General features: G+C 41.9%; 4 protein-coding genes and 2 pseudogenes across 8 annotated transcripts in view; 4 read left to right on the plus strand and 2 right to left on the minus strand.

Annotated features, from left to right (window-relative positions):
• The window catches only part of LOC127450136 (perlucin-like protein), a 9,986-nt gene extending 7,033 nt beyond the window's left edge, over nucleotides 1-2,953 (plus strand). For both annotated transcript variants that reach the window (XM_051713949.1, XM_051713950.1), the window contains 6 exons: nucleotides 201-284; nucleotides 383-439; nucleotides 511-576; nucleotides 1,357-1,484; nucleotides 1,612-1,730; nucleotides 1,933-2,953. In XM_051713949.1, the coding sequence (XP_051569909.1) occupies nucleotides 201-284; nucleotides 383-439; nucleotides 511-576; nucleotides 1,357-1,484; nucleotides 1,612-1,730; nucleotides 1,933-2,074 (596 nt within the window). In that variant the 3' untranslated portion in view covers nucleotides 2,075-2,953. The remainder of the gene's footprint in view (nucleotides 1-200; nucleotides 285-382; nucleotides 440-510; nucleotides 577-1,356; nucleotides 1,485-1,611; nucleotides 1,731-1,932) is intronic.
• Nucleotides 2,954-4,290: 1,337 nt separating this feature from the next.
• LOC127450941 (all-trans-retinol 13,14-reductase-like) lies at nucleotides 4,291-38,328 on the plus strand. Its single transcript, XM_051715447.1, has 10 exons — nucleotides 4,291-4,388; nucleotides 4,590-4,789; nucleotides 33,434-33,553; nucleotides 33,732-33,807; nucleotides 33,923-34,032; nucleotides 34,211-34,262; nucleotides 36,099-36,105; nucleotides 37,627-37,734; nucleotides 37,868-38,027; nucleotides 38,180-38,328. Exons 1-10 carry the CDS (start codon nucleotides 4,291-4,293, stop codon nucleotides 38,326-38,328), a joined length of 1,080 nt encoding a protein of 359 aa, XP_051571407.1.
• A 1,574-nt stretch (nucleotides 38,329-39,902) lies between these two features.
• On the plus strand, nucleotides 39,903-42,653 carry LOC127450942 (cyclin-dependent kinase 4-like; annotated as a pseudogene).
• Nucleotides 42,654-44,393: 1,740 nt separating this feature from the next.
• LOC127450810 (supervillin-like) lies at nucleotides 44,394-82,341 on the plus strand. 4 transcript variants are annotated; one of them, XM_051715178.1, is made up of 30 exons: nucleotides 44,394-44,441; nucleotides 53,997-54,519; nucleotides 54,893-55,012; nucleotides 57,846-58,019; nucleotides 59,124-59,158; nucleotides 60,782-60,843; nucleotides 62,116-62,264; nucleotides 64,080-64,314; nucleotides 64,850-65,397; nucleotides 66,092-66,176; nucleotides 66,395-66,442; nucleotides 66,675-66,743; nucleotides 68,039-68,113; nucleotides 68,807-69,015; nucleotides 69,181-69,335; nucleotides 69,535-69,651; nucleotides 70,821-70,957; nucleotides 71,283-71,430; nucleotides 71,537-71,682; nucleotides 75,729-75,904; nucleotides 76,448-76,598; nucleotides 76,797-77,103; nucleotides 77,288-77,497; nucleotides 77,870-78,077; nucleotides 78,221-78,354; nucleotides 78,464-78,619; nucleotides 79,137-79,265; nucleotides 79,413-79,525; nucleotides 79,620-79,775; nucleotides 81,797-82,341. In XM_051715178.1, exons 2-30 carry the CDS (start codon nucleotides 54,218-54,220, stop codon nucleotides 81,881-81,883), a joined length of 4,641 nt encoding a protein of 1,546 aa, XP_051571138.1. In that variant the 5' UTR covers nucleotides 44,394-44,441; nucleotides 53,997-54,217; the 3' UTR covers nucleotides 81,884-82,341. The 4 variants fall into 4 exon arrangements, with proteins under 4 accessions (XP_051571138.1, XP_051571140.1, XP_051571141.1 ...); XM_051715180.1 differs by having other exon boundaries at nucleotides 64,080-64,305; XM_051715181.1 differs by lacking the exon at nucleotides 57,846-58,019.
• A 137-nt stretch (nucleotides 82,342-82,478) lies between these two features.
• LOC127450819 (transmembrane protein 98-like) lies at nucleotides 82,479-89,452 on the minus strand. The gene is made up of 7 exons (XM_051715205.1): nucleotides 89,376-89,452; nucleotides 85,975-86,189; nucleotides 85,689-85,820; nucleotides 85,546-85,579; nucleotides 84,693-84,808; nucleotides 84,542-84,601; nucleotides 82,479-84,426 (listed from the first exon to the last, which is right to left on the minus strand). Exons 2-7 carry the CDS (start codon nucleotides 86,103-86,105, stop codon nucleotides 84,237-84,239), a joined length of 663 nt encoding a protein of 220 aa, XP_051571165.1. The 5' UTR covers nucleotides 86,106-86,189; nucleotides 89,376-89,452; the 3' UTR covers nucleotides 82,479-84,236.
• A 1,378-nt stretch (nucleotides 89,453-90,830) lies between these two features.
• Nucleotides 90,831-102,524, minus strand: LOC127450943 (uncharacterized; annotated as a pseudogene).
• Nucleotides 102,525-144,179: the final 41,655 nt, after the last annotated feature.

Here is a 144,179-nt window from a genome sequence, read left to right on the forward strand (position 1 = left end):
GGGTCTATATCACTTCATATGAGAATTAACTGAATGTCCCTTTTGACAAACAACCATGACCATGCCAACATTAGCATCTTTTAACACTAAGCAAGTTGCAATCATTCAATGTTTATTCCACCCTTTTGTTTTTGTTTTTGTATAGGCCACATTTTATTAAGTTCAATTTATACGTTAAAGCAGTTTATACGTTTATGCAGGGCAGTGTTCCAAACCAATGCAGATGCTATTCACTGTTCTCCTCTTCCTGTCTTTGTTGGCAAATGGGGGGTTGGCATACCTGTGTGAGTATCCTCACATTTCAAATATATACAAACATATGTTATATTACATTTTAGAAGCAATACATTTCTTATTTTATTTTCATTATGATGCTTCACAGATCACAACAAATATGCAAATTGGCACTGTGAACCAATAAGAAACTGCTTGAATTCAGGTATGTGAGCATTTACTCTCCTCTTACAAAGCTACACATTACAAGTTTCACTAATTTCACTCTTTCCACAGACTTTCATTTAGATGTTCAACCAATCATCTCCTTGAAAAACTACAGTCCACCAAACTATTGTTCAGGTAAAACATGCCACATTATTTATAATTAGCATAAATAAGAAGAGCCAGTACTGTAGTGTAAGATTATGTGCTCTATTTTCATGACTGTGCTTGATGTCTTATCCAGTTTTCGTGAGAGTGCTCTTCTAAGCATATATTCACACCATCACAACACACAAGTGGGTGTGGGTTGTGCTTGTGCTATATGTGGCACAAATCTTTTCCTAACAAATGGGTAATTGTGTTAAAGACATCTGAGAACCTTGTCTTTTCTTGGTGCAAAGTCTAAACTCAGTTCCTCTATTTGAAGTTTGATTCCACCATCAGAAGATATTAAAGATATCGATCACTTTTAATATAAGCCATGATTTGTGTCAGTAGATCAAGATGAATAATTATATTTGCATTACATATAATTTAATGCAGCCTAGGCCTACATCCGATTAGTCCTGATGAGCACCACAATTTCCATAAGGAGCATGTCAATTTCACAGAAATATGCCTGTCATTTAACAAGGACATAGTTAATGCGCAAAAGAATATAAGACCCAAATGGTCCATATTTCTATTCTTATTCAGAAGAATTTGACCAGCAACATTAAGAATTAAATACAGCAGAATAAATACAGTTTGTGGATATTTCATTTAATTTTCACTTATCGATTGCTCTCAGTTCTATTTTCAGCTTGACCACAAACTCAAACTGTTTTTTTTTTTTTTTTTGTTTTTTTTTACTTCAGTGTGTACATTTCTTTTACATCTTCATTAACACTAAGCAAACTGTCTCTACATATTTAACAGAAAAGTGGTTCAAAGCAAAGGGCAGATTATATGTTTTCTCCACTGATACCAAGGACTGGAAAAGCAGCAGAAAGCGCTGTCAGGCTCTGGGTGGAGACTTGGTTATTATCAACAGTGGAGAAGAGCAGGTACAGATAGAGAAGAATGTGACAATGAAGGAGAAAAAGAGAGACAATCATTTGAGCCAACAATTGATCCAAGACAATGACAAAAGCACTTGACACATATATAATCTGTTTGTGCTTTTTATTTTAGGATTTTCTCTCTAAAAATGTCAATGGTTATTATGACTTCCACTGGATTGGCTTAACTGACAGCCAGACTGAGGGGGTCTGGCATTGGGTGGACAACGCCTCTTTAACCAGTTACATTGCGTAAGCCTGTCAGACTTTTAATGTCGTATTCATATAATTTCTGATATGCTTAGAATTACCTCTGTATTAATTAGTGGCCACTACTGTGAGACTGCGAGCAAAAAAATCATAAAGCTAAGTAAGCTACTGCTTAGCTAACAGTTTTTGTTATTTTAACGAGTCCATTATGAACTCTCAATGTCTATACATTTTCTTTACTTAGATGGGAGTCTCCCCCAGATGACTGGAAAGTAGAAAATCCTGTGGGTGAAGACTGTGTTATCTTAAAACATGATAAATGGGGAGATGTTTCCTGCTTGAGGCAGGAGAAAAGGATATGCGAGATCCCATGCTCTCCACCATGAAACAACTCTCAACTGTGTGTAGACAAACTAATTACATGTATAGCAAATTCGCTAGAAAATTTAGTCATTCCAACTTCTATTGGTTCTATTTACATTTGAGTTATTTTTAATTTTCAGAGGTATTCTGAAAATGAGTTGAGTTTATACAGTATCTTGTCAAATGTGTTTTCTGTGTTATGATTTACTGTAAGTGTTTAGGCATTGCAGGGGCATATCTTGAATTTTGTTTAGGGGTGGCATGCAGACTATGAGGGGTGGCAACACTAAAGCAAGCACCATACGTAGTTCTTATAGATTATGGTACCAAGCTTCATTGCAACAAATACTAGCTTATTAATTGGAGTCACTATCAATTTATAAATGTACACGAATCTGTGACAGAACTGCATTTCCACAGGAACCACATAGTAACCATTTTGCTATTGATCTGCCAACATTGAAACTTATTATACTAAAAAAATATATAAATAAATAAAGTAACAAAATTTCTATGTCCAGAGTACCAAGACATTGTCTATCAAACACGTCAACAAATTCTAAATGTTCCTATGCTTCACATATAGAACCGGCAATCTGGACTAAATGTCACCACCTTTGTTAAGTGTACCCATGGATGGAAAATGCATGCATTCACATGTTATTCTGCTAATAAAGTCCTATAGGCCTATCACCTTTGTAACAGCTGGAATAAGCCATTTGAAAGTGAAGATTAACACAAAGTTAGGTCTAAATAAAAAACTGTACAGAAAATTGTACTGTGGGGGGCAGTGCTGCAAAACTCATGAATATTAATTATGTTATGCACAGTAAAAGATTCTTTTGAATTACCTGTTTCGATCAACAGTAATTCTTAATGACCGATTCAAGCACCCAAATAAATATTTCACATAAAATGGTTATTTCATTTCCACATCTGCTACTATCAGTCTTGGGATTTTGTTTATCATTAGATGAATACATAGATCAGCACTTTAATTAAGAACATGACTGACTGATCTAGTGGTAACTTTTTGCCTTTAGTTTATAGAGGTTTTGGATTCTAATTCACCCAAATATAACTTTTTATTTTAATAAAACAAGATTGCAATAACAGATGCAAGGAGACGAGAGTAGCGGAAACACAGACACATTTATTGACAGTTCTGTATATGAAAGAACAGCGAACTCCGAAATTCAGATAGGGACAACCACAAACTCTGCACTCCAGCAGCGGGAACCCGGAATGCGCCTGAGCTCCCATGAACAAGATGACACAGTTAATAAATAAACGTCTCCCATCACACAACCCAGCCATGAAACAACTGTCTCGTTTGGAAGGAGGCATCCTCCGGAGGTCGCATTTGTCGGCCGCATATGTCATCGAGGCTGTCTCGTTTCAGAAAAGCGAGTAGGACACTTCAAATACAGCCCTCTTTCACTGGAATTCGGAGGCTGCATGAGGTGTATCCTTCATGGGCACTCACAACCCACAATACTTTACTTCAACGGAAATGTCTAAAAAATTTCAATATGATGTTCAAACAGTTGAAGTACCTCAGTAGATGGGTGCAGAGTATATAATATGTATAATTATATTAATATATAATTAAAATAATTATTAGACTAAAAGTAAACATGTAAAATCTATTTTCTTTTCTCTTTACATCATTATAACACTCCTAAAATGTACCTCATATATTCCCTTCCAGAGGGTCTTGGTTCCCTTCTCACTCAAAGCGCTCGCACTTGTTAAAGAGTGGCGTGCTGTCATAGCAACCATGTTATGTTCCATTTCCGTTTGTCCCACAAAGGCCGTCTCGTTTAAACGAAGCTTGTTTAAAGGTGGACACTCGGTATACTGCAGCCTTCAAAGGACGCGTCCTACTTAGCATGCAGCCTTCCAAACAAGACACAGCCACTCAGTTTATATAGGAAGGAAACACTCTGCATGCCGGTGCTCCCCATCAACAATCAGCTAACCTGGGTACCCCACACCTGAGAGCGATTAAGAGAGAGGGAGAGAAAGAACACACACAAACGAGCAGGGACGATCTCTGCTGTCTGATGGCCGGAGCGAGCGCCGACATACTGTGTGGAGACTAGCGGTTTGACAACACTGGGCTGTGACTGGTTCGTTGATGGAAGGAAGTAGTGTAGTATCCGGAAGTAATTCGGAGATGGAAGATGAAGCATATGGCGGGGAAGGTAGAGGTGGGAGAAATTTTAAATGGTCGGTGATGGAAAAACGAAAAAGGAAGAAGAGTTGGAGTCAGATCTCGGGAACAGATAGTGATAAGGAGCAGAGCTCTACAAGAATAAGGAAGGAAGATATAAGGTACTGTTGAAGTTTGCGTCTGATGCTGTTGGTATAATCCATCCATTGAAAATTGCCAAAGCTATTATGGAATAGATTGGAAAGAATGACTGTGCGAAAAATTTGAGGGATCGTAAATGACTTATATTATGTAAGGATAGTAGTCAACAAATGGCAGCGCTTGGACTAAAAACATTGCAATAAAATGTTGATGTGCCAAAGATGTGCCAGATATGGAGGAAATCATGAGTACGGTAAATGTGAACAAGATGTGAAGCCAAAGTGTGGTAATTGTGGTGGGGAGCTCAGTGCATGCTATGAGGGCTGCCAGTACAGGAAAGAAGCTGTTCAGAGTGTGAGAGCGTCAGAAGGTCTGACTTATGCAGAGGCTCTCAAGAAGTTTCAGATGTCAAAACCTAAGAGTGACAACAGATTGGAACTGAGTCTTCCAGTTAATGAACCAGACCCTAGCAGAGTAAATATGAATGGAAAACTCATGGTAGTTGACAAGATTGCATTTGTTTCATTTTTGGCTGAGGTAGTGAATTGCTCAGCACAAACTGAGAGTAGAAAGAGAGGATTAAAATTATTATTAGGGCAGCAGAAAAATATCTGGATGTTGAGGAGGTATCAGTAGAACAGATAAACGATAAATTTAAGATGCACATGGCAAGTTCTCAGGCACCATGTGGTGGATCCTAATGGTGCTATGGATCTTGCAGTGGAATGCAAGGAGATTAATTGCGAACGGTCAAGAATTAAATAAAAATATTGCAGAACAGAATAACAAGTCACATGTAATTTGTATTCAGGAAACTTGACTTCCTTATCTGTCACTCACTCAACGTTGTGTCGATGTAGTGACACTAGGGGTCACTCTTGGGAGCCCAAGACACCTCTGGTCTTTGATAAAAGGCCAATGAAAATTGGCGAGTGGTATTTGCATGCCACTCCCCCAGACATACGGGTATAAAAGGAGCTGGTATGCAGCCACTCATTCAGATTTTCTCTTCAGAGCCGAACGTTCATGCTCACTGAGCTGAATTCTCATGACTGTTCATTCACCTCTGCTGGATCTGATGGCGCATTTCAGCGGCTTCACCCTCCTCTGCGCTGGTGCACTGCAGAGAATGCCCCTGGGCACTTCGGCAGAAAAAAGAGAGTATATTTTCCTGAAAGAGTATATTTCTCTAAAAGAGCGGCACACACGGAACGTCTTTTTAAAGACGCGTCTTTTTAAAGATGCCTTTCCGATTGTGTGTTAGTCCTGGTTGCGGTCATTACCTCTCAACTTCAGATGGTCACGATCGCTGTCTTTTGTGTCTGGGCGTGACCCACATGGAGGCAGCATTTGTGGATGGTTCATGTTCTCACTGCGAGAACATGACCATGGCAACGTTGCAGTCGCGGCTTGCTTTCATGAGAAAGCAAGCCACCCCTGCGGCTCCCCGCCTCGGTCCTTCTACCTACGGGTTTGAGGCCAGCGCGGCTAGCACTGGGGGCAATTTGGGGACCCCAATGTGACCGCCTCCTCCGGGTTCAGAGCATCTCTTTTCTCGGTTTGGAGTTGGACTCAGTCTCTTTGACAGCGCACCTCACAAACGAGCGTGCACAGTTGGTGCTGGCCTGTTTGAAGGCGTTCAAACAGAAAACAGCGGTTCCACTGAAACTCTTTCAGAGGCTCCTGGGTCATATGGCATCCTCAGCGGTGGCCACCCCGCTCAGGTTGATGCATATGAGACCGCTTCAGCACTGGCTTCAGACTCGAGTCCCGAGAGGGGCATGGCGCCGCGGGACACATCGCGTGGTCATCACGCCGGTCTGTCACCGTCTCTTCAGCCCTTGGACCGACCTCTCATTTCTATGGGCAGGTGTTCCCCTAGAGCAGGTCTCCAGATGCGTCATGGTCACGACAGATGCCTCCAAAATGGGCTGGGGTGCTGTTTGCAACAGGCATGCAGCTGCCGGCTTATGGACGGGCCCGGCTTATGGTCGGGCATCAACTGCCTCGAGTTGTTGACAATTCTGCTAGATTATATCATGTGCTGGAAAGCAAAGGATATTTTTCTCCTTTCCAGAGTGGGTTTCGGAACACTATGGATGCGGTTTTATGTCTAGAATCTGACATCAGGAAGGCTCAAGTTGACAAGTTTTAGTATGGGTATTTCTCGACGTGGAGAAAGCCTACAATATCATATGGAAAGAGGGGCTTCTAATTAAACTGGATAAGATGGATACTGGAAGGAGAATGTTTAACTGGTTTCATAGTTTCCTTTTTGACAGATCTATTCAAGTCAGGGTGGGATCATCATATTCCAAAACATATTATATCAAAAAAGGTACTCCTCAAGATAATGTGTGTAGCCCCATCCTATTTAATGTAATGATTAATGAAAACTTTTCCCAGGTTGGTGCAGGAGTTGAAAAGTCTCTGTTTGCGGATGATGGAGCACTGTGAAAGAGAGGGAGAAATGTTTCGTATGTGGCTGAGTGTATGCAGAGTGCCAGTAATGAGGTGGAAAAATGGACTGATAAATGGGGACTTCATTTATCAGTGTCGAAAACACAGGTTATTTGTTTTTCAAAAAAGAGAGAATGTCCTAGTGTAAGATTACAGCTATACGGCAAACCTTTAGAACAAGTGAATGTGATAAGATATCTGGGGGTATGGCTAGACACAAAACTGACATTAGCAATTCACATACAAAAAATAGTTGATAAATGCAAAAAAAGTTTTAAATATCTTAAGATGTTTAGCTGGGGTGGATTGGGGCGCCAGGCGTCACTCATTGAAGAGAATATATTGTGCATTAATTAGGTCAACTATAGATTATGTATGTATAGCATATGGGTCTGCGTCTAAAACTTTGCTGCAGAAAGTAGAAATAATTCAGTCACAGGCATTACGTATATGTTGTAGTGCTCTCAGATCTTCTTCTATTCCTGCCTTACAGGTAGAAATTAGTGAACTGCCTCTTGATATTAGAAGACAAAAGTTAATGTTGATTTACTGGATGACAGTAAAGGGACACTATGAAACTCATCCAGTTAAAAAGTATTGGTAAAATGCTGGGAATATGAGTCAGCCAAGTTAAGAAGTTTTGGATGGATTGCAGAAGAAGAAGCCCAATCATGTGGAATAATAAATGTAGAAGTGAGCCCCATAGTAATAGTGTCACCTATTTCACCTTGGCTATTCCCTTTACCATTAGTAGATCTTAATCTGCAAGAAATGATTAATGATAAAAATAGAGTAATAGCAAAGGATGCAATGGTTAAACAGTATCTAGAGCAGAATTACTACTCAATGCTTACAATTTTCACAGATGGTTCTAAAGATCCTGAAACAGGTCGAGCTTCAGCAGCTGTATATGTCCCACATTTTCAAGTTAAAATTGGTAAAAGAGTATCTGACCAAGTAGGAGTTTATTCAACAGAGATGGTAGCAATACTATTAGCTATCAGGTGGATGGAGGACACTCGGCCAGTGAATGCGGTGATATGCTCAGATTCATTCTCTGCTTTATCAAGCCTTATTAGCGGGAGATCCTCAAGACAAGACATTTTATATGAAATTCTTTAAAGTATGTACAGAGTAAATAAGTTAGGAATTAAGTTGTGTTTCCTGTGGGTTCCAGCACACGTGGGAGTGGATGGAAATGAGGAAGTTGATCATTTAGCAAAGCAGGCACTGAAATTATCACATATAAATGAATATCCCACTAAGTAAAGAAGAAGTTAAGGCCAAAATCAGAACAGCTATAAAAGGGAAATGGCAAGAACTTTGGAATGAGGAGGGAAGAGGAAGACATCTTTATCATATTCAAAATCAAGTAGGAGGTGAAAGAGGGAATTTTGGTAGTAGAAGAGAAGACACAATCATTACCAGACTTAGCCTTGTGCACACATCTCTAAATGATTCCTTATTTAGAATTAACAAACATGAGTCTGGGAATTGTAGATTATGTGGATCAGCAGAACTGTAGAGCATGTACTAATATACTGTACTGCTTATGAAAATGAAAGAGTATTTCTGTTGGAAGAAATAAGAGAAATGGGGATAGGAAATCTTACTCTTAAAAAACTGATGCATAATGGCTTGAATCATCATAAAATATATAATGCATTAATGAGATATTTAAGAAAGGTAGAACTGTTTAATAGGATTTAAAAGGTAATCAATTTTTTTTTTATATATAACTTTTATTTATTTTTTTATTTTTTATTTTTTTCATTCCATCAGTGATCCACACTCCAGCCCAGTAGGTGGCGGGAATGCACCTATCGTTTGCCAACCTCCATAAAACGCAAAAGGAAGAAGAAGAAGAACACACACACACACACACACACACACACACACACACACACACACACACAAACAATACGGCCGAGAAGTTCATCACAATGAGAGACACGGAAAAGAGCGCGAGCTGCAGCAAAACTACTAACAAAAGACACTGATAACATTCAAAATAACACATTCAAGCGCCGGATGGCCAGTCAAAACACACACAGATGAAACAGAAACTCCTATTCAAGAACTGAATATGTTTCAAGCGGATTATACACATACCTGATGAAAGCTATTTCAAAAAGACACGTCTCACCCGTCTCAACAAATAACTGACGGTGATGTGTCTAATAATCATTCAGTAAATACTTGGAAACAGCTGAGAAATTCATCTTTTATTTGGGATTAATGACACAAACATGCAAAAATATTATTACCTTCCTTTGCTTGTTATTTATGTTTAAGATATTTTAATTGCTTGGTATTCTTAAAGCATTATTATGTCATGTCTCTGTAAAGTTTTTAAATGAAAAATTCTGAATCACCAAGTTGACAGTAATGCCATCATGTTGTTTGGTTTCCAGCTTTTTTTGTAATTAACTAACCACCAGTTAATTGATAAATATTTATTGGATAGAGGTGTCCCTTCAGCAGGTGTGATATTTCTTTTATCTGATTTCAGATTTCTAGATCCATTTGACTGCAACAGTCTAATTCTTCTTCACTGTCCTTATTTCCTGGTGGCATTGGCACGGTGGCTCAGTGGGTTGCACTGTTGCTTTACAGCTAGAAGTTCAATGGTTTGAGTCCTGGCTCAACCTGGGCCTTTTTGTGTGGAATTTCTCCAGGTGCACTGGGGCTGGTTGCTCCAGCTGTGCGTAAGTTAAAACTTTTTATGCACTACTAAATATTTGAGCGTTGCACCATTAAACTTCGGTAGGACGTAACTCTACGTATAAACTCAATATTTACGGCAGACTCCGACCAGGAGTAACGGATGGAATAAAAAAGCAGACTCATTTAATAACATCAGTGAGCTCATGTTTTGGCTGACAGGCATCAGTCCTTTCAACATATATGATGGTGTTGACATTTACACTCGTTTACATTTACGAGAGAGAAAAAACTTTTAAACAGCTCTTCAGCATGAAACCGATCTAACGGTGCCATTTTCAGGATGCATCGCCCGGTGTCAAGTTTCAACATATACGAAATATATAAGATATTAAAATGAATAAATGTCTATTTTTCCAGCCTGTTGTATTAGTATTTATTTATCACCCCTTATTTTTTTTAGATACAGTTCCTATACATTGTTATTTACACAGGGCAAATATGCTATTTATTAAATCTACTTTTATTATGTATCGTATTTTAATGACAGTTAAATGACTGACAGTTACGTGAACAAACAAGATTTGAACATCAACCGTAACAAGATCAAACTGAAATTCACAGCTTTTTAACACTTCTGTGTACAAATTTGAAGGCTGTTTATTGGATAAATACAGGTAAACGTCATATTATGCGACTACGCATTACTTTACGGAGAGCTTACAACCTACTAGTTAAGTCTTGCCTTAAGAACAGGTGGTGCAACCAAATTAAGCACTGACTTAGTTACAAACTAACTAGTAGTTACTAAGCCCTTAGTGTGAACTTTATTCCCAACTTACGTGAGAACTTACGCACAGCTGGTGCAACCCTACCCTGGTTTCCCCCACAGGTCAAGTGAACTGGAGACCCTAAATTGCCTGTAGGTGTGAGTAAATGTGTTTGTCTGTGTGCGTTAGCCCTGTTATGCACTGGCCACCTCCAGGGTATTTCCTCACCATCGGCCCGATACAGCTGGGATCTGCTCCAGCACTACCTGCAAACCTGCATAGGATAAGCAGCTATAGAAAATGGATGGATGGAAGTCCTACTTTCCAGCTATTTCCACTATATTTTTAAGGAAGAGTAGCCAACTTGAAAAGTCTTCAGGATCATGCCACTGCATCTAAATCCACATTTTAAAAATGAATTTACATTTTGACAAGAAAATGACCTCAAACACTTCACCAGTTTGCACCAGTTTGTGTTAGGTGACGATTTGGTCACCTCAGTCCCACAGTCTTCACAATTTAAACTAATGTGGGTAGAAGTTGAAAGGCAAGTGTAAAAGGCCCAGCCAAGTAGTACCAGGCAGTTAATTGTGTTTACACGCAGAAGGATTTGAACAGTATTCCAATTACAAACTGTTTCTAAAGAAACATCTGAATAGAATACCAAATAGTAGTCTAATGTCTGTCAAAGGAAGATAGTTTAATATAGGGTACAACGGGCTAAAGGCACCTCTTAAGGAAATTTGGCTTTTAATGGAAACAAATCTTTATTTTTATTAAATATTGATTGAGCAACATCATTTGTGTGAAAAGAAATAATAACGAAAGGTTGTTTCGATTAAAATTCAGATTTTAAAAAAAGGTGGTGAGGGAGCCTTTTACCCCACACTTGGGGTAAAAGGCCCCTAGGGGGTTTAAAGTGATATTGTGTAGGTACCGGGCCAATAGTTATAGGGCACCATTTGTCAACTTGGGGTTCAGTGTCTTCACAAATATGCACTATCAACCCTAAGTTTTAGCTTGCAATAATTATTTTTAAAAAGATACATGTTTAGCTTGGAAAAAAAGGAACGTCATGGTTACTGGTGTAACCTCCGTTCCCTGATGGAGGGAACGAGACGTTGGTGTCGATGTAGTGACACTAGGGGTCACTCTTGGGAGCCCGAGACACCTCTGGTCTTTGATAAAAGGCCAATGAAAATTGGCGAGTGGTATTTGCATGCCACTCCCCCGAACATACGGGTATAAAAGGAGCTGGTATGCAACCACTCATTCAGGTTTTACGCTGAGGAGCCGATATAAGGTCCGGCCATTTCAGCGGGTAGTTCAGCGTTGTGGCAGGAGGGACCAACGTCTCGTTCCCTCCATCAGGGAACGGAGGTTACACCAGTAACCATGACGTTCCCTATCTGTCACTCACTCGACGTTGGTGTCGATGTAGTGACACTAGGGGTCCCTATACAAAACGCCACAAGGCTGAACTGTGTTACGTGAACTGGCGGTGTGTGGTGGGCAGACTTGCTGTGTGCCTCATAGCCAGCACACCAGGTCGACACGTAACCTCCCCCAACACAGTTATGAGTGTCGAACGGCCCTTTTTGGGGACAAGTCGACTACCCAGAGATAGAGACAGGCTTAACCCAGTCATGGCCTCTTTCCCCTTCTCTTTTTCCACTCCCTAAAAAAGAAAGGGGGATTATCCGACTGGGCCACCAGGTCTAGTCGGGGGGTGTCCCTCCCAAGGGGAGGACACCGCAGAGACCACACCTCGCCCCAAGAGAGGGGGGGATATTTAAGTGGAAGAATACATCACATGGTCTTTCCAACCATGTGGAGAGCCTTCAAGGTAGATCCTACCCAATGGGGGAGGAGTTACTACAACATGGAGACTGAGGGGCTCTGCCCAAGGAAGACGCAGTTTGCCAGTAGGGAAACGAACTAGCGGAAGATATAGATCGCATGGGGTTAGCCTTACAGGGAACTGCCACATGCGGAGCAACTACCCCAGAACCGGGCTCTTAGTTAGCGCGTGTACTGGGCCGGCAGCAAGTCTCTCCGAAAACTCGACTGCCACAGGGCTCGGAGGAAGTCAACCAGGGAACAACCTTTGTGAACACTACTGGGAATTAACAGCGCACGTCTTCAGCTCAAAAGGAGGTGGAAGGCGCTATGTGCAAGCGATACACCCGGCCGGCTATCCCGGGCTTATCCGCTTGTGTTGCGTGCCACTACCTGGGACGAAACCGGTTCCACCCGGAGGTTGTAGAACCTTGCAAAAGGTGTTGGGTGTTGCCCAGCCCGCTGCTCTGCAATGTCTGTTAGAGAGGCACCTCTGGCCAGGGCCCAAGAAGCCGCTACACCACGAGTAGAATGGGCTCGTAGCCCTACCGGGGGCGGCATGTTTTGGGCGAGACATGCCATAGTTATGGTGTCAATGAGCCAGTGGGCGATCCTCTGCTTGGAGACAGCGCTTCCTTTCCGCTGTGCACCGAAGCAGACAAAGAGCTGCTCAGAGAGTCTAAAGCTCTGCGTGCGATCCAAATAGATGCGCAAAGCGCGCACCGGACACAGCAACGCCAGGGCTGGGTCTGCCTCCTCCTGGGGCAGTGCTTGCAGGTTCACCTGGTCTCTAAAAGGAGTGGTGGGAACCTTGGGCACATAGCCCGGTCGGGGGTCTCAGGATCACGTGAGAATAGCCCGGACCGAACTCCAGGCACGTTTCGCTGACAGAGAACGCTTGCAGGTCACCTACCCTCTTGATGGAAGTGAGCGCAGTCAGGAGGGCAGTCTTCAAGGAGAGTGCCTTAAGCCCGGCTGACTGCAAAACTCAAAGGGGGCTCTCTGTAGACCCTGAAAAACTACAGAGGTCCGATGAGGGAACAAGGCGTGGCCTGGAGGGATTCAGCCTCCTGGCGCCTCTTAGGAACCTGATGATCAGATCATGCTTCCCTAAGGACTCACCGTCGACTGCGTCATGGTGTGCTGCTATGGCAGCAACGTACACCTTCAAGGTGGAAGGGGACAGCCTCCCTTCCAACCTCTCTTGCAGGAAGGAAAGCACTGATCTGACTGCGCACCTCTGGGGGTCTTCCTGATGGGAAGAACACCACTTAGCGAACAGACACCACTTAAAGGCATACAGGCGCCTCGTAGAGGGAGCCCTAGCCTGAGTGAATGTGTCTACCACCGCAGGTGGGAGACAGCTTAGGTCTTCTGCGTCCCATCCAGGAGCCAGACATGGAGATTCCAGAGGTCTGGGCGCGGGTGCCAGATGGTGCCCCTTCCCTGAGAAAGAAGGGCCTTTCTCAGGGGAATTTGCCCAGGGGGAGCTGTCACGAGGAGCGTGAGGTCCGAGCACCACGTCTGGGTGGGCCAGTAGGGTGCTTACTAGGACGACCTTCTCCTCGTCCTCCCTGACCTTGCACAGGGTCTGTGCGAGCAGGCTCACTGGGGAAAACGCATATTTGCGAATGCCAGGGGACCAGCTGTGTGCCAGCGCGTCTATGCCGAGGAAGGCCTCGGTGAGGGCGTACCAGAGCGGGCAGTGGGAGGATTCTTGGGAGGCGAACAGGTGCACCTGTGCCTGACTGAATCGACTCCAAATCAGCTGGACCACCTGAAGGTGGAGTCTCCACTCTCCCTTGAGGGTAACCTGTTGTTACGGCGCGTCCGCCGAAGTGTTGAGGTTGCCCGGGATGTGAGTGGCTTGCAGCGACTTGGTGCTGCTAACTCCGTTGGAGGAGACGGCGGGCGAGTTATGACATACAGCGGGAGCGCAGACCGCCTTGGCGGTTGACATATGCTACCGCTGCCGTGCTGTCTGTCCGAACTAGCACATGCTTGCCCTGGATCAATGGCCGGAACCTCCGCAGGGCGAGCAGAATTGCCAGTAACTCGAGGCAGTTGATGTGCCAACGCAGCTGCGGACCCGTCTAGAGGCCGGCAGCTGCGTGCCCGTTGCCAACAGCGCCCCAGCCCATTTTGGAGGCGTCTGTCGTGACCACGACGCGCCTGGAGACCAGTTCTAGCGGAACACCTGCTCGTGGAAACGAGAGGTCGGTCCAAGGGCTGAAAAGACGGTGACAGACCGACGTAATGGCCACGTGGTGTGTCCCGTGGCGCCATGCCCGTCTCGGGACTCAAGTCTGGAGCCAGTGCTGAAGCGGCCTCATATGCATCAACCCGAGCGGGGTGGCCACCGCCGAGGACGCCATATGCCCCAGGAGCCTCTGAAAATGTTTCAGTGGAACCGCTGTTTTCTGTTTGAACGCCTTCAAACAGGCCAGCACCGACTGGGCGCGCTCGTTCGTAAGGTGCGCCGTCAAGGAGACTGAGTCCAACTCCAAACCGAGAAAAGAGATGCTCTGAACCGGGAGGAGCTTGCTCTTTTCCCAGCTGACCCGAAGCCCTAGTCGGCTGAGGTGTGAGAGCACCAGGTCCCTGTGTGCGCATAACCCGTCCCGAGAGTGAGCTAGGATTAGCCAGTCGTCGAGATAGTTGAGAATGCGAATGCCCACCTCCCTTAACGGGGCAAGGGAAGCCTCTGCGATCTTCGTAAAGACGCGAGGAGACAGGGACAGGCCGAAAGGGAGGACTTGTACCGATACGCCTGACCCTCGAACGCAAACCGCAGGAAGGGTCTGTGTCGAGGAAGGATCGAGACGTGAAAGTACGCATCCTTCGGGTCTACCGCCGCGAACCAATCTTGATGCCGGATGCTCGCTAGAATGCGTCTTTGCGTCAGCATCTTGAACGGGAGTCTGTGTAAGGCCCGGTTCAGTACTCGCAGGTCCAAGATTGGCCGCAACCCACCGCCTTTTTTCGGTACAATGAAGTAGGGGCTGTAAAACCCCCTCTTCATCTCGGCTGGAGGGACAGGTTCTATCGCGTCCTTCCGTAGGAGGGTAGCGATCTCCGCGCAAGGTAGCAGCGTTTCCATCTTTCACCAAGGTGAAGTGGACACCGCTGGACCTGGGCGGATGCCCAGCGAAGTGAATCGTGCAGCCGAGTCGGACGGTCCGGACCAGCCCTCGCGACGGACTGGAAAGCGCAAGCCATGCACCCGAGTTCCGCGCAAGGGGGACCAAAGGGACAATGTCATCGGATGTACCGGCGGGTGGGGCCTCGCGGCGGGGCGGAGCTTGAGGTGCCACACCACATCGTGGCCGTGCTGAGTCCGAGGACATCAAAGCACTTACCTGGCTCCTTGTGACCACCCCCGGAACAGCCTGGGACGGGGGAGGAAGAGGCCTGTCCTCATGACCCGTGGAGACTGTCACATCGGGGGCGGATTTGTGCCACAGCTGGGCGCTCAGGGCGGGAGACCGCCGCTGGAGCGCCAACCTGCCAAATGGAGTGGTGGACGGTGGTCGTGATGCCAGCCGTACACACCGAATATGTGACCCAGGGAACAAGGAAACCACTCTTGCAGAGCTCTTGAGTACTGCAGCCACTTGGGCATGCAGCGCAATTAAATGCAAAAGGTAACAAAAAGAAGATCTGCTTACCAGCTCCAGAGCAGCGGGTTTCGTTGTCCCTGGGTCGCCCGTCTCAGGGGCGCTTCGAAGACCTCCGTGGGTTCTTCGGTGCCGGCTGTGAGACGGGTGGCGTCGGCTTCCTGCGGTGGGCTCGGCGGAGCCGGTGCAGTCACTGCAGGGGGACGCCCTCGGCGATGAGTAGATGGGGGGATCTTGAGCCACGCTGGGGCAGGACAAGCCGGCTAGCATCCATCTACTGCTCTACCATCGAGAACTGCTGGGCAAAGTCCTCGACAGTGTCGCCGAATAGGCCCGCCTGGAAAATGGGGGCAGCAAGGAATCGTGTCCTGTCGGCCTCACCCATCTCGACCAGGTTGAGCCAAAGGTGGCGCTCCTGGACCACTAGTGTGGCCATCGTCCGCCCGGGAGACCGCGCCGTGACCTACCCTCGTGCAGTTCCTTTAGCGCCTTGGCGGACTTGCAGGAGAGCCATGGCGTGCAGGGCGGAGGTGGCTTGTCCAGCAGCACCGTAGGCTTTGACCGTCAGAGACGACGTAAACCTACAGGCCTTGGACGGGGGCTTTGGGCACCCACGCCAGGTGGCGGCGCTCTGCGGGCATAGGTGCACCGCGAGCGCCTTTATCCACCGGGGGATTGCCGAATAACCCTTGGCCGCCCCACCATCGAGGGTAGTGAGAGCGGGGAAGCTGAAAAGATCGGGACCGGGCAGTAAAAAGTGCCTCCCGCGATCTTGTCAGCTCTTCATGCACTTCCGGGAAGAAAGGAACGGGGCGGGGCGTGGCTTTGAGCGGCGCCGCGAGCCCAGGAACCAATCACAGAGCCGCGAGGGTTCAGGGAAGAGCGGTGAAATCCACTCTAACCGACGCTCGCGGCTGTCCGGGAAAGCATGTCGTCATCTCCGCGTCAGCCTGTGACTGGGCGATCGACCCCGAAGGGAGGAGCCCAGCCGAGGCTTCCGACTGGACGAGCCCGCTCTCCGATGCTGCGCTCGAGAGCTCATCACTTTCGCGGGCTCCGAATAAGAGGTCGAACTCGCCGTGAGACGAGCCGGCGGACTCACCCGGAAGCCCGATCGGGGCAGACGAGCGTGCTGGGGAATGGGAGGTCCGCGGGGGGATACCCGGCAGAGGCGGTCCCATTGGGGTCCCCAAATCGCCCCCAGTGCTAGCCGCGCTGGCCTCAAACCCGTGGGTAAAAGGACCGAGGCGGGAGCCTCTGGGGTGGCTCGCTTCCTTACGAAGGCGAGCCGTGACCGCAACGTTGCCATGGACACATTCTCGCAATGAGAATGTGACCATCCACGAACGCTGTCTCCGCGTGAGCAGTGCCCAGACACGAAAGACAGTGATCGTGACCGTTAGAAAGCGAGAGATAACGAGCACAACCAGGAATAACACACAATCGGAAAAGCATCTTTAAAAAGACGCGTCTTTAAAAAGACGTTCCGTGTGTGCGCTCTTTTAGAGAAATATATACTCTTTTAGAGGGGAAAAATGCTCTTTCAGAAAATATACTCTCTAGTTTTTCTGCCGAAGCGCCCAGGGGCGTTCTCTGCAGTGCACCAGTGCAGAGGAGGGAGAAGCCGCTGAAATGCGCCGTCAGATCCAGCAGGTGAATGAACAGTAGTATTCAGCTCAATGAGCATGACCGTTCGGCTCCGAAGAGAAAATCTGAATGAGTGGTTGCATACCAGCTCCTTTTATACCCGTATGTTCGGGGGAGTGGCATGCAAATACCACTCGCCAATTTTCATTGGCCTTTTATCAAAGACCAGAGGTGTCTCGGGCTCCCAAGAGTGACCCCTAGTGTCACTACATCGACACCAACGTCGAGTCAGTGACAGATAGGGAACAAATATTTAACAACATAGGAGGTCTGTTAACGTTGTGAATTAACTTTCGCCGCTTGGTTGGAGGAGGGTGGTGATATCCCAGATACAGCTCTGGATCTGGATGCAGTTCTGATCTCTTTTTATCAACAAAATGGTAAGAGCACACATACACCCTCTTGGGAGTTTTTTTTTTTTTTTTTTTTTTTTTTTACTTTAATGCTGCAAGCCATGCTCGTTTCCTGTCGTCATTCCTATTGTTCAGGAAAATCCTCAATTTATTTGTGTTGGTATGACAGCCAACAACTGCACACGTTGTTGTGATCGCTCTGCTTTGCTATTTTTTACATTAGTTCTAATGAGACTGGAATTGGAAAACAGTCTAGCATCAATTTGAATCATCATGGGTTGAGGCGGTTGGAACACTGAGCTGTGACTGGAGCAGAGATGACTGGAAGTGATGATGATTCAGGAAGTGAGCAGGGAATGGATGAGATGGAAGAAGGTGCAGAGGGAACTTTGAACAATCTTGGATGGCAGATAGTTAGTAGAAAAATCTCAAGCAAATAGATGTACTATGGATAGTGATGACAAAAAAATGAATCGGCAAGCTCAAAAAAGGGAGGAATTTAAGGTAATTATAAAATTTTAATCGCAAGGTTCTTGTAACCCATTGAAATTGACAGAAGCGCTGAAATCAAACTTGGGAAATATTGATCATGCAAAAACATTATGTGATGGAAAATTACTAATTTTCTGTAGTGATAGCAAACAACGTGACATGGCTCTGCGATTAAAATCACTGGCAGGCAAAGCAGTAACATTGAAAGAGAAAAAGTGGGTCAAGGGAGTGATATATGGTGTACCAACTGACATGTCAGAAGAGGTGATTAAAAGCAACATTACTGGAGCAAAAGTAACAAAGTTTAAATGACTGCAGTATGTGAGAAATGAAGTGAAAAAGGAGATAAAGCTGCTGATTAGAGTTATGGTTGGGTTATGAGCTACCCAGTAAAAGAGTATATACCACCACCAATGAGATGTTTCAATTGTCAAAGATATGTGGCAGCTGTATGCAATAGTAAGCAACGCTGTGGGAAATGTGGTGGAGAACATCAGTAGGGATCATGTGGAGAGGGAATAAAACTAAAATGCTGTAACTGTGGGGGAGAGCATAGTGCTGCTTACGGGGGATTTGTTGTGAAGAAAAGAGCAGTAAAGATACAAAACATTAAAATAACGTCATGGTTACTGGTGTAACCTCCGTTCCCTGATGGAGGGAACGAGACGTTGGTGTCGATGTAGTGACACTAGGGGTCACTCTTGGGAGCGCGAGACACCTCTGGTCTTTGATAAAAGGCCGATGAAAATTGGCGAGTGGTATTTGCATGCCACTCCCCCGAACATACGGGTATAAAAGGAGCTGGTATGCAACCACTCATTCAGGTTTTACGCTGAGGAGCCGATATAAGGTCTGGCCATTTCAGCGGGTAGTTCAGCATTGTGGCAGGAGGGACCAACATCTCGTTCCCTCCATCAGGGAACGGAGGTTACACCAGTAACCATGACGTTCCCTATATGTCACTCACTCGACGTTGGTGTCGATGTAGTGACACTAGGGGTCCCTATACAAAACGCCACAAGGCTGAATTGTATTACGTGAACTGGCAGTGTGTGGTGGGCAGACTTGCTGTGTGTCTCATAGCCAGCACACCAGGTCGACACGTAACCTCCCCCAACACAGTTATGAGTGTCGAACGGCCCTTTTTGGGGACAAGTCGACTACCCAAAGATAGAGACAGACTTAACCCAGTCGTGGCCTCTTATCCCCTTCTCTTTTTCCACTCCCTAAAAAAGAAGGGGGATTATCCGACTGGGCCGCCAGGTCTAGTTGGGGGGTGTCCCTCCCAAGGGGAGGACACCGCGGAGACCACACCTCGCCCCAAAGGGGGGGGGGTATTTAAGTGGAAGAATACGTCACATGGTCTTTCCAACCATGTGGAGAGCCTTCAAGGTAGATCCTGCCTGATGGGGGAGGAGATACTACAACATGGAGACTGGGGCAGAGGGGCTCTGCCCAAGGAAGATGCAGTTTGCCAGCAGGGAAACTAATTAGCGGAAGATATAGATCGCATGGGGTTAGCCTTAAGGGAACCGCCACATGTGGAGCACCTACCCCAGAACCGGGCTCTTAGTTAGCACGTGTACTGGGCTGGCAGCGAGTCTCTCCGAAAACATGACTGCCACAGGGCTCGGAGGAAGTCAACCAGGGAACAAATTTTGTGAACACTACTGGGAATTAACAGCGCACGTCTTCAGCTCAAAAGGAGGTGGAAGGCGCTATGTGCAAGCGATACACCCAGCCGGCTATCCCGGGCTTATCCGCTTAAGTTGCGTGCCACTACCTGGGATGAAACCGGTTCCACCCGGAGGTTGTAGAACCTTGCAAAGGTGTTGGGTGTTGCCCAGCCCGCTGCTCTGCAAATGTCTGTTAGAGAGGCACCTCTGGCCAAGGCCCAAGAAGCCGCTACACCACGGGTAGAATGGGCTCGCAATGAGAACATGACCATCCACGAACGCTGTCTCCACGTGAGCAGTGCCCAGACACGAAAGACAGTGATTGTGACCATTAGAAGGCGAGAGATAACGAGCACAACCAGGAATAACACACAATCGGAAAAGCATCTTTAAAAAGACGCGTCTTTAAAAAGACGTTCCATGTGTGCCGCTCTTTTAGAGAAATATATACTCTTTTAGAGGGGAAAAATGCTTTTTCAGAAAATATACTCTCTAGTTTTTCTGCCGAAGCGCCCAGGGGCATTCTCTGCAGTGCACCAGTGCAGAGGAGGGAGAAGCCGCTGAAATGCGCCGTTAGATCCAGCAGAGGTGAATGAACAGTAGAATTCAGCTCAGTGAGCATGACCGTTCGGCTCCGAAGAGAAAATCTGAATGAGTGGTTGCATACCATCTCCTTTTATACCCGTATGTTCGGGGGAGTCGCATGCAAATACCACTCGCCAATTTTCATTGGCCTTTTATCAAAGACCAGAGGTGTCTCGGGCTCCCAAGAGTGACCCCTAGTGTCACTACATTGACACCAACGTCGAGTGAGTGACAGATAGGGAACAGAGGGGATTGCATATGCTGAAGCCATTAAGAGAGTCAAGAACAGATCGATGCCAAGCCATGGCACCTTAAATGCAGTTAAGATACCTGAGAAAGAGAGGAGGAGTCATTGCAGGGTAACTAAAGAGTCTCTAGTGGTGGACACAAATCAGTTAGTAATGTTCATGGCAGAAGTGATTAATTGTTCAGCCCAAACATCTAGCAGAACAGAAAGGATCAAGATTATTATTAGAGCAGCAGAAAAATATCTGGATGTGCAAGATATCATTATAGAATCAATTAATGAAGCACTTAGAGCTGGACCAGCAGGCACACAATCGCCCAGTGTGGAAAATATATGAAAGGACTGATTGTACTTCAGTGGAATGCGAGAAGTCTTATTGCAAATGGACAAGAGTTTCAAAAATATATTGATGAATTAGAGAAGAAACTTGATGTCATATGCATACAAGAAACATGGCTTACACCACACCTTGACTTTGCATTGCATGGATATGTAATTGCACGTAAGGTTAGGGAAACAGGAAATGGAGATGGAGTGGCTACCTTTATAAAACTAGGTCTGAGTTTTAGTGTTAAAAACAACAATGAATTAGAGGCAGTAGTTATAGAAATTTGGCCAGATAATAGTGGCATTACAGTGATCAACTTTTACAATCCATGTAACAGACTAAATAAAGAGATCCTTGAAGATATTGGGAGCTCATATTATCATAAGATAATATGGTGTGGTGATTTTAATGCTCATAATACACTGTGGGGGAGTACTAGTACATATTTTAATGGCTGTATAATTGAGGAAATGTTGGATGAAAAAGGGTTGATTTGTCTTAATGATGTTAATGGTATAAGGTTGGATATAGTACATGGTCAAGAATCAGTATTAGATCTTAGTTAAATCATCATATGTTTTTATGATCTTGTTAATTATTTAAAACAGTCAGAAGAACTATTAGAGCTGCAAAGTAAGGATTTGGAAAGGAATTTTGTAATTCTGTTGGTTGGGAAACACAGATATCTGACATGGGATATGATAAGGAAAATGGGAGGAATCAGGAAAAACTATACTATACCTGTCCTTAAAAATGGTGAATAAATTGCTATTTCTAATAAAGATAAAGCTGAAATGTTAGCTAAAGTGTTTGTTAAGGTACATAGTAATAGTAATTTGACAGAAGAACCTAAGAAATCCAGAGAGACAGTGAGAAGAGAAAATCCTGATGTGTTAGAGAAGTGTAATCTGAATGAAACGTCTATAGATGTTCCATTCTCATTATTTGAACTTAAAAGAGCTATTGCTGGAGGGGATGATGAGATATTTTACAGCATGACTGAACACCTGTCTGATGAGGTGTGTAAAGTTATACAACAAATTTGTATAAACAAAGTGTGGATAACAAGCATACTTCCCTCTAGCTGGAAACATTCAATTGTCATTCCTATTAAAAAACCTGGTAAAGACCATTCTGAAGCCACTAGCTACAGACCAACAGCACTAAGTTCAAATATGTGTAAACTTATGGAAAGAATGATAACTGACAGACTAATGCATTTTATTGAAAGCAGAAACTTTTTTCTCCATATCAAAGTGGTTTTCAGCAAGGTCGAACCACAATGCTTTGCCTGGAATCAGATGTAAGAAAGGCTCAAGTATGCAAAGAATCTGTTGTAGCTGTATTCTTTGATGTGAAGCTTATGACATGTTATGGTCAGGGTGGAAACATCGTATTCTAACAGCTATCCAATTGAAAATGGAACACCCCAAGGAAGTGTATGCAGTCCTCTTTATTTAACATAATGACCAATGATATCTTTAAGCAGGATGAACCAAGTATGGGATGATCGCTTTATGCTGATGATGGGACAGTGTGGAAGAGAGGACAGAATATCTTGTACACTGCAAAAAAGGTCCAGTTAGTGATACACCAGGTTGAGGATTGGGCTATGAAATGGGGATTTCACCTGTCAACAGCTAAAACCCAAATAATGTGTTTTTCAAAAAAGAAAAATACAGCAGTAAAACTCACATTATATGGTCATTCACTTGAGCAGGTAGATGTGGTAAAATTTTTGGGAATGTGGCTAGACAAACAGTTGACCTTTCCCGTACATATTGAAAAACTGATTACAAAGTGTAAAAGAGTAGTAAACGTTATGAGATGCCCGGTAGGATGTGAGTGGGGAGCAAGCCACAATTCACTCAAGAATTGTGTGCTTATAAGATCAGCAGTTGATTATGGTTGCATGGCATATGGAATAGCAAGTGATTCACTACTGAAGAAAATAGATGTGGTGCAGACGTAGGCTCTTAGAATATGTTGTGGGGCTTTAAGTACATCTCCTGTAAATGCCCTGCAAGGGGAGATGGGTGAAATGCCACTGACAGTGAGGCATCAACAACTATCAATGGCTTATTGGGTATCATTAAAAGGACACAATGATGTGCATCCCACAAAATCTGTGTTTGATGAGTGCTTGGCAGGGTTGGGAAGGTTACTTTTGAAATGTATTCCACTACAGATTACAGAATACATGCTGTAAAATGTAATTTGTACCATATTTAATTAGATTACTCAAGGTCAGTAACGTATTCTAAATTCTTTGGATTACTTCTTCAGCACTGGTAGATTTTTTCACTTGTTTTGACTATAAAAACTCTGCCAGTACAGTAAGACAATATACACATGTTAAAAATACATGATAAAAAAACCTAAATATCTTATGCAGTGTTGTTTCTAAAACAAGATAAACCAAATTGATCTTGTTTTAAGGATTTTTGATATTTTTACAGTAAAACAATACAAAAATTATTATCAAGAATAAGATTTTTGCCCTTATATCAAAGGTCTTACTAGAAAAAAAGAAATTGTGAATTTTCTTGATAAAAAAATATGATCATGCCTGGTAACATGTGCATGTAAAATGGCTAGAAATAGCATTTTAGTTTAGTGTAAAGCTGACAATTTACACAAGGTTTATTTCTATTTCTTGTGCTCCAAACGTACTTCAAACTTACTTCTCTGTCTGCTCGTATGAATGTAACACATCATAAGAAAGTGTTTCACCGCTGTTCAAATGCACTTTGCATTGCATCTTTTATATGTTTAAATGTTTTCCATCTGAAAGGACTAAATATTAAATGAAACAAATGACAATAAAATGCAAAGTAATCTCTTCAGTAATCAAAATACCATTTGAATGTAACTGTATTCTAATTACCAATGATTTAAATTGTAACTCTAGTGGAACTTGTACAGTTACTTATATTTTGTATTTTAAATACGTAATCCCGTTACATGTATTCCGTTACTTCCCAACCCTGGTGCTGGGAACACATACAAGGCAGCTTCAAGAGCTTAGGATGGACAGGAAATAGAACCGCCCAATCAATGGGTCTCGATCAAAGAAAATATAGTCAAAGTGTGCCATTACCTTGGGTCCACCGTGTTTTATTTCCTTTGCCCTGCATTGATACACTACAAGAACAAATAAAAAAAATATAAGGACTTGGCAGAGGATTGTATAGTTAATCAATATATTAAACAAAAATATAATAATATGGTAGACATCTTTACAGATGGATCTGGAAAAGCAGGAGCAGCTGTGTATGTACCGAAATATCAGATAGCCATTAAAAAGAGAGCACCAGACAATTGAATGGTGTTTACGGTTGAGTTGGTGGCAATATGTTTGGCTCTCTAGTGGGTGGAAGATGTAAGACTTGACAAAGTAGTCATTTGCACAGACTCTCTAGCAGCCCTGAAAAGTCTGCAATTTGCACACTCTGACTGTAGACAAGACATAATATATAACATTTTACAACTCTTGTACACACTGCATAATCAAGGAAACATTATTAGTTTTCTCTGGGTTCCTGCACATGAAGGAGTAGAAGGAAATGAGATTGTGGACAAACTACAGTGCATCCGGAAAGTATTCACAGCGCTTCACTTTTTCCACATTTTGTTATGTTACAGCCTTATTCCAAAATGGATTAAATTAATTATTTTCCTCAAAATTCTACAAACAATACCCCAGAATGACAATGTGAAAGAAGTTTGTTTGAAATCTTTGCAAATTTATTAAAAAAAAACAAACAAAAAAAAAACATTGCATGTACATAAGTATTCACAGCCTTTGCTCAGTACTTTGTTGAAGCATCTTTGGCACCAATTACAGCCTCAAGTCTTTTTGAGAATGATGCTACAAGCTTGGCACACCTATTTTTGGGCAGTTTCTCCCATTCTTCTTTGCAGGACCTCTCAAGCTCCATCAGGTTGGATGGGGAGCGTCGGTGCACAGCCATTTTCAGATCTCTCCAGAGATGTTCAATCGGGTTCAAGTCTGGGCTCTGGCTGGGCCACTCAAGGACATTCACAGAGTTGTGCCAGAGCCACTCCTTTGTTATCTTGGCTGTGTGCTTAGGGTCGTTGTCCTGTTGGAAGATGAACCTTCGCCCCAGTCTGAGGTCCAGAGCGCTCTGGAGCAGGTTTTCATCAAGGATGTCTCTGTACATTGCTGCATTCATCTTCCCCTCAATCCTGACTAGTCTCTCAGTTCCTGCCGCTGAAAAACATCCCCACAGGATGATGCTGCCACCACCATGCTTCGCTGTAGGGATGGTATTGGCCAGATGATGAGCGGTGCCTGGTTTCCTCCAGACATGACGCTTGCCATTCATGCCAAAGAGTTCAATCTTTGTTTCTCATGGTCTGAGAGTCCTTCAGGTGCCTTTTGGCAAACTCCAGCCAGGCTGTCATGTGCCTTTTACTAAGGAGTGGCTTCCGTCTGGCCACTCTACAATACAGGCCTGATTGGTAGAGTGCTGCAGAGATGGTTGTTCTTCTGGAAGGTTCTCCTCTCTCCACAGAGAAATGTTGGAGCTCTGTCAAAGTGACCATCGGGTTCTTGGTCACCTCCCTGACTAAGGCCCTTCTCCCCAATTGCTTAGTTTGGCCAGGCGGCCAGCTCTAGGAAGTGTCCTGGTGGTTCCAAACTTCTTCCATTTACGGATGATGGAGGCCACTGTGCTCATTGGGACCTTCAATGCTGCAGAAAGTTTTCTGTACCCTTCCCCAGATCTGTGCCTCAATACAATCCTGTCTCGGAGGTCTACAGGCAATTCCTTGGACTTCATGGCTTGGTTTGTGCTCTGACATGCACTGCTAAATGTGGGACCTTATATAGACAGGTGTGTGCCTTTCCAAAGCATGTCCAATCAACTGAATTTACCACAGGTGGACTCCAATCAAGTTGTAGAAACATCTCAAGGATGATCAGTGGAAACAGGATGCACCTGAGCTCAGTTTTGAGTGTCATGGCAAAGGCTGTGAATACTTATGTACATGAGATTTTTTTTTTTTTTTAATAAATTTGCAAAGATTTCAAACAAACTTCTTTCACATTGTCATTATGGGGTATTGTTTGTAGAATTTTGAGGAAAATAATGAATTTAATCCATTTTGGAATAAGGCTGTAACATAAAAAAATGTGGAAAAAGTGAAGCGTTGTGAATACTTTCCGGATGCACTGTAGCAATAAACTCATTCAGATGTAATAACTCACTCATATAATAACTCATAATTCACGTGAGCAAATCGGAAGCCAAGGCACTTATTCGTAAAGCTGCAAATAATATCTGGCAGAAACTTTGGGATGGAGAAAAAAAGGGGAGACACTTATATAAGATACAAGAAAATGTGGGTACAGGAGGAGGAACCACAGCTTTATTAAGAAGAAGAGAAGAATCAATAATAACAAGAATATGCATAGGTCACACTGGATTAAATGGAAATTTGTATGAAATAAAAAAGTATCATAATGAGTTATGCAGTCATTGTGATGAAGTAGAGATAGTTAAACATATTATTCTACACTGCACAGCCTACAACAATGAATGACAAGAATTACACTCAAAATTGCAGGCAAAGAGAATCCAAGGCATATCATTAAAATGTCTTTTAGCGAAAAAACAAGGGAAATTAGATATGACAGATGATGTTTTGAGGTATATGAAAGCAACAGGATTATATTCGAGAATATACGTTTTTGTGTGTATGTGTATATATATATATATATATATATATATATATATATATATATATATATATATATATAACCTTAAATTAAAATAACAGGGTGTTGTATCTCCCTGAAGGGGTTTATATTGTGATAATGATCAGCTGTATATTATCCTGATTATTACATGGCTACTTAACAAATAAATAAAAACATGGACATGGAAAATTTATTTTAGGTTTAAATTAGTATATTAGCAGACTTGCAGAATGAGAAACAGAACACAAGCCCAACTATGTTGTAAACAGATTACCTGGATGATGATTTTAGCCATTCGTTGCTTAGACAATCTAGAGGATTTTTAATGTTTTTATGGGTTAAAGATGTAATGTTTTATTAAACAAACTGTGACCTTTCCCCTACATTAATGTCCTCAGATGGATGAATGCATCTGTCATGGTATGGATTTTCAAAAGCACCAATAGTTGAATCAGGACAATCACAGCTTTGCTTATTTGGACTATTAATAGACCATAAATTGGTTAAAACTGAAACAGCAGCAATTAATAAGCTTAATCAAGTTACAGAGTTTAACAATGTGAAAATAACACTGTATCCCTGATTAATTTTTTTGTAATTAACATTTTTTATTGATTCAAAGAGAAAACACAACAGAGAAAAACACAACATATACACACCGAATCAACATTTAACTTTTACCACTCATTAACATCCCTCCCCAAACACCAACTCCACCCTACCCCAAAGAACACCCCTGTGGTCACATAAAATAATACACACACTCAAACAATAAAATAAAAAATAAATAAATACAAATAAATAAAAAATAAAACATATAATAAACATACATAGTTAAACTAAACATCTCCCTCCTCATCCCCTCCCCTAGAGTCCTCCAAAACTGCCAAATACCTACCCCACTTCCGGAAAAATAAGTCCTCCAGCCCCAGCCTTCCATCTATCATCTTCTCATAAGCCGCCACCCTCCCCATCTCCGCACACCACTCCGAAAATGGTGGCGCTCCATCTGACTTCCATCCCCTTAAAATAATTTGTCTACCGATCATCATGCCAGTCAGAACCCAATTTTTTATATATTTGTCACCCGAATTTATAACTTCCCCATCGCCCAAAATGCAAAGTCTGGGGCAAAGTTAAATTTGAGTGCCCAGAATGTCATGGAAATAATTCTGAATCTTTAACCAAAAATATTGGATCTTAACGCATCCCCAAAAACATGGGCTGTGTCTCCAACTTCTGATTGGCATCGCCAGCAGGTGGGTGTGTCTCTAAGCCCAAGCCTATATAATTTAGAGGGGGTCCAATAAAAATCTTTGTAAAATCTTAAATTGCATAAGGCGAACCCTTGCATCTCTAGATGCCGACTTGACATTTTTCAGAATCTTAGTCCACACTCCATCCTCCAATACCAAATTCAAATCTTTCTCCCATAATTTCTTAATAGAAGTTAAAGCTCCATCCCCCATACTCTGAATTAACAGGGAGTAGTACACTGATGCCTCATGACCTTTTCCAAAAGCCGCAATCACCTCTCCCAAAGAATCTGCCGCCTTAGGAGGGGGTGTGCTACTCCCAAAAATAGCACAAAGCAGGTGGCGCAATTGTAAATACCTATAAAACTGAGGTCTGGGGATCCCAAAATGTTGGACCAAGTTTTCAAACGATCTCAACACTCCACTTTCATATAGGTCACAGAGTGTAGCAACCCCCCTCACAATCCACTCTGGCCAGCAGAAAGGGGACTTGCCAATACATAATCTTGGGTTCTGCCATATGCTCGAGGCAACATTTAAATAAGTGTCCAATTTAAACAATCTGGACACTTTAGTCCATACCGAGTGTAAATGCGAAATAACGGGGTGTAACTTAACTTTTCCAATTAGTTTGATAGAGATGCTTTATAATGGTGAAATAGGGGCAATAACTGCCTGTTCAATAACAAACCAGGGAGTGGCTCTCTCAGGTGGAAGTGACCAATGAGCCAAATGTCTGAGACTGAACGCATAATAATAAAACAAAATCTTGGGTAGGCTTAGCCCATCTTTGTCAGTCGGCCTATGTAACTTATTAAAATGCAATCTGGGATGTTTACCATTCTAAATGAAGGACTTCGTTATGCTATCGAATTGCTTGAAAAAAGAGAGGGGGAAATCTACAGGTAGGGACTGTAGCAGGAAGTTACATTTTGGAATACAATTAATTTTAATAACATTAACCTTTCCAATCATCAATAAATGTAATGAAGCCCACCTGCCCACATCGCTCTAAAATCTTTTTATTAAAGGGTCAAAATTGACTAACTAAATCAGACAAATTTGCTGGGAATAAAATCCCCAAATACTTAATGCCCTGTTTGGGCCATTGGAAGCCAAAGCTTTGGATTTAGACCAATTAACATTATATCCTGAGAACTTGGAAAAGGAATTAATAATTCTGTGGAGGCAAGGCATAGATCTAGTAGGTTCGGAGACAAATAATAAAATATCATCTGCGTAAAGCAGAAGCTTATGCGCCACACCTCCCGCCACCACCCCTGGAAAATCATCTTCCTTTCTTATCGCGGCTGCTAATGGTTCCAGGGCAAGACAGAACAATAATGGGGAAAGAGGGCAGCCCTGCCGAGTGCCCCTATCCAGAGTAAAATAATATGAAATTAATCCATTTGTTTGTACCGCTGCTACAGGGTGTTTATAAAGTAACTTAATCCAACCAATAAATGTACTCCCGAACCCATACATTTCCAAAATCTTAAAAATTGAATCCCATTCTACCATATCAAACGCCTTTTCGGCGTCAAGTGAGATGGCAGCGACCGAAGTCTGATCATTCGCCATTGACCACATAATATTGATGAGATGCCTGATGTTATCAGAAGAGCTGCGGCCCCGAATAAATCCCACCTGATCTATATGTATAAGAGATGTCATAACTTTACTTAATCGGTTAGCCAAAATTTTGACAATATTTTTACATCTAGTTGGATCAGGGAGCTTGGACGGTAACTTTTACACTCGCTTGAATCTTTGTCCTTTTTAAGAATCAGACTGATCCGGGCTTGTGTCATGGTTGGAGGAAGCTTTCCATTCTTTAATGATTCAGTATAAACTTCTAACAAAAGTGGAGCCAGTTCTGTATCATAGGATCTAAAAAATTAAGTGGCAAAACCATCTGGCCCCGGAGCCTTGCCAGAAGGTAGAGACTTAATTACCTCGTCAAGCTCCTCCAAGGTTATCTCAGAATCAAGAGAGTTTTTTTGCTTAATTGTCAGTTTAGGCAGTTCTAATGGTTCCACAAAGTTTCTAATATCTTCATCAGTAGACGAAGACGTGGAACTATAAAGATCAATATAGAACTCTTTAAAGGCATTATTAATATCAATGGCTGAGGTAAAAATTTCACCACCAGCAGATTTCACTGAGGGAATGATAGAAAGAGACACTCTCTGCTTTATATATCTAGACAAAAGCTTCCCTGCTTTGTCCCCCGACTCAAAGTATGACTGTCTTACCCTGAATAACCAAAACTCCACTTTCCGCGACAAAATAGTATTATATCTATATTTCATTTGGGTCAATTCTCTGAGGCCATCAGTTGACATACGGCGCTTCAGCTCTGCCTCTGCACTTTTAATATTTCCTTCCAACTCCACAAGTTCTCGTGCTTTGGATTTTTTGGTGAATGAGGCATACTGTATGATCCGACCTCTAAGAACCACCTTAAGTGCCTCCCAAGCCACGCTCAAAGAGGATACTGAGGACCAGTTGGTCTCCATATAAATACTGATTTCAGTCTTTAACATTTGTTGGAAACCAGGATTTTGCAAAAGGGATACATTAAAGTGCCAACTATATGATTTCTTTTTCTCTGTATATGGCAACACCCCTAAACTCACCAGGGCATGATCTGAGACTAAGATATTTCCAATTGAGCAATCAACAACAGATGAAATGAGGGATTTGGGTATCAAAAAAAAAAAAAAAATCTATTCTAGAATAAATCTTATGGACTGATGAAAAAATTTATAGTCCCTACCAGATGGGTTCAAAAGTCTCCAAATATCCGTAAGACCAAGATTTTTACACATCCTGTGAAGTGTCAGTGTTGCTCTAGGGGGTTTATACATTTTTGCTTCACTGTGATCAAGGACAGAGTCCATCAAAAAATTAAAGTCTCCTCCAAACATTATATCATGAGGGGTGCCAGCGGTTTGTAACATCCCTTCAAGATCTATAAAAAAGCCGTGATCATCAGCGTTAGGTGCGTAAATATTAGCCAAAATCAACCTTTGCCCTTGAATTTCAGCTAACACAATAATGACTATTCCTAATTTATCTTTAGTCTGTTTGAGACATTTGAATTGTAGATGTTTATTAATCAATATAATGACTCCCTTGATCTTACTTTAGCCAGCACTAAAAAAACATGTCCACCCCATATCTTCCCAAATTTTCCAGCTTCCTGCGGGGAAAGATGTGTTTCTTGAAGAAACACTATATCATATTTCTTATGTTTAAGAAAAGAAATAACCTTCCTTCTTTTTATGGGGTGCCCCAACCCATTTACATTCCATGTGGAGAGAGATAGTATACTCATATTAACATTTGACATTTTGATATAGTAGAAATAAATAAATTGTGTGTCAAAAACAAGATTATACAGACCACATTCCCCATTAGTGAAACAATCAAACCCCGAACTTCTCCCCGAACAAAACAAACAGAAAAAAGAAAAATGTGCGCATTAACCCCGCGCATGAAAGCACCAACCGGCGACAATCCCTCTAAATTCAAAAGGTCCATGAACACCCTCGAGCCCCCACGACGAATTTGCCATCGGATTGCTCAATTTTGCCTCACAAATTTGTGAGGCAAAATTACATAACAGAAAATGCTTTGTAAAATAAACCCAGCAAATAGGAAGAATGAACACAAAGAATGTGTAGATTCAATCACAGAACTGTCTCAAAGATGTGATCTTCCACAAAACAAATTCCAGCTGATATAAACCATTCAGATTCCTCGGACAGACAAACGAATGTTCAGTGAGCCAGCTGTTATGAGTTCAGCGGATGACGTAATCATTCCAATGTCCCGTAAAAAAACTAAAAACAAACTACAGCCAGCAGGAGGAATAAGCACGAAGAACGAACAGATTAATCCACAGCTGTTCCAAAGGAATGTTACCAATAGAACAAGCTCCAGCTGCTAGGCGGAACCAATACAAAAAGAAACAAAACTGGCATCCCGGTTTCCCGGATGATCGAGTCAATTCACTCGGAGGCCGCATGAAAGTATATACCATGACTTACACAATCCATCAACTTTATAAAAGACATCCTTTGTGTGAGCATGTAGATATCTTGCGGTCATCCGTAGTGTCCACTCTCAAACTGGCCGGGAACTTCAATGCAAAAGTAATCTTTCGTCAATGCAAAAGTTTCTTTGAGAAAAAGTATTATTCACAAAACAAGCTCCAGCCGCACAGTGGAGCCAATGCAAAAAACCCAAAATGTCACCCAGCTTCCTCAAAAGTACAGCAAGTCGACCCACTCACATGAGAAATATCCAATGGTTTACTCATCCAATGATTCAATAAAAGACATTGCCTGATTGGGACATGTAAATACTTTACGACCGACCTTCATTTCTTTTCTAAGTTTGGCCTGAAACATCAGAGCAAACGAGATCTTTCGCCGATGTAAGAGTTTCTTACATTCCTTGAACCGATCGCGTTTCTCTCTTGTCGAACTCGCAAAGTCCGGGAACAAGAAAATATTATGGTTCTTCCAAGAAAGCTTCCCTTTGCTCCTCGCCTGGCACAACACAAGATCTTTATCGGATGATCTCAGAAATCTGGCCAGAATCGATCGGGGCCTGTCTCCCTCAGCAGATCTGTGAGCTGGGACTCTGTGAGCCTGCTCGATTTCCAGTTTATGGCCTGTTATGTCGAGCAGACTCGAGAAAAATTCATCTTGGAATTTCACCATACCTCTACCCTCCTCATGCTTAGGAATTCCAACAATTCGAACATTATTCCTGCGGCTTCTATTCTCAAGATCTTCAAGCTTTTCAAGGAGATGTTCCCAATCAACTTTGGTCGTGGGCAGGTTAGCGGTTTATTCCCTCTCCGGAGATTCCAAAAAATCGATTCGTTTCTCAACATCAGTCACTCTTGTAACTAGCTCAGAGAATTTTATTTCCATCGCCGTAATCGATCGACGTATTACAGCGAGATCCTCCAAGTCCGCAAGAATCTTCATCAACATCATCGACATGTTGGACAACTGACACTGGATCACCTATCCCACTGCGCCATCCAAATCGAGTCCCCGGTCTGTAGGCCTGTGGGGACTTTCATCCTGAACACGTAAGTGTCTTTTAATGTCTCCAGAGCCCGAGGATTTTGACTTCTTTGCCATGTTTTGCATCAGTGAGCAAATGTGTAACTGGGTGTATTAAAATTCTAAAATTCTAATTAAAATTAGAATATTGGCGCTATTGAAGAGAGGTCTCAACTAGGTCATGTGGAAGGACACTCCCCATATGCATTAGCAAACGCAATGTCTCGTTCCCTTCGTCTCAGGGAACTGAGGTTACATATGTAACCGAGATGTTCTCTATGTATATAATGACTGTACTGTTGTGTTGTCATTGATGTAGGCGTGAGTGTTATCAAGGGGCAGGAGGAGGTGCACATACACGCTCCCACTGTGATTTCAAATGCTGGAATCTTTAACACTTACCAGCAGCTCCTACCAAAAGATGTGCAGGCCATGCCAGGTCAGAGAGAGCCTGTAGTTTACACTGAAGTTAAAAAAAAAAAATTAAAAAAAATCCATTCAGAGACATGCTAATAAATATTTATTGACATTTTTAAAACATGAGACCTAATGTTAGGACATTGTTTATAAAGTACAGTCTTTTTGTACTGATGTCTGATTGTAAATGTATGGTGGAGCAATCCAGAAACAGCTGAGTATGGTGCAGAACGGAGATAATTACTGGATCTTTCTTGAAAACAACTTTGATGACCTGTGAGTGCAAATTCAACTATGCAACTGTTTTGTTAGTTATGTGGATTTCTAATCTAAACGACTGTCCTCAGAAACAGTACTGATTCTCTCATTCTGTTTCCATGTCTTCCACCAGGGTGGAGGGGTACATGAAGGGGAACAGGGAAGAATCTGCAAAGAATATCCCTTTGTTTTTTGTGGCCTCACCCTCTGCCAAAGACCCAACCTGGCAGGAGAGAAAACCAGGTAGAGGGAAGAAAAATTTAATGTAGAAGGAAGGCTGATTGGCCTGTCATGATTACTGTTGCTCTAATCCATCATTTCTACAGTATATCTCTTATTATTTATCATTTGAAATCAGATTGCAATCTGACTTTTGAGTGTCCTGTATGTCATACATGTTCTTTTGCTCTTGCCCCTACAGGTAAATCCACCATAACTGTTGTTAGCTTTGCAAACTATGCATGGTTTGAAGAGTGGAATCAAATCAAATCAAATCAAATCACATTTATTGTCACACAGCCACATACACAAGTGCAACTGTGTGTGAAATTCTTGGGTGCAGTTCCGATCAATATAGTAGTAGTGACAGTGATGAGACATATAGCAATTTATAATAACATCAAATTAACACAATTTAAAGTCTAATATACAAATAATTACACACAACAATATACAAATAATAACATATACTGTACAGTATACAATACGCACAATATAGATATACATTATTCAATAAAAATAAAAAAGTATATATAGTAGTATATATAGAATGTACAGTAGGCTGTATTGTACTGTATTGACATTCAGGCTGTCAGTTGATAGTAAGTTGTTAAGAGAGAATATATATAATAATAATATAATTTATGACAGTCAGGTGTGAGATAGAAGAGTAAGAGTAATAAAGTGCAGTGCTGATGTATTTTGATCGTGGGAGATCAAGAGTTCAAAAGTCTGATTGCTTGGGGGAAGAAGCTATCATGGAGTCGGCTGGTGCAGGTCCTGATGCTGCGATATCGCCTGCCTGATGGTAGCAGTGAGAACAGCCCATGGCTTGGGTGGCTGGAGTCTCTGATGATCCTCCGAGCTTTTTTCACACACCTCCTTGTATATATTTCCTGGAGGGAGGGAAGCTCACCTCCGATGATGTGTCTGGCAGTTCGCACCACCCTTTGCAGTGCTTTGCGGTTGTGGGCGGTGCTATTGCCATACCAGGCGGAGATGCAGCCAGTCAGGATGCTCTCTACAGTGCAGGTGTAGAACCGTGTGAGGATGTGGTGGTTCATTCCAAACTTTCTCAGCCGTCTCAGGAAGAAGAGGCGCTGATGAGCCTTCTTCACAAAGACTTCAGTATGGATGGACCATGTGAGTTCCTCAGTGATGTGGACACCCAGGAACTTGAAGCTGCTGACTCTCTCCACTGGTGCTCCATTGATGGTGATGGGACTGTGTTCTCTGTCTTTTCTTCTGAAGTCCACCACAAGCTCCTTTGTCTTACTGATGTTGAGGGAGAGGTTGTGCTCCTGACACCAGTGTGTCAGAGTGTGCACCTCCTCTCTGTAGGCTGTTTCATCATTGTCAGTGATCAGACCTACCACCGTCGTGTCATCAGCAAACTTAATGGCATTGGAGCTATGTGTTGCCACACAGTCATGTGTGTACAGGGAATACAGGAGTGGGCTGAGAACACAGCCCTGTGGGGCTCCAGTGTTGAGGGTCAGTGATGAGGAGATGTTGCTGCCTATTCTAACCATCTGGCATCTGCTTGACAGGAAGTCCAGGATCCAGCTGCACAGCGAGCTGTTTAAGCCCAGAGCCCGAAGTTTCTCGTCTAGCTTGGAGGGCACTATGGTGTTGAATGCTGAGCTGTAGTCTACAAACAGAATTCTCACATAAGTGTTCTTTTTTCCAGGTGGGAGAGAGCAGTGTGTAGTGTAGATGCAATGGCATCATCAGTGGAGCGGTTGTTGTTGCGGTAAGCAAACTGCAATTGGTCAAGAGAGAGAGGCAGCACAGAGCAGATGTAATCTCTGATTAGTCTCTCAAAGCATTTGCTGATGATGGGGGTCAGAGCAACAGGACGCCAGTCATTTAAGCAAGTTATTTTTGATTGCTTTGGAACAGGCACAATGGTGGATGTTTTAAAGCATGTGGGGACTACAGACAAAGAGAGGGAAAGGTTGAATATGTCTGTAAAAACACCAGCCAGCTGGTTCACGCACGCTCTGATGACATGGCCCTGAATGCCGTCTGGGCCCGCGGCTTTGCGGATATTCACCCGTCGGAAGGATCGGGTTACATCCGCTACAGAGATGGAGAGTGAACTAACCTCTGTAGCTTTGGCTGCAAGAGCTCTCTCCGCGAGGGCGGTGTTATTTCCCTCAAAACGAGCATAAAAATATTTAACTCATCCGGGAGAGAGGCAGCAGTGTTCATGGTGGAGTTTTTATTCCCTTTAAAGTCCGTGATGATGTTAATTCCCTGCCACATGCTTCTAGAGTTGGTGGTGTTCAACTGTCCTTCAATCTTGTTCCTGTACTGGCGTGTTGCTGCTCTGATAGTTTTTCGGAGGGCATAACTGGCTTGTTTATGCTCCTCCACGTTCCCAGAATTGAAAGTGGAGGTCCGCACATTAAGTGCCGCGCGAACATCGCTATTTATCCATGGCTTCTGGTTCAGATAGATCCGTGTTGTTCTGGTCGGAACGACATTCTCCATGCACTTTTTGATGAAACACATTACGCTATCAGCGTAAAGCTCGATGTCGTCATCAGAGGTGGACCGGAACATCTCCCAGTCCGTGTGATCAAAACAGTCTTGTAGCATGGAGTCTGATTGGTCTGACCAGCACTGGATCGTTCTGAGGGTGGGTGCTTCCTGTTTCAGTTTCTGCCTGTAAGCGGGCAGAAGCAGAATGGAAGAGTGGTCCAATTTGCCAAATGGTGGGCGGGGGAGGGATTTGTAGCCATCCCGGAAGGGAGAGTAGCAATGGTCCAAAACCCGGTCCCCTCATGTGTTGAAACTAATGTGCTGGTGGTATTTTGGTGCGACTGATTTGAAACTGGCTTTATTAAAGTCCCCGGTCACAATGAACGTGGCCTCAGGGTGCGTGGTTTCCTGCTTGCTTATAATCCCATACAGTTCCTTGAGTGCCCGGTCTGTGTCGGCTTGTGGCGGGATATACACAGCAGTGATAATGACCGCTGTTAATTCCCTCAGTAGCCAGAATGGTCGACACAGAAGCATGAGAAATTCCAGATCAGGAGAGCAGAAAGACTTGATAGAATGTACGTTCCTCTGATCACACCAGGATTTGTTGATCATAAAACATACACCACCACCTCTGCTTTTACCTGAGAGGTCTTTCGCTCTGTCCGCTCGGTGCACGGAGAACCCCGCGGGTTCAATGGCTGAGTCTGGAATCTCCACAGACATCCAAGTTTCTATAAGGCAGATAATGCAGCAGTCCCTCGTCTCTCGTTGGAAAGAGATCTGTGCTTTCAGCTCGCAGAGCTTGTTATCCAGAGACTGAACATTTGCCAGTAGAATACTGGGTAGCGGGGGTCAATTTGCACAGCGTCTTACTCTGATGAGAACGCCAGCTCTGTTTCCCCTTTTCCTCCTGCGTTTCCGCGGCTGTGCAGTCCAGTCAAAGGGTTCCGCTTGCGTGTTTGTAAACAGCGGGTCGGCATTGAGGAATTTGAAGTCCGGTTTATGGTGTGAAATTGCTGAACCAATGTCCAAAAGTGTTTGTCTGTCGTAGACAATAAGGCAGACAACATCCAAGACAAAAAACATAAGAATTGTGAACAAAACAAACAAAACACTGCCATGCAGAAGGATGACAAAGTGAAGAATAGAAGTGCAGATTATAAGGAACTGAAGGAGACATTCATTAATAGTGTTGTAGAGGCGGTGACTCAGATCTTCCCTAAGATCCAGGACAGGGTAAGAACTTCCACATAAATGGTGCATCTTTCTGTCTTTTTATTGCATTACTCTTCTGCTGTAATCTTGTCTCCTTTAGATTTTTCCTTCCATTGAACACCTTTTTCCATGCTTGTCTTTTCTCTCTCTGTACATAGAATCTGTGGATGCAGGCACCCCAATCACAAATCAGCACTACATTGGCGCACCTAAAGGGGAGATCTGCGGTGCTGATCATGGACTTCCTCGCTTTAGCATGGAACTAAACTCCACCATCCGACCTCAGACACCCATTAAGAACCTCTTCCTCACAGGTGAGTGTGTCTGAGTCTGCATGTGTGTATTTATGTATGCAATCTCATCATCCATGTCTATAATATTTTGCAAATATAAAGATATATTGATAAGGATAATTTTAATGATTGCAAAAAGGGATTAACCGTTTATATATGGACTTTGCTCACAGGCCAGGATGTATTTTTGTGCGGTTTTGCTGGAGCATTGGCAGGAGCGCTGACATGCGGTTCGGTACTCCTGAATCGCAATCTTCCCCTGGATGCCATTGCCCTAGCCAAGAAAATCAAAAATGTAAATAACAACAAGAAGAAACAATAAGTACCAGAGTGTGCTGCCTCATAATTGTTGAGATATTAGATATGATAGATCAGATTTTAAAATTAAGCACTGCACCGCCTGACAAAACTTTACACACCCAAACTAGATTATTTGTTCCTACTTTGTGACGTTGAATGTCATTCATTATTAAAGAGTAAACCAAATGCCTTATTGCTGTAAAACACACTCCTTTATATATATATATATATATATATATATATATATATATATTTGTATTAAAATGCCATTGTCTAAATAGACTCATGTTTGGTGTGACTGTAAAAAAAAATTTTTTTTAAAAAAGTGATTGATTTAAGATTTTATTAAAGATTGTAAATCCAGGCCCAATTTTATGTCTTTATTAAGTGTTTGCACCCTACTGCCTTTCTCAAATAATATAGTTGAAAAGGTCTTCTGATGATTTCAAGTGCACATGTACCCTGTGAACAGATAGATGTGTATTTTTCTACCTTTTTTTAAAGTTGGAGTGCATGATATCTCATAATTATATGAACCTGGGTATCCATAAATCAACTCGTCAATAGTTGCATTTAATAATTCATGAATTCAGATACAGCAATAAATATGTGAATTTGAATACCATTTTTACTGTGTAATGTGTTTGGAAGTGTTATCTCAAGAGGGCAGTGTGATTGTTATTGTAGACTGGGCCTGCTTTTTATGGTAACGCCTTTATTTGAAAAATACCTTTATTTTTTAGTTTGTTTTCCAAACAGCAGTAAACGCTAATTTAGCAAAAGCAAAATTCCGCATTGTTAACTATGATTTAATGTCAAAATGCGTCAAGATGACTCTGCGTGAGGAGATCTTTGTAAATCTGTTAATGCAGATATGATTTTACACATTTGCTTTTTTTTTCTTTTTTTTTTTTTTCGTCAGAGCATATGGGAGTAGCCAAATTCACAGATGTGAATCATCTATTTGCATATGAGATAAATTTGGTTAAGTAGATCAATTCAAAGGGGGAAATCAAGAAAAACAAACCACAGATGTTCATTGGCTAGTACAGTAACAGTGACATGTCTAAATCCGCACTGCAGCACAAGCTCTTGTTAAAAATCATGGCAAAGTGCGCTTGATGATCCATGTCAGTTCTCACGCATTGACACACATTTTCCTGCTCAGACATTTGGATGACGTTGTCAAAAAAGGGGATAAGTTGGTGACTTTAACATTAAAATTTCAATATTTTAGAAAGAGCTTAACCATATAAACAAGTTACATGCAACGTGCTTGCTTATCATGTTATTAATTAAGATAGATGGCAAATAAACACATATTTAGCCCGACACACGACATGCTACGAATATATACACAAGTCACCAGTGAGGACACTTCAATTTGAGTCTGTCGATACGATGTAATTTGAAGAGTCAGACACTATACAGATACTGTTATCATATTTGAGTCTTTATTAACCTGCAAATTTGGAAAATTATTTGATAACTTTTTTCATTGATTTGCCATCATTTAATAATTATTCTTCATTTATATTATTTCATGCAACTACACTGCAGTAACACTATTTGACAACTTGACAGATCTCTCAAAACATGGTCGACTGCTGTGAGGAGCTCTCAGATTATGAAATCCTGGCAGAAATTGGCCAAGGCACCTACGGGATGGTGTACAAGGCCCGAGAGAGTCGTGAGCGGCAGCGCCTAGTAGCGGTGAAGAGACTGAACATCCCCGAGGACCCGGAGAACGGCATCCCTCAATTCATGATCAGAGAAGTGACACTTCTGCGAAAACTAGAGCATTTCGACCACCCAAACATAGTGAAGTGAGTGGAAATACTGTCAGAATCTATTGCACAATGGTAAATTTGAATATAATGATAACATCTTCCTGTAGGTTCCTGAATGTATCGGCTGGATGACAGAACAAGAACATGGACCTGACGTTGGTGTTTGAATATATCAACCAGGATCTGTCCACATTTCTCACCAGAGAATCAGAAAAGGGCCTGATCAGGGACAAAATAAAGGTTTAAGGACACTTGCCTGCTAGTCTGCATTGCTGCAGTTCTCTAATATCTCTTTATTAAGTCATAAGCTATTTGATGCAATAGCCCCTTGCTTTGACATGACATTAACTCTCACCCTAATGCCATCCCAGATGTGTATGACTTTTTTTCTCTGCTGAACACAAATGAAGATTTTTAGAGTGATATTTAGCTTGGTGGGTCCATTTAATTCGTGAATGGTGACCAGAACGTTGAACTTCCAAAAAGCACTTAAAGGCAGCATAAAAGTAATCCATATGGCTCCAGTGGTTTAATCCATGTCTTCAGAAGTGATATGATAGGTGTGGGTGAGAAACATAAATATATAAGTCCTTGTTTACGATCAATTATCCTCCCTGCCCAGTAAGTGGTGATATGCACAAAGAATGCGAATTGCCAGAAACAAGAAGAATGGGAAAGTGGAGATTTATAGTGAACTTTATTATCCCTTTAATATGAATAGCATGAATTATTATGATATACTTTTGAAATAGAAAAAATGATAATTCTCTCATCATTTGCTCACCCTCATGGCATCTCAAATGAAGGAACACTAGCAAATATTTTTTTAAGGGTATACAAGGTCTTTTTGTCCATGCAAGTCAATGGGGCCCCAAACTGTCTAGCTCCATAAAGGACATAAAAGCAGCATGAATGTTATCCATACGACTGGAGTGGTTTCATTCACATCTTCTGAAGTGATATATTTGCTTTGGGTAAGAAACAAATTAAAAACTAAGTTCTTATTTACCAAAACACTTCACTGTGGGCCAGCTCTCCTATTTGCACATTTATGAGAGAAGCTCATTTACGCATTCTTACGCTTGACACATGCATGTTCACGCATGCGCAATACAACCAAAAGTTGCAAAATAAAGGGTGAGTAAATGATTAAAGAATTATCTTTTTTGGGGCGGACTGTTCCTTTAATCTCACAAGTATGTGTTCATCTTTTTTTACTTCTGTGTGTAGGATGTTATGCGTCAGCTTCTTAGTGGTACTGACTTTCTCCACACAATCACTGTGATTCACCGGGACCTGAAGCCGGACAACGTGTTAGTAAGCAGCCGAGGGGAGGTCAAGATTGCCGACTTTGGTCTCGCCAGGATATACACTTACCAAATCGCCCTCAGCCCATGTGTATGGACCTCAGATGTACATTCACAGCCCCAGAACTGTGCGGTGATAGTGATAGTGAGCATGCGTTTGTATTTTCATTTGTGTGTAGGTTGTGACTTTGTGGTACAGGGCTCCAGAGGTCCTGCTTCACTCCAGTTACATGTCTTCAGTGGATATGTGGAGTGCTGGTTGTATCTTTGCAGAGCTTTTTCTATTAAGGTGAGAGCAGAACAGCTCATTAGATGGACCAAAGTTAATCTAAGTAACATCTGGTGGTAGAGCATTTACTAACAACTAATCATAACATTTGAAAATGCAATTATATCTTACTAATTGCATAAGCTATTGAACTAAGACATTTAGATACCTTAGATCTTGTTTCTCTCTCCTCAATAACATTTCCACAGGCCTTTGTTTTGTGGATACACTGAGATCCAGCAGCTGCAAAAGATCTTCGAGAGAGTGAAAATGCTTTGTTGTTCCCAAATTAGTTTATTGTAGATTTACACTGATGCCATTAGACAAGATACAGTTAAGCAATTTCACATGTGAAACTCGGCATAATGTGTTAATATTCAGTACAAAAGCACAATTGCAGGTGTTACAACTTTTATACAAGAAAACTTTCTATAAACAAGAAGTTATTATTGAATAGCTCACATTTGATTGTAGACACAATATAGCATGTAGCCTATCTATATCAACTAACTAAAACTATTCCAAATGAACAAACAGTGAAATGTCCCAGTGCTGTCATACTACTGTAATTATCAGGTGTCTTGGAATGATTTTTGTCAACTCAGAGTATAAGACCAGAACTAACTTTACTTTAACTTTAATCCTTTATATGCTCTCACTTCACAGGGTTATTGGTTTGCCGGATGAAGAGGACTGGCCCAAAGATAGCCCTGTCTGCTACAGTCCTGCTTGGGCCAAGAAAGAGTCCACAACACAACTACTCTTCAGCCTAGCCCATGAGGAGAATCACTTACTGTCTGTAGGTGTTACTTTTAGGAACTGGTCTCCAGAGAGATTTTAATGACCTATTCTTGTGACATAGAGTATATTTAAATCACATCTAACATTTCCCCCCTCCATGCAGCAATGTTTGACATTTAATCCAACTCATCGCATCTCGGCCTGCAAAGCTTTGGCCCACCCTTTCCTGGCAGGACCCTAGTGTCAGCACAAAGCTGAACACTGATGAGTGAAGAGAGCAGATTTGCAGATTTGGACTGGGCTCATCCCATCCACCAAGAATTTGTAAGATTATTTGTCACAGATATGTTAATTAACATTTTGATCTAAATTAATTTGCATTTGATTTGTTTTCATGCATTTGCATAATGAAACTGTTTGATTTGATTAAGTTTAATTGATATCAAGCATCTGGGTGGTTCTTTTGTTTATTAAATATTCTTAGTAAACATGAACATACTACCAAGTTGAATTTTTGAAGCCAAGTGAGTTTTTTTTTTTTTTTTTGCCTTGTTTTGTGTAAAAAAAAAAAGAAAAAAGAAAAGAAATGAAGCCTCTATTGGGAGCGTTTATTTTTAAGGCAAGCAGTGTTTGAAGTTCTGAGCAAATTGTTTGATGTTTTGTGTTTTCTGTTCCTCTTTGATGAATTAAAGATAAACACAAATTTTTTTTTTGAGATTGATCTTATTATTATTATTATTTTTTTTTTTTGTTGTTGCTTCAACAAGCTTGGTTTTGGCATTGTTATAACCTGTAATAACAGTGTAATTAACCAATTAAATTACACTGTATTTTTTTCTTCTAATTTGTCATTGTTATGACATTTCAAAGCAATTGACATATCCCCCCAGATAATGTAATGGACATATAATCATTGAGCATCTTTATATGTGGCACCTTTATATGTGGCAATAAAACTGCAGCCTCAACATGTTTGCTGTGGTTCCTATTTAACAGTCACATATTTATTTAGGTAATTTCATCTAAATGGAAAAGAGCCAACATGAATATCACGCTCCATATTCAGCTGCGACAGTTATGGAAAGTGACCATTGGGAGGCACTCTTGCCACACTAAAATCACACAAGTAATTTATCCACTAGCACACAAACTAAAGGACATCTTACTATAATTCCAAGTCTTTGATTGTAAAAGCTTCCATTCCCATGCAGTTTACAACACTGGCGTCATTAAGTCCTGATTTTATATGAATTTTCAATTTTGGTTCACCATTCTAAACAGCACTGTGGCAGCAGTGGAGTCATTCAGGTTCCTGGGCACTACCATCTCACAGGACCTGAAGTGGGAGACCCACATTGACTCCATTGTGGAAAAAGGCCCAGCAGAGGTTGTACTTCCTTCGCCAGTTGAGGAAGTTCAACCTGTGACAGGCGCTGCTGATACAGTTCTACTCAGCAGTCACTGAGTCTGTCCTCTGCACTTCAGTAACTGTCTGGTTTGGTTCAGCCACGAAATTGGACATCAGAAGACTGCAAAAGTATGTACCTATGTACAAATACAAATTATATATATATATATATATATCTTATTGTGTAGTTCTATATATTTTCTATTTGCTTTTTTACAATTATTATTATTATCTCTGTCTTGATGTGTATTGTTTGTGCACTGGAAACTTCTGTCACAAAGAAAAATTCCTTGTTTTATGTAAGCATACTTGGCAATAAAGCTCATTCTGGTTCTGATCACTGGTCTCGTCAACCTGGTTTGTTAACCCCTTTAGGAACAGTATATGTGAATTTTAGTAGTTCACTAAGTGGTGTACCTGGTTCAGTCCTTTAATAAGCAGAGCTGTGGCCACTTAAAATGGAATTTGGCAGGCCCACTGCCCCAGTCATGGAGGTATTTTTATCTCTCCCTTTCTCTCCCTGACACACGCATGCAACCTAAAAGGGCTTTTGACACTCTCTCAGTTAGGCGGTGTGTGTGTGGCTGATCCGAGCGCACAGCTGATCCACAGGCAGAGCGAGTAAGTACGTCCATTCATTTGTTCCGTTGCATTTATGGTGCAGTTTGAGAATAATAAGCGTCCTTTCGTTTGCGAGTTGATTTCATAAAATTGTTGATGGTTTGGCGATTCAAACTTTGTACAAATGTGTCTTTCCCTGAGCATGGATGAAAGCTCGCAGTCTTATATTTTAAGTTTTCATTGTGTTGCGCATCTTAGAGATTTACGCGGCTGTTAAAGTCAGTGCAGTGTTATATTGGTTTGACTGTGCTGTTCACTGGATATTTGCAACTCTGGTTGCACCTATTTTGAGCATAACGAACGCGCACCTGTACACCTCGAGCATGACTGCGCTCAATAACTCACTTCAGCATGTTTACAATAGCACGATCTGGATTTAATATCCTTTAATTTGCAGTCGCTCCTTTTGTATGATTCTGTAAAGCTAGTTTATTTTCATTGTTTTGTGAATTGTATTGTAGGCCGTTCCCTACATTTTCTCAGTTGAAAAACATTTTGATGAGTGGCAATAAAGTTCATAGGTCATACATTTATTTATTTATTATTTATTTTTTGGTAACATTTTACTTGAAGCTTGTGTATCTTTAGCCTATATACAAGTGTATTTATTTACAATCGTAAATGCATTTGGGATCATAATCTAACAATAATGTTTTGCACTATTTATTTATTGTGGTTGATGTAAATTTAAAATTTAGCATTGTTCACATTCATAATTGTATTACAGATAAAATTAACATTTACTAAAATTAATATATGCTGTAAAAGTATTGTTCATTGATCGTTCATGTAAACTAATGTTAACTAATGTTTATGAACAGAACCTTATAATATAGTGTTACCAATACTCTTAATGCATTCATAATGCATTCAACATTGAATTGTTTCTTTTTTCACAAAAATTGTATTGCACCAAGGAATTGTTAGAATGACAAAATATAAGAACATAAAGAAAATGGTCCTTGATTTGTGCCATTGAATCTTCTTGCATCTTGATAAAGGAGTCCCTGTTTATGAGTTTATGATTATGAGTGACTATAGGTATGTGTGTGTGTTGGTGCGTGTTAGTGTTCTGACTGTTATGACATGTCTAAGCATGTGTGACCTGCATGTGGTGTGAGTATAACCAAGGTCAAGGGTTATGCCATTTATGCCGTCTATTGCAATTCATTGATTGTTTGTTTGTTTATGTTTATTCAGACTGCTCCTGAAAAACTCCATAATTATAACGTTGTTGTTTAGCCATTCTCTTTACTGCCTGTATTAGGATTATTATCATGTCTGTCATGACAGCATTAAATATAACTATGACATTGCACTACCTGATCATAGCTCAGTATGGGGGCAGGAATCCCATCATGGATGTAATTGTAAGTTCATGAACTTGCTCCAGTCTGAATCCTTTGTGATGTAACAAAGCAGAATGGATGTCACATGATGTCTCCCACCATAGAGGGTCTTAAAGACTGGAGTCTTTAAAATAGACTCTCACAATTTACTCTTTTGTTTAGTTTTATTGTTTGTGTGCATGTTTGAACAGACCTTTTGCATTCACTTGTTGGGATACGCATACAGGTTTCATTAAAAGGTTCAGAGACGCCATTCATAGAGCAGTACTCCATGCAAAATAAATTATAATATATTTTATAATATATTTTGTATTTTTAAAATATTCATCACACATCCTGTATACTGTATACTCTTTGCTCTCCTGATTTGAAACTCTCATCGGGGGTTATGACATGGCTAAGCTTGTTAAATCTCTGGTGATTTAGACAGCCAAGAGGACATGACTCTCGCATGCTCCCTGAAGTGCAGACATTAAAATTTGTAGTCTGACATAGTAATTTTACACTAACTGTTTTGGAAGAGTACCTGAAAGATTTTGTACACTGACAAAACATTTGTTTACGGTTTGAGTATGTCCTTGCCTCACAAAAACAAAAAAGGTTTAGGCTATAAACCTCTTTGTAAAACCTTCAAGTTTGTCTGTGAGAATGATGAACTTGATGTCATGCACACACAGCATGCTTCATGATTCTTCACATTTTACTGTCCATTTGCATAAAAAGTGCATATTACTTTAATTTATGTACTGAGGTGATGAGCCGCACACAGATGGTACACTTCTTTCACTTTATTATATGTTAGGGGAAACACAGACATTTTGGCACGTAGGCTTTCCTCAATGTGTAACATTAAGCATGTCGCAGAAGGCTTCATCCACAACGTGAATCAAGGCAATTAAATGTGTGATGCAGCAGTTTCTTTCAGAATCAAAGCACATGCTTGGTTTCATGAAAAAAATAAAAAAATAAAAATAAATAAATAAATAAATAAATATCGGAACAAAATGAACTGGTTTTTAACCAGTTATCAACATTTAAAAGTGACGTTTTCACTCCGGAACAATAGAAAGGGGCTTCGTTCCCGTTTCCAGTTTTTGTTCCTTGGAACGTATTCAGTCCCTGTTTTAAAAATTAATATACAACTATATTATATTACCAGGGTTGGGAGGGTTAGTTTAAAATGTATTCCACTACAGATTACAGAATACATGCTGTAAAATGTAATTTGTAATGTATTCCGTTAGATTACTCAAGGTAACGTATTCTAAATACTTTGGATTATTTCTTCAGCACTGGTAGATTTTTTCACTTGTTTTGACTATAAAAACTCTGCCACTACAGTAAGACAAAATACACGTTAAAAATACATTCTCTGAAAAACCTAAATATCTTATGCAGTGTTGTTTCTAAAACAAGATGAATCAAATTGATCTTGTTTTAAGGATTTTTAGATTTATTTTTTTACAGAAAAACAATACAAACATTCTCATCAAGAATAAGATTTTTGCCCTTATATCAAAGGTCTTACTAGAGAAAAAACAAATGTGATCTCACGTGGATTTTCTTGATAAAAAAATATGATCGTGCCTGGTAACGTGCATGTAATATGGCTAGAAAAGCTTTTCAGCTTGACATAAAGCTGACAATTTACACAAGGTTTTTTTTAGATTTCCGCTGCTCCAAACTTACTTCAAACTTACTTCTCTGTCTGCTCGTGTGAATGTAACACATCATAAGAAAGTGTTTCACCGCTGTTCAAATGCACTTTGGATCACATCATTTATATGGATAAATGTTTTCCATCTGAAAGGACTAAATATTAAATTGAACAAATGACAATAAAATGCAAAGTAATCTCTTAATTAATCAAAATACATTTTGTATGTAACTGTATTCTGAATACCAACAATTTAAATTGTAACTGTAGTGGAATACAGTTACTAATATATTGTATTTTATATACGTAATCCTGTTACATGTATTCAGTTACTCCCCAACACTGTATATTACATAATATGCAAAAATACATTTTAAGGGTCAAATCAAGTAGAACTAATAACAAGTGCAGGTTTCCACATTTTATTAAGTACATCACTGCATTGCATCTCTTTTATTCAGGGTAACTTCTGCAATGGCAATATTACAGAGCAGTTATAATGGTAATGATTGGTTGATGTTGTTTTTATTCAGAATTAGGATATTCTAACTGTCTTATCTAAGTCTTACATGAAAAATTTAAACAAGGATGGAAAATATTTGTCAGTTGTTTCCAATGATTCCTTTCAAACAATACTATGAAATGTACTTCCAACAACTGCTAATGAATCATAGGAATTATTTCTCTGCAAGCGTAGTCAACTTGATCAATACTGTCAACAGTTATATGCAACAGGGTTCCATTATAAAAGGACTAAGATTAGACTGTGATGATTAGCCTTTAGGAGAAAAACATATTATTTATATTGCAAAATGTACTTTAATTGCTGACTTTTTTATTTGCATTTGCGTATATACCATTACAAACACCATGTATGGCATTTTGAGTGAAGTTGTACCCCTCTCTCTGGTATAGTACTGCTCTTTTGTTTTACAGTGCCTATTGTGTTGCAGTTGTGAGAGGATCTGGCAGAATGCTGATGCTTACAGTTTGCTTATTTAGGAGCAGAGCCCCTGCAAATACACATACTAACATTAACTTTCTCTCTCTCGCTCCCTCATCACCCATGTCTGTCTCTCTCTCTCACACACACACACACACACACACGCATGCACACACGCACGCACGCACGCACGCACGCACGCACGCACACACATGTTGGTGCAGCTACCATAGACATAATGATTTTTATACTGTACGAATTACAGATTCTATCCCCTAACCCTACCCCTAAACCTAACCCTCACAAAAAAGCTTTCTGCATTTTTTACATTTTCAATAAAACATAGTTTAGTATGTTGTTTAAGCGATTTTAATTATGGGGGCACAAGAAATGTCCTCATAAACCACATTTCTATCAGGAAGGCTCGCAGACTTCAGTGAAATTTAAGATGACATTTATTTTATGAATATAAAACGGAAATGTAATGTCTCTCTTTGGCGTAAGCCCTGTCTAGCAGTCTGAAGAAGTTGTACTCGGAACCGTCATATCCTACCGGAGATAGGAGGCAGGGGCGAGGAGCCTACCCCCGTGCAGGACGGGACTCAACTGGTGGTGGTGGGGTGGTGGAGGTTGCCGTGTTAGCACACTGAAACAGTAATGTGATAGATTGTGAGCAGACTTATAAAGCATTGGCTTACATGTGATTGGCTAGGAGATACCTAGCTAATGGTGCGATGATGTACAGCTGCTAGTCTTTCCACTAGAACTATGCTGCACTTACATTTATAGCATAACGCCCTTGTAATTACCAGTTTGTAACCTAAAAAAAAGTCCTCGTAAACCACTTAAACCTGCCCCCACCCCCCCCCCCCCCCCCCACACACACACACACACACTTGTTTTTATATAATTGTAGGGACTATCCATAGACTTCCATGCATTTTATGGATTTTATACCGATCTAACAATAATTTCTATCCCCTAACCCTAACCCTACCCCTAAACCTAACCCTCACAGAAAACTTTTTGCATTTTTACATTTTCAAAAAAACATCGTTTAGTATGTTTACTAAGCCATTTCCATTGTGGGGACCGCTGGCTGGGCCCCACAAGATAGGTGATCTCAGGTTTTACTATACTTGTGGGGATATTTGGTCTCACACACACACACACACAGAAGCAAATTAAATGCTTGGAAAGCTCTGTGGTCGCCGTCCACATGCCAAGTTTATGTTATATCGGTGTTGGGTGATAACACGATGATGTCAGTATTTATGTATGAGTAAAGCTATGTGTTGTTATGGCAGCATCGTGACTAGTAACTGTGGGAAACCACCTCTGTAAAATCATGAGCGATAATTTAAAGGAGAGCATGTTTTGACCAGTCCTGTTTGGGTAACTTCAGATGTATTATGGCTGAATGTGACTAACAATAAGCAGAGTCAACTATATGTAAGCCAGCCCAGGTGTAGGTTGATTTTCATCAAAAAGTGTAAACACTGCAGCTCTGTTGCCTCTACTCTAAATTGGCTCTACATGTGGTGTCAATTTGGGGCAGGACTATCTGTTTTTCCGACCAGTGGCAGATAGTTGGAGCATTTGGGAAACATGTTCTGCAATGCTGTTTGTTGGTGACCCGTATACAGTATGTTTTGGGTCAAAGATGGGCCATAAACATTGCCCAGTTAAGATTGTCTGAACTGTTCTCAGCTGTTTGTTTTTTTGTTTTGTTTTTTTCAGCAGGAATCTCTTTTGTGTGTTTGAGTCAAAAGTGTTTTTTTCATTTGCCCTATTTTTTAGAACCAAAAGTGGGCTTCTTTTTTGTTTTGTGTTGATATAGACCGAAATATTGAACTGATTGTCATTTCTGGTGAAACAACTGAAAGTATGCCATTGTTAAGTTCTTTATATTTTACATGCCTTGCATACATGCCAATGCAGGCAATGTATTGTAATTTGTAATTTGTTTTTTTATTTATATTTCTTTAAATGTGTAATAGTAGGCCTCAGCATTAACCCTGCTGATATTGGGACTCAAATATCCCAAAATATACACCTGTGTTGGGTGTTGATGAATAAGCTTGTCTGATAAATGGCTTGCCCTCAAAGACTGCTGAGCTGAGCTGTGCTTCAGAGGTGTAGAGTGTCAGTGCAAGGGGAGTTTCCCAAATGCAAGTGCAGCACACCCAAGTAGGTCATTTATCACACGTACAGAGATATACAGGAAAAATAAGAGATGGATAGTTGTCTTCAGATGGCACTCTGACTTGTGGAAAATTAGCGATATGCTAATTTTGAAGCACGCATGTTTATTAGTTAAAGACCCCATGAAATCCCTTGATCAGCGCTTTTTCATTCCTGTTATGACATATTTCTTATCAAAACAGGAAGTTGGGTCACAGAAAGACACGGGTAGTGGCCACTTCAGCATGGCTTGCACCTTAGAAGAGTCCATGGTGACTCCCTCTGGGTAGATGACATACCCCGGGAAAGAGATGGCTGATTTGTGAAACTCACATTTCTCCATCTTGGCATACAGTTGGTGTTGAACAAGGCGGTTGAGCACCACTCTGACATGTTGAACATGTTCATCAAGGGAAGAAGAGTATATTAGAATATCATCAATGTAGACAATGACCCATTTGCCAATAAGATCATGAAAAATTTCATTTACATAGACTTGAAAGACAGATGGACTGTTGGAAAGTCCGAAAGGCATCACCTGGTATTCGTAGTGGCTAGTGTGTGTAGAAAAAGCAGTCTTCCATTCATCCCCCTCCCGAATGCAGATTAAGTTGTAGGCATTACAAAGATCCAGTTTGGTGAAGATCTTGGTGCATCGTAACTGCTCTACTGCTGCTGGTACCAGAGGGAGAGTATAGCAATACTTGATGGTGACTGTGTTCAGGCCTCGGTAGTCAATGCATGGACAAAGACCCCCGTCCTTCTTTCCTACGAAGAAGAAACCAGCAGATGAATGAACCCTCTTTCTAGGGACTCCGATATGTACTCCTCCATAGCTTTAGTTTCAGGATCTGATAAGGGGTATATTCGTCCGCGTGGAGGAGAGGTGCTCGGCAGAAGGTCAATGGCACAGTCACAGGAACGGTGAGGAGGAAGTTGCGTAGCCTTTGATTTGCTGAATACCTCCTGGAGATCTGAAAAATAATGCGGCAGAATCAATGTCTCCTTCTCAGCGAGGATAGTCGTGGTGCTTACAGGAGGAAAAGAGATAGGTTCAGGAAGGTTGAGGCAAGATTGGAAACAGGAAGTACTCCAATGAGTGATTTGTCCATCTCTCCATGAGATATCAGGGTTGTTAAGTCTCAGCCATGGCAGGCCAAGAACAATCGGGTTCTTAGGAGAAGGAGTGACTAGAAATTGAATCTCCTCATAATGAAGAAGTCCTACTTGAAGACGGAAGGGTCGGGTGATTTGTTGAATTTTGCCAGACCCTAGAGGTCGTCCGTCTAGTGCTGATGCATGCAAAGAAGGGACACAGGGAACAAAAGACAGGTTTAGATTCGTGGCGAGACCCAGGTCAATAAAGTTACCTACAGCCCCGAATCTAAAATGTTAGATACATGATGTTTATTACCTAGAATATCAAAGTAACTGAAACTTCAAACTGTTAGATTAGAATTAGGTTTGAAAGTTCCAAACTCACCACCGTAGGGCAGGCAGCCAGTAAATGTCCCGACTGTCCGCAGTAGATACACAATCTCTCCCATAGGCAACGTCTTCGTTCTTCGGTAAAGAGAGAAGAAAGACCCGCTTGCATTGGCTCGTGGTAACTGGTTGCAGCAATGTCAGAGTGAAGTGTCTGTAAAGAACTGTCTGGATGGTGGGCTTTAATCAGATTATCCAGACGAATGGCTAATTTGATGAATTCATCAAGAGATCTCCCCTCATCACGACATGCCAGTTCAGCTTGAAGTTCAGGATTTAACCCTTGACGAAACAGTAGTTTCAAAGTGTCCTCTACCCACACTGTTTGTGCTGCTAACGTGTGAAAGGATAAGGAGAATTCAGCAGCAGACATCTTCCCTTGCTTTAAACATAATAGAAGTTCTCCTGGGTCCTTAACACCCTCAGAGTGTTCAAAAACCTCCTGTAAATGCGCTATGAAATGAGACAAAGAGCGTTTTATAATGTTCTCATGACTCCATATGCGACTCCATCAGTAGCCCAGTCTAGTGCTTTTCCTGACAGCAGTGATACGATAAAGGAAACACGAGCTTCATCATTGGGATACATTTGAGGTAGTTGAGATAAAGAGAGCTCATGTTGCAAGAGAAATCCTCGACTCTTACTGGGTGATCCATCAAACTTCTCAGGAAGCGAGAGTTGAGGATTAACAGCAGCTGTAGAGTGGGTTGTGCTGCTGGCTGAGTTGCTTGTGGAAACTCTCATTGGAGATACCTGCGGTTTTGTCTGCACGGATTTAAAGAGTTCTTCCAATGATAGAGGTGAGCTTGCACAGCTGCTGATGGTTACTGGTAAGCATTTCTGCTTGTGCTGCAAAAAGCTTGTGTAGCTGTTGGAAGGCTGCTGGATCTAAGTTGGGTGAAGTCTTCTGTAGCGAAGACGCCGGGGCAGTTGTGTTAAGATCCATGTGCAGTTTAATAAACGTATAAACAGTACAACAAAGTAGCAATAAAAGGATAAATGACAAAACAGGCAAGGGTCTGGTACACAGGAGACAGTCCAAGAAATGCAACCCAAGTAAATCTGAGAGACAGAGGGGTAATCCAATAAACAGGCAAATGGTCCAATAACTCACAAGCAGGCAGGGAAATACGATAAACAGGCAGGAGTCAAAAACACACCCAACTTAGAACAGGAATGGTAATAATGCTCAGAATTGCAGACTAGGCAGAACAAGACTTCACACTGAATGCAAGTAAACAGAGAATTTAAATAGTCTGGGATAATATGAAACAGGTGAGTGAGTAATCAGTCTGAGCGGGGGATTATGGGAAATGTATTTTGTGAAGGGAAAGCTAGAATGCCGGAGATGGAGACCTCTGGCGGCATTCTGGATAGATAGCAGATGCTGCAGGTGTAACAATAGGCTTTAGATCGCTTAACAGCTGTGGACAATAATTTGCTACTTACTATTGCTAATCAGAGGCAGCTGGTAGTAGGGGGAGGGACATTTGCATTCTAGAGAGCATTTGATTGGACAAAAATTTGCATACGCCCCTAAGTGGAAGATGAGTCATCAATATTTTTGGTCCGTTTTCCTGCAAAAGAAAGACTTGAGTTTTAAATGTGTGCACATTATCTGCAAAAAAATGTTTTGTCTGTGTTTTGGAGTACTTTAGCATAAAGATTATTTCAAAGCTAAAAGACATGGACTAAAAGCCACAAAACCAGTTTGATTAATGATAGCTTTGCTTGTGGACTGAGAAATAAGAACTAAACAGGATGTATATTTGTGTGTTTGAAGATTTTTTTGTGCAAGTTTGTGCTGTATGAAGATGTATTCCTGTCCTTTTGTTTATTTATAGATATACCTCTGTATATTGTTCTGATGAATGTATATATTGTATGATGGCTGCTATAACCGATAACTCTTTTATTTGTTTTGCTATTTCCAACAGTGCCATGTCCTTAGGGGAGGAATCAGGATGATAGACAAACACATTATTAGAGAAACCTGCTGTAATTTGAGCTTCTAAATAATCAAACCTCCTTGGTACTCCACCCTGTTTTGCAAATTGTGGTGTTGGCATTCATCATATATCTGGAATTGTTCTGCCTACTTAATCATAAGACATCAGACACACAAAGTGACAAAACAGAAACTGATGTTACGGATAAAATGGAAAATTTAACCCAGGAGTCCAGAGCTGAACGGATCACTCGCTACAAGGCTGAAAGAAGGCGGGAGTTGGCTGAACATTATGGCAACCAGGAAGAGGAGCTTCCATCTAAGTGGTCGAGAAGAGAGCGGGAGGGGCGTGGTGTCCATGACTCAAACATTGCGGATAAGTACATTTCAGGAGGAATGAATGGAAGAACGGGGAGGCATGGAAGAACACCGCTAGAAGACAGGCCTGTTTCTACAAAAATCACCAATGGGTGTAAAGTGAACGCCAGTGTAGAAAACAACCAGCCAAACAGGTGAGCTCTCCTATGGCTGTATTAATAAATAATGATTCATGTCACTTTTCTCATCCAAAATCATTTGTAATGTTTATTTTTCCATCAATGTACAGCCAAGGGCTTTAAGTATGCCATTTAAGGCAGTAGTCAGAAATAAACATGTCATTAATATTGCATTGAGGAAGTTATGGAAAATCATTGAAACAGATTCAGACAGACAACACACAGTACTCACAGCTCGCGGTATTCTTAAATGCAGCAACTAATAAGCGTGTATCATATTTTTGAGCTATACTCTTTCTTTAATTTCTTTCTAAACCCCCTTCCTTTGACATATGTCTCTTAATCCTTCCTTCTTTCTATCCTTGCACACTGTCTTTATTTTCTCCAGGGATGAGGAAAACCCTTCAGACTCCCTTGACACTCCCCAGTTACACACTCATGTATCAGTAGGCCAGTTGAAGAGTGCCCTTCTACAGCAAACCTCGAACCCAGCTGGACCTGATAAAGTGTAGGGATGCTTCAGTGTGTTTGTGTGTTGATTTCCTGCATTATTCTGTGTGTATTACAGGCTGAGGGAAAACATTTTCATTTGTCTGGCCAATGCATACTCTAACAACTAGTGGCTTATTATTATTATGACAATTTTATGTTATAGGGGAGACGGGGGCCAGATGTCACACAGGGAATTTGTCATGAGGGCTGTATCACAGTAATGAAAAAATTTGCAGTCAAAATTGCAAATGTACATCTTAGTTTTTTCTCTAGTAGAGGTTTTGTATGTTGGTTTCAATCTTGTTCAAAACCCTCTTAAATTAGAATAATGTTTGTACATTTTATCTTTCAAAGTTAATTTTTAATTATATCATCATATTTTTATGAATGAACAAGTGAAAATAATCAAATCATGGTGGCATCAATTCAGGTCATATACTGTATTTGATTAAATGTGTTCTTAAAAGTATTTTTCAGGTTGGGGCATGTTTATAACATTTTTATCAGGACAGGTTGTCACGTGTTTTAAATCACTTACAATATTTGTAGGTCAAAACAATGATTTGATATTGATATCTTTTTCCATTTTTGGTGTGTCTTTACTAGTTTTGTGCCTCATAATTGAGTTTAGAATTTTGCTGAAATGCCTTTACAGTAATAAGCTGTTTACAGTTTTTCCCAATTGTTTCCACACTAAAATTGGAACTTGAAAAGCAACCACCGAAACCTGAAACTCATGTACCAAATCCCTAAACCAAGTCTGCAAAATTGCAAGCACAATTCCTGCTTTACACTCTGTTTTCAATTCTATATCACACTTTTTGCAAAACACTACACACAGTTCTCTACATTAGGCACAACATTCAAAATTAAAATCTATTTAGTCCCTTTGGAAAGTACCGCAAATCACAATACCTAGCTCTTGCACCAATTGGCAACACCCACTCCTCACAGGTGTAAACACTAGTTGCTGAACTGTTCACTTAGAAATCAGAGCTCTAGCACTATAAAAGGCCACAGATGAGCTCTCCTGTTTTGGAGGAAAATGAAGGTCAATGGTGAAGCAAGAGCTAGAGGTGTGAGGACAGACAATTGTCTCAGATGAGATCAGGGCCACATTGGTTGACCATATGCTTAACCATGGATTGAGTATGAGGGAGGCTGGGCAGAGAGTTCAGCCCAACCTGAGCCACTACACGGTTGCATCTATCAGCTGTACATTCAGAAATGAGAATCGGTAAGTTACCTACCATCTATACTATGCTCTTTATGTATGTATACTGTAGTATACTGCAGTCCGACATATCAGTAGGCCTATGTTACTCAGTGATTGATGGCCAATGTTACAGTAATGTAATTTCATATTGAAAGAAAATTGATTATTTTAGCTTACAGTAACCAATCATAGACAGATGGGGAACTCGCATCTTTGAAATGTGTATAATTTGAATTGAGCCAAGAGGTCAGCGTGTGAAGTTTCAGTCTCCAATTGGTCGCGTATCCTCTTGTCCTACGAATTCACGGTTCAGAGTTCACCAAGCTTGAACTTTGGTATGCAGCGTAGTACGAAATTGTTTTGCATGAGCTTGCGTTTCCACTCTGATGCATTCGGATGCATTTGAATGGGAGCCCCTTTACTCGCCGCATCGCTTGCAACCTTATGACAGGCCAACTGTTTGTTCATACATTTATTTTCTCAACCCTAAAAGGGCAAGAAGATAATTGTATTTATTTATTTTTTCAATTTTACAGCGTGTAGAATCATATCATGAAAAAAATACCTTGACATTTGCCATTGAGGCAGCACAAGAGTTACATTTTATTAGTAATATAGCATACTTTTTGAAAAAAGTTTAAAAAGTGCTTTAGGCATACAGAAAAAAATTGACAGAGCTAGTGCAAAATAAAAAACCACCAACAAAGAAACGGCAACTGAATAATAATTTTTGATTGTAAGTAATGTCTGAAGAAAAAAGCATAGATTTACCTTGTCTTTATAGTTTGTTTTCTTTATTTTTAGGAAGGTTGGTCCATTAAGAATTAAACTTAATTACAAAAGCAATTACTGAATCAAATATGCATTTTAACTACTGCAGCTTTTTTTCTCTATTATTTAATATTAATAATATTGCAATGCACCGTGACACATTAATATATATATTTTTTGACGGGTTTCACTTTCATTTTTAATCTTTATTGTCCTTTATTGGCCAAAAGCAATTACATTGAACAATATAAAAATGATCTTATTAGCTATTTATTACAGTGATTAAAATCGATAAAATTGACTATCATGCCAATTAAATTAAACTTTATTTTATTTTAATTTTTTGTGGTAAGGTATGAAAAAACGTAGGTTATCAGTAAACTTAAGATGCTGTACATAGACGTCACACTGTGATGTCACTTTTGTCTTGGGATTTTTTCCGGGATGTGTGTGAATGCGAGCACAGATTCCGGGAAAGCTCGGGCAGTGTGAATGATCAAAATCTTGCAGTCCCAGAACAGATCCCGGCATGACATTCCCAGGATTCAACCCAGCATCTCTATGTGAAAGGGGCTTAGTAGAACATTGCACTACTGGTACTGTAATGACAAGGTCATGGGTTTGATTTTCAGGGAAGGAATGGACTGATAATATGTATATTTAAAATGTACTGTCAGTTGCATAAGATAACATAATCTGTCTAATACAGTATGTAAACTGGTTGCTGTGGTGATGACACTGTGGATGAAATTCTTTTGTGCGTTATGAGCAGTGGCAAGGTTGAATCTATTCTTTTTTGGGCTTATTCCTTCTGTCTATATTTATTTTCTTACAAACACATTCTTCCACTCAAACCATATAGTGCCACTGATGGTGGTGTGATGGCCTTGAACCTTGATCTAGCAGTACAACCAGGTGCAGAAGGAGGTCGTCGCCGTACCCGTAGATACATGCCAGGAGATCCTGCAGGGAGTCGCAAAACTGAACGTTTCCATACTCAACCCATAACGTTCTATGAGATACAGGAGAGCTGCGGGTATGGGGGTTGGAGGAGGTTAAGGCTTGATCACATGGTCACAGGCCTGTCTGGGCACCTCACTATTGTGCAGTGTGTGTGCTGATTAACAACTGTTAATAAGAGTTATTTTACTATTACTTTTCTTACTTCAAAGTTGCACTGATCTTAATGGGATGTTAAGAAACAACTATATATTGGACCACCTCATGCACAACAATTGCTGTCTAACAAGGCAAATATCAATGTTCTGTTTACTACATAGGTAGTTTTCATGAAATACTTTTGTGAAGTTGACATGTCCTGCAGTGTGACATACTTTACTCAATTCAGAACTATGTTAAACAGCATTTTGCTCTTTCTTTTGTAATTATGAAACATGCCGTTTTATGACCATATTAATTGAGAGATTACATTGAATATTTGTACTTTCAGAAATTAATTTGTCTAACCACAGGACCATTTAAAATGAACTAGTGAAGGCAAAAAGTGATTAAAAATGGTGAATGAAAACTTTTAAATGGTGACCAGTTACAGCACTTAAGATGCACACTTTCCCTTATACATTCGTATAAATTTAAACCTTAAATATAGATGTTTAAATGAGTCAAATAAAGTGCATGGGCATGATTATGCATCAACTACCCATATCTTATATTTATTTTGACATTTATGATATTCTCCTAACCTCACTTTAAAAAAAAAAAAAAAAAAAAAATAATAATTATATTGTAAAAACTATAATAAGCTCTCCGATATCAGAAATGCCTAGAATGTATTAAAAGATGCCATAGACAGCTCATGAGTTAGATCAGTCCTTTCCTTCGAGTCAGGAAATGAGCTCAGCATGTATTTCATATGCTTGTTTATGTAATCAAACAGGGTGTTAAAGTTCATTCTTTTAATATTATTATGTCATGCTTCTAACTTGCACAGATGTGTTTGACTGTGTCTGTCATAATGCCTGCAGTGAAGGAGAGGCTTGTTAAAGCAGATCTGGTGTGAAGTCATTTAACTTTTTTGTGTGTCAGTCAGTCACTATGCAAAAAAATAGAATAGAGTTGGTTGAGAGCGTGAGCTTGATTGTATTCCTTTTATTCTGAATCTTCTAACTTCTTTTCACAGAATAATGGATGATGAAAATCGGGACTCTTCACAAAGTAGGCGCTTAACCTGAAATTTTATGTTTGTCTTAACTTTATTATTGATGTGTTTGGACACTTAAGCCACACTTAAAAATGTATGAACACTTTGTATAACAAAATATCAAAACAAGATGAATTTATTCGGTAATACTTTACAGTAAGGTTCCATTCATTAACATTAGTTAATGCATTAGGTTTCATGAACAAACAATGAACAATATATGTTTTTTTTACAGCATTTAAAATATTTGTTAATGCAACAGTTGTTCATTGTTAGTTTATGGTAGTTCTTAGAGCATTAACTAATTTTAATAATTATTACAACTTTTGATATTTAAAATGTATTAATATATGTTAAAATGAACATTAACCAATATTAATAAATATTAATACATGAACTATATCTGTGGTAACTCTATAAGGACGACCATGTGTACTTTAGGGGAATTGACTTTACACATATATATTATAATACATATACTGTACATCTTTATGAATATTCATTTTTATACATTAAATAATCACATCGAGGCCAGTCGGTTAAAAGTACATTAATTGAAAAACTGGCCAAGAAAAGTTAGTTCTGAGAAAACGCCTACAGTCATTTCTTTGCAGATGTCAATTTGTTTGATATTTTATCTAATGCAGTAATATTAATATATTTTTATATGTGACATAAGTGTCTAAAAGTGTCCAAAAACTTTTTAAGACGACTATATATTTGTAAAAAAAAAAAAAAAGAGAGAGAGAAGGTTTGCCATAAATGCTTGTTTAAACTGTCTGACTGGCATAATATCTGGTCTTTCTACATTTGTATTTCATTGCTTGGCTGACGCTTACCTAAAAGCATAAGACAAGCTTTGGTATCCTTACCAAAAAAGGTGCCAACAAGAACATAATACCTTTTAAAAAAACTTCACATTTTATAAGCACTATGTATGGGATTTATGATGGAATAAGAGAGGTGATCAAAATGAGACTACTGTACGTGTGTAGAGGAAGTGTGTAGCATACCATAGGAAACTGAAATGCAAACACACTCTCACTAACATTTTTACACATGCATCAATTCTGGGTAAGTGGATACTGTTAAAAAGTTGTAAATGGTTATAATGACCTAGAGGGATACATTTTAAAGAGTAGCATTAGTGAAGCTTCATGGAGTAAGACTGAATCATCAGACAAAAGGAGAACTGTGTAGGTGTATGTATGTGTATTTAAGATCATTAATCTCCCAGCCAAATGCAGTAAGAAAATATCTGCCGTGCTGTTGGTGCATTTGGCCAAGCACAGAGCAACGTGTGTGTGTGTGTGTGTGTGTGTGTATGCGTGTGTGTGTGCGTGTGAGAGAGATGTCTCATATGTGTATGATAAGATTGTTAGTCATTAATGATCTCACACGAAAACATTAACATTATGATCTAACACAAATTAAATGTGTGTGTGTGTGTGTGTGTGTGTGTGTGTGTGTGTGTGTGTGTGCAAGCGCACTGTGTGAATCAGCATGAGCAGTTCCCACAATTCACATTTTACCATGCAGTCTGTTCTCATGTATTTTTGTTATGTAATGTGTTCAGTTTTGCATGAGTTTAAAACACTTTTCCCCATGTCATTTTGTGCATTCTGTTTTCCTTGTAGTGGATGTGCAAACAGATGACAGAGCCAAGATGAGTGTAGCTGCCAAGATGTCTCTGTTTAAAGTAGGTGAAATAAGACCCCGCCATATCTCTTTAGCAACTGTAGCAGTCTGAATAGAAAAAAGGCCATTGCCATGGATGGAATGGAAAAGACCCTGAAAGGAAACTTTTCATGAATACACATACATAGTTTTACATATACAGTATATTTGCACACCCTTGTTGGGACTTCCCAATCAAATCTACTGTTCTTAATATAAGCTAATTATAATGACTATAGATAGACCACACCTACACATATCCATAACCATATGAATTAAGACATGATTTATTCCTTTTTATGAACTTTTTTGTGGAGAGATCCTTATAAGGAGGTTTTGTCAGGTTTTTGGTGATACTTAAAAAAAACAAAAAACATTATCACAATCTTTCCACCACCATCTGTCTTTGGGTCATAGAGTCATAGAGGGTAAAAGGACACCAGAAGTGTTTGGTTACAACATGACCCACAGGGTTTCATTTGTTACTATGACTTCCTTACCCAAGTTGCCAGCCCAGGTTCTATTTTATTCATCTACCTGCTGACCCACTTCACCAGAAAGCAAAGAGAGAGACAGAGACTCAAAAATTTACCTTAAAATTGGTTGGACAGAAAAATTGTTGAACCCCTACTAAATTATCTCTCGATGTAATATATAGCAGTCCTCAAATGTATTAGAACATAAAGACTCACATAAAAATGCATGAATTTATTTTCATTGCATTAGATAAGAAATAATATCAAACCAAGTGGCATCTGCAAACAAACAATGCTACACCCTTTATTCTCAGAACTAACTTTTCTCAGCCACTTTTACAATTACTTTTACACAATTGGTCACAAGGACATTTTAAATCAATGTATGATGGCCAATTACCTCGTTCACACAGGTGACAACCAAAAAGTGCTCAAATAATTTTTGTCTAAGCTTTATATAGCATATGTGTTGTTCCATGATTTAAAACATCAAGCTTTGTTAGTCTACTTACTGTATACTGTATTTCCTAAAAATAAATGCCATTTGTTCAGTGTCCATATGTTGGGGCCACTGTACTCTGTATAATAAAATGTAGCACTTTGAATTGAGAAACATTTCCTGTACATTTTCAAATGACATTTTCTATTTAGTTCAGAAGGTAAATTGAGGAACTTTTTTTTCTCTTATGAGGCATGAAAATGGTTTAAAATAATATTTCATGAAGAACTTTCCAATTAAGTGTGGCAGTTATGTGCAACATTAGCTCAGTTCCTTTCATTGATTTTACGATTTCCATTTCTTTTTGTTCTGCCACCAGGAGTTGGAGAAGACCTCTTCATCTGAAGCCTCCTCGTTCCTCAAACCTCGCTCCAGTAATATTTTCCATGAGTGTAGAGCTCGCCGTGGCAAGGATTTTCGGGCACTCACTCAGCCAATCACCTTTGAGGAAACCATGATGGCAGTGAGGTGGGCAGGACTTCTTTGATATATCAAACTAATTACCTGCAGTCTAACACTCAATCTAAAAGTGCTATCCATAATGAATGCAACAGTGTTTAAACATTAAACATTATCACCTTAAAGGAATAGTTTTCCAAAGATTTTAAAATGCTGTAATCATTTGCTCATCCTCGTGTCCTTCTTTCTTCCATTAAACTCAAAAGGAGCATATTACAGAACATCTTGCCAACTCTTCTCCATATAAAGAGCGAAAGAGAACTGTGGCTGTCAAGCTCTAAAAGTGACAAAAAATCACTGTAATAGTATCATAAAGTAGTCTAGCCCTTTTCCACTGAAATGGCGATGGTTCTCGTGCTGAGCCTGTGCTCGCTGGTTCATGGCCGGGGCAATATGTAGCCCTTTGTAAACCGGCCATGCTTTTCCACTGACTTGAGAACCGAACGATGACATAATGGGCTACGTGGTAGTTTCAAGTGGCTACCTCACCAGCCCACTAACAAACACGGTGCAGTGTTTGTGTACAGTTTTTACTCTTGTTTATGAGGACATATTTAAACATACGGAGTAATGCAATCCACAATATTACATTGCTCAACAAGATTGTCAGAGACGACACCTATGCTAAAGACGACAGGTAATGTAATTACATTATTTTGTATGAACTATGGCTAAACTTGCTAAGTTCTGTAAACTGAAACAGTGGAATCATTATTTATATTGGTGTAGCAGATGGTTATGTTTGGATTTTTGCCATAGCATATAATATTATGTTTATGTCTTGATTGAGAATCCCACTGGTTTACCTAACAGATAACCACGATCTTCTGAACGTAGTAAGTAGCTGGTCAAAAATGCCCTTACTGAACAATGCACAAAAGAATATGACAACAGTGTAAGGAAAGCTAACAAAGTTTGCAAATATAATAACTTACTGAGGTCAGCTGCTGATGACACCGGCGATTCGTTTATCTCGAGTGTGACTGACTGAATTCAGTGCTCCAGTTAGATATCAGGCTGGTCGTTGTCCGAGTCCAAAACATTGTTGCTCCGTCCATTGATGCTTTTGTTTCGGTCCTTCTTACGGTTCCTGCACTCCCTTAAGTTTTATCAATTTGTTTATGATTTGGTCAATCGTCCGATTAAAGCTGGCGTGCATCATTTCTTTTCATATCTCCTGGTAGACTCTTTTTCCTCTGCGATCTCTCTAGTTTATCTCAGATTTCCGTAAAGACCATATCGCAAGGAAAAAGTTCATTTCGTCCACATTACCTGAACGCTTTTGACGTCTGATACATTTTTGGGATTTTTATAGAGTAAAGAACTCTTTGCTGCAGACAGTAGCTACTGTTGTTGTTTAGAAAACTTTACCTGGTAACGAATCATTGTCCCACCCTCTGCCCCGAAGTAATCGGATCCTACGTGGAGACCAGCAAGCTTTTGGGGCCTTTACTGTGGTGGAAACATGCAGAACAGTCTGAGAATTCACACCGGCCCAGGAACCTGCCCCTGAACCATGTCGGTGGAAAAGGGCTATATATGACTTACATGGCCCTTTATTTCAAGGCTTCTGAAAACATACTGTAGTATGGAATAGATTATAAACTAAAAATGTTGCCAACCACTGTAGCTCTCTAGTCAGATATCCTCATTCACTTTCATCATATGAAAAAGTGTGACCAATTGAAAAACTTTTTTGGGTAAAATAATTGTTATTTTTGTGTAAACTATTCCTTTGAAAAAAAAAAAAAAAGAAAAAAAAAAGTTGAACCCTAGTTCACCCTTATTCAGCAACCAATCATAATGACTCTACTCTCCTCTAAGGCCTCAGTCAAGTGAATCCAAATGTCTGGAGACTGAGCCTGAGGTAGAGGATGATGCCAGCTCTAAGCTGTCTATGACTGAGAAACTGGCTCTCTTCAACAAACTGTCACAGCCTATATTAGGACCTGTGGGGAGTCCAGTGAGAGATGGTGGCCCTCTAGAGGCCTCTGAGAGACGCAGGCAGAAAGGAGCACGCTACCGCACACAGCCCATCACCGTGGATGAGGTCAGTTTGGTAAGTCTATTTGGTTCGTAAACTATGCATGCCATTTGTGGTGAAACCGTTTAATCAGGTCAGTGATTATGTAGGGTGTACAATTCAGTGTCTGTTGCAAGTGCTTCAGATCTAGTGACCCTGTGGAAAGACCAGCTTAGACCATGAATTCGGGTTTGGTGCTGGTCTAGGTGGTGAATCTTAAGCAAAACTTAACTAGTGAAGCTGGCTGACCAACATGCTCATTGAAAAAAAAACCACACACATACACACACAAATTATCTATATTATTTGTTTTAGAGAGTAATGAGATTAAATGAAGAACAAATGGATACTGTATTTTAAGTGTCATGCTTCTCAGATGCTTCTTCTGAGAAAAAAGCCTCTAATATACAGTACTATCCACTGTTATTTCATGGCGCCATATTCTTAGTCAACAATTGTCTCATTTTTGTCCCAGCATCAAAACTTAGCATAATGAGAGAATGACTTCAAGTTCTTGAGTACTTGCCATTTGGTACTTTCAGAGATTTTAATAACCTTTCACATTTTTTAGCTTCAGAAAGGGCCTGTTCAGCTTCCCCGTCTTCATCTGACACCTCATCTTTCCGACCGACAACAGGTTCTGTCCAGCAATCTGAAGCCCAGTGAAGTGTGTCTTTCTGGACTGAGCTCCTCACAGGAATGGGGTTCCTCCAGTGAACACACTGCACCTAATCTGAACTCTATAAAGGACAGCAGCTCTCAGAATGCAGTGCGGCAAGGCACTGCAATTAAAGGCATCTTGAAAAATACTTCTTCAGAGGGAGTGGTGTGGAGGACTGAATGTAAGGACAAGGATGATCTGAATGGACATGGCCTGAAACAGAATGGGGGAGAGAGGAGAGTGAGAGAGGTGAAAGAAGAGAGGCATGCGTCTGTGTCATCAGTGGTTTCCTCTCTAGCTCAACTCTCCAGCGTTCCCTGGAGGCAGAGAGCAAGGAAGGATGCCTCTACTTCTTCTGTCAAAACACGAAGATCTGCTCCAAAGCATGATGGATGCCCAACATTATCAGCAGACATGCATACCACAGAACACAGCAGTAATGAAGCCATCACTCACAGGTTATATATTTCACTCCGTCGCTCTTTGTGTTTCTGTCCATCTTTAGCTGCACACTCATCTTGTCTTCACTGGCACTGTCCCAAATGGTGCACTTGATGTGGACTAGCAGTCTCCAAGTCTTCACTTGCATGTGTCCATGAAATTCACAAAACTGTACCATGCAAAAGCAAAGTGCAGTAACTACACATTTTGATATTTAGTGTGGGCAACTGTTTATCCCTTTTTTGGACCAGCTGAGGCTCGTCCTTGATAATTTTGCTTAGGTTGGTCGTCCTTGATCATGGTTCTCTGTTGGTCCAGGAGGCGTCAGAAGTTTCAGGGAGGGCACATGGAAAATCTAGGGGGACAATGCCCCCTCTTAGATCCAGCCTTGATTTCTATTATCACTAAATCCTGTAAATGTACAAAACATTTAGCTGGACAGTCAAAAAACTTGAAAAAGGGCACTAAAGGTGCCCCATTAGTCACTTTATGATTCATATAAGCATAAATGGCTGTTATGCATCCTCAATGTGCCTGATGCAGATTTTACAGCAGACTACTACCCCTAACAGTACATCACAAAATCGAAAGACCACAACTGATGAGGGTGGCATTTGGGACAGGGCCATTGTAATTTGCTAGTTAACTGGCTGGTTTGCTGTATGTCCTGAGAAAATGACCAGAATAACCAGTGAAAAATCTCTTTTTTAGACTGATGGACTCTAGAGAAACTGAGGAAGAAGAGGAGAAGAAGACGGAGGGAAGGAGCAATATCACGCCAAGCACTGGGCCACAGGTGTGTGTGTATGAGTGTCTGTTGCAATAACAGTTTTGTTGAAAAACAAAGTAATAAAATACCAAAGCTAGGCAATGTTGAATGTGGTTGGTGGGTGATTTGTGCATCTGTACATGTGTTTGTGGTTAAATGTACGTGACTGTGCAGTTTATAACAAGTTTCCTCCAATCTTTCCTCAATGTCTGTTTCCGCTCTGGTTTCCACACTGCCCCTTGCAGGATGAGTCTGAGAGTGCTGTTGGGTCTACACCCCAAACTGAGTGCTGGGTAAGAATACTGTCTGTGGTTTCTGCATGTTTACATTTCCTGTGCAAATCACTTTCAACTGACCATAGTGACCATGTATTGTTGTTTATTAGTCTGTCATACTTTTTTTGTGTGGGAGTGAGATTTCATTTGCTATTGTTACTTTGTGTTTAGACTGTTCATGCTTACCAGCTAGTCCTTTCCTCTCCTCTCCTCTTCTCTCCTCTCCTCTCCTCTCCTCTTATCGTCTCAGGAGCCTGTGTTCTCCTCTGTGTATTCTCCTTCTAGCTCCACACCTCAGTATGTGATGTTTTTCAATGAGGTGAGCATATTGTTGTTGTGTATGTGTGTGTGTATTTGTGAGCATCTGTTTATGTTAATATTAAACATTTAGTGTGTTCTCTTCAGAATGTGATTGAATGTGTTGAACATGTCAGTAAATGACCAATACTCTTAAGCATGCGTTTTTCACATAACATCGATTCGTATGTTTTATTGTAATGTGTCCCAAGTGTGTTCAGTTGTCTCCCTTGTCATATGAGTGTTTGAGCCACACACATTGCACAGTTTACTGTCTATATGATATGGTCATGTATCCTACTCATGCAACAAAGTCTAAATTTGTCAACTTGATTAATGTGTAAACTTAAAAACTGTAAATTTATGTTTAAAATGATCTTATGCAATGACTTAAATACGGATCCCTTATTTTTTTATGAAATAGTTTTGCATGCCCTCACAATAGTTTGCGTTCCCTTGCAATAGTTTTGCATTCCCTCGTAATAAATTTACCATGATTTTACTACAATAGCTTTATTTTAACAATGGTATTCATAGTGGAACCATAAGAATAATGCAAGAAAACAAAAACTATAGTAATAAAAATCATAATTTTGTGGTCACTGTGGTTTTACTACAAATACCATAATTTAACTATGGTTTCACTACAGTGACCATAGTTTAACCATGGTTATTATGGATACAGTATATGTACTATGGTTTCTGCCAAAAAAAAAAAAAAAAAGTACGTTTGCTTACTACAGTAATGGTCACTACAATGTTACTATAGCAAAATCATGGTTTCTGCCAAAAAACATGGTTATACTAGATGGTTACTACAATATTACTATAGTAACACCATGGAAAATTTAATGCGAGGGAACACAACTTATTACGAGGGAACCCAAAAATGTTCAGAAAGAAAAATTCCACCCTGTGCTCTAAAGGGCTCCGTACTTAAGGGCGCCGTACTCATACCTAAATGCTAATGACTTGGATGATGTAATGAAGAGGAACTCCTTAAATGCTGTTTAAAAAGCATCTAAGGGGAACTTCATGAAGTTGAATGAGATAAAGCCCAAAGTGTGCGAGCTGTAATCTAGACGAAGAGTGGTTACTTTAAAAAGCTAAAATACTATATAAGATGTGTTTTTTTTTTTTTTTTTTTTTTTTTTTTAATTACTATTATTCTAAAATGTAGAAAATAGTAATTATAAGAAAGAATGGTAGGTGTGTCCAAACTTTTGACCGGTAGTGTATGATTTGATTTGAGCTAGTACTGTAAATTGCCATTATTATCCATAATACATCTGCCTCTTTCTCTAACTCCCCCTTTAGATTAGTCTCTCTTATGAAGCTCAGGAGGTTTCCTCACCAACTCAAACCCAGCCACAGGTGAAGAGCAAAGTCAAGGTACTATTAAGATACACACACATTGTTCACTGCAAAAAAATATTTTTAAGACAAGTATTTGTGTCTTTTTCTCCAGTAAAAATTATCTAAACTTTCTTAAAACATGATTTATTTACTTGACAAGCAAATTTCCTTAAGATTTTAAGTCTTATATTGAGAGAAATCAAACCGAATTTAGTAAGATAAATGCTTAAATCACGTTTGTCAATGGGGTAAGAAAAATAAACTTAATTCAAAGAGAAAACAAGTTTATGTTTTTTACTCCATTGGCAGATATTTGATCTTGTTTAAGTCTAAAGTTCACTTAATTTTGTCAGATTTCTCTTAAAACAAAACAATATCTTGTGCCATTTTGCTTGACATGTAAATAAATCACTTTTAAGAATGTTTAGATAATTTTACAGGAAAACAAGACAAAAAATTCATTTTTTTGCAGTGTTTTATCATGGTTGGGACTTCCCATCGACTTATATTGTTTTTGTACTGAGCTACTGATATTTTTTGTCTCTCAACCCTACCCCTAAACCCAACCCTCACAGAAACATATTGTCTGCAGTTTTGGACTAATAAAGAGACTATTTTGTGTCTTTATTAAGTCATTTTCCGTGTAGTTCCCTCCCAATACACACAAACAAACAAACACTGAAAATATAATATTAGATATCAACAGCTTGTGTTTCTCTGTTATTTCAGGCAAACTGTGAGGAGGAAGACTCTGCAAAACTCGTCTTTACAGCGGCACAAACAATCTGTTCCAGTGAGGTCCAAGAGAGTCTGCAGTTTGATACTGAGATGGCTAAAGAGGTGGTGACCTCTGAACCCTCTTCACTGCCAGTGTGTCAGACCAGAGGAGGGAACACAGAGCCCGACCTGAGCATGCTCTGTCAAACAAACACTCCAATGTAAACCTGCATTTGTGTGTAAAAGACATCTGGGTGTAAATTTATGACTTTGCCATATGTTTGTGATTTTTCATTATATGTGATTGCATACAGGTTTAATGCTCTCTCTCTCTCTCTCTCTCTCTCTCTCTCTCACTCTCTCTGTGTGTGTGTGTGTGTGTTCAGATTGAGCTCAGCTGTAGCCGAGCACAGGCGCTCAGTACGGCCGTCCCGCAGGACTCAGGGTTCAAGGAATCCATTACGTGCTCTTGCTGCTCGAGAAGACATCCAACAGGATTTCATGCAGCCTGAAGACGATGGTGAAATGGAAACTAAGAGGGGTCAGTCAGTTAATTGTAAAATTAAATGTCCCAAAAATATTGAAAGACAAAATGATCCAAAATAACAAACCACTTGTGTACAAAGATTTAGAACAACAATTGTGTCCATCGCCTTTCATTTTTAGCCTTCCTTCCTTAATTGTCATTTGTCAGCCTTCCTCATCAAAGGTGACTTTTTTTCACTTTCTTTTCCCCAAAGCTATGAAAAATTCAAACTGCACCTCAGTTAATGTCACCTCAGTTGATGTCACTTCCTCTGGCAATGTGAGCAGACCCACAGTGCCATACAACAAACTTATGCTCATACACATTAAAGGTATGATGTCTACCATTTCTATCTGTCTTTTTTCCCAAAGTTTGTAGATTACAAGAGATTGTGTTATATTTATAGATTTATTTACTTACTTGCTTATCATTTTTAGAAGATTGAATATGCCAACATTACTTGTAACATTCAGCTTTTAGAGCTTTCATGTTCGCTTAAAGAAACAGTTCTCCTAAAATGAAAATTCTGTCATAATTTACCCTCGTGTCATTCCAAACTTAACTGTGGTAGCACGAGAACTTATGCTGTTTTTTAATGCTAAACAGCACAAGTTCTCGCTTGAACACACGAAGCACTGTGAATGAGCTTCTCTCATAACACGTATGAATGTGCAAGGGACATCAATATTCTAACTGTAAAATGACTTACATTTCGTATATCTTCAGAAGAATTGGAATATGAGGCACAAGCTGCATGGACAACTTTTATGATATTTTGGGTGCTTTTTTTAACTTTTACGTAAGGCACTATTAACTGCTATTGTGTTGAAAAGACTGACCAAGATATTCATTGTCATTAAAACATCTCCTTTTTTGTTCCGCATAAGAAATAAAGTCTTACGGGCTTTGAAGTTTACACAAAATTAAGTAAGGGTAATGTACAGTCAGTCGGTTGTTATCCCCCTTAAGGTGTTTAACAACCGTCTATTACTGTAACTGTACATTATCCCACTTATTACATGGCTACTAACCACATAAATAAATACATGGACATAAAATAATGATTTGCATTGAAATTATGTAATTATGTGACAAGAAAGAAATCGCTGAACAGCTTAAATCGGTTTGTGTTGGAGCTCTGTTGGTGTTTATTTTGTAAAAATGACTGTCTGACACCTCATTATCCAGACTATTACAAGACAATTTGCCAAATAAATAAATCCATATGAAACTTTTATTTGAGTTGTAATTATTTTATTAGTATACTTTTAGAGAATGCGCAGTGATCTGAGAAGCATGAAAGATGACTGGCAAATACCCGGATGAGTGGTCTGATAAGTGGATGTGCGGTTGTTACTGAGAAATATCAGACTGCTAAATGGTGCCATTGGCAAATCAGAATGGAGTATTTCAGAGAGCAGTGTAATAGAGAAGTCCAACTTTTTGCCAGCACAGTGTACTGCTAGGCAAGATAGTACCATATGTGCCATCTGTGTCCAGGATGGAGGCAGGTGCAGGTGCGGTTGGTGGAGCCGGTGGCACGGTCTCTTAACAGTGGTGACTGTTTTCTGCTGGTCACACCCTCACACTGCTTCCTCTGGACTGGAAAATTCTCCAACACCATTGAGAGAGAAAAGGTACCTCCATCAGTTTACACAGAAAAGGTGCTGTTCTGGTTTGAGCAAGTGCAATAATGTTCGCAATCAAGACACCCTAACTGAAATAATATTGGGTGTTGTAGTATGAAAATAATTTAAATACGTGGGAAGTTTTATTGTTTCAAAAACAAGCTTGCTTAGTATGAAATACTACATTTTGCTTTAATTCAGATGTTCTGTTTTCAAACCTTAAGGAGTATGTTATCCTTGTGTTTTCTGTGTTCTTTTGGTATTGGTGTAATATTCATTAATAGTGGTGGGTTTTTACAGTAGTTCCAGGAGACTGACTGATGGTTTGTTTCAGGCGTCTGAAATGGCTTCATTGATTGTGACCCAGAGGGATCTTGGTTGTCAGGCAACAGGTGTCATTCACCTGGATGAAGGTGTAAATACAGACGGCCTGCAGGCAGCAGAGTTTTGGAACCTTCTCGGGGGACAGACACCATATAATGGCAAGAGACTCTTGCACACACCCCTACGCTAGTTACATCTCTCAAACTCTTATTGAATTATATGAAACTGCTTAAAACGCATTGTGTGTGTGTTTTTTCTCTGCAGGTCCAGATGGTGCCGATGACGATGAGCTCTATGAGAAAGCCATTTCAGAGTCGAACTGTATTTATAGGCTGCAGGAAGACAGACTCATGCCCCATGAACAGGGCTGGGCCTCCATACCACTCCTTTCTCTACTGGACTCCTCCCAGGTCCTTATATCATTCCATTCTATTAAAGAAAGTTTGGTCACACTTTACAGTAAAGTGTCCATGCCCACATAATTGCAAGTACCAAATTCCGAGTAAAAACTAATTAGAGGTAGAACGATATATCGGTTTTAACGATTAAGCTGTGCAGATAGTTGCTTTATGGAACTATTGCTTTGGCAAAAATCGATCTTTTTTTTTTTTTTAAATAATTCCTCTGTGTTCCTCTGTTGCCAGCGGCAGAGGATTCTACAGTTTAACAGGTGCCTCTAGAGGTGAAATAAAAACAATCACTGACACCTCATGGGGATTTGCCGTATCTATATTGGTCATCATTGACAGTATTCTTCCATATTTTTATCCTCACTTAAATGCATATTTAGTTATTTTGATTAGATAATCAAGTGTGCTAATTTGAAGCGAGGGCATGCAAAGAAAAATGTGACTACAAGAAAACGTGCCTCGTCAGAACATACATTGTGTCTCTAACTATTAATCAATTTATTGTGAATAATATTACACATGCTGTATCTACATTTATATATATAACCCTTCATCTGGTGAATATGATATAAAAATCTTAATTTGGTAAACAGTCTTTTTAACTATAGAGCATTGTAACAGATCCAAGTCTCCATTCTTTCAAAATAAGAGTTGCGGTATGTTTCAGGCTTGTTTTATCCTCATGCCTGAGACATGACCCAGTGTCCTTATGCGCATACATTATGTTTTTTCTTCGACCCTTCCATGCTCTTAACAATCAAGTCCCTACTCTGAACCTACAGCGTCAAACTGACCCATATTTTATCTTACATTTCAAAAGCTTGTAATAAAGGCTCTGTTTGCTCTTTCTACTTTTGGTCTTAAATCATTCCTCTAGGTGGCAGCAAACACTATAAAAAAGTGTTTTTTTTTTTTTTTTCTCTATTACCTTCTATCACAATATACAGATTTGAAAGGCAAGGGATGCCCCAATGCAGCTTCAAAAATCTTGTAATAAAAAAGCTTAAAAAACTTGCAATAAAGGCTCTTTTAGTCTTAGATCATTCCACTAGGTGGCAGCAAACACTAGAACAAAATATTTTTGTCTCTTTCAACTTCTATCACAACATACAGATCTGAAAAGCAGGGGGCACCCAATGTGGTTTGTGACGGCCCATAGACAGCCAGTCTTTTTTGGGAAGCCCCACCCTTCCCCCATGTTATGTGGAATATCGCAGCCTCTGAATGGACTACAAATGTGATCTTGGTGTCATTTGAAAGCTAAGAACCTAGGGTTTGCAATGATATATATATATATATATTATTTATTTATTTATTTTTTTTATTTTTTTTTTTATCATCAATATTCAGGAACATATTCAAACGATGATTTGTTTATAATAAGATTTTTGCTGAACTGCATTTTTTTCTATACATTTGAGACAAAACGTTGGATTATTTACCCAGGAAATATGAGAGACAAGTAAATTGTTGTAGAAAACAAATTAAGGTAAGAGCTGATATACAGTTTGTGGCTATTTGGGGCTACAGAAGCAGTGATCGGAGCAGACATGAGAATATTTTTCTTTTTTTATTAACATTTTCACTTTGAAATTATTTTGATGATTATTACAAAATAATCCAATAACTAATAACTTTAATTTGCATTTATTCTCTTTTTTAAAGGTATTTTTATATTTATTATATCTCATTTGAACATGTCGAACATTTAATGAACATATAATGAACTCTGAATTAACAGTTAAATAACTTTTGCACAAATTAATTTTAAAAAAAAATTCTTGTGTTTGCATTTGTGTCAGTGAATGTTTGTGGGTGTCTACGTGTGTGTACATATGTCTTGTGTGGAGGGTTGAATGTCTGTGAAATTATGAGTATGAGTGTACTTATGTTAACATTCTTTACTTTTATACAATTTTACTGTGGGGCTTCTCAAAGATGACTTGATTTCTATAGGCGGAGTCACAAACAACATTGGAGCGCCCCTGCCTTTAAGATATTTCAGTGTTTGATGCCATCTAGTGGAATGATCTAAGACTAAAAGTGGGGAGTAAGAGCAAACAGAGCTTTTATTACAAGCTTTTGAAACCTTTTTTAAACAAGGGTTTTGAAGCTGCATTGGGGTGTCCCCTGCCTTTCAGATCTGTAGATTGTGATAGAAGGTGACAGAGAAAAAAAATATTTTTTCTAGTGTTTGCTGCCACCTAGAGGAACGATGAGTAGAGAGGTCAAAGCGAAAAGACCTTTTATAACAAACTTTTGAAACTGAAGGGAAAAAAAGGGCTCAATTTGACCCTGAGGTACAAAGTAGGGACTTTTTTTTTGTATATCTGTGTTTACATTGCCAGGTGCAAATCACCTCTGTGGAGGATGTCATGAAGTTTCAGGCTGAAAACTTAAAGTTAAGTTGATGTTAATCAGTGTTAAACATTCAAAAGAGTCAAATTGACCCAAAACACCATGGAAGGGTTAAACACAATGACCGCAGATGAGGACTATAGACCTATTTTTTCTTCTTAGAAATCATATATTTACTATGCATCATCACATTGAGAATCAGTGGGTGCATTCAAAAGCTGGAAAATGTTGCTTACAGAGGCTGTTTACTGAGTTAGAATGAAAATAAGGTGCATTTCGAACTGTTCTGAGACCATTGAGATTTTGTTGCCAAAGTAGATTATTATTATTATTATTATTATTATTATTATTGCATGTTTATTAGGGGTTACTAATTACAAATCAAAAAGGGAAATGGAAAATGCACACAGCAGTCATGCTCGGGTCTCAGGAGGTTAAAGTTAAAAGTACCACGTTATGCACCAAACCTTTTTTTCTGGTTATTATTGGAATTTTGTTAGAAAAATAAACTGCATCTGGGATTTTATTCATTTTGGAATCTTGTAGCCTTTTTGTCAGTGCCCGTCATTGTAAGGAAAGACTGAGACTTTTTTTTCCATTCTATAAATCGATAGTTTTAAAAACAAAACAGATGATTAACAGGTTATCGGCTTTTCCACCACCTAGTAATTTGTATCGGCAAAATCCGCAATCGGTCAACCTCTAATTCTAATGAATGGAATGTTCATAATATGTAAGTGGGTAATACATGCACAAGGTGTCCATGGACTTCTTGTTTTATTAACATCGAAACAAGTTTAAGTTTTAAGTTTAGGTTAAAATGTTTTTAAGTGTAGAATTTAGATGCTGCAACTGGTTAAAAATGGTGTATAAGTGTTTCATCATTTGTAATCACTTTTTTCCTTCACATGTTTGTTTTCAGTGGTCTTGTGGTGTGACAAATAATTTTTTTTAAAGCATGAATATTCTCTGGAGTCGCAAGTTCGAATCCAGGGCGTGCTGAGTGACTCCAGCCAGGTCTGCTAAGCAACCAATTGGCCCAGTTGCTAGGGAAGGTAGAGTCACATGGGTTAACCTCCTCGTGGTCACCATAATGTGGTTCTCGCTCTCCGTGGGGTGCGTGGTGAGCTGTGTGTGGATGCCACGGAGAATAGCATGAAGCCTCCACACTCACTAGTTCTCCGCGGCAATGTGCTCAACAAGCCACGTGATAAGATGCGCAGATTGACGGTCTCAGACGCGGAGGCAACTGAGATTCGTCCTCCGCCACTCGGATTGAGGCGAGTCACTACACCACCATGAGGACTTAGAGCGCATTGGGAATTGGGCATTCCAAATTGTGTGGGGAGTATGAATATTCTCTCAATAATATGAGATAATGAAAACTATATGCATAATAATTATACAACAATTAGCAAAATGCTGTAAAAGTGTTTTTTGGATGAAGTAAAGCATGTCACACTGCAGGACACGTCAACTTTTCAACTACCTAAATGTTGTGATTACACATTGTTATTGTTATTTTATTTACTTAAATTATAAAAATTAGTTTAAGTGCTGTATAATCCTTAGTTTTGGTTGGATGTGCCTGTCATAAAATACATTAAGACTCGAATGACAAAATTGCATTTAATGTTGTGGGTGTTAAGTGAAATTTAATTAAAGTGCTTTTCCCATTTTCGTTTCAGACTCTACTGTTTGACTTCGGCAGTGAGCTCTATTTGTGGCATGGGAAAGACATTGGTCCCAGCGAGAGGAAACTGGCACTGCAGCTGGCTCAGCAGGTTTGGGATGGAGCTTATGACTACAGCAACTGCAGGATCAACCCTCTGGATCCCTCTGCTGGCAATGCACCCATTCACAAGTAGGTGCACTGTAATTATCATATACAGTATGTGCACACATAAACATCAACCGTACATAAGCTTAATATAAGTATATTTAAATGTTAAAATAATGCTTTTTAAGTGAGTACATAATGAGTTTGAATGAATACATAACTACATATCCATTTCCTGAAGGAAACAGCAGTGTTTGCAAGGCAGCAAGTGACACAAATATTTTCTGTTAGCTTCACACAAGAATTAACATTCACTGTGCAGTCTAAATGGTTAAATACTGTATATGCAAGGTTGACTAACTGCCATTCAGTCTACAAAAAAGTCTGAGTGTTAAGCGATTTCTGCTGAATTTATTGCAGAACTTTAATACTTATGGTTATTCCAGTGTTCCAGTAGCCAAATGTTGAATGTTTGAGGTACTGTATACCACTAAAGTGCTGCCTTGCAAGCACTCGAATTATTTTTTGATTAGAAGCAGTCTATGTAACCACAGCATATTGCTTTAAGTTATTGTTTGTATTAAAAAAAAAATTAAATTTTAGTTATTTGTGCATGTATGTGTGCAGGCAAGGCATTGGGCGGCCAGGCTGGGCACTTTTTGGCCGTGTGTTTGACCAAAATGAGACTATACTGTTCAAAGAGAAGTTTGCTAACTCATTTGAACAGACAAAAGTGAATAAGAATCACACTGCACCCTCAATTCAAGAAGAAGTCCAGGTCAAACATTAATGTCCATATATTTTTCTTATAACCTTTATGTGATATATTTGATAGACAGAAAAACTATCTTCTCTCATTTTTTGAATTTTTGATTATTTCAAAAACTGATGTCCGATAATGATTAGTTTACTATCAGGTCTATTTCACTTTTGATTTATTTTATACTCTTTCTTTTACTCTTTGGTTTTGGTTCAGACCACTTTGCTCAAATCTCCTTCAGAACCAATACTTGTTGAGCAGTGGTCATGTGATGCCAAAGCACTCTTTGGTGGAGTCTATCTCTCGGGGGTGTCGCAAATCGTTCTGGATGGTGTGGACGTACGAATGGGACATGACCTAGTCACACTGAGTGACGGTCGACAGGCAGAGTTATGTACTCTTGCAGTAAAAAAGTGGCTTATTTCAGAGGGTGAAGAGTGTGAGGTCGCCCCAGGGAGCTTTGGACAGTTTCATGAGGGCAACACATATGCTTTACGCTGGACGTACAGCCTCACGCCCTTGGGTGAGTGTGTAAGAAAGAGAATATGAGATCATTTTTGTGGATGTTTTTTTTTCATGTATTTTATGGTCTTTCGTATTGAAAAGCTTTGTACGTGTATACATTATATATAAAAATACAGTTACATTTGCATACATAAATGTCTAGAAGCAATCTTTAGTCAGTTAATTTTCAATGTCATTTACAGTGGATCATATGGCAAAAGATCAGAAAAGATCTGCACTTTTCATCTGGAAGGGGCGGCACTCAAATATCAGTGGGCGGGACCTGTCACCCACACTAACCAATCAGTGTAGCTCTCAGGTGTTTGTAACTGAAGGGGAGGAGCCACCCTGTTTTCTGCAACTATTTCAGGGAGGAATGGTCATTCACAGACGACACAGCAGCAGAGATACAGGTCTGTTAATAGCTGTATCTATGTTATGAAATTTGTAGACCTTACGTAGCAACTTACAGTACTTGCAACTTGTTTGCAAATGTAACAAAAACTAAATGTGAAAGTCTTCAAGTAATGCTAACCATAGGTGCCTATTTTACTCATCAATTGAAAACCGCTTTTCTAAACACCCATTAGAAATTCCAGAGGCAACCCATGGCGGAATTAGCCTTCCGGGTTGGCTTATAAATTGATGTCATGACTGAACAACTTCTCGCCTGAACTTATACTCTAGTATATCAGAATCTATCATATAATATCATAGAATCAGAATTATGTATATGACTAAAGTCTGAAAAAATTTGTCAGAGCAAACTTTTATGTGTGTTTCAGGTGGCTGGCGACTGTTCTGTGTGAGAGGGGATGTGCCAGTGGAGGGCAGTCTGTTGGAGGTTGAATGCTCCTGCTCAAGTCTGAGATCTCGTGGCTCTCTGCTCCTGCTGAACAGCCAGCAGGGGGTGCTGTACCTTTGGCACGGCTGCAAAGCCCACAGCAGAGCCCGTCAGGTGGCCAAGCAGACCGTCCAATGCCTCACACAAATGTAGGGATCACATCACACAAAACAGTTTTGACATTTGCTAAAGAATCAAGAACAGATTTGTAATAAGCATCACAAGAACCTGTAAAACATGATTGATGAAGGGATATTGGCACATCTCTAAATGTGATTGATGGAATGATTAGGTGCCCGTCTGAGCTGGGCCTGACCACTGGCAGATGTGTGAATGTCCAGGAAGTAGAAGAGGGGAAAGAGTCAGCAGCGTTTTGGAAAGATATTGGACCACAGGACAGGAAGTTGTATGACTGCATGTTACAAGGTGTGACTGCAGCCCATCACAACCAATGAAATATGACTTGTCACACAAAAGACAATTTTATAACATAATATCATAAGCATTACTTTACATGGGCTTGTATTCTTTTCAGATCCTGGTAAATTTAACTTTACACCCCGCCTTTTTCACCTGAGTGCCCAATCAGGAACTTTCAAAGGGGTGGAGCTAATTAGCCCCTCCCATGTAAATGGTGTTATTACAGCAATGCCCTTCCTCCAGGACAAGATATATGCTGTACCACATCCAAGTGAGCAAGTGCACAAAACACCAACATAGAAACACAAATACACATAAAGGCTTTTTACACAATATTTAATCTTATCTTAAAAGGATAATAATGAAAATTCTGTCATCATTTACTTACCCTCATGTTGTCCCAAACCCATAAGACTTTCTTATTTCCTTTTTATGGAAGAAAGTTATGTGGATCTGTTAAATAACATGACAGTGAATACATGATGAATTTTCATTTTTGGGTGAACTATCCTTTTAACTCTTTAATTTTAAACTGGGTTAAAGCCCCTTTTAGACCTTGGCAACATTTCACCCAGGGTTTATAAATGTAAAATCTAAGTGTGACATCTAAAATCCTGACTACCCAGGATTACTGTAATTACAAACCCAGAATAAAGTAACCCAGGATAAAGTTTATCCAGGGTTAAAATGAAAATGAAATGCCCAGTATACTGTAGATACATTTAGCGTTGTAGGACAAACAGTTTAAATATGTGCTTTTTCTTGTGTTTTAATATTCTCTGCTGCAGCACTGTTTCTGTTGGATAATTATCTGGAAGTGTATTTATGGCAAAGTAGTGAAGCTACAGTCTCACAGCGCCCCCACTGGGACAAAGAGAAGAAGTGTGCCATGGAGACCGCCTTACAGTACTGCAGAGGTGTGCATGGGCTGGGTAAAGACATATAAGGGAGCACGGATTTGTTTTGGCATTACTGTCTGTTGTGTGTCTATTGAGAATTTGTGATGCAATAGTATGGTACTAGGTCTGTGTTATGTAAGTGTATTTTTGGTGTTTGGTGTTCAGAGAGAAATCCCAGAAGGCCTCCAATGGCGTACCTTATTGATGAAGGAGCAGAGCCTCTCACCTTCACTAATATATTCCCTTCATGGGAGATAAGGGTAACACCAGAACTACAGGTGAGTGAGGCATTCATCATCTTTATCAATGTCCAATTATCAAAATGTCTGCATACACACAGTGTCTGAAAAATGTGTATATGTATCCTTCCAGGACTGCATAGTGCATAAAAAGCTGGTATTGGTGCAAGATGCCTTAGCAGCTTTTAACAAGACCCAGTTTCCCCTTCAGGATCTGCTGAAGAGACCTTTACCTGAAGGAGTAGATCCACTGCACCTGGAGAACTACCTGTCTCAGCATGATTTCAAGGTTAAAGACTACACATCAGAGATTATTTAGCAGAGACGGGCCACTTCTATTTAAATGAATGGGAGAAATTGGAACGCTCAACCAAGGAGCTCTCGTGCCCAATGGTCAACGGATGTAGAAAGGAAGTCCCATCTTACAGTTAAAAGAGCCAATCTCCTTTTAGATACAGACATCACCTGTCAATCAACCGCGCATGCGCATTAGCTATACAAGCAGAGAAAATTGTGTTTTTTACTGTAATATAAAGTAAAGAATCACAATTTATTATTATTTATTTTTTTATCCCCCTTTTCTCCCAATTTGGAATGCCCAATTCCCAATACTTAGTAGGTCCACGTGGTGGCGTGGTTACTCACCTCAATCTGGGTGGTGGAGGACAAGTCTCAGTTGCCTCCGCTTCTGAGACTGTCAATCCATGCATCTTATCACGTGGCTCGCTGTGCATGACACCGCGGAAACTCACAGCACGTGGAGGCTCATGCTCCGCGATCCATGCACAACTTACCATGCGCCTCATTGAGTGCGAGAACCACTAATCGCGACCACAAGGAGGTTACCCAACCAAATTGGCAACTGGGCCAATTTGGTTGCTTAGGAGACCAGGCTGGAGTCACTCAGCACGTCCTGGATTCGAACTTGCGACTCCAGGGGTGGTAGTCAGCGTCAATACTCGCTGAGCTAAACAGGCCCCCATCACAATTTATTATTACAGTATTGTCAGATTTTATTTCTAATTTGAAATATATTCTTTGATCGTAATCTTGACCAAATGTTTTTGAGATTTCGGTGTTCCCCCATTCAAGTAGATAGCAGCTGCATTTTCATGACTGGAAATAGCCTTCCGAGAGCGTTCCAAAGATGGCCAACAGTGGACTGACTTGCTAGAAAGACTTTGCTACACATAATAGTTCAAAATTTAAAAGCTCACATTTGTTTTTATTTTTTTATTAAAATCATTGTTTTCAGTTCTTTTGTGCAGTTTAAATGTTTTATATCCATGTGTGGCGGGGTGAGCAAGAGACAGACACAGTGGGTGTGGCGTTAAGCCTCGGAAAGGCATTTATTGGAAACAATAATAAACATAAAATGTCCAAAAATGGGGAAAATAGTGTCTAAGGGGGAGTGTCCAAAATAAAGGGCGTGGTGAATGGGGCATGTGTAGGAAGGTGTGGTGTCCACAGGAATGGTCCAGCCGCGCTCCCCACTCTGGTCCGCAGTGCGAGGGGCGGCAGCTTCTGTGGCGGCCTACCTTCCGTGCCCGTCGGCTGTGACGCAAGCAGTGTTTCCGAGGGAGCGGGTCCTGTGTGCATCTAACTCAGCTGGTACCCCACCCCGCTCTATGAGAACCCAATGTGTGCACACATGGAGAATAGAGCTAATGATAAGAGGCGCGCTCTGCATTTATATGGCAGTGGTGACAAGGCCAAACAAACACACATGTGCCTCGTTCCAACCCGCTGCCCAAATAAGGCTTATTATGTACCTCTTTTTTCTCCTGCCCACTCCCGTCGTGAGCCTGGTTGAAGGACGGCCCTCAGAGGCAGGGCAACGATGACAAGAGGGAGGGGCGAGTCGCTTCGCCACACTATGTTTTATTTTATATCCATATTTCATATACAGTGGGATTAAATTTGTGAAAATGCTTCTAATTCAGATTTCTAATGCAATACAGTTTTGCCCCATTACAAATTATACATTAACAACAACATAACAATTTGAGTGAACATTTGAATTGAAAAGTCTGTTTGGTGTGTCCCTCTTTTGCTTCAAAGGGATTAATGAAAATTCTCTTATCATTTATGATGAGAGAATTTTCAATTTTGGGTGAACTATCCCTATAATGACAGCATGCAATCGAGCTGGCATGAACTCCACAAGTTTGTGTAAAACCTAATGATCCCAGATTTTCAATGTGGACTGTGAGCCCCACTGTATATCAAGTACTATACATGACAAAGAAACAAACTGATTAGCTTTAGAGACAGAGAGGCTGGAGTAACTGTCTTGTTTATTTGTTTTAGGTTGCTTTGGAAATGACATGGGATGACTACAACTGTCTATCAGATTTACAAAAAATGGACCTTAAGAAAAGCAAAGGACTTTACTAAATCGGCAGCACTGCAGCCTAGTCTCAACAGAAGTAATACTTTTAAAAGTTGTGCTTGTAAGATTGTTCTTGGAAGGTGACTGCAATCCCATGTACAGTGTACTGTAACTGTGAGTGTGTTTAACAGTGAGAGTATGTGTCCTTTCAGTCTGGTTATTTTAATGCCTATAATGTCCAACACTCATTTTGGCCAAAAGCTCAAAGCTAGACACAACTTTTTACTCTGACTTAGAGAAATAGCTGCCATGTTAATTTTTCAAGTCTTTCTTCCCCTCCTCGTCTTCCATTGTGGCTGTTTCTGCCTTACCTCTTTCTCTCTTTTTCCTTCCATTTGCCTCCTCTGTCTCTCTACACAAAGCAGCACATGTGAAAAAGAGGTGTGGGTGTTTAACTGAACTTTAAGTTGAATTTGGTCATGTTAATTTAAAAATAAAAACATGATATATTTTCACTGTGAAACTTTTATTCCCCTTTACAAATCTCAAATACATAAACAGGATGAAAATCAAAGAACAAATAGGGTAACAAAAGAGAAACATCAGTAACTAGAGTGCTCTCAAAACCAAGACTTTAGCAATTGAAAACAAAAGAAATACTGACACAAATAAAAAATAATCATGATAAAATGTATATATTCTTACCATTGAAACTGAACAGTATCTGATTGACAACTGTATGTGATACATGAAATATGAATTGCAGGGTCCTGTGTGTCTGTTTATTGTACAGTAAATGCAGTGAGTGTGTGTGGTATTTGAAAGAGGAAAGTGTAAGTGTAGTGGGGGGTTGTGAACACTGTGACTGTGAGGGAGGGAATTAGTGTGGATTCAGACTTCATGTGACTCTGGTGAAAAATTACAGGCTACTTCTAGATGGCAGACAGAGATAAGAATGTGAGTGTGTATTTTTACTCTTGCTGAATAATGATTGACATTTAACTACAAGTAAGGTACATTCACCAAAAGCTATCTTGAATTTGAGATGTGATTACACTGGTGTATGTGGAAGATGTCTCTTTACATTGTATTTACTGCAGTATACACAAACGGTTCTATAAAAGAGGCTAAACTGAAAATGGAAACAAATCTGAATTTCCACTGCAGAATTAGTGTATACTTTTAAGATATTGGCCTAACAACTACTCACATCAGCCACAGAAAAATGAATAGATCTTAACATTCTTATGTCACTGATAATGTTAACAATGAAGATATGCAAACCGTGTATATACCATCAAAATATACTGTACTTTTTGTATTAAAGGAATGTTCTGTGTTCAATACAAGGTAAGTTCAGTCGGTCGCATTTTTGGCATAAAGTTGATTACCACAAAAATTACTTTGACTCTGCCCTCATTTATTAAAAAAAGAAAAAAGAATGAAAAAAAGAAGAAAAAATAATCGTGGTTACAGTTAAGCTATAACAATGGAAGTGAATGGGACCAGTCTGTTAACAATAAAATAGTAATAGCCACAAGATGTAAACATACATGTTAACATGATTTTAATATGAAAAAATCAGGGATTTATTAGTGTTACAGTGTTTACCAGTATAAAGGGTTTACCTGTTTTACGTCATCTTGACATTGAAGTTTAAATATTGGATATAACTTTAAACAGAAAAGGTTAGTAAGTGATTTTATAACATTAAAGCATGTTAACATGAATGTTATTAATGGCTTGTGTCTATCTGTGGCTTTGTGGGTTTTGATAATAATGTACTGGCCCCATTCACTTCCATTGTAAGTACCTACCTGTAACTGTGATTTTTGCTCATTTAAAAAAAACAAGGATGAGTTGAAATAATATTTTAAGGTAGGCCTATTCAACATCATGCCTAAACTTGCACTGAACTCATAACATCCTTTTAAAACATAATAGTACAATATGTACACTCTTATCTAGAAAAGAAAAAGATGTGATGTTTGTGTAAAAATGTACTACAAATTGTTAAGCCAAAAAACTTGGCAAATTCAATCAGAAACTCTTTAGATCTGGTTTATTCATTTATATTTTTGATTGTTTCCGGCACTAATCGGTGCAGAATCTATATATTGTATGTATCTACCATGAGGAAATATCAGACAGTATACCACAATTTAACAACTGAACTGAAATGTAACAGTGATTAAGCTTGGGAGAGAGAGAGAGAGAAACAGCATTCAAAAGAAAGGTTGGACTAAGAGTGACAACTATCTTTTTAATATGTATGTGTTTGGGTGATGCTTTTCTCTTCGACTAAAAAACCCATTTCAGGTATCTGTTGAGATATTGCTCACTAAATAACATATTCTTTTCAGGTGCTCATGTACATGTGTGTTTACAGAGTCTTAGTCTCATGTGCTTTTGAGTGAGTCAGATAGAGTGCTCCCTCTCTGGCAAAGCCCTCTCTGGTTCGGACGCTAAAGCCGCCTCTCTCAGTATGACCATATGATCCTCGGCTGCATGCAGTGATTGGTCGATCCAGTCCAGGCTGCCAGACATGTGGCAGGCGTTCCGTGTTACTAGTACCAAGTGACTTACCGACAACAGTAATGCAGTGGCCCTGGGGGGAATTACACTTTGCTTTTTGAACATACTATGTGACTGTGTTTTAGTGATGCCGATTTACTAAATATAACATAAAGATTATTGTTGGCATGAAGAAAGTAAGAAGTTACCTGGCGTCCAGGAGAATGGGGTCTAGTGGTGGGTACATAGATCGAACCACATCATCCACCCTGTGACAGCACAAAGCATCACAGTATCAGTAATCAGCAAGTATTCACACTAGCATGCATATCATATCAATTCAACTCCTTCAAGATTCACCTTGGGCTGATGCGCTTGGCCACTGTGATAATGTCATTCAGGCTGGCAGGTGCTTTGACCTTTGCTCCAGAACCCATTGTCATGGCAACTAGCTTTTCGGTAAGTGTGTGGCATATCTGTGCAGAATCAGAACCAGCTATAATTAAAACAAAGCAAACTTGTTACATACAATTAAACTTTATTTTACATATCTTTAAACATTTCTATATTATACCTGTAAATCATATTATATATTGAGTTAAATGTTTGTTATTGAAAAGGTGAGGCATTCAAATAAATCCATAAGTGTTTCTAACCTCTCCTGCATATCTCTTTTCTATTTTTGTTTTCTTGCTTTGTTTTTTTATTGTTAAGGTGCCAAACAAATAAATAAATACTGGGTTCCCATCCTTTTTCACTAATGAATTTCAATGATTTTCTTCAGTCTTTTCAGTTGTTTGTGATTATGGGATAAGGAAATTTTCAAATTCAGACCAATTTGCTAATGAATCAAACAGACAGAGTTTGACGTTTCTTTGTAAATAACCGACTCAAAAGAATGAAAACACTATGGCTTGCAAGAAAGTTTTACTTTATGCAAGAGTAATATTTAGATGATGAATACTTTCAAATTAAGCTAGGCAAATGTCTTTTTATTCACTACAGAAATTTCCATAACTTTTATAATTGTATTCATTTTCACGACTTTTATAATTGTACTTATTTACATTACTTTTCCAGGCCTGGACAACACAATTTTGAAATTTTCTGATATTTGCGATATTATATTATATTATAATTTCTACCATATTTATTTGTAAATAATTTTATATTTGATCTTTAAAAATGCTAATTTTTTCACCCAAAAATCTACCTTCAGAATAGCAATGCAGTGAGACACAAGGCCACTAAAAGAGAGAAAGATAAAGAGATATCAGTGAAGTGTTAATAATGCATGTTCTTGTAGTGATGATGATTATTTATGTTGTAAGGATGAGTGTATAGAGAAGACAGTACGAGGCATCCTCAATCCAGTCCTCATTCTCCAACATGGCCTCAATATGAGGGTTCGTGATGACAACATCATCCAGCTCCAACTCAGATGGTTCACTCTGAGTCTCCATTGCTCCAATAAGATCCACTGTGGGTCTGAAATTGGAGGAAAAAGTGAGGGGTTGGTGAGAGATGCCTATTCTTGCCTGTCTAATACTGAAATGTTGCAATGCCAAGTGGTGATCCATGCCTAATCCTCAGTGTGGGCCATGAGATCAAGTCAGAACATTCTCTGTACTCAGGTACATACTTGGAATCAAACTGGTGTAGAAAGTCAGGTGGGTGGCAGTAACGATGGCGGCACACCACCACCAGTGCCACAAATGATGCCAGGAAGATGGTGGCCAGCACACCTATGGCCACAATCACCACCGTCTCCATGGTTAGGTAATGATGAACAATACAGATGAGGATTGTCAAAGAGTTGCTTGGTTGGTGTTTGGAGTCACAAAACTAGACATCTATCTGATGAAAAAGAGATGAACATTTTACATTTTATATTCCATCTTTATGCATAAAATAAACAGAGCCTTCAAAATGCATTATCTATTTCCACACATTGTAAGCAAAAATATTGTATTAACCAGTATTTCATATTACTTAATTAGTCATTATGAGTTGCTACACCTTACTCATCAAGCTCATCTTCTAGTTAATTGGTTGGTCTAACTTTGTGGAAAATAACCATACGTAGCCAAAAATAAGAAACGAAACCAGAGGTATTGTCATATCTTTTTCTCTTTTAATTTGAAAACTGTGCTGTGTGATGACTAGTTTCTGGTCAGTGTCAGATTGAACTGAATCTTAAAAAAGAATCTAAACAGAAAGCATTACTGTAATGTATTAAACATCACTGAACCAACCTGCATACATTAGGTTACTCCTACAAAGCCCTTTTTAAGAGGTTGATCAGATAGAAATAGCTCTTTAGGTAACAATAGCAGGTTGCCACTTTTTACAGTGCATCTACTCTTTTAATGCTTTGCTAAAAACAACAATAAAAGTTTAATTTCTGCAATTATTCTGATCTTTCTATTCTTATCTTTGATCTCTAAATTAAAAATGTAAAGCTCTTTAATTCAAAGCATCCTCTTTCTGTCCAAGGCCTCACTGGATATCTGTGTAGTTACCATGTACTTGCAGTCCAAGAACCAACATGTAAATAAAAGAACATGTGTACATGTGTAATAATAAAGACTGTGTCATTGTAAGGATCACACCCATCAGACCTTTATCCCAGAGATGAGTCAATTATTAACCTTGTTACAGTCTTGGTGAACACTGTATGTAATAGCCTGGCACCATGTGTATGTTGAGTATCGCTGTTATTAATAGTGAATGTGAATAGTGTATTTGCTCTGCCTAAGTAAAAAGAAAATCAAGTATTTGTAAAACCAGCAACAAAACGGAATATTTTAATTTGAGCAAAGAAAGCCATATTCTTCATTTGTAAATATTTTTTGATAAAACATATCTACTGTAATGAATAAATATAAAAGTAGGCCTCCTAAGTGTTTCTTTTTCCCTTTTACATTTATTGAACATACATTTTGGAGTCATGAAGTTACAAATATACCATTTCATTTTCATAACGTTTTATTTAATGTTAACAACTCCTTCAGTCAAAACTTTTGCAATTCAATAGATCTATTTAACTTATAATCCCCAAATATAAAGCCATTATCTGTTTAAAACACTGCTGAGTTAATGCTCATTCACACTGGGAAGCAATTACAACATACGAGAAGCATTTGCATCAAGACGATTATGTGAAATTCTAGTTTGGAATGCTATAATTCACTAATCTGATTAATTTGCACTCCCCTGGCTGTATCATACAGTGCACTCTCAATAAGCACTTTTTCAAGTTTACCCTGGCATTCAAAGACACTGTATTAATCTTTGCTGTTTTGACTAGCACTTTTGGGGACACAAACACACCTAAAAAACACAAGTTGCATTATCACATCTTCACGAGGACGGAGAGACCAAAAATGGTAAGCCTTTAGCATTTTGCACATTAGCTTGACAAGGATGTTGTTATGGCTGTTATGCAGCCTCTCAGTAGGCCAGCCATGGACCTGCAAATTAGATTCAATAAAAAGCATCTCATTATGTAAATCTGAAAAGTGTAATACCTTCACACTAGGCAATGCAAACACGTACTGAGAAGTAAGCCCAGAATTATCCATACATCTAAAATTCTTTGTCAGTTGCCTCACAACTGAAATAAACTGCAATTTGATTGATGAAAAATCTATATAGTACAGTTTAAGTTTCTGTGGCCAAAACACTAAAACAACAGACGGTTGTTGATGTGTTTTCATTGTGCTATTTGCATGTTTAAAAATGACTGATTGAAAACTCATCTCCAAGAAGCCAATGCAATATTGAGGAATGGATGTAAAATGTTGCAATGATCAAAGAAGTTATTCTGAAACACACTGAAATGCATTGCAAATGAGGAGAAATTTGGTTTTCAAAATGCACTGAAAGGAGTGCTTTTAAGATGGAATTATAGTGCTGTAAGCACAGTCTTGTGTTTCAATAGGAACTGGAAGCCCAGTACATGACAAAATTTTGAGAAGGTCATCTGAACATTGTTCATATATTCAAGTTCATACTGTAGCCTGTGTATCTTATATATTCATCAGTATTGACTAATGAACTACTGATCTATTAAGTATATAGTATGAATGTAAATAAAGTATGTACATATGTGTGTATATATATGTGTGTGTGTGCGTGCGTGCGTGTATGTGTGATTTATGGGTTTAAAATATAATTATTAAAAATATAAACTATTAATGAGATATATATATATATATATATATATATATATATATACACACACACACACACACACACACACACACACACACACACACACACACACATACATACATACATATGTAATTATAACATTTTAAAGAAACAATATAATAGAGTTAATATATTATATGCTTTTATATTATTACATTTTACTATTTTGTGTTAACGAAAATTATTATATGTTATAAAAAAAGCATTTGCATATTGGCAATGAGCAAAACTCTGTTTTTCTGTTTTGTCATTCACCGTCTCAGGCCTTAACACAATAATCCTCTCTACTTCAGACTATTTATAGGATATTATGTTTATGGAATGATGGATACTGAAAGCCCTTTTTGCTCTGTGCTCAGTGTTGAACAAAGAATTAAAACTTAGTTCAGCTGCACTGATGAAACAATCTATCATCTATCTATAACAACTCCAGTGGAGTCTTATAGTACTAGGTAACAGCGGGTAGGTAAAAACTGTGTAAAGGTGTTGAAATGTTAGTTTTCGTTAGCGTTTTTTAACTTGATTAAATGCAAGCGAAAGCCGAGAACTACAACTGAGTTGTCTACTCTTCTATTCCTCTGTACTGGCCTGTAAGAAAAGACACTTTCCACTCACCTAATTTTCATGTAGGCTACTACACTAATCAAATCTGAACACCCTAGTTTTCACACTACCATCAGTCTTTGCAACCGAGCATAGAAGAAGAACTTGATAGCATAATTTGTGTTCTTGTAAAAAAATCCTAAAATCTAACTTGCTTTGCGAACACATATCATTAATAATTAACCCATGTCTAGCAATTGAAGTTAATTTCATTTAGGATCTTACCTATATATCTTTTCCATTTAATGATGTTTGATCCACGAAACAAAGCGCGTGTGGGTGGCGACGGCGCGGAGATCTCCAGAGCGGGAGCGCGCAGCACTCCTGAAGCGATAAAGCGCAGGACGGTGTACTTCGATCCTGCCGATGCGCGCTCTCACACTCACAGACGAGAACGATGAACGTTTGAGCCACCAGGTGTCATGAACGAGTCCTCACAATTTCTTACGATCGCAGAAAAATAGCACCTTAGAATACTTTTGCTTCACTAATGGGTAAATACACAGAAACAATTGAGTAACACAACATTAACATTGTATTGTTACTAGCTACAATTAACTAAAAAGAAACTGTGATTAACTAATTAGTAAGTAATCTGAGTGAATTTATTAGTTCAGAGAACTGATTAATCCAGTCTGGTGTTTGAGTCTATACAGCAAGTCAAATCTGTTTTCACTCATGGGCTATATTAACATGTGAAATTAATTAACTGTCAATAAACAGGTCACAGCCCTAATTATTATTACATACTGTCAGTTTTGGGTAAGTTACTCTAAAAATTTAATTAATTACTAACTACTAATTACATCTTCTACAGTGTGATTAGATTACTGTACTAATTACTCTGTCTGAAAACTAATTGCATAACTTATTACTAATTACTTTATAAAACACTTATCAACCTCGACCAGATGAAAAATACAAGGATAGACTTGAAATTGTTCTTTTAATTCTTGCAAATAAATCATATAAAATCACATAAATTATTAATGAACTGGCCAAAGAATTTAAGGGGGCAGTGTTAAATTAGAAAACATATTTTAACATTAGACGTTGAATTTCGATTTTAAATTAACTATTGTTTTATATTGTTCTATAGTCTATACAGTATTTAACGCAATTACATCAGAAGTAACTGTAATTAAATTACTGAAAAATTAAGAGTAATCCATTACTTTTTTCATTGAAAAAGTAATTTAATTACAGTAATTAATTACTTAGTAATGCATTACACCCAACACATACTGTACATTTAATAAAGATCCCACAGCCTAGGTCAGAATTTGGTGTAATCACTGGAGGGTCAAGGAGGAATACTGGACCAAAAGAAAACATTACCATAAATGCCATATAAATTGTAGCTTACAGTGATTATTTTCAGTGATTTTTTTTTTTTTTTTTTTTTTTTTTTTTTCAGGCAGTGGGGGCAAAGGCTTCATGATGTCACTGATGTCAATTACAGCCCAGAAATGACTACATGTAAATTAAATAAATTTAGTGACAAAAATAAAGTACATCTTTACAGAAGCAGGACAGTCTCCCTCTTGTGCTCTTCAACCAGAAATAAACTTAAAGAAATAACAAGTGCCTTGCTCAAGGACACAATGGTGGTGGCTGTGGGGATCGAACCAGTTATGTGCTTTAGCCCACTACACCACCACCACTCACAATAGTAGAATGTCACCTCATCCTAGAGAGAAAGGAAAAGATCAAGAGAGATTTTGTTATAAATACCTATATTTACACAAACATACAGTACATATATGCACATTCTGAATACACTTTGACCTTTCATCCTGTTTGATGTTTTGTTCTTGAAAGCTGCCAGGCTTTAGGTCTCCCTGAAGAAAGAGAAGGCTTGATCAGAACACATATACTGGATGCAGACGTTGCTCTTCAAATTGTGCCTTTATGAATTACACACATACACTGGTGCACTCTCTCAAACATTCTTACATTCATATAATGCTTGTAAATTCCTAAACAAATTCCTAACTTTGTGTGACTTATGGGCTGACACATCAAGCAAACCATAAAACTCCCATGAATTCTACAGTATTTCAAAATCAGACACAGAGTATGGCACATATCGAAATAATACAGTGTGATCTGAATGGGTTACAGCGAGTTACAATGGGTTTGTGCACACCTGTTTCTCCTCTTCTCTGCATAGCACACCATTAGTAACTGATTTCTTAGCTCTTCTTCCTAACAAATAAAAAAATCTTAGCCAGATAACTGTCAAACACTGACAGTAACTCAACCAAACTTCAGGCACATCACTAATTTAATGACAGTATGGCTGAATACTTCTATTATCATTTACTTTTATTTTCAACTTTTATCCAAAATGACTGTCCAATATTACATAATACTTGCTCTCAAAAATAATGGGGGTGGGATTTTTAAAGACATAAAACATTTTAATATTCTTTTGACATCTACGAAAGAACCACTTTTTCATTTTTAAGTTCTGAAACAGTAAGTTTCAAAATGCTTGCATGAATACACCTCTCTGTGATAACTGACTTATATCTATCAATAATTAATAATAATTTGAAAATGCCAGTGTATAATATCTGAAACATTTGCTTTTCACTTTAAAGGAATGCTCCGGGTTCAATACAAGTTAAGCTCAATCAACAGCATTTGTGGCATAATGTTGATTACCACAAAAATTAATTTTGACTCGTTCCACCTTTTCTTTAAAAAATAGCAAAAACTGAGGTTTCAGTAAGGCGCTTACAATGGAAGTGAATGTGGCCAATTTTTGGAATGTTTAAACACAGAAATGTGAAGCTTATAATTTTATTAATACACTTTAATTATTCTGTTAAAACTCATGTGTTATTTGAGCTGTAAAGTTGTTTAAATTGTAATTTTTACAGTAATTTCAGAGTTTTAGGGTTTGTTGACATTACATCGTCATGGCAACAAAGTTGTAAAATTGCCTATAACTTTACACAGAAAAGGTAAGTAAATTATTTTATTACATTAAAATCATGTATACACACACATTGTTTATGTCTTGTGGCTATACATTTGAAAAAGTGAGTATTTTTAAGTTCAAAAATTGGCCCCAATCACTTCCATTGTAAGTGCTTCACTGACACCCAGATTTATGCTTTTTTTTTTTTTTTTTTAAAGTAAAGGAGGGGCAAGTCAAAATTTTATTCTGTGGTGATCAATATTATGCCACAAATGTTGTTGATTGAGCTTAACTTGCATTGAACCCAGAACATTCCTTTAATTTTGCACTGAATCACAAAAAGGTCACTTATTATCTTGTCATTAAAACATTTAGAAAGTGTTGAGAGGACATACTTCTTAGCAGGTTATCCTTAATGTAAGTGTATAACAGTATCATTAAATGTGTGTTGTGTGCATGTATTTTCATGCATATATTTATCATATATGTCAGTATTGCCAGTAACAGTACTAATGAAAACACTGTCATTAAGATATGTTTGAAATAAATAAAATAAAAACCCCAACAACAAAGTTTTGTTACCATTCAAAGTAAAAGTAAGAAATTATATTTAACACACAAAAGCCTGATATTTCGTACTACTTACTGTTGCCTTATAGGTTGTTTTAGGTTGGCTTTTTAAAAAATATAAAAAGGTACTGAATGAAGAAGTGATTTCTCTGTTCTGAGCTCAATATAGTTGCCAGTAATAATATCATACAGAACAGCATACAGTATATCACTGTAGAATTTTATCTCTTTTTCTTAAAATTTCATAAATAACATCAATACTAAAATGTTTATCAAAGATAAATCAAAGCACCAGCAACACTCAGAAGAATATTACATTCAACATTAAGTTTGATTTTGACATTTTGTTGAAACACAAGGCAATGATATTCTACTTGGTGCTCTTTAGTCAGATCTGATATGAGTAGAGAGAGATTTATTGGAGAGGCTGTATTTAATAGATTGACTTTTCCCCTGTGTATCTCACTCTGTTCATTTAGGTTAATTTCTTCAGGTTTTGTGTGGTGGTGTTTGTATGTCCATATAAGTTAGTCTGCTTTAGCATGAATCTCTGCACAGGAGCAGGGCACCTCATACAACAGTTCTTTCTGAACCAGACTACACCCTGATGACACATTTATAAAAGTTATACTGATATTTAATTTTTAACTGCAATCAAATAATAAACTTAAGAAAAAAAGACTCTTTTAGAGATTCGGAAATTACATTGCAAGGACCAAATTTCTTGGATTATAAAAGGACACTATGCAACTAGGCATTATCACATGAACAATTCAGACTGAAAAAGCAATGTGCCAATAAAACTAATTTCTTATGCATTTTAGGCAATAAGTATTTCATGCAAAAATGTTCCATTTACCTTTTATCTGTAACCTAAAATCAATAGAAACCTTGTGGACTGTCACATCTATAATCTCCTTTGTCCTCCTTTCTGAGGTCAGAAATGAGAAGACACAGAATAGGTGGAGAACTGTCATGAAACAGCTTCAATCTGCCATTGTAAATCTCATCTTTAAAAAAATAAATCCATTGGTGTGCTTTGTGCACAAACTTCCAGGTTCATGTTTCAACTGTGGATTGCGGGACAGTGCAGCAGGGCAGAAGGACTGAGCCACCTGTGCATCCTGTGCATCTTGTTATTTCTTTTAGTTTACCACCTGAAAATATACAGCCCACAGGCAAACATTATTATTTCAGAAATGTGATATCTTTTATTACTGTGCAATCACTAAATGATAATTCAACATGCATTCAAGTCTAATAAAGTTTCATGAGTTCACAGTTTTGGCTTGCTGTCCCTAATGGAGGGGCTCAAGCACAAGACTCGACTGCTGGAATACTTGGAACTGAATTGGCATGGAATTCATGATTAATTCACAGAATTAGATATATACTCTATCTTTGTGTTATGATTGACAGGATTATATGAACACACTCCTGAACTTTTGTTTAAAACTTTAGTTATAAAACAGATAGTAAAACTTTATTTTAATGTGTCCTTGTTACACATATTACATGTTATTACTGTAGTAATAACAGTAAATTATGTGTAGTTACAAGCAACTATTCCTAAACCAAACCCTTACCCTAACCCTAAACCTATAGTAAGTACATGTTGTTAATTAGTAATAATCAGTAATTACTTGTGTAATTACACTGTAACAAGGACACTTTAAAATAAAGTGCAACCAAACAGATTAATAAACCATCAAGTCTTGCATTTGACATTTTGGAAAACAAGGAAATACAATGTGATTTGCTTTCATAGTTGTGGGAACAAGTTTCTCAAACAATGGTCACAGGTGTAAGATGAACTAATCTGACACTCTTTGAGATTGACTGATTAACTCACAGCTCTGCAGCAAGGTTATAATAGTTTTTAATTTAGTTTTTATTTCTGTTTAATTAAAAAATTTTCACTCCAATTTAGTTTAGTTTTTGTTTTGTTTGTTAGTTATTTGTTAGTTTTAGTTCCCTATCTGTCACTCACTTGACATTGTCTCGATGTAGTGACACTAGGGGTCACTCTTGGGAGCCCGGGACACCTCTGGTCTTTGATAAAAGGCCAATGAAAATTGGCAAGTGGTATTTGCGTGCCACTCCCCCGGTCATACGGGTATAAAAGGAGCCGGTATGCAACCACTCATTCAACCGGTCATGCTCATTGAGCTGAATTCTACTGTTCATTCACCTCTGCTGGATCTGACAGCGCATTTCAGTGGCTTCTCCCTCCTCTGCACTGGTGCACTGCAGAGAATACCCCTGGGCGCTTCGACAGAAAACAAAGAGAGTATATTTTCTGAAAGAGCTTTTTCCTCTAAAAGAGTATATTTCTCTAAAAGAGCGGCACACACGGAACGTCTTTTTAAAGACACATCTTTTTAAATATGCCTCTCCAATTGTGTGTTATTCCTGGTTGTGGTCGTTATCTCTCAACTTCGGATGGTCATGATCGCTGTCTTTCGTGTCTGGGCGCGACCCACACGGAGGCAGCGTTTGTGGATGGTTCATGTTCTCATTGCGAGAACATGACCATGGCAACATTGCGGTCATGGGTATGCCCCCGCGGACCTCCCATTCCCCAGCACGCTCGACTGCCCCAGTCTGGCTTCCGGATGAGTTCGCCGGCTTGTCTCACGGCGAGTCTGGCTTCTTGTTCAGAGCCCGCGAAGATGATGAGCTCTCGAGTGCAGCATCAGAGAGCGGGCTTGTCCAGTCGGACGCAGAAGCCTCAGCTGGGCTCCCCCCCTCAGGGACGATTGCCCAGTCACAGGCTGATGCCGAAATGACGGACATGCTTTCCCGAGCGGCCGCGAGCGTCGGGTTAGAGTGGAACCCTTCACTCTCCCCTGAACCCTCATGGCTTGATGAATTCCTGGGCTCGCGGTGCCGCTCAAAGCAGCCACGCCCCGCTCCAGTGCCTTTCTTCCCGGAAGTGCATGAGGAGCTGACGAAATCGTGGGAGGCACCTTTTACTGCCCGGCCCCGATTCTGCAGTTCCCTCGCTCTCCAGGAGCTATATGGTGATTCCCCCAGTGGATAAGGCGCTCGCGGTGCACCTATGCCTGCAGAGCGCCGCCACCTGGCATGGATGCCCTAAGCTCCTGTCCAAGCCCTGTAGGCTCACATCATCCCTGACGGCTAAAGCCTACAGCGCTGCTGGACAAGCCGCCTCTGCCCTGCACGCCATGGCTATCCTGCAGGTCCACCAAGCCAAGGCATTGAAAGAACTGCACGAGGGTAGTTCTGCCCCAGATTTGATGCAGGAACTGCACTCGGCGACCGACCTCGCTCTCCGAGCGATGAAGGTCATGGCACGGTCTCTCGGGCGGACGATGGCCACATTAGTGGTCCAGGAGTGCCACCTTTGGCTCAACCTGGTCGAGATGGGTGAGGCCAACAAGACACGGTTTCTTGCTGCCCCCATTTCCCAGGCTGGCCTATTCGGTGACACCATCGAGGACTTTGCCCAGCAGTTCTCGGCGGTGAAGCAGCAGACGGAGGCTATCCGGCACATCCTGCCTCGGCGCGGCTCAAGATCCCGCACCCCTTCTGCTCGTTGCCAAGGGCGTCCCCCTGCGGTGACTGCACCGGCTCCACCGCAGCCCGCCCCTTTGGCCCGGCCCCGGCGTGGAGCCCACCGCAGGAAGCAGACGCCACCCGTCTCACAGTCGGCGCCTAAGAACCCACGGAGGTCATCAAAGCGCCCCTGGGACAGGCGACCTAAGGACGAAGGAACCCACTCACCTGGAGCTGGTAAGAAGACCACTCCATCCCCCGGTGGAGGGCCGGGTGGAAAATCTTTTGTTGCCTTGATTTCACCACATGCTTTTGTTGTTTGATTTCACCACATGCCCAAGTGGCTGCGGTAACCAACAGTTCAGCAAAAGAGTGGTTTCTTTCCTCCCTGGGTCACATACCCGGTGTGCATGGTCGTCATCATGACTACCATCCACAGATTTTTCCTTGCAGGATTGGCGCTCCAGCGGTGGTCTTTCCGCCCCTGAGTGCCCAGGTGTGGCACACAGCCACCCCCAATGTGGCAGTCTCCACGGGTTACGAGGACAGGCCTCTTCCTCCCCCATCCCAGGCTGTTCCGGGGGTGGTCACAAGGAGCCAGGTAAGTGCTTCGATGTCCCTAGACTCAGCGCGGCCACGACGTGGTATGGCATCTCGAGCTCCGCCCCGCCGCGAGGCCCCACCTGCCGGTACGTCCGATAACGTTGTCCCCTTGGTCCCCCTTGCGCGGAACTTGGGTGCATGGCTTGCACTTTCCAATCCGTCGCGATGGCTGATCCAGACCGTCCGACTCGGCTATGTGATTCAGTTCGCCAGGCACCCGCCCAAGTTCAGCGGTATTCACTTCACCTTGGTCAAGAACGAGAATGCTGCTACCTTGCACGCGGAGATCACTACCCTCCTACGTAAGGGCGCGATAGAACCTGTCCCTCCAGCCAAGATGAATAAGGGGTTTTACAGCCCCTACTTCATTGTACCAAAAAAAGGCAGTGGGTTGCAGCCAATTTTGGACCTGTGAGTACTGAACCGGGCCTTACACAGACTCCCGTTCAAGATGCTGAGGCAAAAACGCATTCTGGCGAGCGTCCGGCATCAAGATTGTTTCACGGCGGTAGACCCGAAGGACGCGTACTTCCACGTCTTGATCCTTCCTCGACACAGACCCTTCCTGCGGTTTACATTCGAGGGTCAGGCGTATCAGTACAAAGTCCTCCCTTTCGGCCTGTCCCTGTCTCCTCACATCTTCACGAAGGTCGCAGAGGCTGCCCTTGCCCCGTTAAGGGAGGTGGGCATTCTCATTCTCAACTATCTAGATGACTGGCTAATCCTAGCTCACTCTCGAGACATGTTGTGCGCACACAGGGACTTGGTGCTCTCACACCTCAGCCGACTATGGCTTTGGGTCAACTGGGAAAAGAGCAAGCTCCTCCTGGTTCAGAGCATCTCTTTTCTCGGTTTGGAGCTGGACTCTTTGACGCGCGCCTTACGAATGAGCGCGCCATTCGGTGCTGGCCTGTTTGAAGGCGTTCAAACAGAAAACAGCAGTGGAGACTCCACCCTCAGGTGGTCTAGCTGATTTGGAGTCGATTCGGACGGGCACAGGTGGACCTGTTCGCCTCCCAAGAATCCTCCCACTGCCTGCTCTGGTACGCCCTCACCGAGGCTCCCCTCGGCATAGACATGCTGGCACACAGCTGGCCCCCTGGCCTGCACAAATATGCGTTTCTCCCAGTGTGCCTACTTGCACAGACCCTGTGCAAGGTCAGGGAGGATGAGGAGCAGGTCGTCCTGGTAGCACCCTACTGGCCCACCCAGACATGGTTCTCGGACCTCATGCTCCTCGTGACAGCCCCCCCCCCCTTGCAAATTCCCTGAGGAAGGACCTTCTTTCTCAGGGACGGGGCACCCTCTGGCACCCGCGACCAGACCTCTGGAATCTCCATGTCTGACCCCTGGACGGGACGCGGAAGACCTAAGCAGTCTACCGCCTGCGTTGGTAGACACGATCACTCAGGCTAGGGCCCCCTCTATGAGGCGCCTGTATGCCTTTAAGTGGCATTTGTTCGCTAAGTGGTGTTCTTTCCAACGGGAAGACCCCCAGAGATGCGCAGTCGGATCAGTGCTTTCCTTCCTGCAGGAGAGGTTGGAAGGGAGGCTGTCCCCTTCCACCTTTAAGGTGTACGTTGCCGCCATAGCAGCACACCACGACGCAGTCGACGGTAAGTTCTTAGGGAAGCACGACCTGATCATCAGGTTCCTATGAGGCGCCAGGAGGCTGAATCCCTCCAGACCGCACCTCGTTCCCTCATGGGACCTCTCTGTAGTTCTTCAGGGTCTACAGAGAGCCCCCTTTGAGCCTTTGCAGTCAGCCGAGCTTAAGGCACTCTCCTTGAAGACTGCCCTCCTGACTGCGCTCACTTCCATCAAGAGGGTAGGAGACCTGCAAGCGTTCTCTGCCAGCGAAACGTGCCTGGAGTTCGGTCCGGGTTACTCTCACGTGATTCTGAGACCCCGACCAGGCTATGTGCCCAAGGTTCCCACCACCCCTTTTAGGGACCAGGTGGTGAACCTGCAAGCACTGCCCCAGAAGGAGGCAGACCCAGCCCTGTCGTTGCTGTGTCCGGTGCGCGCTTTACGCATCTATTTGGATCACACGCAGAGCTTTAGGATCTCTGAGCAGCTCTTTGTCTGCTTTGGTGCACAGTGGAAAGGAAGCGCTGTCTCCAAGCAGAGGATCGCCCACTGGCTCATTGACGCCATAACTATGGCATATCACGCCCAGGACATGCCGCCCCCGGTAGGGCTACGAGCCCATTCTACCAGGGGTGTAGCAGCTTCCTGGGCCCTGGCCAGGGGTCTCTCTTCCTCTCTCACACGCACACACACACACAAGGCAGCAGAGTAAAAAAAAAAATTTATTTGTCAAAAATTTGCTAACGCCATCCTACCCGTGTTCTGCTGCTATCCAAAAGAGAGAAACGATCGTACTAAAATTACCTCAGGTATTATAAAACAGCTCCTATTTTAAATGTGCAATTATATTTAATATAGTTGCCAAAATGTGAATTTTGATGATGAATTACAGATAAATGCTGATCTACAGATATCTTCTCCAAAGATCCCTCAGTTATGTTCATGGTTTTTATAGGGATATTGTTTGGTTCATTGGTCCGTTGGGTCGGTTTGCATTCTCACCACAAGCGAACTGGTTCAGAGATCGTTTGCAATCGTTCCAAGACCACCTCGTTCAGGCGGTCTCAGACCGATTGTTTTGGTGCGGATCCGAGTGCGATTGCAGTGTTCATGCCTAAACGAACCGAACCAAGGAAGAAAACTTGTCAGGTTCAGAAACAAATGCTCCAAATGAGCCAGAAAACGCCATAAATCTTATTCAAGATTATTTTTATTTTATTTCAGTTAGTTTCAGAGACATGATTTTTTATTTTATTTTAGTATTCCAATTGTTTTTTTTTTGGGGGGGGGGGGGTTTCAGTTTACAATGTTTTTTTTTTTTTTACATTTAGATTTAGATTTAGTTTTAGTTTACCATAATAACCTTGCTCTGCAGGTGTCATTCAGACATGGAATGGACTACAGTCTTTCTTTTTTATTTTCCCATACAATGTTCAATGCATTTGATTTGTAAATAGTTACTTGAGATTCTATATTAACCTCTTATTGGCTTCAGGTTTTATTTTGTTTTGAGCGAGTATTAAGAGACAAACTTTATTCTAAAATGCTTTCTCTTTGTTTGCAATCTATGTAACAAATCTTTTTTCACAAATATGGTCATGATATCATATGAGGAGGCTCTGTCAATCACTTGAATCAGCACTACCGCAAAAATACTGCCATTGCTCAATTATTTATCTCACTCAGATACTTCCACAATAAAAGAGTAAAATAAAAATGCTGGCCTCACCTGCAGTGAAGTGAAGCGTAATGAGGAAAAGATATATTTGGTCCGTCTTGTCACACTACCCAGTCTCTCCCCGCATTACATTTCCCAGAAGCACCTCCCCGGACTTCTAACCACACACACCTGTTCCCTATTCCTGATCATTAGTGTTCTGTGTGTGTGTGTGTGTGTATATATATATATATATATATATATATATATATATATATATATATATATATATATATAAGGATTTTTTGATATTTTTACAGGACAACAGTACAAAAATTATTATCAAGAATACGATTTTTGCCCCAATATCAAAGGTCTTAGAAAAAAAATTATGATCCAACATTAATTTTCTTTATAAAAAAATATGATCATGCCTGGTGACGTGCATGTAAAATGGGTAGAAATAGCATTTTAGCTTAGCGTAAAGCTGACAATTTACACAAGGTTTATTTCTATTTCTTCTGCTCCAAACTTACTTCAAACTTATTCTCTGTCTGCTCGTATGAATGTAACACATCATAAGAAAGTGTTTCACCGCTGTTCAAATGCACTTTGAATCGCATCATTTATATGTATAAATGTTTTCCATCTGAAAGGACTAAATATTAAATGAAACAAATGACAATAAAATGCAATGTAATCACTTCAGTAATCAAAATACTTTTTGAATGTAACTGTATTCTAATTACCAATGATTAAAACTGTAACTGTAGTGGAATACAGTTACTTATATTTTGTATTTTAAATACGTAATCCCGTTACATGTATTCTGTTACTCCCCAACCCTGTATATATTTATATATATATACACTATATGGACAAAAGTATTGGGACTACACATTACACCTACAGGAGCTTTTATGACATCCCATTCTAAATCCATAGGCATTAATATCGAGTTGGTCCCCCCCTTTGCAGCTATAACAACTTCCACTCTTCTGGGAAGGCTTTCTACAAGATTCTGGAGTGTGTCTGTTGGAATTTTTGCCCATTCTTCCAGAAGAGCATTTGTGAGGTCAGACACTGATATTGGACAAGAGGGCCTGGCTCGCAATAAATGGTAAACGGAATACATGTAATAGGTTTACGTGTATATATATATATATATATATATATATATATATATATATATATATATATATATATATACAGTTGTGCTCAAAAGTTGCATACCCTGGCAGAAATTGTGAAATTTTGGCATTGATTTTGAAAATATGACTGATCATGCAAAAAAATGTCTTTTATTTAAAGATAGTGATCATATGAAGCCATTTTTTATCACATAGTTGTCTGGCTCCTTTTTAAATCATAATGATAACAGAAATCACCCAAATGGCCCTGATCAAAAGTTTACATACCCTTGAATGTTTGGCCTTGTTACAGACACACAAGGTGACACACACAGGTTTAAATGGCAATTTAAGGTTAATTTCCCACACCTGTGGCTTTTTAAATTGCAATTAGTGTCTGTGTATAAATAGTCAATGAGTTTGTTAGCTCTCACGTGGATGCACTGGAAATGCCAGTCAGTACTGTTCAATCACTTATTAAGAAGTGGAAAATACAGGGATCTCTTGAAACCAAGCCAAGGTCAGGTAGACCAAGAAAGATTTCAGCCACAACTGCCAGAATTGTTCGGGATACAAAGAAAAACCTACAGGTAACCTCAGGAGAAATACAGGCTGCTCTGGAAAAAGATGGTGTGGTTGTTTCAAGGAGCACAATACGACGATACTTGAATAAAAATGAGCCGCATGGTCGAGTTGCCAGAAAGAAGATTTACTGCACCAATGCCACAAAAAAGCCCGGTTACAATATGCCCGACAACACCTTGTCACGCCTCACAGCTTCTGTCACACTGTAATTTGGAGTGACGCTAAGCATAAGCACTATGTTTGGAGAGGGGTCAACAAGGCCTATAGTGAAAATAATACCATCCCCACTGTGAAGCATGGTGGTGGCTCACTGATGTTTTGGGGGGGTGTGAACTCTAAAGGCACAGGGAGTCTTGTGAAAATTGATGGCAAGATGAATGCAGCATGTTATCAGAAAATACTGGCAGACAATTTGCATTCTGCTGCACGAAAGCTGTGCATGGGACGCTCTTGGACTTTCCAGCATGACAATGACGCTTAGCACAGGGCCAAATTGACCCTCCAGTGGTTACAGCAGAAAAAGGTGAAGGTTCTTCAGTGGCCATCACAATCTCCTGACCTTAATATCATCGATCCACTCTGGGGACATCTAAAATGTGCGGTTCATGTGTTCTGCCTGCTCACTCAGGTTTTCTTTAAAAATGGTACATATATTACCAATTCTCCAAGGTTATGCAAACTTTGAGCACAACTGTATATATACCCCTCAGTTTCAGTTGTTCCTTGTCAAGTCTTTTTTATGCTACACCCTTCAGTGTACATTGCTGTCTTGGATCTTCTTCATCCATCATCGTTGTTCAAGTTAAGTGCTTAGTGTCCTTAGTTACTTTTATGTTTGGTATTTTTGCTCTGCTTTGTTTTGTAGTATTGGTCAGTTAGTTTACTTTTTAAACTCCTGCGTTTGGGGTCTACATCTCCTGATGTCAGTCTCTCTCTGTTCCATCCTACCCCTGACACTCATTATTGATTTCATTCATTTACTCTCTCCGATCCCTCTTACACAGACTCCATTTTGTGAGTTTACAACTGTGAAGTGTGTCTTAATCCTGTGTTTTTTTTTTTCTTTTTCTATCACGTCTGCAGAAACTCAAACATCTTATGCCTTTTCCTCTTTTTAAATAACCGTCTACTTTCTGGATCTTTCATAAGAGAGAATGTGCAATTTATAGTGCCCAAACAAACCTATACTTTATGGTATTTTTGGGATTATTCCAGGATTCTTCATATCACTTTTCTTGTTTTAGAATAAGTGTAAGCACTAGTATGAACACTAAGTAATCTGTTTGAGGAAAATAAAACTGCAGATGTTTCTAAATTTGAAGACTGAATTGTTTTGTTCAGTTGAAAATTTTTTTTTTGTTTGTTTTTTTTTTTTTTACAATATTTTATCATTTAAATTAAATGGTACATTCCTGTAGAAAGACAAGGAATTGTAATCTTGGATATTTGACTCTTTATATAAACATTGTATATTAGAATTACACCTCAAATGACTTCTCTTTGTATATGACTTGCTGGTTTACTGTTTTAACCAGCCTGTCTGGCACCAACAATCATCATTCTCAAACAGAGATCACATTTTCCCCCATTCTGATGGTTGATGTAAACATTAACTGAAGCTCCTGGCTCATATCTGCATGATTGTATGCATTGTGCTGCTGCCACACTATTGGCTGATTAGATAATTGCATGAATAAGGTGTACAGGTGAAATAAAGTGGTCGGTGAGTGTATGTTCATACTGTATGGTCATACATGTATACAGATTTTTGTATAGGAGGTTATACATATATATATTTATGGTATTGTAATGGGTAAGGGATGGGCAAGGAGGAGGCAGGAACCGGCAGAACAGTCAATGTAAACTTTCATGACAAACTCAACTTAAAACAACATAACACATAGACGCACACACACAGCGGCCGTCTCTCTCTCTCTCTCTCTCTCTCTCTCTCTCTCGAACTGGCATCTCTGGCTCCATTTTATCTCTCTCTCCCGCTGATTAGTTGTCTCAGCGCCAGCTGTGCTCCCTCACGGCCCGGCCACACCCTTCTCCTCGTCACACTCCTCCCCCCGCCCGATTCGGGCAGAGGCACCATTCGGACTGGCCTACCCCCCCCCCCCCATCTCTGGAGGGGAGACGCTGCCGTTCCGCCAGCCGATGGTCCACCCCACCTTCTGAGAACCTGGGGAGAGATGAGGGGAGGGACAGGGGAGAGGGAAAGGGCAAGCATCAGAGACACAGAGAAAGAGAGAGAGGAGAGGGAGAGCAAGTTTTCTTGCCGGTCCCCAGACATGCTGTCGCCTGGCCCTCATCCTCACCTCTGGCAGATGACAGCCGCTCCTCCCCGGGCAGATGGCAGCGAGCCTCTGACCCCTGGTGGATGGAACGGCTCCTCCTCTGGCGGATGGCAGCAAGTCCTCCGATCCCTGGCAGACAGCAGCGAGTCCTTCGACCCCTGGTGGACAGAAAGGCTCCTCCCCTTCCTGACGGATGGCAGCAGTTCCTCTGACTCCCGGCAACCGGCAGCAACTCCTCCGTCCCCCAGTGGACAGCCGCGGCTCCTCCCCTGGCGGATGGCAGCAGCAAGGACTCCATGACAGCACATCCCTCCTCCTTCCCGGGTTTCAGCACCAATGCAACGGGTAAGGGATGGGCAATTGGAGGCGGAAACCAGCAGAACAGTCAACGTAAACTTTAATGACATAAACTCAACTTAAAATAACATAAAACACATAGACACACAGCGGCCGCGTGTCTCTCTCTCTCTCTCTCGCTCTCTCTCTCTCTCTATCTCTCGAACTGGCGTCTCCAGCTCCCCTTTATCTCTCTCTCTCTCCCGCTGATTAGTGGACTCAGCGCCGGCCGTGCACCCTCCTCCTCGTCACGGGTATTTCATGGTATGAATCATGGTATGAAAAGATACCACACCCATCAATATCACTCAGTTGAGCACTATCACAGAACCACAGCCATTGCAGACTGATTCATTTAACTTTTAATTCTTACACAATAATAATTCACTTGTTCGCTGGTTCATATATTTCCAGAGCGTGATAAGGTGTCACTGGAGCGAGGTAAACGACCACTTATATACCCATGAAATGTAACTGATAGGATTAGACGAACAAGCTCCTCATGAACTTATGTTTAGAACTATGTAAAATATGTAAAAACCTGGACTAACCTTCAGTAATGTAAAGAATAAAGAGGAAAATATAAAAATGCTTCCTCATGACCGATTTCTTAATTGACACTCACTGATGCCCCACACTTACAGTGCACAGACTCCTCTTAAAGACTTGTTCCCTATCTGTCACTCACTCGACGTTGGTGTCGATGTAGTGACACTAGGGGTCACTCTTGGGAGCCCGAGACACCTCTGGTCTTTGATAAAAGGCCAATGAAAATTGGCGAGTGGTATTTGCATGCCACTCCCCCGAACATACGGGTATAAAAGGAGCTGGTATGCAACCACTCATTCAGATTTTCTCTTCGGAGCCGAACGGTCATGCTCATTGAGCTGAATACTACTGTTCATTCACCTGCTGGATCTGACGGCGCATTTCAGCGGCTTCTCCCTCCTCTGCACTGGTGCACTGCAGAGAATGCCCCTGGGCGCTTCGGCAGAAAAACTAGAGAGTATATTTTCTGAAAGAGCATTTTTCCCCTCTAAAAGAGTATATATTTCTCTAAAAGAGCGCACACACGGAACGTCTTTTTAAAGACGCGTCTTTTTAAAGATGCTTTTCCGATTGTGTGTTATTCCTGGTTGTGCTCATTATCTCTCGCCTTCTAACGGTCACGATCACTGTCTTTCGTGTCTGGGCACTGCTCACGCGGAGACAGCGTTCGTGGATGGTCACATTCTCATTGCGAGAATATGTCCATGGCAACGTTGCGGTCGCGGCTCGCCTTCGTAAGGAAGCGAGCCACCCCAGAGGCTCCCGCCTCGGTCCTTTTACCCACGGGTTTGAGGCCAGCGCGGCTAGCACTGGGGGCGATTTGGGGACCCCAATGGGACCGCCTCCGCCGGGTATCCCCCCGCGGAACTCCCATCCCCCAGCACGCTCGTCTGCCCCGATCGGGCTTCCGGGTGAGTCCGCCGGCTCGTCTCACGGCGAGTTCGACCTCTTATTCGGAGCCCGCGAAAGTGATGAGCTCTCGAGCGCAGCATCGGAGAGCGGGCTCGTCCAGTCGGAAGCCTCGGCTGGGCTCCTCCCTTCGGGGTCGATCGCCCAGTCACAGGCTGACGCGGAGATGACGACATGCTTTCCCGGACAGCCGCGAGCGTCGGTTAGAGTGGATTTCACCGCTCTTCCCTGAACCCTCGCGGCTCTGTGATTGGTTCCTGGGCTCGCGGCGCCGCTCAAAGCCACGCCCCGCCCCGTTCCTTTCTTCCCGGAAGTGCATGAAGAGCTGACAAGATCGCGGGAGGCACCTTTTACTGCCCGGTCCCGATCTTTTCAGCTTCCCCGCTCTCACTACCCTCGATGGTGGGGCGGCCAAGGGTTATTCGGCAATCCCCCGGTGGATAAAGGCGCTCGCGGTGCACCTATGCCCGCAGAGCGCCGCCACCTGGCGTGGGTGCCCAAAGCCCCGTCCAAGGCCTGTAGGTTTACGTCGTCTCTGACGGTCGAAGCCTACGGCGCTGCTGGACAAGCCGCCTCCGCCCTGCACGCCATGGCTCTCCTGCAAGTCTGCCAAGGCGCTAAAGGAACTGCACGAGGGTAGTTCCGCCCCGGGATTGATGCAGGAACTGCGCTCGACGACCGACCTCGCTCTCCGAGCGACGGAGGTCACGGCACGGTCTCCCGGGCGGACGATGGCCACACTAGTGGTCCAGGAGCGCCACCTTTGGCTCAACCTGGTCAAGATGGGTGAGGCCAACAAGACACGATCCCTTGCTGCCCCCATTTTCCAGGCGGGCCTATTCGGCGACACTGTCGAGGACTTTGCCCAGCAGTTCTCGATGGTAGAGCAGTAGATGGGTGCTAGCCGGCTTGTCCTGCCCCGGCGTGGCTCAAGATCCCCCCATCTACTCATCGCCGAGGGCGTCCCCCTGCGGTGACTGCACCGGCTCCGCCGCAGCCCGCCCCTCCGGCCCGGCCCCGGCGTGGAGCCCACCGCAGGAAGCCGACGCCACCCGTCTCACAGCCGGCACCGAAGAACCCACGGAGGTCTTCGAAGCGCCCCTGAGACGGGCGACCCAGGGACAACGAAACCCGCTGCTCTGGAGCTGGTAAGCAGATCTTCTTTTTGTTACCTTTTGCATTTAATTGCGCTGCATGCCCAAGTGGCTGCAGTACTTAAGAGCTCCGCAAGAGTGGTTTCCTTGTTCCCTGGGTCACATATTCGGTGTGTACGGCTGGCATCATGACCACCGTCCACCACTCCATTTGGCAGGTTGGCGCTCCAGCGGCGGCCTCCCGCCCTGAGCGCCCAGCTGTGGCACAAATCTGCCCCCGATGTGACAGTCTCCACGGGTCATGAGGACAGGCCTCTTCCTCCCCCGTCCCAGGCTGTTCCGGGGGTGGTCACAAGGAGCCAGGTAAGTGCTTCGATGTCCTCTGACTCAGCACGGCCACGATGGGGTGTGGCACCTCAGGCTCCGCCCCGCCGCGAGGCCCCACCCGCCGGTACATCCGATGACGTTGTCCCTTTGGTCCCCCTTGCGCGGAACTCGGGTGCATGGCTTGCGCTTTCCAGTCCGTCGCGAGGGCTGGTCCGGACCGTCCGGCTCGGCTGCACGATTCACTTCGCTGGGCATCCGCCCAGGTCCAGCGGTGTCCACTTCACCTTGGTGGAAGATGGAAACGCTGCTACCTTGCGCGGAGATCGCTACCCTCCTACGGAAGGACGCGATAGAACCTGTCCCTCCAGCCGAGATGAAGAGGGGGTTTTACAGCCCCTACTTCATTGTACCGAAAAAAGGCGGTGGGTTGCGGCCAATCTTGGACCTGCGAGTACTGAACCGGGCCTTACACAGACTCCCGTTCAAGATGCTGACGCAAAGACGCATTCTAGCGAGCGTCCGGCATCAAGATTGGTTCGCGGCGGTAGACCCGAAGGATGCGTACTTTCACGTCTCGATCCTTCCTCGACACAGACCCTTCCTGCGGTTTGCGTTTGAGGGTCAGGCGTATCGGTACAAGTCCTCCCTTTCGGCCTGTCCCTGTCTCCTCGCGTCTTTACGAAGATCGCAGAGGCTGCCCTTGCCCCGTTAAGGGAGGTGGGCATTCGCATTCTCAACTATCTCGACGACTGGCTAATCCTAGCTCACTCTCGAGACGGGTTATGCGCACACAGGGACCTGGTGCTCTCACACCTCAGCCGACTAGGGCTTCGGGTCAGCTGGGAAAAGAGCAAGCTCCTCCCGGTTCAGAGCATCTCTTTTCTCGGTTTGGAGTTGGACTCAGTCTCCTTGACGGCGCACCTTATGAACGAGCGCGCCCAGTCGGTGCTGGCCTGTTTGAAGGCGTTCAAACAGAAAACAGCGGTTCCACTGAAACATTTTCAGAGGCTCCTGGGGCATATGGCGTCCTCGGCGGTGGCCACCCCGCTCGGGTTGATGCATATGAGGCCGCTTCAGCACTGGCTCCAGACTCGAGTCCCGAGACGGGCATGGTGCCACGGGACACACCGCGTGGCCATTACACCGGTCTGTCACCGTCTTTTCAGCCCTTGGACCGACCTCTCGTTTCTACGAGCAGGTGTTCCTCTAGAACTGGTCTCCAGGCGCATCGTGGTCACGACAGACGCCTCCAAGACGGGCTGGGGCGCTGTTTGCAACGGGCACGCAGCCACCGGCCTCTGGACGGGTCCGCGGCTGCGTTGGCACATCAACTGCCTCGAGTTACTGGCAATTCTGCTCGCCCTGCGGAGGTTCCGGCCGTTGATCCAGGGCAAGCACGTGCTAGTTCGGACAGACAGCACGGCAGCGGTAGCATATGTCAACCGCCAAGGCGGTCTGAGCTTCCGCTGTATGTCACAACTCGCCCGCCGTCTCCTCCTCCGGAGTCAGCAGCACCTCAAGTCGCTGCGAGCCACTCATATCCCGGGCAACCTCAACGTTACAGCGGACGCGCTGTCACGGCAGGTTCCCCGCAGGGGAGAGTGGAGACTCCACCTTCAGGTGGTCCAGCTGATTTGGAGTCGATTCAGTCAGGCACAGGTGCACCTGTTCGCCTCCCAAGAATCCTCCCACTGCCCGCTCTGGTACGCCCTCACCGAGGCCTTCCTCGGCATAGACGCGCTGGCACAGCTGGTCCCCTGGCATTCGCAAATATGCGTTTTCCCCAGTGAGCCTGCTCGCACAGACCCTGTGCAAGGTCAGGGAGGACGAGGAGAAGGTCGTCCTGGTAAGCACCCTACTGGCCCGCCCAGACGTGGTGCTCGGACCTCACGCTCCTCGTGACAGCTCCCCCGGGCAAATTCCCCTGAGAAAGGCCCTTCTTTCTCAGGGAAGGGGCACCATTCGGCACCCGCGCCCAGACCTCTGGAATCTCCATGTCTGGCCCCTGGACGGGACGCGGAAGACCTAAGCCGTCTCCCACCTGCGGTGGTAGACACATTCACTCAGGCTAGGGCTCCCTCTACGAGGCGCCTGTATGCCTTTAAGTGGTGTCTGTTCGCTAAGTGGTGTTCTTCCCATCAGGAAGACCCCCAGAGGTGCGCAGTCAGATCAGTGCTTTCCTTCCTGCAAGAGAGGTTGGAAGGGAGGCTGTCCCCTTCCACCTTGAAGGTGTACGTTGCTGCCATAGCAGCACGCCATGACGCAGTCGACGGTGAGTCCTTAGGGAAGCGTGATCTGATCATCAGGTTCCTAAGAGGCGCCAGGAGGCTGAATCCCTCCAGGCCACGCCTTGTTCCCTCATCGGACCTCTGTAGTTTTTCAGGGTCTACAGAGAGCCCCCTTTGAGTTTTGCAGTCAGCCGGGCTTAAGGCACTCTCCTTGAAGACTGCCCTCCTGACTGCGCTCACTTCCATCAAGAGGGTAGGTGACCTGCAAGCGTTCTCTGTCAGCGAAATGTGCCTGGAGTTCGGTCCGGGCTATTCTCACGTGATCCTGAGACCCCCGACCGGGCTATGTGCCCAAGGTTCCCACCACTCCTTTTAGAGACCAGGTGGTGAACCTGCAAGCGCTGCCCCAGGAGGAGGCAGACCCAGCCCTGGCGTTGCTGTGTCCGGTGCGCGCTTTGCGCATCTATTTGGATCGCACGCAGAGCTTTAGACTCTCTGAGCAGCTCTTTGTCTGCTTCGGTGCACAGCGGAAAGGAAGTGCTGTCTCCAAGCAGAGGATCGCCCACTGGCTCATTGACGCCATAACTATGGCATGTCTCGCCCAAAACATGCCGCCCCCGGTAGGGCTACGAGCCCATTCTACTCGTGGTGTAGCGGCTTCTTGGGCCCTGGCCAGAGGTGCCTCTCTAACAGACATTGCAGAGCAGCGGGCTGGGCAACACCCAACACCTTTGCAAGGTTTTACAACCTCCGGGTGGAACCGGTTTCGTCCCAGGTAGTGGCACGCAACACAAGCGGATAAGCCCGGGATAGCCGGCCGGGTGTATCGCTTGCACATAGCGCCTTCCACCTCCTTTTGAGCTGAAGACGTGCGCTGTTAATTCCCAGTAGTGTTCACAAAGGTTGTTCCCTGGTTGACTTCCTCCGAGCCCTGTGGCAGTCGAGTTTTCGGAGAGACTCGCTGCCGGCCCAGTACACGCGCTAACTGAGAGCCCGGTTCTGGGGTAGGTGCTCCGCATGTGGCGGTTCCCTGTAAGGCTAACCCCATGCGATCTATATCTTCCGCTAGTTCGTTTCCCTACTGGCAAACTGCGTCTTCCTTGGGCAGAGCCCCTCAGTCTCCATGTTGTAGTAACTCCTCCCCCATTGGGTAGGATCTACCTTGAAGGCTCTCCACATGGTTGGAAAGACCATGTGATGTATTCTTCCACTTAAATATCCCCCCTCTCTTGGGGCGAGGTGTGGTCTCCGCGGTGTCCTCCCCTTGGGAGGGACACCCCCCGACTAGACCTGGCGGCCCAGTCGGATAATCCCCCTTCTTTTTAGGGAGTGGAAAAAGAGAAGGGGAAAGAGGCCATGACTGGGTTAAGCCTGTCTCTATCTCTGGGTAGTCGACTTGTCCCCAAAAAGGGCCGTTCGACACTCATAACTGTGTTGGGGGAGGTTACGTGTCGACCTGGTGTGCTGGCTATGAGGCACACAGCAAGTCTGCCCACCACACACCGCCAGTTCACGTAACACAGTTCAGCCTTGTGGCGTTTTGTATAGGGACCCCTAGTGTCACTACATCGACACCAACGTCGAGTGAGTGACAGATAGGGAACGTCATGGTTACTGGTGTAACCTCCGTTCCCTGATGGAGGGAACGAGACGTTGGTCCCTCCTGCCACAACGCTGAACTACCCGCTGAAATGGCCGGACCTTATATCGGCTCCTCAGCGTAAAACCTGAATGAGTGGTTGCATACCAGCTCCTTTTATACCCGTATGTTCGGGGGAGTGGCATGCAAATACCACTCGCCAATTTTCATTGGCCTTTTATCAAAGACCAGAGGTGTCTCGGGCTCCCAAGAGTGACCCCTAGTGTCACTACATCGACACCAACGTCTCGTTCCCTCCATCAGGGAACGGAGGTTACACCAGTAACCATGACGTTATTAGTAAAACCAGCTACTGTAGATGTGAAACTGCTTCACCAGAGTCTTCCTCTTCACCCCAACTGCAACCACTCACCTAAAAAGCAAAACTTGTGGTTGTCTTCAGATTTGCTCTCAAGCAAATGACAGTTAACAAATTTGAACTTCAGTATCCTTGAGATTTTTTTCAAGGTATAGTTCACCCAAAAATGAAAACTGAGTCATTGTTTACTCACCCTTGTGTTGTTATAACCCATATGACTTTCTTTCTTTTTCTTAACACAAAGGGAAAAATGTTGTGCTCAATGATGTCATACAATGGCAGGTTAAGGAGACCACCTCTTCAAGCTTCAAAAGGATGCAAAAAAATAAATCAAAAGTCTAATAAATTCTACCATGAGAGTCATGATTGTTGTGAAAGCATATAAGGTTTAGTGAGAAATCTTCACTGACCGTTGCTGTTCTGCTTATGCACAATCATGAGAGTGCAAGAGAACAGACCTATACATTTTTTTTTTTTTTGAAGAGTTTGAAGTCGAAGAATAGATCCTTATTTGTTTGAACCGCAGGTATGTGTCACGTCTTCTCAATTCTGAACCATTGTAAATTTGTGACAAAACTCTGCCTGAAGAGAGAGAGAAAGACCTCAGCTAAACAGCCGGTCTGTGTCAGGGATGGCCCTTGCATTTTGGGGGCCTTTAGCAGATCTTCAAACTGGGGCCCCCATAGTATCCAAACACACCTAACCTCAACAACTAAGCAAGCTTAAATTGAGCACATAAACAAGTCAAGTTATTCAAAAGCATAAAACATAAAAAGCAAAACTACTGTATAACTGTAGTTCATCAGTTGGTTATAAGGTATAACCAAACATGCATATCACATGCACAAATTAGAGCACCAGAGCAGATCGGGTGGATGGCCGAGAGACCAAGGAGACCAGAGCAGATCAGGCGGACGGCCAGGAGACCAAGGAGACCAGAGCAGATCAGGTGGATGGTCAGGAGACCCAGAAGACCCTACACAGAGTTCACCAAACTGATTTGAGAAAATTTTCATAGTACATAGGCATGTACCTTATGGACTACTTTTATGTTAGTTGAGCTTGACACCCCCAGTTATTCACTTTTGTTGGAAAATGCAGCTTGGAACTTCAGCTGTGAGTAAAAGATGACTGAATTTTGGGCTACACCTGCTCATATTTTTGTTGTGTAACTGTTTATATCACATATAACTGAACAGATGGTTGCACTGTTATGTCTGTAACAGGTGGGTCCCATTGGTGTCCAGTTTGAGCATTCTGCCTCTTCTTTTGTGTTTGTGTTCCAAATTATACCTATTTTGAACGACATGGAGGTCAGTACATAATGACAGCATTTTCATTTTTGGGTGAAATATCCCTCGAAGTTAAACAGTATTATTACTATGTCAGCAGATTTACTGGAATAGACTGAATTGTGTTGAGTGCTTTTGACCTCACGGGGGCAGTAGCTGTTCAAATATTTAACATGCCCAAAATAGTGGTCAAACTAAAAATAATAATTGTTATGGTGAACAATTAATTGCTCTTGTTGTTGCTGTTAATAAAATAGCAGTAGAAGTTTTATCATTCCCACATGTATTTACTGAAATATTGAAATGAGTGCATTTTATTACCCTTGTAGCATTGTAACAATGCAGTGTGGTTGAATGATTAAAGAAGCAGACTAATCATAACAATTACTTGTCACAGTTTTTTGACATTCAGAAAGCAAGAATAGGAGAAATAATTCTATGACTGACAGATGCATAGTGTTAAGCATCAGTGGTGGTGCTTCCCCACAGAGATTGTGTTATGTCTCAGCTTATTATTATTATTATTATTATTTTTTTATTTTTTTTATTTTTTTGAAAAGTCAACCATAATGTGTCACATATCACAGTAACAACAGGGTTCCTCTTTGACACAGTGATTTTGTCCCAATTTAATCTCCAGGCCTTTGAACATCAAACTAAGTGCTGGATTCTTACTGTGACAGGGAACAACAATTTTAACACAAGCATCAAAATCATTCCAGTTCATTTTGATTCTGAATAAATAGGCTCTGGGAGAGAGATGAGACATATGATGCTTCTGTAATCCCCATGACAAAAGAAGAAAGCATTCCACAAGCATTATCAAATGGAATTGCAAAATAATGGCCAAACACTTCCCCTGTTCTCTATTGGTCAACCAAATGGAGTGTCCCGAACTCATGTCATTGGTTGAGCAAATGTAGCTATGTCAGGTTGGTCAGTATGCTTAAACAAAAAGAGCAATGTTTAGATAGCACGACAGTGCCACAATGTTTACATTTTCAGCGGAATCAACCTACCAATGAATAACTTACAGTTGTCTCTGCATATTAAACTGGTAAATACCCAAAACAAATATTCAAGGTGCAGTGTCAGTTTGGAGAGAGAGATAGAGAGAGAGAGAGAGAGAGAGAGACAGACCCATAGCATATAAAAACCCTATCCCTCAAAGAGATGCATGTTTTGTTCTCTCACAATCAGTACATTTCATTGTCTCATTGTCATCCATTTTCCTAATGGTTGCCTGAGCTTAAATAGTGCCTTTGGTGTTTAATTGTCCTTTATGGCCACTTCTTGCAAATAGATCTTAAAATAATAATAATAATAATAAAAATAATAATAATAATAATTTATACATAATTACTTTATTGACCTGAAATCATATTTCCTAAGGTCTTATTTCAATTAAGTCTGTTTACACCTGTGTCTGCGAGTGATTGACAGTTTTGGTTTAGTTTTAGTAAGTACAGAGTTCTGGGAGTACAGAGGTCATGTTCTGATATCTGATTATTCACCTTTTGCTGTCAAGGAGACAAACACACACACACACACACACACACACACACACACACGCAATGTTTACCGGTGGTCATGATGACACGCAACAAATCACCATTTTCCCTCTCCCTTGTTCATCACTTGCATACACACATTTTTAAACAAAAACATGTTCATAGATGCATAACTTGGGAGAGTGGGATGTTATGGTTATAGTGTCCCCCCTCCCCCCAACACACACACTTTTTGCTACACTCCTTTGTGTGTCTCAGATGGAGTTCACCTCCCACTAAGCTGTCTGGACTAATTGATATCATGCTCGAGGACACTTTCGCAGACTTTTCAACAAATGTCAGGAACTGAGAAGGAGCACATGATGCATTAGAGTACAGAAAATGTCATAAGTTAAAAAGTTATCATAGATCATCAGTTCAGAAAAGCTGTTCATTATGAAATGAACTGGGAAGGCTTCTGCACTATAACCATCGGCATTAATAGGGAGTTGGTCCTCCCTAATAGCTTCGACTCCTCTGGGAAATCTTCCCACAAGATGTTGGAATATGGCTGTGGGGATTTTCTCCCATTCAGACACAAAAGCATCTGTGTGGTTAGGCATACTGCATGTATGGTGATCCAGTTCAACCCAAAAGTGTTCAGTGGGGTTCAGGTTTGGGCTTTGTTCAGGCCAGTCATCCACAGCAGACTCAGTAAACCATTTCTTTTTGGACTTCGCTTTGTGCACAGGAGCGTTGTCATGCTGGAACGAAAAAGGGCCTCCCCAAACTTTTGTCATAAAGTTGGAAGCACACAATCCACAATAATGACATTATATGCCGTAACCTTGAAAATAGTTAACACTGAAATTAAAGGACCTGGAATTAGAAGGGGTGTCCGCATACTTTTGGCCATGCAGTGTATCACTCAATCAAGCAGTCTTACACACACAGAACATATGACAAAGATGCCATCTGAATCTGTCATACCCCTGGTGAGCCTGAGAAATGTATTTTCTGATTGGACATGATGTGAGCATCATTTGCTCTCTCTTTCTCGGTGTGGAGTTGTTTGTGTGTGTGTGTGTGTGTGTCTGAGCATTTGTCTGAGCATCAGTACCTTAACTGAATGCCATGCTCACACTTAATCAGACACATGCAAGCCTGTCACTATAAGCAGCACTTCCTGCTTGGTAGCATGTGGCAAACATAGTGGCTGAACATCATGCTGAAGTTTCTCTGATGTTGCTGAGCAATTAACAGTAATCATCATTGATATTAACAGAAGTCCAGGATTCTTGCAATTTCAATTGCTTTATAAAACACCAGAGTAATAATCTGATTGCTTAGTTTATTCTTTAAATATACAGGTTAATCATATCTTGTTTTTTAAGTGCCAGAATAAGGTCTTTGACTGAAACATAGCTATACAAAAAAGATTTGCAAGCTACAAAGGTGTGAAGGACATTTTCGATTTTTTTTTTTCTGCATAGAATTTCTAGTTTGACAGGAGTATGTAGTTCCCTTGATGCAAAGCTTACAAACAGGCAACTTAAAGGTTGTTGGTTTTGAATGTCAAGCGGGCAATAACTAAGTAAAAAACTGTTAAGCAAATGGCTGCTGTTGTTTTTAGGTTTAGTGTTGAGCACTACTGCTGTGCACTTGAGTATGTTTGTTTTTGTAATGGGGAAACAACTTTCATTTGGGCGTAAATGTCACAGTGTGTTTCCGTCGTGTTTCCAAGGACTCTTATTTTGAAGTGTTTTTTGTCCTCTGTCTTCTGTTTCCCATAATGCACTACCCTCATCACTGCCATCTGTTCCCCATTGTTCTCACCTGTTCTCCATTCCCTCATTAGCCCTTGTGTGTATAAATACCCTCTAGTTTTGTTCCCTCTTTGTCAGTTCTTGATTGTTGATATTTGAGTTCATGTTGGTTTCATTTTCATCTTCATTTAAAAGCCAGCAATTAGATCCAGCATCTCCCGTCTCATCTCAGCAACTACACGTTACAGCAAATATGACACAAACACACACATTTGGGATGGGTGGAATGATCCTAAAGTATCGATCCTTACACAAATATTGTTACAAATGTATTTTTAAACTAGGGATATTATTATCTGGTTAACATGAACAATAATCATAAGCTTCAAAGTAAAAAAAAAAAAAAAGAAAAATAGGATAAGGCTATATTAGCAAATACTTGTGCAGGATGGGAACTATTTCTTCTTCCACTCATCTTAACATGCATGCTGAAAGACACAAGCACTTGTGGTGTCATAAGGCTCGTTCAAACAAGAATCAGTGACTTGTAAAGGTAATGATAGAAAATAAGAGAAACAGCTTCTGAACAGTTGTGTAGTCTAGGGCATACCCACCTATCTTTATTAGGATTTTGAGTATGCCCATCTGAAATATGTGATGATACGGATGGCCACCAGAACAATGAGTAGTCTTATATATATATATATATATATATATATATATATATATATATATATATATATATATATATATATATATACACATACACTGGTGGCCAAAAGTTTGGAGTAATGTACAGATTTTGCTGTTTCAGAAGGAAATTGGTACTTTAATTCACCAAAGTGGCATTCAACTGATCACAAAGTATAGTCAGGACATTACTGATGTAAAAAACAGCACCATCATTATTTGAAAAGTCAATTTTGATCAAATCAAGACATGCCTCATTTCCAGCAGCCATCACTCCAACACCTTATCCTTGAGTAATCATGCTAATTTGGTACTAGAAAATCACTTGCCATTATATTAAACACAGCTGAAAGCTATTTGGTTCGCTAAATGAAGCTTAACATTGTCTTTGTGTTTGTTTTTGAGTTGCCACAGTATGCAATAGACTGGCATGTCTTAAGGTCAATGTTAGGTCAAAAATGGCAAAAAAAAAAAAAGAAACAGCTTTCCCTAGAAACTCGGCAGTCAATCATTGTTTTGAGGACTGAAGGCTATACAATGCTTGAAAATGACAAAAAACTGAAGATTTCATACAAAGGTATACACTATAGTCTTCAAAGACAAAGGACAACTGGCTCTATCAAGGACAGAAAGAGATGTGGAAGGCCCAGATGTACAACTAAACAAGAGGATAAGTACATTAGTGTCTCTAATTTGAGAAATAGACGCCTCACATGTCCTCAGCTGACAGCTTCATTGAATTCTACCTGCTCAACACCAGTTTCATGTACAACAGTAAAGAGAAGACTCAGGGGTGCAGGCCTTATGGGAAGAATTGCAAAGAAAAAGCCAATTTTGAAACAGATAAACAAAATGTCTCCTAAGTATCTGAACAAACTGACAGCTAGAATGCCAAGGATCTGAAAAGCTGTCATTGCTGCACGTGGAGGATTTTTGATGAGAACTCTTTGAAGTATTTTAAGACGTTCTGAAATTTTTTTTCAAATTGTAATAGTAATTTTTCACATTATTAATGTCCTGACTATACATTGTGATCAGTTGAATGCCACTTCGGTGAATAATAGTACCAATTTCTTTCCATAAGAGAAAAATCTGTACATTATTTAAAACTTTTGGCCGCCAGTGTATACTGTATATATTTAGAGATTCTCTCTAAGTGCGCACAGAGCTGCGGGAGCGCAACTGATGGCACTGGCAAGACAGACAGTCCGACTAAGCTGATCCACCAATCAGAACCTTCATTTCAGGTGCGATTGGATATTTGCTAACCAATCATATTTTCAGTTGCAGTAAGGGGCGGGACATTTCCAGCATCTGATGCACAAGCATCCCTGGATCAACCCATAATTTGCTCTGTAAATATATTTCCCTGCAAAACATAAATATATACTGTATACTGTATTTAAATTTAAATTATGCAATTGAACTTTGTGAAAATACTGCATGTTATTGCACCCGTGCTAGTTTTTGATGCTATTTTTTTGTGACTTTTACTGCTGTTTGTGGTGCCTTTTTCTTGTGATATCAAATCATTTCAATTTATATTTCTGAATAAGAAAACAGTTTCTCTATACACAGAAAAGCACATAATAGTACACAAATAAAACAAATAACCATACATTTTTATTTAGGCTATATATGGTAATACAAGATAACGTGTTAACGTGAACATTGCTACACTCATATTAGCTACAATGCTTAACAGTTTTTTGCGTATTATGAATTAGTTTATTAGAGTAATAATAAAGTATTAACAATTTTCATAGTAGCCTTATAAACATTAATGACACCTATTAATTTGAATACATACTTAACATAAAGTTACCATGGTTCTTAGTTGTGTACTGTACACCATGCTAGCAAAAAACTTACCCTGATATATATTTTGTTAGTTTGTGTGGTAATATATAATTACAACAGTCCCAATTTTAATGAAAAATAAAAAAAATAAAAAATAAACAAATAAAAAATCTTACACATTTTACAAACAGTATCTACTGTATATAAATGTAAATACATTTTAAAGATAGGGTGCATGTGCTTTTCATAAATTCACAGTATGCCCACCTCTTCGGACACTACTACACCACTGCTTCTTGAGTAAATTCATGCTAAAATAACAACATATCTAAAGGTGATATAGATATATATCTTCTGAGACCGTCAGTCCACGCATCTTATCATGTGGCTCGTTTACACTGCGGAGACTCTGCATGCAGAAATTCATGCTACTCTCTGCGATCCATGCACAACTTACCATGCACCACTGAGAGTGAGAACCACTAATCGCAACCACGTGGAAGTTACCCCATGTGACATTACCCTCCCTAAAACTGGGCCAATTTGGTTGCTTAGGAGACCTGGCTGGAGTCACTCAGCACACCCTGGATTCGAACTCACGACTCCAGGGGTGGTAGTCAGCATCAATACTCGCTGAGCTAGCCAGGCACCCAATATTTCTTATTTCTTATAATTGTGTGTAATTGTTGTTAATAAGTAATTTAAAAAATAGTTAACCATGGTTTTATTAAAGTAATATTGTATTAACCATGGTTAATTGTGTGGTAACTATGGTTTAACTAAATACCATGGTTAAACTACTGTTACTGTAGTGAAACCATGGTTAATTTTTGTAAGGGTAAACAAAACAGAAGTCTAATAATTTTCTATTTAGGCTCCAAAAAATAATGACTTGAATTATGAAAATAATATTTTAAATTACCCATTTTATCCCAAGAAATAAATAAAATTTTATAGAAATATCGGTATTGTATCGGTATTGACGATATTGGACTTGAAATTATTGGTATTGGATTGAAAAGAAAATAAGTGGTATTGCCCATCCCTAACATGCACACACACACACACACACACACACACACACACACACACACACACACACACACACACACAATCTAATTGAAAATGATTAAACACAAAATAAATAATGTTTCACCTTTTTACTGAAAAAAAAGATCTAAATTTTTTTTACTATATTTTCTTTCAACTTCATGTCACAAATACAATGAAAGCTGAAAGAAAAGTTACTCTCTTCACTAAATTATGAACTTTTGTCACTAGGTTGTTCTGTTATTTTGTGAATACTTTGTATTACAGACAAATAAATAATTATGCCTATATATTTTCAAAACATCAATATATACAGTATATATACTGTATGTAACAATTCAAGGACAGGAAAGGAGGAATCTGGGACCGGCTTGACAACACACATAACAATTTATTAACTATAAAACACTTTTCAGTGTCACACACACAGGGTTTGCTTTTCAGGGTCCTCGACACACGCTCTGCTTTTCAGCAGACACATTAACACACACACTCAGATATTTTCGTGCATCTCTCTCTCTCGTCTGCCGCTGTCTCCTCTCCTTATATACTCCCACCGTCCCTCACTTGAACACACACACACACACACACACACACACACACACACACACACACACTATATATATATATATATATATATATATATATTTACAGGGTTGGGGGGGTGACTTTTGAAATGTATTCCACTACAGATTACAAAATACATGCTGTAAAATGTAATTTGTATTGTATTCTGTTAGATTACTCAAGGTCAGTAACGTATTCTAAATACTTTGGATTACTTCTTCAGCACTGGTAGATTTTTTCACTTGTTTTGACTATAAAAACTCTGCCAGTACAGTAAGACAAAATACACATGTTAAAAATACATTCTCTGAAAAACCTAAATATCTTATGCAGTGTTGTTTCTAAAACAAGATAAATCAAACTGATCTTGTTTTAAGGATTTTTAGATATTTTTACAGGAAAACAATAAAAAAATTATTATCAAGAATACGATTTTTGCCCTAACATCAAAGGCCTTACTAGAAAAAAAGAAATTATGAACCAACGTGAATTTTCTTGATAAAAAAAATATGATTGTGTCTGGTAACGTGCATGTAAAAATGTCTGGTAAAGTAGGCATGTAAGCATTTTAGCTTAGCGTAAAGCTGACAATTTACACAAGGTTAATTTCTATTTCTTCTGCTCCAAACTTACTTCAAACTTACTTCTCTGTCTGCTCATTTGAATGTACCACATCATAAGAAAGTATTTCACCGCTGTTCAAATGCATTTTGGATCTGTCAGCATCCTACCTCCTGTAGTTTGTCTCCATGCCTCTAGAGGTCCCCTGTGTTCTCCTCTACCTTAGTTCTTCCTCGTGTGGCCTTGTTAGCGTTATCCAGCTCACCTGTGCCTTGTTTCCCCCAGTGTATTTAAGTTGTGTTTTTTTTCCCTTGGTTCCTCACTCGGTTTTTGAGTCTCTGCCCTGTGTTTCCTGCCTTGTCTCGCTAAAGCCTCTCTAGCTACCCCAAGTAAGATATCCTGAGTTCCTTTCACTGATTGTAATTGTTCACTGGCTTTGTTTCCTCCCCTCGTGGAGTTTTATTTTCTCCTTTGGTTTTGCCCATTGTTTTTTTTTTGTTTATGTGGTTTATACCTCGGTCCGAGAAGAACTTTTGTTGATTCATTTTTGCAAGGACTTTTTTTTTTTAATAAATCTACATCGCCTGGAATACTGCCTTAAGTGTTTCATTTGGGTCCAACATTACCACTCCTGTGGCTCAGTGGTAGATCTCTCAACCACCACACCAGTGACCTGGGTTCTAGCCCAGCTTGTGACAGAAAAACCAAGTCACAACATAGACCCAGAAACATTCACCTCCAAGGACCTGTTGGCAGGTGACCCAACACGAGTCATCTTTCCAGTGCCATGAAGCTGTTCTCAGCCATCAGGAGGACCTAATGACCTTCTTAACTCATTCTTGCCAGCTCTTTGAATGGCTCCTGGGTGCTTTGCCTCCCTCTGCTTTACCCCTGAGTGGCAACAGGCCTTCTTCAGTTGCAGAGCCTCAATTACCAAGTCCTTTGCTGGGGATCCTAGTTCCTGCCAGGGTTTCCTCACCCAATGCTCTCTGAGCTCCAGCCCTCAAGTTTTCCTACAGACCGCTCCAAGATTGCTTACACAATTACCCTTCTCTCAGACAAGGCACTCTCCTGGGCCTCTGTGGTGTGGTAATCCAGGGTGCCTGTTGTGTGTCCTACGCAGCCTTTGAAGAAGAGTTCAAGCGAGTGTTTGGCCATCCAGTCAGTGGTCGGGAAGCTTCCAAGCATCTGCTTACTCTCAATCAAGGCTCCCGCAGCACCGCAGATTTCGCCATCGAGTTTCGGACCATTGCGGCAGGAAGTGGATGGAACAATGAGGCATTGATGGTCTGCTTTCAAGGAGTGCTGTCCGAGCCCCTTCAAGATGAGTTAGCCACCCGAGAACCAGCTGCTGATCTCAAGTCCCTCATTGCAATGGCCATCCGCCTGGACAATCACCTGAGAGAGCGGAAGGTGGCTCGCTGCAAGGCGTCTCAGTCCCAAGTTCCTGTGAGCAGATCTGTTTCCCCAGTCCATATTCCTGCGCTCAGGGCTTCCCCGGCTCCTGAACAGCCCCATGATTCCCCGGAGGACATGCAGTTGGGTCGTTCCAGGCTCGTCATATGAGGGAGCGACGTTGCCTCTACTGCGGTGCTTCCAGCCACTTTCGCTCCACTTGTTCCGAGCTCTCGGGAAACGGTTATCCCCGCCCAGCTACAGGAGGGCTGTGATGGGGAAAATTAGAGCTCCTCCTACTAATACCGTTCTAGCTGTTCCAGCCACTCTGTCCTGGGAGGGCCACCAGCATTGGGTCCAGGCCATGATCTATTCCGGCGCCGCAGGTGACTTCCTGGATCTATCCTTGGCTAAGGAACTTGGGATCCCTACCCAACTTCTTCCTCATCCCCAGGCAGTTATGGCATTGGATGGCAGACCTCTGGAACCTGGCAGAGTAACAGAGGCCACTCAGTCCCTGCAACTTACCATCCATCAACACCAGCAAGAGGAGACGTTCTATCTTACTGACTCCCCCGAGTATCCTGTTATCCTGGGCCACCCCTGGCTGCGCAGACATAATCCCTGGATCGACTGGTCTGCTGGCACCATTCGGACCTGGGGTTCCACTTGCCATCTCACCTGCCTGAGTCCCTCAGCCCCTAGTTCTGAGTTTCAAGAGTCTGTCGACCTGTCTCGAGTCCCCAGTTCCTATCATCAGTTCAAGGCAGTGTTCAGCAAGTCCCGGGCTACCTCCTTACCACCTCACCGCCCCTACGACTGTGCCATTGATCTACTCCCCGGCTCCTGCCCTCCCAGGGGTCGGATCTTCTCCCTGTCGTCCCCCGAGTGCACAGCAATGGATACCTACATTAAGGAATCATTGGAAGCCGGCATCATCCGTGCCTCTACTTCCCCGGCTGGGGCAGGCTTCTTCTTTGTTGGGAAGAAAGACGGGGGTCTTAGGCCATGTATTGATTACGTGGCCTCAACAAGATCACGGTTCAGAATCGATTATCCCCTTCCTCTCATGGCCACTGCTTTCGAGCTACTACAAGGGGCTTCCATTTTTACTAAACTGGATCTACGCAATGCTTACCATCTCGTGCGGATCCGACAGGGGGACGAATGGAAGACGGCCTTCAACACCCCCACGGGCCACTATGAGTATCTGGTGATGCCGTTCGGACTCACCAATGCCCCCGCTGTGTTCCAAGCACTGATAAATGACGTTCTCCGGGACATGCTTAACCAATTCGTCTTTGTATATCTTGATGATATCCTCATTTTCGCTGGGTTATTGGAGGAGCACAAGGGGCACGTCAGCAGAGTCCTCCAGAGACTCCTTGACAACCATCTCTACGTGAAGCCTGAGAAATGTGAGTTTCACATAACCCAGGCTCAGTTTCTCGGGTTCATCATCGCTCCTGGCCACGTGGAGATGGACCCTAAGAAGGTTGAAGCTGTCCTCAACTGGCCTATTCCCGCCATAGTTAAGGAGGTTCAACGTTTCATCGGCTTCGCAAACTTCTATAGGAGGTTCATTACGAGCTTCAGCTCCGTGGTGGCCCCCTTAACTGCGCTGACCAAGGGAGGAGGAATCAAGGTTCACTGGGGTCCGGAGGCAGCGGGGGCCTTCGAGGAGCTCAAGCACCGCTTCACTTCCGCTCCCATTCTCTCGATCCCCGACCCAGAAAGACCTTTCGTGGTGGAAGTGGACGCCTCAGAGGTGGGCGTAGGGGCCATCCTGTCACAAAGGGGTGAGGATGGGAAATTACACCCTTGTGCCTTCATGTCTCGTCGCCTGTCGGATGCCGAGCGCAACTACCACGTGGGGGATCGAGAGTTGCTTGCAGTTAAACGCCTTGGAGGAGTGGTGCCATTGGCTTGAGGGGGCTCAGCACCCTTTTCAGGTGCTCACGGACCACAAGAACCTGGAATATCTCCAGCAGGCTAAGCGGCTTAACCCTCGGCAGGCTCGATGGTCATTGTTTTTTAATCGATTTCAGTTTCTCCTGTCTTACAGACCCGGCACCAAGAATGTCAAGCCGGATGCCCTGTCCCGAGCCTACTCTCCCGAGACACAGGAGAAGCCTTTGGCATAGATTATTCCGAGGTCTAGGATTGTCGCACCCCTTCAGTGGGAACTGGAAAGGGTGGTGCGAGAAGCTCAAGCCCAAGCCCAAGAGCCAGACCCAGGAGGTGGTCCAGCAGGACGCCTGTACGTCCCTCAATCTGCCTGGGCCCAGGTCTTACAGTGGAGTCACGAGTCTCCCTTGACATGCCATCCAGGAAATGCTCGCACTCTTGACTTCCTCCAACAGCAGTTTTGGTGGCCGTCCATCAAGGAAGACGTAAAGGTCTATGTGGAGGCCTGCCCCATGTGCAGCCAGGGAAAGTCTACACATCAGCGACCTCAGGGACTGCTCCATCCCTTACCCGTTCCCCGTAGGCCATGGTCGCACCTTTCTTTGGACTTTGTCACGGGACTCCCACCATCCCAGGGCAACACTGTCATCTGGTGGTTGTGGACCGGTTCTCTAAGGCCGCACGGTTCATTCCCCTGCCCAAATTGCCTTCGGCCAAAGGGACAGCAGAGCTCCTCATGAATCATGTCTTCCGGGTGTTTGGAATCCCCCTGGATATTGTCTCCGACCAAGGGGCCCAGTTCTCGTCCCGGTTCTGGGGTGCCTTCTGCAAGCTGGTTGGGGCCACAGCCAGCCTATTGTCTGGGTTCCATCCAGAGTCTAATGGCCAGACAGAACGGATTAACCAGGATCTGGAGACCACTCTGCGGTGTATGGCGGCCAATAACCCCACCTCTTGGGCTACCTACATCATATGGGCAGAATATGCCCACAACACCCTCCTGTCCTCGGCCACTGGACTATCCCCCTTTTGAATGCCAGTTCGGGTATACCCCCCCATTGTTCCCTGAGGAAGAGTCACAGGTTGGCGTTCCCTTGGCCCGGCGTTTTGTCCAACTCTGTCGGCAGACCTGGAGGAAGGTTAGGCGTGCCCTTCTTCAGACCTCCCAGAGATACCAATGTCAGGCTAACCGCCGCCGCCGGATGGCCCCTAATTTCCGAGCTGGTCAAAGAGTCTGGCTAGCCACCAAGTACCTTCCCCTCCGGGTCGAATCAAGGAAGCTTTCCCAGAAATACATTGGCCCTTTTCGCATAGCAAGGAAAGTTAACCCTGTTTCCTATCGTTTGTTTCTTCCCCGTTCACTTAGAATTAACCCTACATTTCATGTCTCATTGCTAAAACCTGTTTTGTCTTCTCCATTTGCCCCCCCACGCAGACCCCCTCCACCTCCCAGGATCATTGATGGCCAGCCAGCCTACACAGTCCGCCAGATACTGGATTCCCGGAGGGTCCAGAACTCACTGCAGTATCTGGTGGACTGGGAGGGTTACGGGCCGGAGGAGCGCACCTGGGTTCCAGCCAAAGACATCCTGGACCCAAGTTTGATCCGGGAGTTTCGCACCCAGAGGCCGGGAAGTTCTGGAAGGAACGTCAGGAGCCGTTCCTAGAGGAGGGGGGTCCTGTCAGCATCCTACCTCCTGTAGTTGTCTCCATGCCTCTAGAGGTCCCCTGTGTTCTCCTCTACCTTAGTTCTTCCTCGTGTGGCCTTGTTAGCGTTATCCAGCTCACCTGTGCCTTGTTTCCCCCAGTGTATTTAAGTTGTGTTTTTTTCCCTTGGTTCCTCACTCAGTTTTTGAGTCTCTGCCCTGTGTTTCCTGCCTTGTCTCGCTAAAGCCTCTCTAGCTACCCCAAGTAAGATATCCTGAGTTCCTTTCACTGATTGTAATTGTTCACTGGCTTTGTTTCCTCCCCTCGTGGAGTTTTATTTTCTCCTTTGGTTTTGCCCATTGTTTTTTTGTTTATGTGGTTTATACCTCAGTCCGAGAAGAACTTTTGTTGATTCATTTTTGCAAGGACTTTTTTTTTAATAAATCTACATCTCCTGGAATACTGCCTTAAGTGTTTCATTTGGGTCCAACATTACCACTCCTGTGGCTCAGTGGTAGATCTCTCATCCACCACACCAGCAACCTGGGTTCTAGCTCAGCTCGTGATGGGATCACATCATTTATATGTATAAATGTTTTCCATCTGAAAGGGCTAAATATTAAATAAAACAAATGACAATAAAATGCAAAGTAATCACTTCAGTAATCAAAATACTTTTTTGAATGCAACTGTATTCTAAATACCAATGATTTAAATTGTAACTGTAGTGGAATACAGTTACTTATATTCAAATTTATCTTTTACTTCATAAGGTTGTGCATATGGCATACAGTGCATTCATAAAATATTAAGGTGCTAAAATGCTTTAAATTTAAATTGTTTTGTTTTTTCACATCAATCTACACTCCATACCCCATAATGACAAAGCAAAAACCAGATTTTTTATACATTTGCAAATGTATTAAAAAGAAAAACTGAAATATCACACTGACATAAGTACTTAGACCCTTAACTCAGTACTTAGTTGAAGCACCTTTGGCAGCGATTACAGCCTCAAGTCTTTTTAGGTATGATGCAACAAGCTTTGCACACCTGGATATGGGGATTTTCTGCCATTCTTCTCTGCAGATCCTCTCAAGTTGTATCAGGTCAGTGGACAGCCATCTTCAGGTCTCTCCAGAGATGTTCGATTTGGTTCAAGTCCAGGCTCTAGCTGGGCCACTCAAGGACATTCACAGAGTTGTTCCCAAGCCACAATTGCACTGTCTTGGCTGTGTGGTTACGGTAATTGTCCTGTTGGAAGGTGAACCTTCGGCACAGTCTGAGGTCCTGAGCGCTCTGGACCAGGTTTTCATTAAAGATATCTCTGTATTTTGCTACATTCAGCTTTCCTTGAATCCTGACCAGTCCCCCAGTCCCTGTTGCTGAAAAACACCCCCACAGCATGATGCTACAACCACCACGCTTCACTGTTGGGATGGTATTGTGCATGCGACGACCGGTGCCTAGTTTCCTCCAGACATGACGCTTGGAATTGAGGCCAAACAGTTCAATCTTCGTTTCATCACACCAGAGAATCTTGTTTCTCACAGTCTGAGAGTCCTTTAGGTGCTTTTTTTTGCAAATTCCAAGTGGGCTTTCATGTGTCTTGCACTGAAAAGAGGCTTCCGTCTGGCCACTCTGCCATAAAGCCCAGATTGTCATTTTGTAAGTTTCTCCCAACTCTACACATGATCTCTGGAGCTCAACCAGATTGACCATCGGGTTCTTGGTCACCTCGCTTACCAAGGCCCTTCTCCCCCGATTGCTCAATTTGGCCGGGCGGCCAGGTCTAGGAAGACTCTTGGTTGTTCCAAACTTCTTCCATTTAAGAATTTTGGATGCCACTGTGCTCTGGGGAACCTTCATTTCAGCCAATTTTTTTGTAGCCTTCCCCAGAGCTGTGCATCTATACAATCCTGTCTCTGTGGTCTGCAGGCAGTTCCTTTGACCTCATGACTTGGTTTTTGCTCTGATATGCATTTTCAGCTATGAGACCTTGTATAGACAGATGTGTGCCTTTCCAAAATATGTCCAATAAATTAAATTTGCCACAGGTGGACTCCAATCAAAGTGTAGAAACATCTCAAAGATGATCTAGTGATGGGATGCACTTGATCTAAATTTCAAGTGTCAAGTGAATACTTATGGTAATGTGATATTTCAGTTCCCATACGATTCAGTTTACTCGACGTTGCGTCATGCTAACGCATATGGAAAATCCTTTTCTGACGACCTAGTTGAAACTGTTCTACAATAACAACAATTCTAATATTGGCTATGGTGTTTAAGCTCCACCCTTTTAGGCGGTATATCAGTGGGCACGCAAACACCATTCCTCAGTGCGAGCATCACTCTCGTCTAGAAGCCCTCTACAACTTCGCCATCGACATACACAAGTCAGCAGGATCTTCACGGCAACGAGAAGACTCTACGCTCCCTCTGTGTCCGACTGGGTTTTAAAGATTTTTGGACACGGCTGCATGATTCAGTTTGTACGCCAGCCACATTGCTCCAAATTTGATATAAATCTTCCCTCCCAAATTGACTAAGTATGGAAATTAATCATTACTAATCACACTTGAGGTGTGTTTATTGAATGCTGACACCATACTGTGTGGTCTGTGACATCCTAATTATTTTCATCCCTCTCAATGTCACTAGGTGTGGAAATGAAACATTACAAATCACACTTGAGGTGTGTACTGGATGCTATCACCGCCCGATGTGGTCTGTGACATCCTAATTATTTCCTTCCTCCGGGGACTGGGATGTTACTCAAATTGTTGTTTCTGTGTATTGCGTTCAATGAGAACATTCTCACAAAAGAGCAAAGCACTCATTGCATGAGATGCACACACATTCTGCTACACACTCCAAAATGGAATGTCAAAAGGGTCATATTTCACCAATGGTGTCCTTTCATCCACAGTCCCATTTAAAAATGGGGTGTGATGGTGCAGTGTGCAGAAAATTCACAATCTCCTCACAGAAAGTGCAATAGGGATTGTTTAGAACTGTAATACCCTATGGTCTGTCCCTAGCTCCTCGCACGTTCATGAAGTGTATCAATGCGGCGCTCGGCCCATTGAAACTAAACAGCGTGCGCATTCTGAATTACTTTGATGACTGGCTATTGCTAGCCTAATCAGAGTCTCTATTGTGTGAGCACAGAGACCTAGTTCTTTAGCAACTGAACAGTCTGGGTCTCAATATCAACTGGATGAAGAGCAAACTTTCCCCCAGCCAACAAATATGTTTTCTAGGGGTCCGACTCGACTCCGTGAGCATGCGTGTGCACCTCAAGAACAAGCACGTTCAAACTGGGGAAAACACTTCCATTGAAATCTTTTCAAAAAATGTTGGGTCTCATGGCAGAAGCTTCCACCATCGTACTGTTAGATCTCTTACACATGAGACCTATCCAGTGCTGGCTCAAACGTTGTGTGCCACGGCACACATGGTGCCAGGGGCACATTCGCATTGCTGTTACTTGCCGCTATCTGGCTGCTCTAGTACCATGGACAGCTCCAACCTTTTACCATCAGGGTGTTCTCCTTCTGTCGCTCACTCGATGTTGTGTCGATGTAGTGACGCAAGGGGTCGCCCTTGGGAGCCCCAAACACCTCTGATCTTTGAGAAAAGGCCAATGGGAATTGGCAAGTGGAATTTGCATGCCACTCCCCCGGACATACGGGTATAAAAGGAGCTGGCTTGCAACCACTCATTCAGATCTTTTCTTCCGAGCCGAGCGGTTTATTCTGCGAGCTGAATTACTCTGCCTATCCATTTACCTCTATCCAGTGAAAGCTGTTGGATTTATGCCGCATTACAGCGGTTTCTCCCCCTCTTGCACCGGCATTGTGCAGAGAATGCCCCTGGATGCTTCAGTAGCTTAAAGAGTATATTCTTACTTCATAAAGAGTAGATTTTCTACTAAAAGAGTGGCACTTATGAAAGCGTCTTTTTCAAAATGCCCTTTCGTTTGTGTATTATTCTGTGAGTTACTGTCGTAACCTCCATTCCCTGATGGAGGGAACGAGACGTTGTGTCCCTCCTGCCACAACACTAAACTACCAGCTGAAATGGCCAGGACCTTGTCTCGGCTCCTAAGCACAAAACCTGAATGAGTGGTTGCAAGCCAGCTCCTTTTATACCCGTATGTCTGGGGAAGTGGCATGCAAATTCCACTCGCTAATTCCCATTGGCCTTTTCTCAAAGATCAGAGGTGTTTGGGGCTCCAAAGGGCGACCCCTAGTGTCACTACATCGACACAACATCTTGTTCCCTCCATCAGGGAATGGAGGTTATGACAGTAACCGAGACGTTATGCTGGGTCAGATATTCAAGCAGAAAGTAGTGACCACAGATGCATCCATTCAGGCTGAGCTGCATTGTGTGATGGACGTCTAGCCTTCAGCACCTGAACAGGTGCTAAGAAAGCATGGCACATCAACTGCCTGGAACTGTTAGCCGTCCTTCTAGCCCTGAAGACTTTTCATTCGGAGATACAGAATCACCATATGCTGATTCAGTCAGACAACATGATGGTAGTGGCATACATAAATCACCAGGGTGGAATGCATTTGCTGTCAATGATGAACCTGGTGCAACACCTCATCCTGTGGAGCGAGCGCAATCTCCTCTCCCTGCGGGCGACATATGTCCCAGGATTACCCTGAATTATGGTGCGGACCTGTTGACACGCCAAGGAGCGATGCCGGGCGATTGGAGACTTCATCCTCAGACTGTCCTGAGGATTTGGGAAATATTCTGCAAAATGGAGTTCGATCTATTTTCCTCCACAGAGAATGTCTACTGTCCCCTCTGGTACTCCAAGTCCCAAGCTCCTCTAGGAGTGGACACAATGGCCAACAAATGGCCTGTGAAACACAACTATGTGTGCCTCCTTCACTTTGTCATATGCAAAGTCCGAGAGGACAAGGAAACAATTCTATTGGTTACGCTGAAGTGGCCCAATCAGTCCTGGTTTCCAGAAATAATAGAGATTCTGGATGGCCCTCCATGGGAAATACACCTGAGGAGGGATCTCCTCTCTCAAGTGCAGGGCACAATCTGGCATCCTCAGCCCAAGCTGTGGAACCTGCATGTATGGCCCCTGAACGGAGTGTGCTAAAATGCCAGAATTGACTCAGTTGGTTATGAACACCATTTTACAGGCTAGAGCGCAATCTACAACATGCCTTTACGCCCTGAAATGGAATGTGTTCTAATTGGGGCTTTTCACACAGCAAAAACCAGTGAACTGCCCCATACCTGAAATTCTTATATTTCTTCAGGAGCGATTGGATACAGGGCTCACTCCGTCAATGCTCAAACTTTATGTAGCGACTATCTCTGTGTATCAAGCAGCTCAAACCAGCACCTCTGTAGGCAAACATGATTTGATCATAAAGTTCCTTAGGGGAGCGAGGCAGCCTAATCCCCTTGCCCAGCTACAGTCCTGACTAACTTTGGTCCTAAAAGCACAAGCTTTTAGGGCCCCCCCTCTTCGAGCCTCTGGACTCTGTTGAATTGTGTGTGCTTTCTCTTAAGACCGCATAACTGCTGGCTCTGGCCTCAGTGAAACAGGTTGGTGATTTGCAAGCGCTACCAGTCGACAATTCATGTCTGGAGTTTTGTCCAGGTCTTTCAAAAGCCACCATCAAACCCAGAAAATGTTGATCGCACCTGCTAGTTCAGACTGTCTGACCAGCTCTTTGTGTGCTATGGAGGATGCACAAAAGGAATGTCCTTCTCCATGCAAAGTCTTTCTCACTGTATCATTGATGTGATCGCCCTGGCTTACGAGTCGCAGGGTAAGATTTGCCCAATTGGTGTTAAAGCACACTCAGCTAGAGGCATGTCCTCTTCATGGGCATCGCGAACGGTGTGTCCCTACAAGACATATGTATTGTAATACATATGTCTTGTAGGGACACACCGTTTGTCTTCTCAAAACACATTCACAAGATTTACAACCTAGATGTGACGTCTCTCTCTTCGCAAGTACTCTCTGTCTAGAGCACTTGCTATTTTGTTGGCCAAACATAAACTTGTGACCCTTTTTAAGTACGGGCTCCCCCGTAATTTTACACAACCTCCTGCATTCAGACTGTTGTATTTACCATAAAGTCAAATAAAACTCCTTTTCTGACTGGGTTTGTGAAGGGGTTAGTTCATATTATATGACTACAGTTCATATACCCATTCTAAGTGTTCCCCTCCAGGCTCACCATGAGGGTTATTCACTTACGGCATACTCATGTCAGTTGCCATCCAGCAGGACTGTGGCGACATGTTCTTCTGAGTATTATGCTTCGGTATCCCTCTCTGGGAGGGTTATGTCACGTAGTGTGGCATGATGGGACTCTGTTTCCCATATGCATCAGTATGACGCAATGTCGAGTGAACTGAGTTGTAAGGGAACGTCTCGGTTATGTATGTAACCTCGGTTCCCTGAGATGAAGGGAATGAGACACTGCGTAAGCTTGCCGCACTAAAGACTTTTTTGGGTACGAGCGACGCACTCTTTGTCCATCAGTCAGAAAATTCTGAGGAATGGTGTTTGCTTGGCAGCTTATATACCGGACAGCTTCGTGCCTAAAAGGGCAGGCTTAAACACCATAGCCAGTCTTAGAATTTGCATTATTGTAGAAGGGTTTCAGCTAGGTCGTCAAAAAGGATTTTCCATATGCGTCAGCATGATGCAATGTCTCGTTCCCTTCATCTCAGGAAACATCATGGTTACTTGTGTAACCTCCGTTCCCTGATGGAGGGAACAAGACGTTGTGTCGATGTAGTGACACTAGGGGTCACTCTTGGGAGCCCGAGACACCTCTGGTCTTTGATAAAAGGCCAATGAAAATTGGCGAGTGGTATTTGCATGCCACTCCCCCAGACATATGGGTATAAAAGGAGCTGGTATGCAACCACTCATTCAGGTTTTATGCTGAGGAGCCAATATAAGGTCCGGCCATTTCAGCGGGTAGTTCAGCATTGTGGCAGGAGGGACACAACATCTCGTTCCCTCCATCAGGGAACGGAGGTTACACCAGTAACCATGACGTTCCCTATCTGTCACTCACTCGACGTTGTGTCGATGAAGTGACACTAGGGGTCCCTATACGAAACGCCACAATTGGCTGAACTGTGTTACGTGAACTATGCCTCACAGCCAGCACACCAGGTCGACACGTAACCTCCCCCAACATAGTTATGAGTGTCGAACGGCCCTTTGGGGACAAGTCGACTACTCAAGAGATAGAGACAGGCTTAACCCAGTCGTGGCCTCATTTCCCCTTCTCTATTTCCACTCCCTAAAAAAGAAGGGGGATTATCCGACTGGGCCGCCAGGTCTAGTCGGGGGGTGTCCCTCCCAAGGGGAAGACACCGCGGAGACCACACCTCTCCCAAAGATAGGGGGGGATATTTAAGTGGAAGAATACGTCACATGGTCTTTCCGACCATGTGGAGAGTCTTCAAGGTAGATCCTACCCAATGGGGGAGGAGTTACTACAAACATGGAGACTGGGGCAGAGGGGCTCTGCCCAAGGAAGACGCAGTTTGCCAACAGGGAAATTAATTAGCGGAAGATATATATCGCATGGGGTTAGCCTTACAGGGAACCGCCACATGTGGAGCACCTACCCCAGAACAGGGCCCTTAGTTAGCACGTGTACTGGGCCAGCAGCGAACCTCTCCGAAAACTCGACTGCCACAGAGCTCAGAGGAAGTCAATCAGGGAACAAACTTGTGAACACTACTGGGAATTAATGGCGCACGTCTTCAGCTCAAAAGGAGGTGGAAGGTGCTATGTGCAAGAGATACACCTGGCCGGCTATCCCGGGCTTATCCGCTTGTGTTGCGTGCCACTACCTGGGATGAAACCGGTTCCACCCGGAGGTTGTAGAACCTTGCAAAGGTGTTGGGTGTTGCTCTGCAAATATCTGTTAGAGATGCACCTCTGGCCAAGGCCCAGGAAGCCGCTACACCCCTGGTAGAATGGGCTCATAGCCCTACCGGGGGTGGCATGTCCTGGGCGAGATATGCCATAGTTATGGCATCAATGAGCCAGTGGGCGATCCTCTGCTTGGAGACAGTGCTTCCTTTCCACTGTGCACCAAAGCAGACAAAGAGCTGTTCAGAGATTCTAAAGCCCTGCGTGCGATCCAAATAGATGTGTAAAGCACGCACTGGACACAGCAATGACAGGGCTGGGTCTGCCTCCTCCTGGGGCAGCACTTGCAGGTTCACCACCTGGTCCCTAAAAGGGGTGGTGGGAACCTTGGGCACATAGCCCGGTCGGAGTCTCAAGATCACGTGAGAGTAACCCGGACCGAACTCCAGGCATGTTTCACTGACAGAGAACGCTTGCAGGTCACCTACCCTCTTGATGGAAGTGAGCACAGTCAGGAGGGCAGTCTTCGAGTGCCTTAAGCTTGGCTGACTGCAAAGGCTCAAAGGGGGCTCTCTGTAGACCCTGAAGAACTACAAAGAGGTCTCATGAGGGAACGAGGCGCGGTCTGGAGGGATTAAGCCTCCTGTGCTTCTTAGGAACCTGATGATCAGGTCTTGCTTCCCTAAGGACTTACCGTTGACTGCGTCGTGGTGAGCTGCTATGGGAGCAATGTACACCTTCAAGGTGAAAGGGGACAGCCTCCCTTCCAACCTCTCTTGCAGGAAGGAATGCACTGATCTGACTGTGCATCTCTGGGGGTCTTCGCGTCAGGAAGAATGCAAACAGACGCCAAATAAAAGGGATACAGGCGCCTCATAGAGGGGGCCCTAGCCTGAGTGATTGTGTCTACCACCGCAGGTCCGTCCAGGGGCCAGACATGGAGATTCCAGAGGTCTGGTCACGGGTGCTAGATGGTGCCCCATCCCTGAGAAAGAAGGTCCTTCCTCAGGGGAATTCGCCAGGGGGGGGGGCTGTCGCGAGGAGCATGAGGTCCAAGAACCACGTCTGGGTGGGCCAGTAGGGTGCTACCAGGATGACCTGCTCCTCGTCCTTCCTGACCTTGCACAGGGTCTGTGCAAGTAGGCTCACTGGGGGAAACACATATTTGCGCCAGGGGGCCAGCTGTGTGTAAGCATGTTTATGCCGAGGGGGGCCTCGGTCAGGGCGTACCAGAGCGGGCAGTGGGGAGGATTCTTGGGAGGTGAACAGGTGCACCTGTCTGAATCGACTCCAAATCAGCTGGACCACCTGAGGGTGGAGTCTCCACTCTCCCCTGAGGGTAACCTGTCATAACAGCATGTCCGTTGTGACCATGATGCGCCTGGAGACCAGTTCTAGTGGAACACCTGCCTGTAGAAACGAGAGGTCGGTACAAGGGCTGAAAAGACGGTGACAGACCGGTGTGATGACCACGCAATGTGTCCCGTGGCGCCATGCCCATCTCGGGACTCGGGTCTGAAGCCAGTGCTGAAGCGGTCTCATATGCATCAACCCAAGCGGGGTGGCCACCGCTGAGGATGCCATATGCCCCAGGAGCCTCTGAAAATGTTTCAGTGGAACCACTGTTTTCTGTTTGAATGCCTTCAAACAGACCAACACCGACTGGGTGTGCTCGTTCGTGAGGCGTGCTGTCAAAGAGACTGAGTCCAAATCCAAACCGAGAAAAGAGATGCTCTAAACCGGAGGAGCTTGCACTTTTCCCTGTTGACCCGAAGCCCTAGTCGGCTGAGGTGTGAGAGCACCAAGTCCCTGTGTGCACACAACATGTCCCGAGAGTGAGCTAAGATTTGCCAGTTGTCGAGATAGTTGAGAATGCGAATGCCCACCTCCCTTAGCGGGGCAAGGGCTGCCTCTGCGACCTTCGTGAAGATGTGACTGGGCAATCATCCCCAAAGGGAGGAGCCCAGCTGAGGCTTCCGCGTCCAACTGGACGAGCCCGCTCTCCGATGCTGCGCTCAAGAGCTCATCACTTTTGCGGGCTCCGAATAAGAGGTCGAATTCGCCGTGAGACGAGCCGGCGGACTCATCCAGAAGCCCGATCGGGGCAGACGAGCATGCTGGGGAATGGGAGGATCGCGGGGGGATACCCGGCAGAGGCGGTCCCATTGGGGTCCCTAAATCGCCCCCAGTGCTAGCCGTGCTGGCCTCATACCCTTGGATAAATGGACCGAGGCGGGGAGCCTCTGGGGTGGCTTGCTTTCTTACGAAGGCGAGCCACGACTGCATTGTTGCCATGGACATGTCCTTGCAATGAGAACATGACCATCCACGAACGCTGTCTCCGCGTGAGCAATGCCCAGACACGAAAGACAGTGATCATGACCATCAGAATGTGAGAGATAACGAGCACAACCAGGAATAACACACAATCGGAAAGGCATCTTTAAAAAGATGTGTCCTTAAAAAGACGTTCCGTGAGTGCCGCTCTTTTAGAGATATATACTCTTTTAGAGAAATGTACTCTTTTATTTCTGCCGAAGCGCCCGGGGGCATTCTCTGCAGTGCACCAGTGCAGAGGGGGGAGAAGCTGCTGAAATGCGCCGTCAGATCCAGCAGAGGTGAATGAACAGTCGTGGGAATTCAGCTCAGTGAGAATGACCGTTCGGCTCAGAAGAGAAAATCTGAATGAGTGGTTGCATACCAGCTCCTTTTATACCCATATGTCCGGGGAAGTGGCATGCAAATACCACTCGCCAATTTTCATAGGCCTTTTATCAAAGACCAGAGGTGTCTCGGGCTCCCAAGAGTGACCCCTAGTGTCACTACATCGACACAACTTCAAGTGAGTGACAGATAGGGAACTGAGGTTACATACATAACTGAGATGGGGTTTTTTTTTCTTTTCTTTTTTAAATTGCACATTTATCAAAAATCTGGTTTTTGCTTTGTCATTATGGGGTATGGAGTGTAAAAAATAATAATTTAAATAATTTTAGCATAAAGCTGCAACATAACAAAATGTAAAAAAATGTAAGGGGTCTGAATACTTTATGAATGCAATGTATATATTTTTTAAGTCTGCAGTTTTGACTGCACCAGCAGCTAAGCAATTTGTACAAATACATTTGATTGAATAAGACACGATAAAAAGTGCTCACCTTAAAGTTGCTGGTTCATGTTTTGGAGAGCAGTGTAACTGATTTATGCCCAGACAAGGTTAAACACATTAGTTTATGTCCAGAACTGGACCACGGATCACTTATGACGACCACTGATGCTGTTGCATGTGTTGAGTGTTGTTAAACTACTGTTGAGTTTTGTGCAGGAAGCACTTGGATTTATCAAAATCAGTCGGTAGGTTAGGTAAAACTGATTGGTGGGTTGCATCGAATCAGCCACTGTCTTACATGAAGTAAAGAAATTACCAGGAGACTCTGAGAAGTGATGGTACGCAACTGCCTGCAGACTATATTACACAAGTGCAGGTAATGCATACTGGTGAGTACCTGCCCACTTCAAGCACTGCTGAAAATTCATTTAAAGCATTTTATTTCAGTGTTCTCCAGAATGTTGGCATGAAAGTGCCAGTATATGTGTTTATTTGCTGAACTTAAAAGCTAAAAAATGCAGATTCTCAGTATTAATGAGCTTCAAAACAAACAGTCTGTCCTCACATTTCTTCTTGAAATATCCACCTCATTAAGAGAGAAAACTATAGCACACTTCATATATTTTGTCACCATCCATTACTGAAATCACTCTGTCTGTGTTTGTGTGTGTCTGTATTTGCGAGGCTGACTATACTAATGTACAATATTTGATTTATGTGCTGCAGAGCCAGTGCCCAGTGCCTCAGGGCCTAGGACTGCCAGGAGCCTCCAAACAGAGCTGCCCATAAGGGGGAAAAAGTGGACAGCTTTCAGGGGTCCAGCTACTGGGGGGAGGGCAAGAGAGATGGATCAACACCCCTGAAAGTGCGTCATCCCCGCTTTGCCATCCGGAGATCATACTCACGCATTGCCCTTGACAAATACCTCCCTTCCCCCACATCCGGGGCTGAGGGGGGCCTATTAGGTATCATTTTTCAGGGGCCCAATCGGGAGTTAGGGTGGGCCTGCCTCCAAAGCCTCACGCCGCATGGCCCATGACTGCAAGGGAAGCTTAACACCAGGGCCTTTAGTGCAAACATAACGAGATGACCACTAAGGCCCTGGGTCCCTTGACATATGCAAGCTGATCACTAGGACCCTTTGGAACCTTGCAACACACTTTCTTATTTGAATACTATTCAAATTTTCTAAATATTTCATCAAAAGTCCACTTGCTTAAGATTTGTTTTGGCTATTATTTAAAGTCGTCTGATGTAATCATCCTGGACACTTAGTGATAAAGGTCTGTAACTGGAGAGAGGGCCTCCAAAGACCCATGGGCCTCTTGGCATCATGATCGCTGATGTTCTGGCTCTGTAAGTTAGTGTCAGTACCATACTGTCATGATACTTCTCTGTTTGCCTTTCTGTCCTTGTCTGTTTTTCGTCTGTGTGAGTTTGTTTTGTGTATGAGCATATGGCTTAGGCTAATCGACAAGTCTGTCCAGTTCCCTAAGGCTGTCGACGAGCCTGTCTAGTTCCCAGTGTCTGTTGACAAGTCTGTCCAGTTCCCTGATGCTGTCAATGATCCCGTCCAGTTCCCTGAGGCTGTTGACAAGCCTGTCCAGTTCCCAGTGGCTGTCGACAATTCTGCCCAGTCCCCTGTGAGTGTTGATGGTCCTGTCCCACCCCCGGTGACCTTCAACGAGCCTGTTCAGTTCTCTGTAACCATCGACTATCCTGTCCAGTCCATAGCATCCATTGACCACCCCTTTGCTCAGTCCAGTGGCCAGCACCCATCAGACACCAGCTACCAGTCTGTTACTCATCTCAGTAACCAGCACCCATCAGACACCAGTTACAAGCTATTTACTTAGGCTACAAGCTATTTACTCAGTCCAGTCGCCAGCATCTGTCAAACACAATCGACCAGTCTGTTGCTCAGTCCAGTGGCCAGCACTCATCAGACACCAGCTACCACTCTGTTGCTTAACCCAGAAGCCAGCATCCGTCAGCCACCAGCCACCAGTCTGTTGCTCAGCCCAGTAACCAGCACCCGTCAGACACCAGCCACCAGTCTGCTGCTCAGCCCAGTAACTAGGGGGGGGGGTGTACTGTCTGTCTGCCTTTCTGTCCTTGTCTGTTTTTCATCTTTGTGAGTTTGTTTTATGTATGAGCACATGGCTTAGGCTAATGTTTTCATTTGCCATGTGCTCTCCCAACACCGCCCCCTTGTTTCCTCTGGCCTCACCCGTAATTTAGTCCTCGTTATGTTGATTGTCTGCACCTGTCCCTCATGTTTGTTCCTCTATTTATTGTGCGCTTTTTCCTGTTGTGTTTGTCGAATCATTTTGTGATATTTATTAGTTTGCTTGTTTGTTTGATAGTTAGTAAGTATTCTCGTCTGTCCTAGTTCCAGTCCTGTTCCTGTTTCCAGTTGATCCTAGTTATTTTTTTAATATTTTGGTTTATGTTTCATTTAGTTTTCTCTCCCTTGTGAGAGTTTTGTGCTCCCTGTTTGTTTCAGTTATTTAAATATAGTATTTTATTTTACTCATTCCTGCGCTTGGGTCCTCCTTTCTGCTTACGTTCCCTGACACCATACTTTGTGTGTGTTTTCATGGTTCTTTCCTCTTGTTCCTGTGATTAGGGTTCTTAGTTCTGGACTACTCCCTGTTCTTATACATTTTCTCTTACTTTTATTTCTTCACAAGGCCAGAAGGTTGCTTAGAAACCCGATCAGATTAATGTCCAGCCTTATCGAGTCATCCTCCCAATTTCCTGTAGTCATGTGCCTCCCTCTGATAGATGCTCCCCTGGAGCGAGAGAAGAGATAAAAAGAGGAGTGAGACAGATGGGAAGAGAAAAAATGCATTGAAAACATACAGTAAAGGAAAGAGAGAGGGGATGGTTGGACTATTCGTGTAAATATGTTTTCCAAATTTTGCCACTCTTTTAGGTTGATACAGATAATCTCAATAACAAGGCTCAATAATATTTCATCTTTTTCAGATTTTCAGTGAGGGATTATCTTGTGAAGGTATCCATGACCCAAAAAACAAAACAAAAAGGCAAACATCACTGGTTGGGATTTTCTCTAACACTTTACAATAAAGCTGTAGCTAACCTTACACAATGATTACAAAATTTGCCTAATCATTAAAAACATTTTAATTTACCAAAATATAAGCTTTATAAAATGAACTTTAAGCAATCAAAATAAAACACATTTGAACAAAAAAATGCCAGTCAAAGCAATCTTGCAGTCAAAACATATACTGCTTCACAATAGTTTCCACAGTGGTTCATAGCCATGAACTTGTTGCACAGAATTTCTGGTTTGTGCCTTGGAATTGTCAGCTAAGCAGTGGCTTTTCTGAATCCAGGACCTCACATAATGTCTTGGAGAAAACTACGCTAGTGGAGGGCCAACACATAAATAAAGAGTAGCGCTGAAAGTCTTTGAAGCTCTAGGCTAAAGCCACGCTCACACTCTGCTGTGGAAACAACCAGTGTGTTTACTGTCTGCAAGAGGGTTTTCAGCTCTTTAGGGGGTCTGCGTTTACCAGTGGTCTTAACATTGTCAGTGTATTCCCTCATGCCGTTCTGTATTTCCCTACCATTGTAGAGCTGGAAAAGGGAGCAGAGTTCCTGTACTTCATTCTCAGCATAACAAACATCACACTTTTCTGGACAGCTAAAGGGATCCAATGCTTTGATGTTGTTTAGAAAACTCTCATACTGTTCTTTGCTCTGATAACCAGACAGAAAACCCATTCTACTCTCTAGACTTTTAGCAAAAGCATTCTTTGTATGATTTGTTAATGACATTCCTTTAAAGAGCTTCAGATCTACTGCTCTCTGTGCCTCCTGTACCCTTAGACCAAGTATCTCAGCCATGCACTTTAACACACGGACCTGCCGAGCGAGACATGCGTCCGCCCTGGAAAGAGAAATGTTGCTGTCCTGAAGTAACACTGACAATTGTGATAGCTCCTCTAGGGCATCATACATGACTGCAAGACTGTGCAAAAGGGTGACACTACAGAGATGATTTGCTAAACCAACAAACAGGCATCTCTCTGTGGAGCTTCGTTTTGGATCAGTCAAGGCATCTGAAAAGTGTTTGTGAAGTACTGGGTACTGTTGCCATACAGCTTTGATGGTTCTATAACTAGAGGCAATCCATCTAGTGCCAAGAATCCTCCCTATATTCAGAAACTGCAATGCAAGTTCTAGACAGCATTAAGTTAGTTCACGGTGGTTATTAGCAGAAGCATGATAAAGACTGTAGACCTTGTCAAAAAATGCCTGGAACTGGTTCAGCCCAGCAACCTCTTCTACAGCATCTCAAACACTTAGTTCAAGGTGGTGGTTCATACAGTTCCAGATAAGCATATTGGGAAAAATTTGAATGATTTTTGCTGCAACACCTGATTTACTTCAAGCATGACAGAGGCACCATCTGAAGCAAAACAAACAAAACGTTCTTTCAGAACAGCTTCTGTGAAACCATGGTGTACAAAGATTTCCATAAGTGCTTGATAAATTCCCTCTGCATTGGTAGCTGAAAATTCCACTAAATCTAAAAGAATGTTAGTGGCTCTTCATCCCCCTCTAAGCTTGCTCTATTATAGATGATCAACACAGATTTCTTACTTAAAGTTGTGGATTCATCTATCAGAATGGAACATTTTGTTCCACTTTCAATGACCCTTGCCACCACTGTCTTTCTCATTTCACAAGCTATGTGCTGACTAATTTGCACACAAGACTTGTCAGAGTGTAAAGTCCTTCCCATGTCTGTTCCATTTAGGACCAGCAGGTCGATATCAGTCAGAAGATCAGTGAAAGGTCTTCCTGATTTGACAATTTTATAAACCGTGCGTAAAACTCTGTCAGTGATCCCTCATCATATCAGTGGTTAACGTTTCAAAGGTTTTGTCTTGCGCTTTTTGTACAATTTTCTCTACTGAGCTGTGATAATCTGATGTTCTGTGTCTGTGTATTTTTTTTACACAGAGACTTCTACTGTGCATTTTTAACCCAAAGGCATCAATTTTACTTTGGCCCATTCCTCAGCAACATGCATATGTTCAGAACCTGCCTCTGGCCCAGATGCCTTTACCTTCTGACAAATGGAGCATCCAAGACTTTTGTTTTGGCAAATAAGCCATGGATACATTTTGTTTTTTGTCTCTCAACATTTGTGCTGTCCAGCATTCTGGGAAATCATCTTGAATATCAACGTCCCTCTCTCCCTGCTCACTCTTGTCTTCACAGCCTGAGTGACTGGCGTCTTCAGAGCTGTCTAAACCTGCTGCTACATCTTTCCTCTTACTGAATTCTACAAAAGCAACAAAATTGCAAATACATTTGATTTTGTTTACTGTAGTGTACAGCAGTGTTGGGTAGATTATTGCTGAAATATAATCTGGTACTGAAAACACAATAAACAACAGCAATTGTAACCCGGCTGTAACAATCTTTTATATTGCACTTTTTAGGTAATAAATAATAGTCTTGGATCACTTATTGTAATGACAATCATTAATTTTAAGTACTATAACTGTATTAACTAATCTGATTAAACAAATGTTATACTTTAAGTGTAATATACAGGTGCATCTCAATAAATTAGAATGTCGTGGAAAAGTTCATTTATTTCAGTAATTCAACTCAAATTGTGAAACTCGTGTATTAAATAAATTCAATGCACACAGACTGAAGTAGTTTAAGTCTTTGGTTCTTTTAATTGTGATGATTTTGGCTCCATTTAACAAAAACCCACCAATTCACTATCTCAAAAAATTAGAATATGGTGACATGCCAATCAGCTAATCAACTCAAAACACCTGCAAAGATTTCCTGAGCCTTCAAAATGGTCTCTCAGTTTGGTTCACTAGGCTACACAATCATGGGGAAGACTGCTGATCTGACAGTTGTCCAGAAGACAATCATTGACACCCTTCACAAGGAGGGTAAGCCACAAACATTCATTGCCAAAGAAGCTGGCTGTTCACAGAGTGCTGTATCCAAGCATGTTAACAGAAAGTTGAGTGGAAGGAAAAAGTGTGGAAGAAAAAGATGCACAACCAACCGAGAGAACCGCAGCCTTATGATTGTCAAGCAAAATCGATTCAAGAATTTGGGTGAACTTCACAAGGAATGGACTGAGGCTGGGGTCAAGGCATCAAGAGCCACCACACACAGACGTGTCAAGGAATTTGGCTACAGTTGTTGTATTCCTCTTGTTAAGCCACTCCTGAACCACAGACAACGTCAGAGGCGTCTTACCTGGGCTAAGGAGAAGAAGAACTGGACTGTTGCCCAGTGGTCCAAAGTCCTCTTTTCAGATGAGAGCAAGTTTTGTATTTCATTTGGAAACCAAGGTCCTAGAGTCTGGAGGAAGGGTGGAGAAGCTCATAGCCCAAGTTGCTTGAAGTCCAGTGTTAAGTTTCCACAGTCTGTGATGATTTGGGGTGCAATGTCATCTGCTGGTGTTGGTCCATTGTGTTTTTTGAAAACCAAAGTCACTGCACCTGTTTACCAAGAAATTTTGGAGCACTTCATGCTTCCTTCTGCTGACCAGCTTTTTAAAGATGCTGATTTCATTTTCCAGCAGGATTTGGCACCTGCCCACACTGCCAAAAGCACCAAAAGTTGGTTAAATGACCATGGTGTTGGTGTGCTTGACTGGCCAGCAAACTCACCAGACCTGAACCCCATAGAGAATCTATGGGGTATTGTCAAGAGGAAAATGAGAAACAAGAGACCAAAAAATGCAGATGAGCTGAAGGCCACTGTCAAAGAAACCTGGGCTTCCATACCGCCTCCGCAGTGCCACAAACTGATCACCTCCATGCCACGCCAAATTGAGGCAGTAATTAAAGCAAAAGGAGCCCCTACCAAGTATTGAGTACATATACAGTAAATGAACATACTTTCCAGAAGGCCAACAATTCACTAAAAATGTTTTTTTATTGGTCTTATGATGTATTCTAATTTTTTGAGATAGTGAATTGGTGGGTTTTTGTTAAATGTGAGCCAAAATCATCACAATTAAAAGAACCAAAGACTTAAACTACTTCAGTCTGTGTGCATTGAATTTATTTAATACACGAGTTTCACAATTTGAGTTGAATTACTGAAATAAATGAACTTTTCCACGACATTCTAATTTATTGAGATGCACCTGTAATTACAAGTAATTGATTTTAGTAATGTGATTTTGTAATCCAGATTACATGTAGTACATTACCACCAACACTAGATTACAGCTGTCAAATTTGTGTGTCTGAAGTTCTGAACATCAGATTTAAGAATGATCACACCTTCTTCCACTTCTCTTGCTGCCTCAGCTGCAACCTCTCCCATTTCATCTTGACCATGGCTTTCATCTGGGAGGAAAAAGAGGAGAATAAAATTCTACATAGGCATTATGCACGTAATAATGTATATGACTGTAGTCTGTATGACTGAGCACCAGACTCTCTCTCTCTCTCTCTCTCTCTCTCTCTCTCTCTCTCTCTCTCTCTCTCTCTCTCTCTCTCTCTCTCTCTCTCTCACACACACACACACACACACACAC

This window comes from Myxocyprinus asiaticus, chromosome 13, assembly GCF_019703515.2.
Source record: "Myxocyprinus asiaticus isolate MX2 ecotype Aquarium Trade chromosome 13, UBuf_Myxa_2, whole genome shotgun sequence".
Lineage (NCBI taxonomy): Eukaryota > Metazoa > Chordata > Actinopteri > Cypriniformes > Catostomidae > Myxocyprinus > Myxocyprinus asiaticus.

Bases quoted from the DNA above. Each gene is read 5' to 3' on its own strand.
- LOC127450941 (XM_051715447.1), top strand. From the start codon at position 4,291: ATGGAAAAACGAAAAAGGAAGAAGAGTTGGAGTCAGATCTCGGGAACA. The intron at 34,033-34,210 runs GTAGAGGGAAGA...TTGCCCCTACAG, and splicing joins CTGGCAGGAGAGAAAACCAG to GTAAATCCACCATAACTGTT. The intron at 38,028-38,179 runs GTGAGTGTGTCT...CTTTGCTCACAG, and splicing joins TAAGAACCTCTTCCTCACAG to GCCAGGATGTATTTTTGTGC.
- LOC127450810 (XM_051715178.1), top strand. From the start codon at position 54,218: ATGGAAAATTTAACCCAGGAGTCCAGAGCTGAACGGATCACTCGCTAC. The intron at 55,013-57,845 runs GTAGGGATGCTT...CAAACCATATAG, and splicing joins CCAGCTGGACCTGATAAAGT to TGCCACTGATGGTGGTGTGA. The intron at 59,159-60,781 runs GTAGGCGCTTAA...TTTTCCTTGTAG, and splicing joins AAATCGGGACTCTTCACAAA to TGGATGTGCAAACAGATGAC.
- LOC127450819 (XM_051715205.1), bottom strand. From the start codon at position 86,105: ATGGAGACGGTGGTGATTGTGGCCATAGGTGTGCTGGCCACCATCTTC. The intron at 84,809-85,545 runs GTAGATTTTTGG...GATTCTGCACAG, and splicing joins ACTGCATTGCTATTCTGAAG to ATATGCCACACACTTACCGA. The intron at 84,427-84,541 runs GTAACTTCTTAC...AATTCCCCCCAG, and splicing joins CCCATTCTCCTGGACGCCAG to GGCCACTGCATTACTGTTGT.